The sequence below is a fragment of the Catharus ustulatus genome, chromosome 5, assembly GCF_009819885.2.
Source record: "Catharus ustulatus isolate bCatUst1 chromosome 5, bCatUst1.pri.v2, whole genome shotgun sequence".
In the NCBI taxonomy this organism is placed as follows: domain Eukaryota; kingdom Metazoa; phylum Chordata; class Aves; order Passeriformes; family Turdidae; genus Catharus; species Catharus ustulatus.
The window spans coordinates 31032209-31176387 of NC_046225.1; the positions used below are offsets into that span (position 1 = coordinate 31032209).

The 144179-nt window shown below is 41.6% G+C and overlaps 3 protein-coding genes across 4 annotated transcripts; 1 reads left to right on the forward strand and 2 right to left on the reverse strand.

The window, feature by feature from the left end:
- Positions 1 to 1986: 1986 nt before the first annotated feature.
- Positions 1987 to 22889, reverse strand: ASIC5 (acid sensing ion channel subunit family member 5). Its single transcript, XM_033059362.1, has 10 exons — positions 22765 to 22889; positions 19495 to 19801; positions 17644 to 17875; positions 16387 to 16506; positions 15310 to 15459; positions 14620 to 14767; positions 13058 to 13114; positions 8749 to 8917; positions 5021 to 5112; positions 1987 to 4386 (listed from the first exon to the last, which is right to left on the reverse strand). Exons 1-10 carry the CDS (start codon positions 22802 to 22804, stop codon positions 4187 to 4189), a joined length of 1515 nt encoding a protein of 504 aa, XP_032915253.1. The 5' UTR covers positions 22805 to 22889; the 3' UTR covers positions 1987 to 4186.
- A 6436-nt stretch (positions 22890 to 29325) lies between these two features.
- TDO2 (tryptophan 2,3-dioxygenase) lies at positions 29326 to 43755 on the forward strand. The gene is made up of 13 exons (XM_033060852.1): positions 29326 to 29344; positions 31823 to 31889; positions 32270 to 32375; positions 33493 to 33583; positions 34353 to 34423; positions 36131 to 36258; positions 37963 to 38149; positions 38814 to 38921; positions 40781 to 40892; positions 41012 to 41069; positions 41581 to 41660; positions 42222 to 42312; positions 43184 to 43755. Exons 1-13 carry the CDS (start codon positions 29326 to 29328, stop codon positions 43335 to 43337), a joined length of 1272 nt encoding a protein of 423 aa, XP_032916743.1. The 3' UTR covers positions 43338 to 43755.
- A 274-nt stretch (positions 43756 to 44029) lies between these two features.
- CTSO (cathepsin O) lies at positions 44030 to 62627 on the reverse strand. Of its 2 annotated transcripts, none has more exons than XM_033059627.1 (8): positions 62540 to 62627; positions 61387 to 61492; positions 59022 to 59155; positions 57790 to 57957; positions 56284 to 56405; positions 47224 to 47387; positions 46676 to 46768; positions 44030 to 45325 (listed from the first exon to the last, which is right to left on the reverse strand). In XM_033059627.1, the coding sequence occupies exons 1-8, from the start codon at positions 62579 to 62581 to the stop codon at positions 45291 to 45293; spliced, it is 864 nt and encodes a 287-aa protein (XP_032915518.1). In that variant the 5' UTR covers positions 62582 to 62627; the 3' UTR covers positions 44030 to 45290. The 2 variants fall into 2 exon arrangements, with proteins under 2 accessions (XP_032915518.1, XP_032915517.1); XM_033059626.2 differs by lacking the exon at positions 62540 to 62627 and adding an exon at positions 62110 to 62253.
- Positions 62628 to 144179: the final 81552 nt, after the last annotated feature.

The window sequence follows — 144179 nt, forward strand, 5'->3', positions numbered from 1 at the left end:
AATTACATACTCCTCTGGAGATAAAAGTGTTTTGGTATTTCACTCGGGAAAGAATAGCTACATGAGTGAACTTCTGTTTCCTGGTTTTGTGGAAGTAACCCTGATCCCAAAAGACACTAAAAAATAACCAAACCAAAAACCACAAAAACCCTACCACCTTCGGCAGATCTGTCCTGGGACAAGAGATAGGTGGGGATTTCCTGTTTAAACATCAATTGTGTAGTGGGGAAAGCTATTTGGAAGTTTTTGTGTTCTAAAGAAGCTTTCCTTCTTGTGGTGGCTGCTTTTAGTGAGGAGTCAGCAGAGGTGAGCGTCTCCTGGTGGATAAAGGGGCAAAGTGCAAGAGGGTTAGCAGTGCAGGATGGCCATGAGCAACATGAAGGAGATGTGGTGCTAGCCCTGGATCTGCAGCAGTATCCTCACCATACAGAACTTATAATTTATAACCCTGTCATGTTTCAACGTTGCACTAAGTAATTAATTTGGTATGAACTTAGAGATATTTCCTGTATCCTGAGTTTATTAAGCACACCATCTGGCAACATAAAAATGTGTTTAACTCTGGATATAGTCTGGAAACACTTCATACTTCTAGACACAGTGTGAGTGAAACACTATGGTTTATGTTGGTCTGGGAGTTTTTAGAATTGCATGATTGGATTAATGTTTGGATTTCCAAAATACTGAGCAACTGTGAGGCAGTGTTTATTTATAAGAAACTTGGCTGCTTCATGCTACCATAAGGTACTGCTCAGGTGAGGTAGAGTTCTTTTCTGAAGTTTTCCCAGCACCAGATTCACACACAGTGCAAACACTTGTATTTGGGCTAGGGTGTAGGCACAGCTAACTAACTTCAAACTTGAGTGATTATAGAGGGAAATACTTCCCCTCCCCTCCACCCCAGGTAGTTTCAGCTTAAAAAACTGGTGAGGACAATTGTTTTACCTTAACCAACACTTTCTTAAGCAATGTTAGATCAACTGGCTTGAATAAGCTCCTTTAGAAATGCTTTGATCATCTGATTTTGATGCAGAGTGGGGATGGCTGTATACTTTCGTTTGTTGGTTTTCCTCAGAAATCAATCTAAACATAGTGCTGCAAAGATAATGTCTCTTAGTTCAGTCTAAATAATGGCAGGTTTGTGAGCAGCTCCTTTGAAATATTTACCCAGCTGATACATCATTAACCAGAGGGAAACAATCTGATTTCAGTTACACTGAGAAATTCTATAATAGGTGCTGAGAAATCAGCTGTGTGAGAAAAGCCTTGTGAATAGCAGTCTAAGGTAAGTGGGGCATCTACTGGTGAAACATTGCAGTGAATTCATCTACTCCATTAAAGTCTGCTCCAAATCCTTCTGTACAGGCCATTCTGTACATTCTACATTTTGCTTTGCCAAACAAGCAAGTGCCAAACCGGTTTCCTAAACTCTTTGGAAAAAAAATGCAGTTTCTTCTTGAATAATTCCTTATTTTCTGGTGCTCCTTTAGACATGTCTAGTCTTGTGAGACAGAAGAAGGGAAATAAACTGAAGGAACTTGTCAAAAGGTGTGATTCATGTCTTTAGCTATCTCCAATATTCCCCCAGTCTCTCATGGCAAGTTCTTTAATAGTTTATTATAAAGTCTATCTTCCTTGTGCCAGGAGCTCTGACACACTGACCAGCTCCCCAGAGGTTGAAAATGAATACTTTGTATAAGGCAATGAAACAATACTCTATGAGAAATACTTATAAAATTCATAAGGGAATGCAACAATACTCTATAAAATCCAGCGCTCCCAAACACAGGTCATCATCCACATAAATAAATTGCTTCCCTCTGTCCTTCAGAAAATGTATTGAACAGTGTGAGATTCTCTACAGCATTAAATAAAGTTTAATGACCTGCACAATGCATTTAAAAATGTATTTTAATATTTTTTTACAAAATTCTATGTTGCATCTCTTTTTGCACATTAGACAAGGACTTGGGAGGAGCCCAAGGGGGCTTTCCTAGTCATGTAAACTAATTTCATTGTTAGGACTACCATTTTAGAATCAATTGCTATAGGAAAAGCTTCCCAGTATATTTACTTGGAGCATGGATGCACACTTGTGGAAAGGAGAACAGAATAACTAAGTGGCAAAGTAATGCTAAACTAGGAGGGGATCTGTTCAACCTGTTAAATACCTTGCTTCTGCTGTCCTTATAGATATGACATTGACACCCATCCAGTAAAGCCAGACATTTCCTTAACAGTTTTTAAAATTCTATTGCCATAATAGAGGAGGAGTCATCAAAATACAAAAGCACCCTTACTTCTGCTCTCCTGCACAGCACATTTGCTAAATTTAGCTGTGCTGTGAAATCAATTGCTTTATATAATCTTATCCCAAACAATTGCTGAAAAAAACCCATCCAGGTCTGTCACTTGACCTTGGGCAAAACACGTCTTTGTGCTTTCTTCAGAGCTCCTTCTGCCATGTATGTTTAAAGAATCTATAACCAAGCTGTGATTTCAGCTGTCCTTGTCCAAAGTCATTGTAGTAAGCAAAAGTTATTTTAGTCTTGTTAAAAAAGCAGAGATTCCAGTATCTTTCCTTTCTGGGGACTGGTGCTTTTTTTTTGCTGATTTTTTAGCATGTTCTGTCCTTCATTTCACTAGAAACTTTGGACAAAAACAACAACTTTTGTTTTGTTTTGTTTTGTCCTTTCAGTACTAGTGTCCTTTTATTTAATAGAAGCAAACAAAACAAATCATGGTGATTGATAGCTAACAAACAGTTTGATCTCTGAAATACAGGGTGTACTAGATTTCTATGTTTAAACTTTGCCCTGCTTTTCTTTTATCCAGAGCTCAGATAATACATTGTTCCTACCTCTAAACCTATAATTTCTTTTGGTTTAAGAATTCCACAGTTAGAAACTGTTTGAGGCTGGGAGAAGTCTTTGGAGAAATATTGCAGTATGTTTACTCTGTTCTTTCCATTCTTCCTCTGTTGGCTAATGCACACCTTGGAACGTAGTGGGGTTAGAACGACCTATTTGTAGGCCTCTGAGCCAAATGTGCTTGGTAATAGTGAGGGGGAAAAATCCCAGCAGAAGTGGAGTGACCAATGAAAAAGAATTGAGAAAGAAAATACTTTGATTTATGCTTAAGGTTAGAGGACAAAATTAAGGCATCTCTGTCTAGGAAACAAAACCGTTTCCTGTAGTTCCTGGATTGGATATCCTAGGGCTTACGTGGAAGGAAACCTGTTGCCAATTATGGCAAAATGATAGCCTTTTCATTACTTTATGTCTGACCTTAAGGACTTGGCTCTCTAGTAAATACACTTATTACTTTGTTTCATCATTGCAGTCTTCTTAAAAAAAACATAAGACTAAACCACTACTGCTCCGTAGGCCCAAACAGATGCAGGAAATCACAGAAGCTTTTCTGAACACTTTTAAAGAAACAAATGTTCAGGAAGCCTGAATCAGCACCAAAACCACAAAATTCTTACACCAATTTGTATTTAATAAGACTTAGATGAAGCCTTTAGCCTTTATTGTCATCTTTCACGACATTAAACACTGAACTTGACCCATGTTTGCCCACTTGTCATTCCACTTGGATGTCCTGAGGTTCTCTATAGTAGCTGGCAGACTGATGAGATTTTTTTTTTAATGTGTTTCAGACAGATAGTACTGTAAATTTTATTGCTATTAAGCACATTCCTAATTGTTCTAGTGTAAGGTACTATATTCTTCACTGGAATGTGTTACAATGATACCTACTAGAAGAGTTGCTAATAAGGAACCTGCATTTTAAGAATAGCAATGCTACATAGTTTTGGTAGTCAAGAAATTTCTGTGAGATAATTTGGCATGTGTATTACTTCTCATCACTCAAAACCCAGAAGATAAATACTGGGTCATGAATACTAAATTGTATCATGTGTCAGCAGCATTTGCTATGCTATTAAAAAAAAAAATTAATAAAAGAGAAGTTAAAGATTGCATTTTTCTTTATCTGAGAAGTAAAGCAAGACTTTGTGAAATACACTCTTTAAAGTTATTTAGCACAGTTAGATAGTTTTAGGGAATAAAAGGGAGAAGAAGGAGAGAAGAGAAGGGAGCAATGTAAAATTTTACTATCTCCTTTGTATCTTAAAAAGAAAGGGAATTTGCAAAACCAATCAGTTCTGGACTTCTACAAACCACTAACATTCTTGTATTCCCCTCTTTTTTTCCTTATGTGTTGGTTGGTTCTGGGATGGATTGTTCCATTGAGGCATATCAGGAGCTTTCAAAAGGAGAAAGATGCACATCCAACAGAAGTTAGTAAAAATATACTCTAGCAGTTCTATGATTGTTATCATACTGGCACCACAAAACAATCCAAGCTGGCCACCTACATCAGCTACAATAGAAGGAAATAAACATATGTCATCCAAAGCATCTGGTTTAGTCTAGCAAGCAAACAAAACCCTGCCAGGCTCAACTGTTAAATAAATTCAATATGCATAATTCATCACTTTAAGAAAACAGAATTAATATTCTTAAGAAAGTTTACTGAAGAAGACTAATGTGTTTTTGAAAATTCTAAATAAAGCAAGTACGACACAAGACATCTTACTCTGAAACAGATACTTAAAATATTTACTACTTCTATGCCTTTTTAGCTGTTCCCTTGCTTCTCATCCCCATGTTTTCTCTCTCCTCTCCAAACCCGCAAAACATCACTGTTCTTACAGTCTTGTGTGTGATACAGTAATAAACTAGTGCCAGACTTGATTCTTACTCTCAGCTGCTGACCATACAACAGCTTCTTTAATGGAATGAGAACAGACAGTATCAAAAATGACCACAAGACAGACATGATTATTACAATTATAATATAAAAATTATGGCTTCTTGTTCAGAAGGCCTCATAGTTTTTGATTTGGGAGGAGAGAAAATTAAAGAAACAGGGTGGGTTTCTTTTGTCTGGTGTTTTTAAAATTATTTTTAGATAATTATTAATAAAAATAAATAAGTATTAAACAGTCACTTACCAAGTAACTCTGAAATAGACAAGGCCTTCTGCTGCTGTGTTATTTTGTAGCTCAGATCATGATATTTAATCTCAATACGCACAAGGTTTTGCCTAATGACAAATACACAGAATTTACTTGAGCAGGAGTGCCGTTCATTTTTACCAACATCTATCAGCATGGTCTGAGTTCAGGGAGAGGGATAGTGTCCTTTAATAAAATATTAGATGAGTGTTATCAAAATCAGTTACATGAGAGAAGGATGAAACCCAAAGTCCTAATAACAACAGCAGTTTAGCAAGAGTAGATCTTCATTCTGTGTTGAAAAGGTAGCTCTAGATGTGTACTGTGGGACAGACTCAAACTTTTTAAGGGTCACTGAGAGAAACTTGAGTGGAAATGTCAAGCACAGTGTAACCTAACACTCTTGATTATGTGCAACTGCATATTTAATTGCACCTATTTCAATTGGCACATTTGTGCAGAGCACTGCTTGTCCTAAACTTGGATGTTCAGTTCTGCCCTCTGCTAGTAGCCTCACTTACCTAATTATATTCTTGCCTTCTGCAAATTTGGAGGAGTAGGTAAATCTCAGTTGGAACAAGACCTGTGTAATGATTGAGTAAAAACCTCCTCTTTATGATATCTTGTCTATAGGAAGGCTCTGCCTATATCCTAAATTGAATTTTAAAAAATGGGTTTGGAAGAAAACAGACACAAAAACTGATTGCACACATAATGTCAGTGGCTCAATGTCCAAGTAGAGTATTTGGACCAGCACTGTTTGACATCTTTTTAGTGACATGGACAGTGGCACTGAGGGCTCCTTCAGCAGATTTGTCGATGATACCAAGCTGTGTGGTATGACTGACATACTGGAGGGAAGGGATGCCATCCAGAGGCACTTGGACAGGCTTGAGAGGTGAGCCTGTGCAAACCTCACATAGTTCAATGAAGCCAGGTGCTAAGTACTGAACCTGGGTCAGAGGAAGTACAAGTATAGGTTGAACAGAGAATAGAATGAGAGGAGCCCTAAGTGGAGGGATGTTCACTGAGAAGAAGCTCAACACATACCAGCACGTGCACTTGCAGCCCACAAAGTCAGCCTAGAAAAAACTGAAGGAAGAGTGGCCAGAAGGTCGAGGGAAGGTCCACGAGAGTGGAGTGTTTTGTCCAGCTCTGGGGCTCCCATGACAATAAGGACGTAGATAGAGTCCAGAGGAGGCCATGAAGATGACCAGAGGGCTGGAGTACCCCACCTATTAGGACAGGCTGAGAGACTTGTGGCTGTTCAACCTGGAGAAGATAAGCCTCTGGAGAGAAATTAGCCTTCCAGTACCTAAAGGGGGCTTACAAAAAACACAAAAAGGGACTTTTTACAAGAATGTGGGGATCGCACAAGGGGGAATGGCTTTAAACTGAAACAGGGTAGGTTTAAATTAGATATTGGGAAGGATGTCTTTACTGTGAGGGTGGTAAGCCACTGGAACAGGTTGCCCAGAGAAATTGTGGATGTGCCATCCCTGGCAGTGTTCAACGCCAGGTTGGATGGGGCTTTGAGCACCCTGATGCAGAGAGTGGTATCCCTGTCCACAGGGGCTGGAACCTGATGTTCATTAAGGTCCCTTCCAACCCAAACCCTTCTGTAATTCTTCAGAAGTGTTGACAGCTACAGGTTTTTGGTTTGACAGTGGCAATGAGGTAGTTTTCAATATTAATGAAAATAAATTATTTTCTATACAGAATCATCACTTCAGTCTCTTCAGGTGATAATTCTAAAACTCAGGTAGCACTAGTGTATAAAAAAAATCTTATTCTCCTAGATTCGGTTAGTAAGGCTCCTGCCCTTGTAATGGATTTGCTAGCAGAACTATCCAATAAATATTTAACTTTTTTGTCTTTACATCTTCAGAAATAATTACATCTCTATGTTTTATAGTTTGAAATGTGTACTCATTAATGTGTTGGCAGGATTCCTATTGGTTAAGGCCTGGTAACAGGGGAATTTCCTGTATGTTCCCTTGCTTAATTGAATAATTACAGAGTTGCACATGATGTTTACAGACAATAAAATAATCAACAAAGATAAAATGTTTTCAAGGGATTAATATCATTTGCATATAACTAGAGGTTGAGTTTTCATAATGCTCATTGGCAACAGACTTTTTAATAGGGCATGTAGATATAGAACAAGAGGTAATGGTTGTAAACTAAGAGAGGGTAGATTCAGACTAGGTATAAGGAAGGCATTTTTTTACAAGGGTGGTGAAACACAGGAATGGGTTGCCCCGACAGGTGGTGAATGACCCATACCTAGAAACATTCAAGGTCAGGTTGGACTGGGCTCTGAGCAACCTGATGTAGAAGATGTCCCTGCTTATTGCAGAGGAGTTAGACTAGTTGATCATTAAAGGTCTCACACAAACCAACCATTTTATGATTTGTATAGTTCCTGCACATGTATGCAAGCATTTGCAGACTGATGGCTTCAAAAGTGAGAAACTGAAAATCACTGAGACAGTGAAACTCATAGATACTCAATGAATCAAATTTTCTCCAGTTGTTTATAAACATACTTCGATGTTGTATATACTACGAGTTCATGTAGCACTTGCTTTAATACTTATTTGTACTGCTGACATCTCTGGCTATGAGGAAGAGGCAATTCAGTGTATGGAGCTGTATTAAATTTTCTCTGAGAACTAGATCATATCTTTCTAGAAAAAAATCAGGAAATTATTTTTTTATATACATAACGCTTGTGTTTGCAAGGAAGTCTAGCACCAATTGTTTATATCATAACAGTAAGGCACATATGGTCTATTAAAGCATAAGGACACATGGCATCTCTGAATTTAAAAGTATGCAGATTAGGTCAGCGCAGTCTGCGTACTGAGCAACACAACTCTATGCATAAGTCCTATCACCTTTTCATGCATAAAAGATATAGTCAGTAGTGTTCAGATGTTTTCACACTTGAACGTTGTGTTTGTTAACTTCTGTGTGTGTTATCTTCTGCTGGGTGGAGAACTACCTCCTTTTTCTATGCAGTGTTTTCAATCACACACAACCATCCTGTTTCCCTCTTCTGCTATCTCATAAGAATTAATGTGGTACCAAAGATTTTCTAAATAATTTTTATAATATAAATGATATTAGGGAATTCTACTATCAATAGAAAATACTTTTAACTGTGTGGCTTTGCTACTACAACAAAACCCAGGTCTTCAAGACTTACAAAGCTTCCTTTGGGAATAGGCTGAAAGTAGAAAACCTTTATACAGCATCTATTTGTGTTTTTTCATTGCCTTAATTTGTGGAAGTGTGAAGATTTGTCTTCTCTACTGAATCAATTGTGTATAGGTTTCATAGGGGTTTTTTTCCCCCCTTACTGAAACAGTGATCAAAACCTTTGTTATAAGAGATTAGAGACAGAGAAGGCAATTGAGAATATTATGTTGCAATTGCATTATCTATTCTTTGTTATCCTGTCTTAGATGTATCTATATTATATATACATATATATATGTATGTATCTATGTGTATAATACATAAATACATTAATATAGATATGAGTTTGTATAAATCTTAACTAGTGTTGTCCAAGAGATTATGTTATCTCACAGACAATGGTAATAATACCACACATAAAATATCTTGGTAAGGTCATATTTTCATCATATACTCTGCTAGCATGGTTAAAAGGAATTGATAATTTCTTTGTTAGACAAGGTTTTAAGAAAGATTACCTGATATATTCTGGGCTTTTCTTCAGTTTTGTAGAAAAATATTTTATGGCATTTTCTCCTCCAAAGTTTGAATAGGTGACAGTGGTAGGATAATCTGTTTCTTCACATGGGGCAGGGCAAGTGGAATTGTGTGTTCCTACTGTACATAATCCTTTTATCTCTATATCATCTGGAAAATTCAGAAGAAATAATTAATATAATATTTCTAAAAAAACACACTGTTTAAAAACTTCTTAAAATACTTACTAAATTACTACTAATTGTCTTTGATAAATGTGCAGATTAATTATCCCAAGAAAAGTGGATACTTACCAGTTTTGAAGGATCAAATAAGTACTTGCAACTGTTGTTTGGGAAGCTGATGCATCAAACAAGGGTTGAAATATTTTTCTCACTTTTTCCAAAGAAATACATCACCTCTAAGTGTTTCTGCCTTCGTTGATGCTTTATGTTCTTATTATTTCTAACTCACAGTTAAACAGAAAAGACAATGAAAGACTTCCCATGTTTTTGGCTGGCTTTCTAATTACAGTAATTTCACAATTATAAGCAGCACCTGATTATAAGCCACACGTCCGGGTGTCGGCAACGTTTAGGTCTTCGTCCATATAGAAGCCGCACCTGATTGTAAGCCGCACTTTCATTCGCAGCGAGGATGCTTGCACAACTTTCACAAAGTTGCCAATTAGTAACTGAATCACGGGATCGTGGAGTTTACTGGCTCAACTTGGGGCTGTGCAGGCTCAGATTGGCCCCGCTTTTCCCCTGCCGGGGCTGTGCGGGCTTGGATCGGCCCAGCTTTTCTGCTGCCGGGGCCGTGCGGGCTCAGATCGGCCCCGCCCCCCTCTCCGCTGGGGCCGTGAGGGCTTGGATGGGCCCCGCTTTTCCCCTGACAGGGCCAGGTGAGCTTGGATTGGCCCTGCTTTTCCCCTGCTGGATCGGTCCCGCCACCTCCCCACCGGGCTGTGCCAGCTCTGATTGGCCCCGCCGCTCCCCCGCCAGGGCCGTGTGGGCTCGGATCGGCTCAGGACCGTGTGGGCTTGAACTTCCAGGCTGGAAAATTTCTGAACCTCATCAATATATTGGCCGCACCTGATTGTAAGCCGCACTTCCAGGTTCAGACCAAAATTTTAGTCAAAATGGTGCAGCTTATAATCACGAAATTACTGTAAATACTTAGGTATATATCCTTGCTCTTGATGCCTTAGTGCCTGCCCTGTTCATTGCAGTGCACAGAAACAGCTTCCAGAGCAATTCCAGTTGTAATTTGCTGCCATCTGATAACTCTAAAAATCTTGGTAAGCTAAGTTCACTTTACCTCAACCCCTGCCTGCCATTTGATAATTGGGCTCAAGACAGTTAAGAAGGCTTAGGAAATGCTTTGTCTCTTCAAATACTGAAGAGATGTCATAAAATTCTGCAGGTCTGGCTGCTCATGAAAGTGGGGAGCCATTAATCTAACAAGGAATTACCAAAAGAATTACAGAAAATAATCATTAGAGAAATCTGGGAAAGCTAGAGAAACAATGTGGATGAAAAATTGTAAGGCATAATGTTTCCTAAATCATAAGCCATCACTGTGAGATGAGTACTGTAATCTCCTACTTGTGATGCTCTGTTTGTCCTATTTATGGGGTGGTAGAGGTTGTGTCTGTTCCTCTGCTTGTGGGCTTCTCACTTTTGCAAAGCACAGAGGAGAAGATATCTCAGCCTGTTAGCTGGTGATTTGAAATACTCTGTAGGGATACTGGGGTTGTGGATTTTATTCTGGAGAGGCAACCTTTAGAGTTCCTAAAATAATGCTCTTAGAAGGTCCTGGAGATACTGGATAAGTGTGCTGTTACAGTAATTTCACTATTATAAGCCACACCATTTCGACTAAAATTTTGCTCCCAACCCGGAAATGTGGCTTACACTCAGGAGCGGCTAATATATGAAAAAAAGTCCTGAAATTTCTAAACCCAGAAGTCCCAGCCAGGGTGCTGAGCCAAGCACCTGCCGGTAGAACCCGGGATTGCATGATTGTTACAAATTGGTTACTCTGTTGCGCGGCGGGTGGAGGTGGGCTCCGTTCCGGCAGCACGACGGGGGAAGGCATGGGGCTCCTTCCTGCCGGCCCCGCGGCGAGGGGTGGAGGCAGGGGGCTCTGTGCCTCCCTCCCCCTCCCGCTGTGGGTGCAAGCGGGCTGCGTGCCTCCCTCCCCCTCCCACCATGGGTGCGAGTGGGCTCTGTGCCTCCCTCCCACTGATGCCGTGGGTGAAGGCGGGCTCCGTGCCTCCCTCCCACCAGCACCATAGGGCAGCGCCGGGCCAGGGCGAGCAATCCTGCAATTCCATTACTAATTTGTTACTTTGTTGCACGTGGGTCCTCCCTGCGAACAAAAATGCAGCTTATATTCTGGTGCCACTTATACATGGACAAAGACCTAAACATTGCCGACACCCGGACACGTAGCTTATAATCAGGTGCGGCTTGTAATAGTGAAATTACTGTACTTGAGATTTAGTTACCAGATGTATTACCTCTCCTCTCAAAGGAGAGTCAGCCGCTAAAATGAGATGCTGGGAACCATATATCTACAAACTTTCTGGGATCCTTCTCTGAATCCTGTTCATCCTTCAGGGAAATTTGGGGTCATTTTTGCTTATTGCTGTGTGGTTTCTTTGAAATTCAGTCACTGAAAAACTATTAAGTAAAATAATATACATCTTCCCTGATGACAGACTTTTAAAGATCATGGTTATATAAGAATGTGAACTTAGTGGAATACATTTCAAAATAGCTATAGGAAAAAAAAGTGCAAATTTCACGATTATAAGCCGCACCATTTTGACTAAAATTTTGCTCCCACCCCGGAAATGTGGCTTACACTCAGGAACGGCTAATATGTGAAAAATTTTCTGAAATTTCCAACCCCGGAAGTGCAGCCGAGGTGCCGAGCCGAGCACCTACCAGTAAAACCTGAGATTGCACGATTGTTACAAATTGGTTGCTCTGTTGTACGGCGGGTGGAGGCGGGCTCCGTGCCAGCAGTGCAGCGGGAGGGAGGTGGTGGGCTACGTGCTGCCATCCCCACAGCTCAAGGGGGAGGCTGGGGGCTCCGTGCTGCCATCCCCATGGCTCGCGGGGGAGGCAGAGGCTCCCTCCTGCCAGCCCCATGGTCCAGGGGTGAGGCCAGGGGCTCCCACCCCTGCCTGCCGCCGCGGGAGCAGGGGGGCTCCTTCCCCTCCTGCCGCCATGGTGGTGGGTGCTGGCAGGCACCATCCCCGCCTGCCACCACCACCGCGGATGCCGGTGGGCTCCATCCCCACCTGCCACTGCGAGGAAGCGCCGAGCTGGGCCACCTGGCCCCGTCGGTAGCCCCGAGCAGGCTGAGCCCGCACGACCCGAACCAAGCCAGTAAACCTCGCAATCCCACGATTCTGTTACTATTTGGCAACTTTGTTGCACGCAGGTCCTCGCTGCGAACAACAGAGCGACTTATAATCAGGGGCGGCTTGTGTATGGACAAAGAACGAAATGTTCCGACACATGGAGATGCGGCTTACAGTCAGTGTGGCTTGTAATCGTGAAATTACTGTAATTGTTCACAGAAGTAGATCTGGCCTTAATGTTGCACACACCTTATCAAAACAGTTTCTCCACCAACTTCTGAGTCTATTAATCACTCAGAGAGAGTCACACAATAGAAACCAAAGCAATTAAAAAAGAAAACTTTCTAAAGTACAAGAAAAGTTACTTCTCAGATTACCATTGTAAGTATTTTCCAGTCTGTTATAGTGACTTACAAATTTCATACCCACTGTGTGCAGATTATTTGTTTATGGAAAAGAATTTATGCATTTTGAGTGCTTTCTAAATTTATAATTTACTTTAGAAAAGATAAAACCTTAAAGTCCAGTGATTTATGTTTTTACCAGTTAACAAACATGTTATCTAGAAAGAACCATGAAGATGTGAAAATGCTAGCCAAAGGCTAGGCAATTGAAAACACATTAGTTGGATGTTCTCCCATTTTAAACCATTTCTAGTTGCTAAAATGAATTCTTCTATTAGTTTATATATATGTATGTATATATATATGTGTGTGTATATATATATACACACATACATATGTATATATATGTGTGTATATATATACATACATATGTATTATGTACAGCATGCTCTGTCTGGTCTGTTTTCAGAATATTAAATGAACTGGGATGTACTCCATTTCAGATTACTTTCAGTATTTTGATTTAATTGATAGATGTTGTCTACTATTTGGAATTGGCTTAGAAAATATGAATATGAAGTTATTACTTACAGACTGCTGGATAAACACATTTGTAAAACTTCAGCAAGTCACATTCTGTTCCATTTCCTAAAAATAAATAAAAATATTTAGGAGCTTCAATTAACCATCTAACCCATAGCTCTATTTGTGCTGTACTAAAATGTAATGTCATCAAAGCCTGCTCACCACTTCATGTTAATGATTACACAACTGAGAAATCAATTCAGTTGGGCACAGTGCAGTTGCCAATACCAGGAGATGTACTGAGTGAAGAGACACAACAGACCAAACTGCTGTTGGAGCAAACACATTCATTATGTGAACTAACCTGAACTGCCTTTAAGCTTGTGATTCACTCTTTGTCTGAGCTTGCTAAAGACAGGAATTTCTGCTTTTCCTAGTGGGAATGAAAAAACAAAAAACAAAAAACAAAGCAAGGTAGATTTGATATGTGATTGCATCCCATGTGTTTCTGCAGAAAATTTGAGCTGCATGCTGGAGTTTTATTGAGACCCAGGGGGTAAGATAATATGCTGGGCTAGAACAAAATTTTCAGATGGCCTCAGTTTCACCCCATTTTTAGGGTTTTTTTTGTTCACATGGAGATGTTGTGTAGCAGTGTAGCACACAGTTCCAGAAGGCATTGGTCTCCTTTATCTAACTGTCCTTGTATAAAGCTGTATAAAGCTATCACCCCAGGCATGGGAGATCCAGACTTAATTTCCTTGGAAACCCCCATTCCATGACAGTTTGCAGAAGACTACCAACCTCCTTTTCCTGTTTCTCAAACAGGCTAGAGATTACACATTAATGCATCTACTTTAACAAGAACCTTCTGCCTTGCTTGAACATACTTTAAAAACATGAGTCAGACAGTGCAGGCTTTCTTGCTGCTTTTCTTGTGACCTAGTGGCTTTCTTGCCTACCAGTTGTGAAAAAAGAGGTGCAACAGCAGAGGTTTGGGTTTCAGCTCTTGCTTTAGGTGACAGTTTTGTCCTTACATTTAATGCTGGAAAGGTGTGAGAGCTCAGTGTTACTGCTTTTCTAGAGTAAAGAAGAAGCCTGGATACTTTAGGGGAGTATTACAGCATGCACCCAATGCTCCACATTTGAGGCTGGTTAGAAGGCTCCACACAGGTTTTTGGCTTTTGTAGAGCCTTTGCTGCTGCCAGGCTCTTTCCGTGGCTCATGTAGGTGTCCTCAGATTCTGTCTTCAAGCAAGCTCTTCTGTTGTGGTTGCTGAATGCCTGCCTGCGAAGTAAATTGCCTGGATTATGTATGTAAATATACGCCTTTTTATGGATTTAGTTCCAGCTCCCTAGGAAGTCAGATTGAAGACTACCGACCTGTCTCACAACCCTGAGGCATAATTGTTTCTTTCTATTTTTTGGACTGTATCCTAAGAATAGACAATGACCCAGAGGCTAGGTCTAGGCTTGACCAAATATCTTGCTTCTTTCCTTGGAATTTTAATTAATCTCAGCTGGAGATTTCCCTCAAATATGTGCTGTATCTCCTTGGCTATTCAATAATATGTGAGGTCTTCCAGGAAGATGATCAGTGTGTGGTATGAAAATAATTGTGAGAAATACCTGGAAGAATGAATGGTAAGCAGCCGCACCAATCTTGTATGTACCGGGCTTTGCATTCCAGCAAACATCCATTAGTACTATAAATCTTGTGGTACTGAAGTTTTATATCAGGCTTGCACTCCCCCCATGGGTATTCTTGGATAATTGACTGCAGGGTAATAATAACAAAAGATATAATTGGTTTTGGTCTGTTTTAAACATAGGTATTGCTTACTTACACCTTAAAGTGCTGCAGGAAGCCTGTTGAAGACATAAAATGTAACAATGTCATTTAATTAGAGGCAATTACAGTTCATGCTCTTGGGATTAAAAATTCATCTCTCCCTCTCACAGCAAAAGTAGGCCCTGATCAGACAGTTTAGTGCAAAAAGGTGCTCTATGCAACTTGGATTCTGCTAGGAATGTGCGACCCCCCCATTAATGGTAGCAGAATGTGTTGATAGGGAAATACTGTGGTCTTTTATCATTATCTGTCAAGGAGGCTGTAAAGTTACAGGAAAGAAAGGCTGACTTTGATAGAGACAAATTAGGAAAACCAGTGATATCCTCCCCGCAAATAGCAGTAATTTCATTTGTGTCTGAAGGAAATGTTATTTTGCATTCCAAAATGTCTGATTCATTGTCAATGCTTCAGAATAGAATTAGAGACAGTAAAAAAAACCTACTTCCAGCTCATGGTAAAGTCCTTACCTTCAGCTGGCGGATTGCAACCTGCGCATGCATCCCCACTGGTGTCAGTAAACCTAAACCATCAAAACGTGGAAGCTCTTGGGGTGAATGGATAACAAAAGTTATTCCAGCATCAGTATAACCAAGAGTAGGTTCATCAGTGAATTTGTCCTGATACAAAAAAGAATTGTTTAAAGTTGTTTTGGGTTTGCTTACCATCTGAACCTTTAGCTATATTTATTGTTGTACTATGCTATTTGGTAACGTTTTTGGCAATTTACAGGAAAGTATAGAAGCAAACTGACTTGAATTTCCTTTGTTCATTACCTCTGAGAGTTTCCTTCCAATTGTTGTAAACTTATATTATTTTTATTCTTTTCGGCATTGCCCAGTTTTAAATACAAGAAGTCATAGATGGGCATTTACTCATAACTTGGAGATTTGTTCCTTTTACTTGCAACTACCCCTCACATTCCAGCAAACCTTCTCTTCAGAACCTTTCACTCCTGACTCGTAATTCCCAGAGAACAAAAGCCAATGTCTAAGTCGCTTAGTTTTCTTCTAAGTCTGTTAGTTTTCTTCCCTGTTCTCACAAGGTGATATTCCCTGTTTTCTGCTTTTTGTTGGTCAAAGACAATTTGATGTCACAAATAACTTGAAGTGCAAAGGCCAGGTGTTGGCTGGCATTGAGCTGCTGCAGCTGCTGTAACTAAAATTTGGTGCTACTTAGAAACTGGTACCAGGTGACCATCCCTACTGGGAAATAAATGAATAGCTTGTATAAAATTAAATTGCTCTTCTGATAACATCTTTCAGTCATGGGTGAACAGTGCATGTATATGCTCACTCACAACCTTCTCCCCCTTAGTTGGGGACAGAGTCAATAAGAATTCTGTCTTTTTAAATCTCTGTTTGGATCTTTCCTTTAAAATACCCTTTTATTTGGAAATAATCTTGATTTTGAAGTCTGTGCATGAGATTCTGGAGGTCTCTGTAAACCAAATCAAACAAAAATCCCAAACCAAACAAAAAACACCCCTCCACTAATTTATAAGTTAGCATATGATTCATTGCTTATAATCCTTAGGATAGCTGTACCTGCTGGACATCAAAAAGCAAATGTAAGCCTCTTCCAGATAAACTCACTCTTCTTGCTGAAAGATCATTGTGATTAAAAGTAAAGCAGTTTCCATATTCAGTGAAAACCTGTTCAAAATCCTTCAATAAAGGAAAATAGGGAATAGTGAAATGAAAGAAAAAACACTCGTAGTTTCCTTAGTTAGATATAATGCAAGAGAGGGACTACTGGGGTTGTTGGGTTATTTTGTTTAATTTTTTTCCTCCAAAGTGCTCAATATTCCAATTAGAAAAGTGGTATTGATGAAATATTAAAATATTTAACCCTTTCTATAGAAAATGAAGTTTAAAGGAGAAATTTCACATTGTTTATTAACACTTATGAACTGCTCAGAATAATTTAATGAGGTCCTGTGTTATTTCTATACCTGCAACATAATACGGAAATTATATATTCAAAAATATCTTTTTTTATTTTTTCAATTTGCTGCTAAGTGAAGACTTAGTTTCAAAACTAAATGTCGTGTTACATATGAAAGTACAATATTTGCATTTTTTCCTGAAACCACCTTGTAATTTAATATGACTACATCTCATTGCTTCAGTTTTAGTTCTTAGTACTAGTGCCTTCCAGTTAAGAGAAGACTCTAGTGACTAATTTTAGAAACTACAGCATATCTAAAGGTTAGATAAAACTGAAAGGATGTAGACCTGACTTCTTTGTTCACATTTTCTGTTTGCGTTAGGAATTCCTTTACAGAAGAATTGTCATAAAAATGGGATGATCATATTTTTGGCTGTTGTCCCAAATCCATAAAGATGGTCTATTTTAATTGCAATATTAAAAAATTCATGTGCACTCTGCATATAGTTACCCTGGCTGTCTATATCCTTGACCTCAAGAACAAAAATACAAAATCACATCATGCAAAAAACTTCAGTCAAACTGTCCTTCATTATAGGCCACTGGTGGAAAGGTTGTTAGATACAGCCTGGAGGTATGACAACTTTCAAAAGCTGCTATCTATGTAGAAGTGGCATTAGGCAGAGAGCAATTTAAACTGAAATTCCATCTTACAGCTCAGAGTCCAGCAGGCTGCCACTGTAGTCAGTGGGAGAATTGAGACCCTCAGGGTAATTTTGGGCAGGACTTTTTGTTCTCCGTTGTCTGGCTATAAAGGAACACAGGGGAGCAGCTGGCAAAGCCAGATATCTTGAGTATAAGAACAGGTCCCCTTCCTCTCCATGCTACTGTTTTAATAAAATTAACATATTTACCTGTGGATAACATGGCTTTCCAAAAAAATCACATTCTAGTAATGTGCTGCTGTTCAGATAAAACCCATTTTTCCTTGTAAAGTCTTTGATACTGAAGTTCTGGTTCCCAAGAAGGAAATCATTCAACTCCTGGGAATATTTATTTTCCGTAGCAAATTTTTGGATAATTGCAGATACAATGTTCCAAATTAAAAAAATTACTTTCAAGTTGCTCACTGCATGAGCTTGAAACCTGTCAATGAGAAGGAGAAATAATTGCTTGGTATTCTATATAGGACTGATCTCAAGGCTGCTCTTGACAAAACTGTGAAACAATTTGCTTTCTGCTCACAAACTGTAAGTGATTCTTGACCATCAGGTTGCAGTTTGATCTCTACAACATGAATAAATGATATAGACTCTTAGGAATGTATCTTCCATATCTCCATAGACTCCTTCCCATGGCTGTTCTGGTCAGTCATATAGGAAACATTTCTATTGTGGGTGGTTGTTTATTAAACATTAAAAACCAAATCCCCTGAGCAGATTAACCACATAAGCAAACAACCAGATTTGTAGAACCAATGACAAGCTGAACAATTGCATTTACATGTGGGAAACTAGCTGAGAAGTGCTGAAGTATATTAAGGATTTACAGAAGTTAGAAGTTTGAGGACAGAATAAGCACAAATGAAACTATAATGCCATGTTATTTAGAATTGACATTTTATCTTATTTTAAAAATTTTATTAATGCAACATATTTGTGTAATAGATCTTAATGCCCCAGTTAAGGAAGAGTAGTAGGAACAGTTCTTCACAACTGAATTTGAATCAAAAGATTAAAGAAAAAGGGAGTGCTGTGTTTCTTTGTCCTGCTAATGAAAAAAACCCAGTTAATAAAGATGGGAGGGTAGGAAAAGCACAGCATGACTGGCAGATGGATATGACAGCAAACTGTTATTGAGAAGGAAAAATGCCATGCACAGTAGCTGACTCCTTTCAGTGTGCTGCTGTTGTAGTTACAAGAAGCTGTTTATAACAGCCAGCCCACCGCAACTTCTGTCTGCAGTGCACGTTTTGTGGTATAACCCAGGGTAGCTTTATGCAGGTAATGGGAAGGTGGCATAGGAAGGCAGAACAACTTTGAGACTTGGATTTCTGTCTGATTCTGCCAGCAAAAGGTAGAAAATTTGCAAACTTACTATTTTTTGAGGGAAAAAATATGGATAAACTGTGTTTCTAAAACTTTCCCTAAATTGTGTATTTGCTCTAAAAATCAGGCCACGATTTTATTAAATTATTTTTGATGTGGCTGCACTGAATGTTGGCCACTATCTTCAAATGTTGGAATCTCTAGTGAAGTTCATGATTTCCAAACGACCCAAATGCTTTCCTCCTGCAAAAACCTCAAACATCAGCTGGAGTTCTAAAGGCTGAACACCTCTGACAAAAGAGTATCTGTTTTGCCTAAGATTTTTACCTTTCCATTTTAAGTTTCTACTTAAAATCATTTGCTAGTCTTGTCATTTATTTTTAACTTGAATGTGGCTGATGGCTGTCCCATAGTTACACTGAATAGCAACACTCATACATGGAACACTACCACCAGAGGAGTTTTTTTATTCCAACTTCTTGCGAAAGTTAAAAATCATGTCATCTGAAGGAAGGGGAAGATTATAAAAGCAACCTCCTTTTCTTAATTCTCCTGTTTTAATTTTCATTGAAGTACCATGTGGTGGTGTGGAATACATGCCCCTAATAGCCATATTTTCCTTGGTTTATGTGATTTGTCGAACAAGTTGTGGAACCTGACTGCTTTCAGATAAAGATGTTTTGTGTCTCAAGAGCAAACAACAAACTTATTTTTTACCTGTTCAAGTTGCAGAAGGTCACAGCGGGGAATTCGACGTTTTCCACATACTGAACCACCAATGTAGTTGTGGTTGGCCAGCTGAAGTAGTAGATGAAGCGACTGCAGATCTGCCAAATAACAATGGTAATGCAGCCTGTGACTATCAGCAGCCACAGCGCTCTGCGAGCCTTGCTCTGTGTGTGGAAAATGTTATGCACACCATGAAATGAAGAGGATGAGACAAACTCCTCATGATACTTCCTTCTGTCTTCCAAATCTGGCAGCAGTTTCTTTATTAAACACAATCGTATCTTTTCCAGTATTCCTGAATGGAACAACGTTAAATTTTTTTAAAAATTAGTGTTTAACCATCACTTAAAAAAAGTATCCACATAATTCTGATCATGAAAAGTAGACGCAAATTTTCCCTTAAATTGTAAATTATCTCTTTAAATAATAAACTTGCTTGTGAGGATGGTTGTGTGCTAAGAGATGAGCTCAGTGCTGTCCTGAGTACAAAGTATATCTTGCAGTATTTCAAGCCCACAAATGTTTAAGCACTTTAATTTAAAAGAGTACAGTAATTTCACGACTATAAGGCACACCCTTTTGACTAAAATTTTCCCCTGACACCTGAAGTGCACCTTATAGTCCGGTGTGCCTTATCTGTTGGACAAAGTGGCAAAATTTGCCAACCCGGAAGTGTGAGCCACGAGGGGGAGCGGCCCTGCAGCAGGGCTGGGCTGTGAGGGGAGAGGTGTCCTGCGGGGCTGTGCCTGGCTGTGAGGGGGAGTGCCCCCGTGGGGCTGTGCCAGGCTGTGAGGAGGGAGTGGCCCTGTGGGGCTGTGCCTGGCTGTGAGTGGGGAGTGGCCCCGCAGCAGCGTCAGGATGTGAGGGGAGAGGGGCTCCATGGGGGGGAAGCCGGCTGGCATCAGGGCGGCCGCCGCGTGGGGTGGGAAAGCCACTGGAATCAGGGCAGTGGCGGTGCGGGGCGAGCCCGCCGGCATCGGGGCACCCGGAGCCCCAGGGAACTCCCGGAGCAGCGGGGCCCCGGGGACGCCGCACAGAGCGGCAGCGGGCGTTCCCTGGCCCCGGGGATGCTGCACGGAGTGGTGGTGGGCATTTTCCGGCCCCGGGGACACTGCACGGAGCCGCGGATACAGGCAGGTCCAGGGGCCCATGGCTGCTGGGTTGGGGCGGGGCCTCGGCCAGCAACCGCGTGGGGGGAGCTGGGAGTGGAGCCTCGCTGCAAAAAAAAAAAACAAAAGTGCGCCTTATAGTCCGGTGCACCTTATCTGATCTGCAAAGTTGCAAAATTTACCGACTCCAGGGGGGTGCGCCTTATAGTCCGGTGCGCCTTATGGTCATGAAATTACTGTAGTTCCACATCTGGGGAAAAGGTTGGATATTGACGTACCTCCCGGGTCTAAAACCATAGTTTGCTGTGAGCTTACGTGAAAACTTAGACATTTTATTTTTAGAGTGACAACCCAAAATAGGAGTGGTCTTTCACATGTGCTCTGACAAATAAGGTTTATAATGAATGATATTAAATGGAATTTCATTCTTTCAGTATTAAAATTTTTAGGATAAGAGTTGGAAGGTTGCAGCTTCAAAAGAATATCTGACCTCATTTTCTTAGGTTCATACTTGTCTGATTCCATAACTTTGAAATGGGATGGGTTTAGTTTTCATTTTCACCATGTTTTCTATAAACTGATATTAAAATAAACCAAACTAAACAACTTTTGACTCTAAGTTTAAAGGCTGTAACAATAATGAGTGTAATCAATACCTGGAACTGTAGGAACTTTCTTATGCTTAATGCTGAATAATCTTTTGGACGTGGATTTAAACATAATTTTCTCTACCAAAATATCCAAATGAGGGAAACTTCATGAGACCTTTTTGGTGCCTTGTCATAATTGGATCACTCTTTTTGCAAAGTGCTTCTTTTATGGATTGCTGTCCACTACTTTATTTTGGCGTTAAATAAGTTTAGAAGAATAGTAAATCAAAGAAAGCTGTGAGACAGTTATTAATGTCTGAAAATGTATTATTTAGATCAGTGTTTAACAGCAATTAAAGGCTTCCCTTCTGTTTTTAACCAAAAACTAGGCTTAATAGTTTGCATGTGTGGTAGGAAAAGAATATAGCCTATTTAAGACTGACTTACTCAAGGCTATTACATTTGGGCAAAGGAACAAAGGGATGTAAGACTCATCTGCCAGAGCCACATCAACCACATCGTGACCACATCAGTACTCTGGGGCGTTTCTTTGGTCCATATTCTCTGGACTGTGATAATGAAATCCCAGCTGTGCTGGATTTCAAAATATTTGTGAAGGGAAAGAATTTACTTTATATTGTTCTTTTAAGGTCTGTGTAAGAACTTTGATCAATATTACATAATTTACCATGACCTCATTTTATCATCAGACAGTTTTCCACTACTAAACTGTTCAAAAGTTTTTCTCTCCTAGCTCTAGTGTCTATTGGAGCCCACTGCAAATCTGTTCAGATGTGTGTGGTTTTGTACATCGTGCTGGAATGGAGAAGATTTCTGGTTTTGTTGTAGTCTTCTCTCTCACTAGCACATGGCCAGTGGGATGAGTTCTTTGCATGTTCCCCAAAAAAGAGCAGAGGGACATGTCTGCACCTGCTGCCTGTAGGCTGCAACAAGAAATCACAGGCAAGTCAGATCCTTTTCTCCAAGGATAGTGCAGTGTTTATTTCTTCCATATGCACTGTGCAAGGTACAAGAATGATAGCATGTCCCTACATTAAAGTCCAGTGCCATCAAAAACACTAGTTACCCTAATCAGCAGAAGTGTAACTTTGAATCTAAGCAAACATGAACGTGAGCTATATTTCTGCTCTTGTGCATAGCTAGTACAGTAAATAGTAGTAACTAGAAATGATGTTTCACCTGAGAAAAACATTGAAAGTTTTGCTTTTAATGTGTAGGATTATCTCATAATAGCATGCTGCTGCTTTCATTAGCAGTACTTTATGATTATCTTAAAGAATCCTTAAGCTACTTCCAGATTTCTTTCAAAAATGCTATTTAGCAATTGCCCAGTTAAAACTATTAGCTTTATTCTAAGTACACAGAGGACCAATAGCTAAAGACTAACTTCTAAAGTAAACATATAAATTTTTTCTACAATCTTTTTTGAAGTCTACCTTCTTTGTTGTATCTTGAAAAGGTACATTATTGTTATTTTTGGACAAGACAACAAACAACAAAGCTTTTGGTAAAGTACTCTGGTATACTTAGTCACATACCTTTGGCATCCAATTCAATGAATCTCCTGAGCTGGTCCATGAGCCTGCGCTTATTTCAGTAAGGAAGGGATGGATAACAAGCTGCCTTGCCACTGTGATCGTTACTAGGTAATGGCTTTTATAGAAAACTAAATGGGCGGTGATTCTCGATGACGCATTGGACAGGGTAATTTACCTGCCAGGGTTGCTACGTTTTGCCTTTTATTAACACAGTCTACAATGTGAAGGAGAAGATAATTTTGATTACACGATCAAATGTACATATTTATATACACTTCAATTACTCATTATGCTAATAGCAGTACAAGTGCACTTGTGTATTGCATCACCTTACAAATGGCTTTCATATATTTTCCTTTTGTTTTAGAAAGACCAATTATCTTTGCTAAAATACTGTGTTGCTCAGAACTGAATAGCTTCTCTTGAAGTAAAAAAGGAGCCTCTTCCTGGTCTGGAGGGCAATGTCTCTCACTAGGTTCCCACCAGGAACAGGATGCGGTTTATCCACACTTTGACTATCTGTCTCTATAATCAGCTCCAGATTTCATGTTCTTGTGGACATTTCAGCAAAAATGAGCTGTTACTCCTAAGAACTAACGCTGTAGGCAAGGATGAATATACATGTAGGGTCAATCATTCTAGCAAGGCCTTACGCAAAAGTACAGAGATCACTTTTTTGCAAATGTGCAAAATTATCTTGTTTGAAATTTATTTCAAGAGAAGAACATAACATCTAATAAAAGTGAATAAAAATAATGGAAGAGTCAAACCTGGGATGTACTTGATTAATGCTTTAGGAAAAAATAAGAGAAAAACCCCTTCACATTCTCTTTCTGATCTCTTTATTTCTTTCCCTCTGTTAGTAATGTCTTGTTGGTCACCTACAGAGTTCTGGGTTACCAAGTGTATCAGCTTGGCTCCTTGGTGCCTCACTGCCTGGTTGTTTGCTATCTTCTGGCTATGTGGTTAATGATACAAGCAGCAAGGTAAAGCACTGAACTCGAATGAATTATTCTTGGCTGACAGGAATCTGTACTCTGTCTCTTGCTCCATTTGTTACTGTTGCCTTACTGGTGGGACTCTGCCAGGACAAACTTTGCACAGCACTTGTGTCAACTCAAGCAGTTTTTAAGATCAAGTTTGTAACTTGAGTGCAACTGATGCTCTGCCAAGAAGTTTCCGAGTGCTGCAGATCCATTGACTCCTATTAATCACTGTAATTCACAGAGCTCAGACAACACCTCTTGCCCAAGTTGCTTGTGTTCATAAAACAAATTATGTCAATCTTTTATACTGTTATGTACGCAGAATTAAGAAGTATAAACTGTAAGTTACTTGGCTCTCTATACAGCAAATGATTCAGCTTACTTTTTTTTTTTTTAAATTGTGTTGCTGCCTTACAAAGCACTGTTATGTTTATGCAATGCTTTAGATGAACAAGGCTTATGTTATCCCCTTGTGTTTTACAGAAGATACTGATTTGGAAAAATTTATTTATTTTATGGTTGTGTTATATTAATTCTTACGCAAACACCAAGGGATGAAGACCAACCATCTTATGTTTGTTCATCCTTCCCAAATGGCTTGGACAAACAGGTCCCAGGTTGCCACAGGCAGCTTGCTCTGTCCACTCACTCCTAGCATATGTATCTAGTTATTTAAACCACACGTTCCCTAATACTTAATGCAGTAAAGATTATAAACCAGCTATCGACAGAGGTGGTCACCATTTTTTGCATTCACACATAATGCAAATTTTGTACTTAAATTAATATTTGAAGTCAGTCTTAAGTGCTGTTCAGTTCTTATGTTATGGTGCTAAATTAAAAAATACACTGCAGCCAGTGTAACTACATAGCTATTTCCTGAGACAAATAGATAGCATATTTCTGATAAAGTTATTTTTTTATAGCCTAGTTGCAGCAAAATGTCTTCTGAGAATTCTTATGGGTTGCTGAGATAAAATACATGCATAGACAAGTGTGTGTTTGGTGTATATTTAGCTTTCATTGGACAATATTTTATTTTTTAGAATATGGTAGTGATTCTTTCCAATGCATGTTACATTGCATGACCCTCTCTAAGTGCTATCTTGACATTAATGCTTCTGATTTTTTGCTTACCTCTCTCTTTTAATAGAAGCATCTCAAATACTACCTACTTTTAGACAGAAGTAATGCGTTTGCTAATATGGCAAACTACCAATACTTTTACTCAATATATACAAAAATGTTATATAAAAAAGGCAAAACAGAGGAAAAACAATGGAGTGATCACCACCTGGACTGTTACAATGTATTGTCATTGCCATTTCATGGAATGCCCGTAACTGATTGTATATGCAAACATCTGTCTTGCTCCTTCCTTTGAACATGTACTGAAAATGGATTCAGCAAAGGGAGGCAGAAGGGGCTGCAGCAGGAGGTGCTCAAGGAGAGTTTGAGGACTCATTGAGTCTCTCTCTACATTGACCAGGAATCAGCTATGACTGAAGAAATTATGAGCTCTCATCACTGTTTTTTAATGCTTAAAGATCATAGAATTTCCTTATATTTTGTTTTCATATGTCTGTGTTATCCTGCCATAATTTAAAATGGCTACTCCTTTTCCCATCCTGTGGTGTATTGGAAGTTGCTTATTGCCCTTCCTTTTGAAAGGGAGGTATTTCTCACTTTTCCAGCCACAATCTTCTCTTAGTTATACAAGTCAATTCTTTCCATCTTTCTTAAGGGTCTATATTTTCTACATCAAACTCCATTGTTCTTGCCATCCTCTTCTCTACTCTTTCCACATTGTCTTCATCTGTCTTGGAGAGTGGTGCCCAGGATGTAATAGACAAAGTTTTTCTGCTGCTGGATGGAAATGAGGGATTCAATGCCATGTAGAAAGTCGCTATTAAAAAATTTGAGTATAAGATTTGCTCGAAAGAATTTCTTATTTGTAAGTTTGGTCACCAAAACTGAAATTCAAAAGTTCTGCTGTTTGCGTCACAGAAACTCCACATGATTAATTTTAGTGCATTAAGGTAATTTTGAATTCTGGCTCCTATCTGCCAGCATGCGATTAGTCTTTCCAGGTTCTCATTTCTCAGTTTAAGACGTGCACAACCTATTCCATCACCCCAACCATTAATGATAATGCTGAATAGGATGAGATGAGCAAATTTGTATCAATGTTTGTCCTAAACCAGCCCTTTGCACTTTCCAGACAGCTGTACAGTGGAGTAAACAGCAGCACGAACCGAGCCACGTGGAGGCATGGGAGTAGCTTATGGTTACAGGTTTGCGTTTCACTGGACTTGGCAGGTAACCAGGATTGGGGTGTTCAGGAAGGGAAAAACAGCTTTTACTAAAGAATTGCACTCTGCAATGTGTGTCTGCAAGACATTAATAGAGAATAGGTTTGCCGTGGGACAACATTGTGGAATGTGTTCAAGATATGTTGTTTCTCCTAAGTTTACAGCTCTGGCTGGCATTGATCAATCTGCATTGATGAAAGCAGAGTGTTTGAGAAATAGAAGTGAAAGAACATTTTCTCCATACTTGGGAATAATTATCAGTCAAAAATGATAAGCATGTGAAGGAAATACTGTTGCATTCTACTGAGCCACAAATCAGAGACAGTGGGGGAAAGGTTGTGCTGGGATGTGTGAAAAATAAACGCAAGTTAAAAGTACGGTGGGAAGTGATGACACAGTTCTTTGTGTTTAAGAATCTGAACAAATGCGGTATTTAAAAAGAAAAAAATAATCTTTCCAGCACTATCTCATCTCTTTGTTTGCAGTTTGCAAGACCTTGAACTCTGTTCCTCCCCCAGATACAAATGTCTGATTGGATTATTAATATTGCATCAACTTTAAGCTTGTTTGTTTTAGACTGGAGTCACCAAATTTTAGTTTTCTTAAAACCAAATGTTAATTTCAAGTGCTAGTTAGACAGCAAGTTCAGTTCAGAAAATCACAGAACACACACTTCAGCAGAGGACAAATTTTGGTTCCAAGTTTACTTCTGCTCTTCACCTTCCTTTTATGTGTCTTTATTCACTTATCTCTTGTTATGTTATTAAATTGGGTGAGGAAGAGATTTTTGTTCAATGCTGGCAGAGTAGCCAGCACAGTGAGGTTCTGGTTTAGGGCACTGGGGGCTTCACCTCTACAATGTGAGTTGCACTTTGTTAACCAAAACTGTAGCTGCTGTACTGCATTTCACTGTTATACCTGTGAGTTTATCGAAATTATTTCATACTATAATTTTATGAGATTAACAATACAACATCTTTATATAGAAAAGATACAGTAATTTCACGAATACAAGCCGCAGCAATTTGACAAGAATTTTGGTGGAAACCTGGAAGTGCGGCTAATACTCGGGGACGGCTAATATGTGAATAATTTTCTGACATTTACAACCCCAGACGTGCCAGCCAGGGCGCCGAGCCAAGCACCTGCCAGTAAAAGCCAGCATTTCACGATTGTTACAAAGTGTTACTCTGTTGCCCTGGCTCCCTACAGGCAGTACGGGGGGCGGGGAGAGAGGCGGGAGAGCTCTCGTCTTCCCTCCTCTGCCACAGCCCGGGGGAGAGACGGGAGGGCCCCGCGCTGCCATTGCCGCGGTTCGGGGAGGGGGGAGCTCTGCCCCCGCCCTCCGCCGCCGTGGCGGGAGCAGGGGGTGCTCCGTGCCTGGCCGGCGCCACGGCATGAGTGGGGCGTGCTCTCCATGCCCGGCCGGCGCCGCGGCGGGAGCGGGGCCGGGGCAAGCGAACCCAGAGGCGGCGGCCAGCCCCGAGCGGCACCACCGAACTGGGCCACCTAGCCCCGTCAGCAGCCCCTAGCGGGCTGAGCCTGCACAGCCTTAGTTGAACCAGTAAACCCCCCTCCATGAAGCGGTTCTGTTAGTATTTGGCAACTTTGTTGCACGCGGGTCCTCGCTGCAAACGACAGAGTGACTTATATTCAGGTGCGGCTTATTATTGGACAAAGAACGAAATATTTGCCAACACCCAGAGATGCGGCTTATACTCAGTGTGGCTCGTATTCGTAAATGTACTATACTTTCCTTTTGAGTACTTTGTCTCACAAAGGTCACAGCAGAATCTGCACAAATGCAGAACAGGATGACTGGGACTACAGAGGCATAGTGCACCTATTTCTCATTAGCCATGAATTAGTACCAAACAAAAATGAAAATTACTTGATTATTTGGCAGGAAGTTTGAAATTTGCACAGGGAAATGCTCCTTCACATGATATGTACTTCAGTTCTTCCATACTTCATTGCTGCGGGCTGGGATTCACAGAATCTACAAAAAGATTATTAAATGCAAGGACAAAGATATCTTAGGAAGTCCTGGGCTATAAAAATTGGAAAGTTGCATTAATATTCTGGGTAAATTATTGCACTGTAAACTTGCTTGTAAGCTTAGATTTTAGTTTGTTGGGGGAGGTGGGTTTTTTCAGGGGCAAGGGGTTTGCTGATGATGTTTTGTTTTGTTTGTTAATGTTTGTTTCTTTTGTTCTAATAGCTCTTCCCAAGAAGTCTTTTACTTTCTCTTTGAAACTTTTCAGCATGGCATGACCTGCTTGGATCTTTGACTCATTATAGGCATTCTTACATAGGTAGAAGCCATGTGTGCTAGGCGACTCCTAGTCTGCAATTGTTGGACAAGTGTTGGGAAGCTTCAAGTGTCATTTATTTGCAGTCAGAAGTTCACTGAGGTCTTTCTTCAAGTTAGGAAACACAAGACAAACAAATTGATTTGTGATGATTTTGTAATCAGAATGAGAGCCTGAGCAGTAGAACGGGTGACACTGTCCAAACCACTTGTGTGTGTACTTTTTCTTTTTCATAAATGATTTCATGCAGGAAAACTTGAAATTTGACTTGGGTGAACAGGTCACTTCCAATTCAAACTTTTTTTGGATTCATGCCAGAAGGTCAGTCTTACTTACCTGTCCTCATCAGACCATAACGTTTCAGAGAGCCCTATAGTGAAAACATGCAAATTCTTGGCTCTGACTGTATCCATAAATCATGTTGCAGGCCACCTCTGCCTTACATTGATTTTTTTTGCCCATGTGAATCACTTAATCTCAGTCCAAGTAAATTCAGTTTGTCTCTGCTCTGCAACCTTATTGCAGCCAGTCCAGTCACCCCACATCCACCTGGGGAAAGGGAGGTAAATGAAAAGGGGGTAAGAGTGAATTAAGAAGGATGATTAGCAATTCCCGTGCTTGGTCATGAAGGCCATGACAGTTCATTTGAATGCCACAAATATCAGTTCCAGGAAGGTGGGGTTTTTTTATTGGTTTGGTTTTTTGTTTGTTTTTTCCTTCCTGCTGTATGTAACTGTTTGTCTTGTATTCAGCCCAGTCACAGAACATTCTCACTGTCTACTGAAGGTTAGAATCCTGACTTTCATGCATAAAAAGTATTAAAAAAATAACTAAATAAAAGCTCAAGGGCACACACACTTGGTTTTCATAGCCTTGCTCAGTTATCTGCAGCATGACCAGCGAGTTATGTGTATGGTTAGATCTGCTTCTTTGTGGTTCTGAGTGTTCAACATGAAAATGGGAAATGAAGGTAATTTTGAGAACAAAGCAATACCAGAATTTAAAATTAAAGTTATGTTCTACTTTCAGATACATTCACATTGAAGACCTTTTTTCATCAAGACTTTTTTATGATTATGCTAGTAGGGAGAGATGACAAAATGGCTATAAATCTCTGTCAGGGTATAAAGGACATCCAAATAAAAATCAAGTCCCTACAGTGAGCCCCAAATTCGAACAGCATGGCAAAAGCACATTTATTTCTAAGGGTGTCTGCAGCCATGCCAGAGTTCAAGACTCTGAACTGATCAAAACCTGAGGGCTCTTGTAAGCTGCACTATCATCTACACTGCCAACAATTTCATAATCAAATCATACAAACCAATTTAATTATTTTACTACCAAGGTCATTATACACTTTGAAACTTTACTTAGATACGATGAAGGCAACCAGAAAGAGGAATGAATGATCTGTATTGTCATTGGTTTTATTTCAGGGGTTTTCAAGTCCTCATCGAGATATTTTTACCACTGATTTTGGAGAGTTTGAGATCTATTGTAGTTGCAATGGTTAGAGTGCTGAATTCAGCTTGTGTGACTTAAATGAATGGATGAAAGTATTATCCATAATACTACCCACTTTTCGGGAATTGGTCAGTTTACAGCTTTGGGACTGATCAGCTAAGAGGTCCTTAAACAGGAGTTTGAAATGTTGGAAACACTGAAAAGAACTTTCTAAATTGGTCTTGTCTGGCTGATTTATTTGAGTGACTGAAGCCTGTCTGTTGCTGAATCGAAAGGGGAGTTTGTATAGTTGTTGGTTAGACAGTACTCCCAGCTAGATTTCAAGTGAGTTTGCTAACCCTGGGAGAATAAATGGTACTATTACTTCCCAAATAGAGAGTTAATGTTTTGTTAAGTACAGAGTGTAAAAGGGCTCTGGTACTTCAAAGTCCTTTGCCTACTGGGTAGGCAATGTAAAGGCTGCCAGTTAGACACCATTGCATTGGAAGTTTATTCTCTGTATTCCACAGAAGAAAATAAAACTGCACAAGGAAACACATACTAATGTATTTTGTGAGCTTAAACGTTCCATATTTTCCAACTGTCCTTATTTTTACTAACTTCACATTCTTTCTTTGTGCCATGAGAAAAGATAACAGTTTGATTTCATTATGCAGGCTCAGTCTGGATGTTTCAGATGAAGATATACATGAATGACAAGATAAACCTTTTTCTTTTGATATATATGGGTGTGCAAGATTTCTACATTTGTAAATCAAGCTGTTTGAGTGCAAATATGTGAAAAGTGGCTTTCAACATTTATTTTCAGAAGTCTTCACTTTCATCTCTCATTGTCTGCATTGCTGAGCACGTGTAGGTGTGTGCAAGAAGAGGATTATTTTCTTCTGTCAGGTTTTACATCATGAAGAACTCCTTGACCTTGGTTGGTGGGTTGCTTCAGTGAAGTCCTACATTTCTTGAGTCTCAACTGAATTTCAAGGTGATTTGTGTAAAGCCTGACAAATGACATCTGGCTGAAGAAGGTATCCATTCCATCACACATATCCTACATCTGCATTTTTTACGAGCAAACTACTTTCAAGTGACTGGGACAGCTGAAAACACCACACAGACACCACTTAGCAAAATAAGTCTTGCAGAGAGCAAATGATCAGGGTCACAGAGGTCCTGAAGTTTTGTTTGCAGTGAAACTGAGCATTAACTTTTTTTCAGAAAGGGTTGGCAGGCAGGAAAAAAGTGTGTACTAGTTACATGTTACTTCATTGTGTATTAAGCTGATGACCAGATAGAATTGAGTAACTTTTGTCAATAAATGAGAGAGAAACTTTTGGGCAAGGAGAGAAAATTAAGAAATTATTCGGAAATAAATACTCAGAAAACCAGCATGAGAGGTTCATAATGCTTTTAGTTCTTTACTTAATTTGTGTACATTTTTTTAAATGATATATACTACTTGAAATCTCTTTGAATAACCACTATTTAGTCTACCACAGTAACATGTTTTTCCACTCCCCCCTGCACCCCTTTTCTCCTCCCATGTGTCTGATTTTTCAAACTTAATAGTGTTCTGATGCCAAAGGTTGGAGGTTAAAAAGCTACTTTAACAATTCCTGCATTTATTAAACATTGCCCTTTTATCACACACAGACCTCTTATTGACTTACACCTTGCATACTACACCTTACACCTGCATCCAAAGAAGCAACTGGTGGAAACCTTGCAGTAGAAAGCACAAAAATCTTGTGCCATAGGACAAAAACAAGAATGCCATCCATTCATTTTTTAACTGGCAGAGAAAACCACAATCCTGGAGAGCCAACAACATGAACTTCCTGACCTTTGTACTGTGATAGTTTCTGTAATTATTGAATAGTGGGGATGGGCTGAGGGCTAAGGAGGAGAATTTGGGGGTTGACCTCGGCAGTGAGAGAAGGCTACATATAAGGGAGCTGCAGCAGGAAATACTACAGGGTACTTCCCCCAGTGTGCAGCTCAGCGAATTTGGATCCTGAAATCATGAGCCGCTGCCCCTTTGCGGGAAAGAATTACCTGTGAGTCCTTCCTCTCTGTTTTGCTTTATAAATTCAATTCAAATTATAAAGTGTTAGTGCAAAATATGTAATCTCAGAGAGGAATTACTATTATTATCAACAAATAACTGTAGCTGTAGCTATCATCTAGCTATTGCTAAATGAGTAGAGATCATACAAGGACTTGTCTGAGCACTTGTTATTGGATGAACTAAATGGGATTTTACCAGCTGTTACTGTGACAAGAGGAATTTCAGTTTTTATCAAAAGTCTCCTTTACTGGTTCTGTTCATCAAAATAAAGTGCTGTTTGAATTGTAGATGCATCTGTTAGTAAAAAGGCAGGTATATTCATAATTCTTTAATTAAATAGTTTACATATTTATTTCATTTTCTTCTTAGATTTAATTTTAACAAGCTATCTTTGGAAGATGAAAATGATGACAAATCTCAAGAAGGAATAAATAAAGCCAGCAAAGGTGGGCTTATCTATGGAGAATACCTACAAGTAAGTTTAAGGACTTCATGCTTGCTATTCTGGTTGCTCTTATGACTTGAGGAAGGACCTGTGATTGACACTTCCCCCAGAAATCAGCTAGTAACTAAGAGAGGTGTCCAGGTTTAACAGGCACAGGTGCTTGTTTCTATTGGGACTTCAGGGTGCACTGTGGAAAGACTTCACAAACTGCAAGGAAGATGGATATTTTGGGGGATTTGGTAGGGAATTAATCCACATTGGTAAGCCTAAACTGTAAAGTGGTACACCACTAAAAGCTTTCTTTGGTCTGACAATAATCACATGGCAATTTCTGCACACCAGCAGGCTCTGTGCAACTTCCTTGAAAGTCTGAAATACTTGGATGGAAAAATCTATTTCAGGAATCTGGGGAGTAGGATGATGACTAGGGGGGAACATTAAAAAAACAAAAACTGCAAAAACTAAAAGTAATTAAGAAATAAACAAAAATAAAATACCATAGGTAATAAAAGAATCCAGAAGTTATTTTGTTGTTTGCTTTTTTTTTTCCAGACAGCATGACCTGAAGTGAGAGGAAATAACTGTGCTTTTGAACTGATTTGTTACCATACTCTTTAGAATCTTGCAAAGTTTATTTGAAAACAACTATGATTAGATTGTAAATTTGACTAAGAAAAAATATTTAGTAATGTCAGAACTGAAATTATTATTACTGCCTCAAATCACAGACGAGCAACAACATCTTATGCTAATGTTGTTGTATGATTACTTAGAATTTTACTATGGGAACTCTGTTTTCATGGGACATGGCAGTATAGATCTAAAATTTGGAAAACACGATGGATATTTTATTTTCTCTATTTTTAAATAAATAAATAAATATTTTAAAACACCCTTAAAATTATTTTCAAAACTTAATTATTTGAGGTACCTAAATGTTTCATTTCAGGAAAGATTTTTTTCTAATTAAGAAGTAAAAGTCATACCTGAGACAATTGAGCCAAACTTCTCACATAACCTACTGTGAGGTCTGTATGTGTATTTTTAAAAAATATTATTTTTAAAAATTAGCTGTAGGCAGTAAGACTGCCATTACTAACAGTAGAATTGAGAGCTTTACAGAACAGTTCTTACCTTTATTTTAAAGCTGAACAAAATATTGAATGCTCAAGAACTTGAGAGTGAGAAGAAAGGGAAAAAAATCCATGATGAGCATCTTTTTATTGTGACACATCAAGGTAAGTGGAGGAGTGCAGTGATGGTTGACCAACACTTTTGCCATAAGGAGTTATTTGATGTTGACACTTGCAGTACACTATTTGTTTTCATTTTTGGACACTTACATAAATTGTAAGGCAGTAATCAGCTCTATACTTGTGAAGCCATAAGTATAACCTTTGGATTTGGTAAACCAAGATATGCATGGTTCTATTCTTAGAGAAATTAAGGTAGTGAAAATCTTGATGTCATCCAAGCAACAGGCTGCCTTGCTGGTTATTGTAGGCAAATTTTGTGTGTTGCTTTGTGTCTTCTCTGAAACTTCGGTTTTAACCTTCTAGAATCTGTCTAGAAATCAGCACACCAGTTAGGCACTCCCAAATGCCCCTATCTGCCTGTTTTTCAGACCCTGGCCTGATGTTATTTTCTGTTATTGACAGAAAACACACCTGTAAGCAGGTGTGGAGTTAGATTTTACTGAAGTATCAGATCTGGATTTTCCCCTTCCTCCTTTTGCAATGAACAATCTGTAGATCAAATAACTGATGTGTACAACATATTTTTAAAAATTCTGTCAGTATTCTCAACTCTAGATTATTTTGTCTAATACTGTAGGTAAAGGACAGAACACTGTAATAGGTAATAAGTGTATGTGTCAGCATCTTATGCACTGGCAGTGTCCATGTAGGCTATTCATTTCAAATCAACATGTAAGAATTTTTCTTTCTTGGTGATAAGAAGAACAAAGTAACCTTGAAGTTGATTCTAAGAGTGTCTTTCTTCTTGTAGCATATGAACTTTGGTTTAAGCAGATTTTGTGGGAAATGGACTCTGTGCGAGTGATCTTTCAAAATGGTCATGTAAGTTAAAAACAAATATTATTTTTTGGGAAAATTCAGCCCTGATTTTCTCTTTCTTCCTGCCTCTCAGGGTATAGTTGGGTTTACTAAAGGAACATGTGCTACTTTTAGAAACAGCATTAAAAGACCAAATAAAACTTGGCCGAGTGGGTCTTATATCCTGATAGTACAGATTTTTGATCAGCAAAATCTTATTTCCTCCTGAAGTATGCCTTTTGTGTAGGCAATCTTCTAAGGACAATTTCATTCACTGCAATGTTCTCATACTCTCCTGCTAGTGCTGGGTAAGTGCAGAAACTTAAGTTGGAAATGTTCTACCACAGAAAAAACAGGTTCAGAGACAAAACTGAAAAGCAGAACGCTTACATGTATTTTTATGCTGAAAAGTAATTTCTGCCTTTTTTCAGTTTCTGAAGTCTACATACTATTTCCTTCCATCTAATATCTGCTGTGAGGAGAATTCATTTTTGTGATTGTGTAACAGTAAATCCAACACAGAAGCAAGAATCCAAGGCAGTGCAACACTGTGGGAGAATTTCTGAAAATTACAAATATAAGCAACTCTTCCCATTTGTCCAAAGCTAAACACACATTATAAAAATAGGCAAGAATGGAAAACTTTCAATTGATTCTACATCCACAGAAAAATCTGACTGCATGCAGTTCGAGAAATACCTTGAGTACATCATTAGCATGTGTCTAAGAAAATTTGAAACTAGACCAGACTGAAAGAAGAAACCTTCTTTTCATAAGGTCCAATGAAAATGTTTCTGTTGTCCACTATTTTCCTAATTTAATTGGCTTTTTAGCTTAATATTTTATCAAATTATAACTGACCATAATCAGTTCTTAAGAATTTTTTTTTTTACTTCTTTTTCTTTGTGAAAAATGAAGTCTTGCAATCAGAATTTAAAATGTCAATGTTAAGGTTAAGTACACAGCCAAGCAATTAGGGAAATTATTGTCATCTGCTATTTTTGGTGGTTTGATATTTCCTGGTTGCATGTCCAGATTTTAGAGAGAAGTTTAATCCCATTGAAACTGAAAGGAATTTTAGCAGACAACTCTGCAGGCAAAGTGTTTCACTTAGTGAAAAAAAAGGAACTTCTGTGTTTTCCATTTAATATTTTCTATTTCCCATCAGTTGTAGTCTTTTCTTCTCTGCTTGCTAACACACCTTTCTGATAAACATGTTTTAGATGTGCTCTCCTGATGCAGTTGTCAGATTATTTTGCTTCTCAACTTTTAAGTAATTTCCATACCTGCCTTATGGCTTATAGAACAGAACAAGAATAGAAATTTTTCTAGAATAAATTAAAATAGAAAGCATATAATTTTCATATTATATAGTATTAAGTTACAATAATATTTTAATTATTAAAAATGATAAATTATTTTACTTTAGAATTTAATTTCTTTGACTGCTATTTTAGTAAAAAAATATAGAAAATAAAAAGATCCTGTATGACATGCCTACCTGTACCGTAACATCAGTCAGAAAAAAATGGATTTCAATCTTTGGAAGTTAGAGTTTCAGTTTTAAGTTAAAACCAGAGTGCTCTATTCCATATGAGATTCTGACACTATGGATTTCACATGGGAAGGTCTTGGGAACTATAATGATGTACAACAGTGAAAAGATGTGAAATAACTAGGTAGAATCTAGAGAAAACACCATTCTGGTTATGCTCTATATTTTTTCTACAGGTAAGAGATGAGAGGAACATGCTGAAGGTTATTACTCGAATGAACAGAATTTCACTGATTCTGAAATTACTTGTGGAACAGTTCTCAGTTTTGGAAACTATGACTGCATTGGACTTCTTTGATTTCAGGTAAAGACTTATTATTCCTCCACAGCAATCCACAAGCTGGTAGTTCCCATCCTTAGAACTGATTGTGAATTTTGCATGTGTGATGGTGTCTGTCAGTTCACTTTGGAGAGGCAAACATTAAAGTGCAAGGGTCAAATTATGAAATTCACTTTTACTTTGAGTCCAGCATGTTCTGCAAAGAAGTACAAGTGAATTGTTGATGCTTTTGTGTAGGGTGCTGCTGTTTCAGGGTCAAAAGTTAAAACACTAGAAACAACAGAAATAGCTCATGGTTCTGCTAGCAATTTAGTTGGAACTTGGTACTGCAGATTGAAGCCTTGTTCTATAGCAGATCATAAAAGTGCTTGGGGGAGAAATACGCGCTCTCTCTAGATTATCAAACAGGTATTTCAGCTACCTTGTTTTGCATGGTTTTGCCTTGGATCTGCAGTGCTGAAGGCTTCAAGTGGCTGAAGGAAACATTGCTGTCCCTTGTCCTTTCTCCCCAGTAACGTCTGCTATTCAGCAGCAGCTCAATGTATTTCTGGGCTGTATGGTGGGTACCTCTTCTCTCTTCTGCTCAGGCTTTCTCTGGGATCCTTTGGCTTGTCTCACCTCTCCCATGGCATATTTTCTCTTCCCTCACTACATCTAGGTCCTTTCACCACACTACCATGTGTATCCACTGTGTAACCATGTTTCATCCACAGTCTTCCTTCCCTGTTTTTCTCCTGCTTGTGTCACTTGTACATATATCTGTTAGCCTTGTGACCTCAGTGCCATCCAGCACTTCTGCACATCCCATCCAATTCTGCATTTTGGTACCCTTTCCCTTCTATCTTTTAATGTACCCTATTAAAAAGAGCAGGAAACTAGGATTTTTCTTCATTTGTTTGAATCTAGCATTACACTACAGCAGGGGAAATCCATGGGCTAATCATCTGTTTTGATCCATACTTGCTTCAGCTTTTCAAACACAGACTGTCATTTGATAAGTAAACATAACATTAAATCAATGATTTATCTCTGTCAAATCTTGTACTCTAAATTCAAAATGCATTACAATTATCTAGCAATGTGGGATTTCAGGTTACTTTCATTAGTAATTGTTTGTCAGCATGGTCATACAATTCAACTCTTAAGATTCCCATTAATGAATCCCTCAAAAACAAAACCCACTGGAAGTTTTTTCTGAGCATTATTATACTCTATAGAACAAGGCAATATACAATATTGCACATATATATATCTTACATGTATAGACTATTATATTTAATAATATATATGAATTATACCGTATATCAAGACTATTTAAAATGCATTAATTGGCACGTTATTGCTGTGAAAATTTTTCGTAACAGCTTTTTGGGATGCAGCTGCTTAGTCTATTTGGAAAAGAAATTATATTCACTAACATTGCCTCCTGTACATCACATGCAAAAAAGCTGCTGGTTTAAAGCAGAAATTCACACACTTCGGTTTGCACTGTGTATGCACAAACAATACAGAACTAGAAAATGAAATTATGTTGTATGTACACTGTAGTTACATCAAAATTGCTTGGTTTTTTTCTTTTTCCTAAATGCAGTCATATTAAAAAAAGTCCTCAGCTAGCTATATATTCTCCAGATGTGAAATATTGGGGTTTTTTTGAGAAGAAGAGAAACCCATCATTGTGAAGTAACATCCTATATTTTTGTATCTTCTTTTCTTCTGTTCCCAAAGATACCACCTAAGTCCAGCCTCAGGTTTTCAGAGCCTGCAGTTTCGCTTGCTAGAGAACAAGATTGGTGTTCCCCAAAGTCTGAGAGTCCCTTATAACAGAAGGCATTACCGTGATAACTTCAAGGGACAGGATCATGAACTACTGCTTCAATCAGAGCAAGAACCAACACTACTACAACTTGTGGAGGTAACAATGTCTGTTGGACCTTGCTTTGTTTTCCCTTATCTCCCAAGAATGTCCTTCATTAGTGTCAGCAACAAATTCTCCTACCTTAAGAGAAACAAGTACATTGGCAAATTCTCTGTTAATTGTGTTTTGGATTCTTGACAAATCGGCATGAAGTCGTTAGTAAACCAACTGATTTTTCTCAGCATTTCCCTTTCGTCTGAAAATTCTGGCTGTTTAACTGGTAAATTGCATTGTGGAAGTGTGAACTAAGAATGTAAATACACTGTTTCATTTGCATTGTTTTTCATGACTATAAGCCCTTTTGGGAGGAAAATTTAAAAAATAGTCCTGTTAGGGATGACTATTAGAGAGGTTAAAAAACTATAGATGGCTCTATGTCTTCTGAGATTTATCATTACTATAGTCTTATATATATGTGGAATAAAATTTGTTTTTCTGTAGTTTGTTTTTAAGATATCCTTAGAACAAGCCAGCTTTTGTCTTCCAACATTGGCCATGCAATTTGGAACCTAAGGGGGTTGGTATGGCACCATTATGCAGGTGTAAATCATCCACATGGACATGCTGAATTTAGCAATAAGCACTTCCACTACTACTACTACTACTATTATTATTATTATTATTATTATTATTATTATTATTATTATTATTATTATTAAAGGCATGGCTGGAAAGAACTCCAGGACTTGATGCAGAAGAATTTGATTTCTGGGGACAATTTGAAGAGAATGTTTTAAAAGGCCTAGAAGAGGAATTTGCCTTGATACAGGTATAGAGTGTACTCTTGAACTACCTATAAGCAAAGACATCTGGCAAAATGATATTCTGACATAAATTTAACTTCTAGCTTACTCAAAGTTTCTCACTCCACTTAATCTTCATAGTCATTGTCTGCAAGAAGCAGAAAAAAATGCAAATGCTTCAGGAAATAGGAATATTTTAAAAATTTGACATCTAAGACAATTTAAAGCATGAGATACATGCATGATTTGGATTGCAAAAGGGATGGATTACTATCAATGGAAGGGCTGAAGTTGATTTTACTGAAACTACAACTTCACCTCTGGTTAGTACTTGCATCTACAATCTAGAATAAATAGAAAGTTTGGACCCCTGAGCTGTGGATATGGAATGTCACTATTAACAGCTAGTTTCTGTTTAACAGTATATGGCAATTTGCTGCTGTGTAATCATTGAAGTGCACTGGCAAACAAGCACCAGAAAATCCCTGACTATTTAAGACCTGCAGCTTTAAATAACATTTTTTAACTTTTCCTTTTTAATGAAAAAATAAGAATTTATCAACTTCCTGAGAATATCTGTTTATGACTTTCTAACTTTTCTAAACTTTTTAATTTACATATTTCTTGCCCACAACTCTGCAAGGCTGTTAATTTTTTGCCTTGAAAACAAATAAAGCAGAATTCAAACAAATTATGATTGAATTTTTTAAGGTCTCTAGACCAAAAAATGCGAAAAAATTGCCAGTTTGTTTGAATATTCATTTATCAGAGTTGTGTTGGAATCTATTTAATTGTACATTTCTTGGTAATTGTATTTTTCAAAGGACAGTGACTCATGTATCTTATTTGAAAATATACAGTAATTTCACGAATACAAGCCGCAGTAATTTGACAAAAATTTTGGTGGAAACCTGGAAGCGTGGCTAATACTCGGGGGTGGCTAATATGTGAATAATTTTCTGACATTTACAACCCCAGACGTGCCAGCCAGGGCGCCGAGCCGAGAACCTGCCAGTAAAAGCCGGCATTTCGCGATTGTTACAAAGTGTTACTCTGTTGCCCTGGCTCCCTGCAGGCAGCACGGAGAGACGGGGGGGCCCCACACCGCCATTGCCGCGGCTCGGGGAGCTGACGGGGCCCCCAGCGCCACCATTGCCACGGCTTGGGGAGGAGGGAGGGAGCCCGTGCCGCCATTGCCGCGGCTCGGGGAGGAGGGGGGGAGCCCACGCTGCCATTGCCGTGGCTTGGGGGGGGGGGGGCTCTGCTCCCGCCCTCCGCTGCCGTGGCGGGAGCAGGGGGTGCTCTGTGCCCGGTTGGCGCCGCGGCATGAGTGGGGCGCACTCTCCGTGCCCGGTCAGCACCGCGGTGTGAGCGGGGTGCGCTCTCCGTGCCCAGCCGGCGCTGCGGCGTGAGTGGGGCGCGCTCTCCGTGCCCGGCCAGCGCTGCGGCGGGAGCGGGGCCGGGGTGAGCGAACCCAGAGGCGGCGGCCAACCCTGAGTGGCACCACCGAGCTGGGCCACCTGGCCCCGTCAGCAGCCCCTAGCAGGCTGAGCCTGCACAGCCTTAGTTCAACCAGTAAACCCCCCGCCATGCTGCGGTTCTGTTAGTATTTGGCAACTTTGTTGCATGCGGGTCCTCGCTGTGAATGACAGAGCGGTTTATATTCAGGTGCGGCTTATTTATGGACAAAGAACGAAATATTTGCCAACACCCAGAGATGCGGCTTATACTCAGTGCGGCTTGTATTCGTGAATTTACTGTAATTCTTACATCTAAGATGCAAACTTCAGAGTATTTATTTAAATAAAAGTTGCATAATGAGTCATTCAAATGCTTAATTTTCCCTGTTGAATTCTAAAACTTTTCTTTGTTTTAAATACCAAAGGCAAAAGCAGAATCAGAAGAAAAAGATGACTTATTGTCTGAATTCCAAAAACAGAGAGACGTATTACTTTCATTATTTGATGAAAAACGCCATGAACATCTGCTCAGTAAAGGTAGATTGCCATGTGTTAATATGCCCTTTGTATGTTTTACATGTTACTTAAAAATGTTTGTTACAGCATTAAAGTCGCAGGAGGATGAGCAACAAACTAGGGACACTTGTATTTTGCAGGAGAGAGACGACTGTCCTACAAAGCACTGAAGGGGGCCTTGATGATCTACTTCTACAGGTAATGTAAAATGTGTCTTTGATGGTGACTGGCAGGAGGAGAGGTGAAGGTTAAGAACAGTAGCACAGGTTCGGTTAGGCTGGAATGGACTGTGGGGAGCAATCTATTTCAGCCCTCCACAGGAACCCTGATCAGTTAGATATAGCTCAAAGGTCAAACAAGGCTGATCAGCGCTATGTCCAACTGAATTCCGAAAATCTTCAAGGTTGGAGATCGCACATTCCCTCTGGGCAGCTGTTCCTTGCTTGACCAGATGCTGCTTCTCAGACTGTAACTAGTAAATGCCCTGTTCTACCTGTCCTAGAAAGATCTGCAGTCCTTTTCCAAGTTCAAAAATAAAGGGGCAGATCAAGACTTACACAGTAGAAGCATTTGTTAAAATATCTACTGATATTTCAGTACCAATTTAGGAAAAGTATACTTTAAGTCACTAAGCAGTGGTGAAATTCAACTTTGAAAAATACAGCTTATGCTGGGAGGTCTCACTGTCTCTTCTCTTTCATTTTCCAAGGGAGGAGCCTCGTTTCCAGGTTCCCTTTCAGCTTCTTACCTCTCTTATGGATCTTGATGTGCTCATGACTAAATGGAGATGTGAGTTTGACTTTTTTGACTGTGACGCTCCCTCTTCTAGATGCAAATAAATTGTTCTCTGAGTTACACCCAGTCTTAGAATTGAGCTTTAGAGTTCATGCTTTAGGAATGACTCTTTTTGTTTGTACTTTAGCCATGAGGAAAGAGAAAGAGCTGCTTCTATTATCATTAGATAGGTATAGCTACCACTACTATGACCTGTTTTAAGTGTATTGTCTTCTTTAAGGGACAGGTATCTATTTTTCAATGTATCCCAATAAGTCATGACTTGTCTTTATATGCAAACATTCCTTCTGCCTCCTTCCCTATCTAGACATACATAAGTGAATGTATAATTCTGTGTTAACAGAGCATAGTAATGTGTAATAATTAGTGTGCTTATTCTGAATGAACAATAATTTTATATTAATTGACTGAAGAATGACAGAATTAACTCCTGCATTGCTAAAGACCTAATAGTTCTGTATCCCTGTAAAGATCTCTGAATGACCTTTAATAAGTGTGACACTAGTTATATCTAAACACTGAACATCTGCCATGTTCTCCTCTTGTATCATTTAGATAACCATGTCTGTTTGGTGCACAGAATGATTGGCAGCAAGGCTGGCACTGGAGGCTCATCAGGTTACCACTACTTGCGCTCAACAGTGAGGTAGAAATAACCTGTTTCCCGTGTTACCTGCAATAATGTAGTTCATAAATATTCTAATGCTGGGAAACATATTTCAGATGGCTCACTGGAGGCCAAAGGGCTGCTGATGCTCTTCTGGGACTCTAGCATCTCCTCCTGGTTGTCATACATTTATTTATCAGTACCATATAAATTCCGAGCCTTCTAGGGCAAAAATAACTCCTTTTGCTCACTCATGCAGTGGCATTTATAATTCTCAGTCGAGGTGTACAGGCATTACAGTGATAACAACAGTATTAACCCTGCATTGTTCAGTTTGTGTGCCAGCTAGCCCAAGCTAATGAGATGACACAGGCCGCAAGTGAGCCCCAGCAACTGTGTAACTGAGTTTCTTTAGTCCCTAGCATGACCTCTAATTGCACAACCTCCTTAAAAGAGGATCTTTGAGTTTAGTCTCAAAGAATTCTGAACCACCATGTAGTGCTGTGAGCAGCTACTATCACAACCAATGGAACAGAGGGTAGAGTAGAAAGCAGATGGTTAGACTGATGTTGAGGATTGAATGTACACTGTCGTTTTTAGAAAGCTCTCTCACTCCTCCTTAATGTCAGGTTAACATTATTGTTCCTAGATAAATTCTGCTAGAGATCAAATTCTGCTAGAGATCACACCATATGGACTCAGCATTTTCAGAAGAAAGATGTTACTATAGATCCCTATTGAGCCTAATCTGCTATGCCCCAGTAAGTTAGGACTGGATTCTTGCTCTGCAATATTCAGGAGGGTTAGTGCAAGGAATCTTCTTATTTGCATGAAAATGAATGATTACTGAGGATTTATAAATTACAGTCTTCTATGCTGATAAAATTATTGTTCCTATTGTCTTTTTCAGTGACAGATACAAGGTGTTTGTGGATTTGTTCAATCTTTCAACATTTCTAGTGCCAAGACACTGGATACCAAAGATGAACCCAAGCATTCATAAATTCCTCTACACAGCAGAATACTGTGACAGCTCCTACTTCAGCAGTGATGACTCTGACTAGCCTGCCTTTCTAGGCTGGAACCTTCTGACTTTCACCTTGAGTGGTACCCCTTAGCCATTCCCACAAAGTATGTGGATGTGTAAATATGTATTTATGTATGACAGCTTTGTGAATAGTACAATTGGCTTGTGAAAGAAATTAATTGCTTGTAGAAAAAATAAATCTGTATTGAGTTAGCCTATGTTAAGAGTAAAATTATACACCAATTCAACCCAGTGACCAATTTAACTCTTAGCTGGCTTCTTAAAGCCTACACCTAGAGAAAGGGAGAAAATTACATGCAGTTGTTATGACCATGACTTATTTGTACATATTTTTGTATTTGCTGGTTTGCCTAATGGCTGTTACTAATTTATGTCTAGTTGAGGACATAATCAGTTTCATCACCTTCAGAAGAGTATTCATTTCTGAGCTCTAGTGCAATTTAAAAAGGAATTTTGGGTTAAAGGTTTCAAAACCTAGATTCAAAAAAGTAAGTCTTGAATCTATAGAAATCAAATCATCTTGAACTTATAATACATCAAGAACCATGTTGCTATCTCTTTACATGTAAATGTAAATCCCTTACATAGAAATACTGTTAAAAATAGCGAATAGAAGTATTTTGCATGTCAAATAAAGCAGTATTAAAGCTCATCTTTTGTTACGTCTTCTTCTAAAGCAAACTATAAAATCCAAACAAGAGTATGACAGGCATTTAAAGTGATTTTTATTCAAATTGGTATACAATAAAAAGGCAACTTTGGCTATAGAATATTGATAAAGTAGTGTCATCTTCTCATTAAATGGACTTCAGTCTTTTTAAGTGCTTCTTTTGGAAAGACACAAACACTGTAGGCTGGAGTTTCTGGTATGTTCTCTCTACCACAGCACTTCAGGTACTTACACCTGGCCGTAGCACCTCAAAACCACTGGAGGGACATCTCTGTTTCATATTGCTATGACTACATCACTCTTATTTGTGGCCATCAGGGACTTTGTTTTCCAGTTATGGAAGTGTGTTATCTGCTGTTTGTAAGCCACTCAGAGAAGGCCAGACTACACAACACTCAGAATACAGACTTCACATTTTTTAAAACTGAAGTCTTCAACCAAGTAAATTTGGTAAGCAGCAAAACCTGAAGTAGAGAAACATCACACTTGCTCTTCCTTTCATTTAACATATTAACAATTAGAAGGACTAAAACAGCAACACTTAACAACAGACAATTATAAATACTCATTACACTTGTCATAAAAAGGTTATAAAAAACTAATCCAAAAACATGGTACAGTAATTGAGGGCAAAAATTACAGAACTGCTTCAATACTTTTCATAGCAGGCCTTCTTAAAAGATATAGGTAAAGCATTCCAGGGTGAAAAATTCAGAGCATTTTAGAATTACATGTTTCATTGTGAGTTCTAGTTACATTTGCCCACAGATACAGTTTCACAGCACAGCAAATCTAGAACACCTTTTTCTTACCAGCAAGTCCCACCTCTGAATTCAATTAATGAGGTAAATTTCACTCTACTGGATATATTCTGCGGTTGCTGACTTTCTAGACTGTTACTCATGATTCTTCTCATATTGAAATTATTTCAAATATACTCTTATACTATTGATTTTTTAATCCAAATTCCTTCTTATTTATCATCATTTCTTTCCTTTTAAAATTTTTCTATGGAGTAGTATTCAACACCTGGATAAAACTTACATTTGAGACTTCAGTCCATCTTTGTAACTACTATTCGAACACTCTGCAGTTGAGTCTTCTTACTCCATGAGAAATTTGGCATTCAGCAGAAATTCCAAATAAAAACATTTTTTAAAACTTCAGCTACCAGTTGCAGGAAATGCTTACAGCCATTTCTCATATTTGAAAACTATGTTTTGGATTACATCTTCATATACAGTGTCTGTCCTCATGATACTTGTGGTCTTTGACCAGTTGTAGAAGCCCAGAGAAATGTCAAACAAATACTGCTGAAACTGTTTCTGCTATACCTAGAAAGGATGTAAAATTTGGTTTTAATAATACTGAAGTGGAGGCTTCCCAGAATTCATATTAATATAATGCCCTCTCCCCTCCACACCATGACAGTAGAAATCCAGGGATCATCTGCAACTTTTTTATTTCTTCCTTGCCTGGCACTGTGTACATTTGAAACCTAATCTCCTCCCTCCTCTGCTTTTATGTTCAAAATTTTATATCCTGGTCTCAGAGAACCTCTAAATCAAAAGAAAACAGCTCTGTGGGAAAATGAGCAACTACTGTCCTTTGTTGGATTGTTCTTGTGTGGTACATCACAGAAAATGCAAAAGATCCTGCTTTTTGAAAGAACAGGCTTTGAATATAACACATCTGTTCTCCCTGCCATCTAATAATTTACTCACTCTATCACTACTTCTAAATTTCTCTTTACAAACTGTTTATACAATGACAGTAAAAACAAAGATTCAGTAACGTGAGAAAGCTCTGATTGGATATATGGCTCTGATCTTTACTAAATGCAGGCAAACGGAATATTGTCTATTCTTTATGTAGAAAAGACTTTAGTAATCTAACACCTCTTGCAATGACTGAGAGCTACTGTGAAACACACATGGAATGGAAAGCCAATGGGTTACTCTAACACATGAAATTACAACAGATACACAACACTTCCAATCTAGGGGAAATAACCCACCAATTTATCTCAGAAATTTGATGATAAATCAGAGCTTGACTTTCCTTATCTCCAAATCTAGCAGAAACTGGGTATTTAAAGCTACAGAAATCCCTCAAACACAGAGAAAAAAAATGACGCAAACAACAGGGCAGGAGATCATACTACCACTAAAAAGATGTATTTCTGTCCTTCAAGAAAAGTCATGAGCAGGGTACACAATTCCCAGGTAGATACGCTTTTCATATTTGTTTGCTAAACTGAGCCCAGAAATAATGGCACCCACCAGACAAGGACAGCAGCTGTTTTACCTACAGGGAGAACAGTGATGGCACCCACCTAGAACCATCACACATGACTGAATATTTAACAATGCCAGTACCTCTGCATGGTAAGGGACAACAGTACTCTGATTATTTATTTTGTCCTATACAGCTTTACCTTTACATGGTGCTTTTCAATCATTCAACTACATGGCTTGGTTGAACTAGCAATCACTTTATTTATTTTTTGTCTGGACTCGTTTAACCTCTTTTAAAGCATACCAGTGATTTCTACTGCCTCTCTGAGGATCCCATTATACCTTTATTATACTATTACATAGTATTATTATCATATTAATTTGTATAGCCATTGAGAAACATATCCCAGTCCATGGCCTTTACCACTTACTTTTTGTCAGACTTACCACAGACATTACTGCCTATCTTAACACGAACGTAGCCATCTATTCCCCATGTTGGCCCCCAAGAGTTCTGTACAATCCAGTAAGGGATGCTACCTGGAAGACACATTTCATGAGTAAGAGGCAACATGAGACTTGAGAAGCTTTAGCCTCCTAACACTCCATAGAGTTAATTAGCATTTTAGTATCTCATAGTTTCAGATGGATTGACAATATAGGCCAGTGAAACCAGCTGTTGTTCAAATAGATAACACAGCTTATATTCTGGCGGAAGACTGGATATGGGCTCTTCTAGCATAGACACACAAAGCCATGGTCTTGACTTTACAGGGATGAAGTCCCACAGAACTGAAGAAGCAATGACAAAAAGAGTTTCTTCCGGCTGATGTGAAGATGATGTGATCTTCACAGACTTCCAGAACTGATGCAACATCAAGCCCAACAGCTTCCAACAGAAAACCAAGTTTTGAATTTTAATCGCTTGTCCCACAAAAGGTAAGTTGCAAGTAAAAGAAACCTACTGTACTGAAGCTCAGCTGGTGAAAACGCACCTGTTCTGTCAAAACCAGTGATAAGAACAGCATGGTTTGCTCTTCCACTGGAGCAGTGATATTGTATGATTCCACCGAGATAATCCTGCCAGCTAACAGCATCAACTGTCACTGCCAAAGGGCCCCAGCTGACAAGCATCCTCATCATTTCCTCTTCTTGACCACTGCAAAAGAAGCGAGTAAAAATACCAAGTTACTTAAATCAGCCACTAAAGTGATTAGAGTGATTGTAATTTACTTGTTAAGAACAATTTAAAAATCAAATAATTAAAATCTTTCCTCCAAGTTCTACGTTCTAAGTATCACATAACACACATCAGTAATATGTATTTCATATACTACAACACAGTAATACTAGCACAGGATACACAAACTATGGAACAGGTGTACATCCAAACAGATAATACTGCTAAAAAGCAGCAGGTTTCTTGGTCAAGCCAGTGTGTTGTAACCCAATACCCTACTGTTTTAAGAATGGTACATCCCTTTAACCCTATAACCCCTGCAAGACCAATGGACTGACCCCTGCGATGGGATTGGCCTGAAGCCAAGGCTGACCCCTCCCCTTTCCTGACCCTTAAAAACCTGTGCCCGGGTTTGAAACTTCCTCTTTATCCTGCTCTCCTGCTCAGACCACATGGAAGCCTAAGAATAAAACAGGATACCAACCCTGGGATAAAGAGCCTCTAATATCTTTCTGTTCTACATGAAACAGCATTCCAGGCCAGCTCTGCAAGGTAATTGGGGAGCAGGTGAGGCACAGGGTGCTGTTTCAGTTGGCGCCCAACGTGGGGCTTTTAAAATTAAAACCCACGTGAGAGGCTGTGACCCTTGAAGGGTTAGGAAGCCGACGGGAAGTCAACTGCCCTGTGGGCGAAACTTGCTTTCTAGCAGGTCTAGCTTACAGGGGGGGAATCTACAACTCATCCAGCCCAAGGGTGAGTAGATTTCGGAACAGATTACAAAGTACAGTTTTTCAGCTCCTTGGTACTTCGCAGAGATTGGTAAGTATAAATTTTCCTCCGTGGGGAGGGGGATTTTGAGGTGCTTTCTCTGTAGCATCGAGGTGCTGGGAGCTGAGCTGCACAGCATCTGCCCTGGGGGTTTTGGAGCTGTATGCAGCCGGAGACGCTGGTGGGGGTAGCAAGGCCGCCTTGAAACAGTCTCTGCCGTGTGTACAGTATCACGCCAGAAAGCTGATTTCAAAGAGAGGCGCCGTTTTTGCTGCAGCCAGACAGTCTCTGTGGGGGAGGTGCCAGTTTTGCCGGCAGCTAGCAGCCTTCTCTTACTGTGTTTTAACTGTGCATTGTAGTGAGATATTAGAGTAACTTGCTGTGGAAATATGGGCTCCCAGCATTCTAATTTGAAAAAGAGCGTGGCTTCACAAATTAGGGAACTTTTAAAGATTGCAAATGTGAATATTACTAATAGAAAACTAGAATGCTTTGCTAAGTGGCTGTCTATAGAAAGATCTGATCTTAATTTGGAAGATATGAATTCGGTTTTATTTTGGAATGAAACTGGAGATTTATTAACTTTAAAAGTCGAAAATGGAGATAAAAAAGCCTTAATGTTCATCCCAATATTTTTGCAAATTAGAAAACTGTTACTTCAAACAGAAAATAACAGCCAGCCACAGCAAACTGCTTCAGAGTCAACCAGTTCTTGTATCTGTCCCTCTGCATGTAATATTCCCTCTTCACTTAAGAAATCTGACTCCTCTGTCTCTCCAACTCAGGCTATCAGCCACGGGTCTCCTGCTGAAAGCAGACCCCAAAATGGCTCCAGCCACATGGCTCTCAACTATTCTTCTTCCCATAATACTCCTTCTCCCCTACTAACACCCTCAAACCCCTGCCCAAACCCATCCTGGCCCCTGGGTTTTCAGGGCAATTCTCACTCTATTCAGGTTTCGCAATTCCTTCCCCCAAGCTATCAGGTTAGCACAGATGGGGGTGGGGGTGGGTGTGGGAGAACTAGTTCCACAGGTTCTACACAACCTCCCTCTGAGATAAGGGCCTCGGCTCCGCCCATCGCTCAGGACACTGTCTCTGTGGAGGCACATAAGCAACAGATAACACAGCCCAGAGCAGAGGGAGGAATAGTGCCTATCCCTAAAACCCTAGATCTGGAAACCCAGATGCCATCTGTGGCTCCTGTCATTTATATGGGTAGGAGAAATGGCAGGAGAACATATCAGCCACTGACATACCAAGATAAAAATGAAATTTGTAAGGTTCAAAGAGAATTTGGTAGACACAGTGAAATGTTTAAAGGATTTTTAAGAGCAACATTTAGTTCTAATGAGATGGTACCCAATGATATTAAGGATTTATTCAGATGTTTGTTATCCCCTTCTGAATTTGATTTATGGGAAAGTATTTGGAAAAGATCTTTAAGAGTACTTTTGCAGGAACTACAACAAAGCCCAGAAAGTGCAAAAGATGAGGATAATAATGATATTACACAGGAACACCTAACAGGAGAGGGACAATTTGAAAACCCTGATAAACAGGCACGTTTATGAACTAAATTTGTTTTGGATAAGATCTCTCTAGCAGTAGAAAAAGCTTTCAATCAATTACCTACTGCTGAAGTTACAGGTAGTTATGTTAATATTAAACAGTTTCCTTCAGAAATTTTCTTGCAGTTTCTGGAGCGCCTCCGTGCACAAGTCTCGGACCCAAAGGTGCAGGCAGAGCTATTAAAGGAGATGGCTCAGAAAAACGCTAATGAATCATGTCGCAGGGTCATACTTAGTCTTCCCCTCGACCCACCACCTAGCTTAGCACAGATGATAGAAGCCTGCACCAGAAAAGCAGAACTGTTCAGTGCACCAGAGAGAAATCCAGGACCAGCACAATCAAGATCTGCAGCAGCTATGACACCAGGACCAAGGAAGCAACCGGTACCACCACAGCAGCTGCAGCACATCACCTGCTTCCAGTGCAAGAAAACAGGACACTATGCAAGGGACTGCCCACACAACCAGAAACAGAAGAAGACCAACAAACAAAAAAACTAGATGTACAGCGCGTACCCGCCATAAATACCATAACGCGCAAAGATATAAATACTGCGGGTTCCACACGGGAAAAAACCTCTCTCTTTAAAACTAAGGGGGAGGACGGGACAAATGGTGTGGGGATTAATGATAGCATTAATGTTAAATATTCAATTAGCAAGGGTTGGACACCTTTTGGTCGTCTCAATCTTAAGACCACTAAAGGTGTTTGTTTTATGTCAACAGAGTGGACAGCAATTACAGTGGACCTGTCTAGCACTTCACTGGACCTGACGTTGCATTTGGAACTGCGCTGTGAGTATTTAGTTATGGGGGACACAGCACACAATCCCTTGGAGATGGAATTACTTCCATTATCCAAGAAGGAAAATGTCTCAGGTTTCGTTCTCTTAGCACGCTGCTCACAACCACCTTATTACCTGAACGAGGGGCAAATCCTCGCCCAGGCCATTCCTGTTCCAAAGGAAATCACAGCAGAAGGAAAATCACCTGAAGTCTGTTGGGCAGAGGTGGTGGGTGAGGAAAAACCCTCTCTGGCATGCAATCTGACCCATGGTTCAGACCATCTCCATGTGGAGGGGGTGCTGGGCACAGGGGCAGATGTGACGATCATACCCGAAAGGATGTGGCCGTCACAATGGGAATTACAACCCGTGGCAGGCAAAATCCAAGGTATAGGAGGAATCAAATTGGCTAAAATATCAAAAAGCATCGTGCAAATTGAGGGGCCGGATAGAAAAATAGCTAGTGTCCGTCCGTTTGTTACAGACTATAAGTGCCCCCTGTGGGGAAGAGATACCATGTCCCAGTGGGGAATGAAAATGGTAATCCTCAAAAGTCCTCAGGATTTTTAAAGGCGGCCACTGAGGAGCGCCCTGCCCACAAATTGACATGGTTAGATGATTCTCCAATCTGGACAGCTCAGTGGTTGATGAGTAAAGAAAAACTCAAGGCGCTGGAGGAGCTTGTAGCAGAACAATTGGCAAAAGGACACATAGAAGAAACTACAAGTCCTTGGAATTCCCCGGTATTTGTAATTAAGAAACCAGGGAAGGACAAATGGAGATTGTTACATGATCTCCGGGAAATAAACAAAATTATAGCAGACATGGGATCACTTCAACCAGGGATGCCCTCTCCAATGATGCTCCCTCAAAATTGGAAATTGGCAGTTTTAGATATTAAGGACTGTTTCTTTCAAATCCCTTTACACCCAGCAGATGCTCCATGGTTTGCCTTCTCTGTTCCCACTATCAACAGAGAAGCCCCAATGAAGCGCTACCACTGGAAAGTGCTCCCTCAAGGGATGAAGTGCAGTCCTTTCATATGCCAGTGGTATGTGGCCTCATTGCTGTCTCCAGTGCGTGCTCAGAGAAAGGAAGCTATCATCCTACATTATGTAGATGACTTGCTTGTGTGTGCCCCCGATGACTCTATACTCCAACACACGCTTGACCTAGTGGTTAAGGTTTTAACCTCTGCTGGATTTCAATTGCAGGAGGATAAAGTCCAAAGGATGCCACCTTGGAAGTACCTGGGCCTGGAAATCACTGCAAGGACCATTGTTCCTCAGAAATTGGACATTAATTGTAACCCAAAGACCTTAGCAGATCTCCATTCCTTGTGTGGGTCTTTGAATTGGGTTAGGTCCTGGCTAGGCCTCACTAATGAGGACCTAGAGCCCCTTTTCAATTTATTGAAGGGAGAGAGAGAGCTGATTTCTCCCAGGGAACTGACCCCAGAGACAAAAGCTGCAATCGAAAAGGTACAGAAAGCTCTAGCAGAGAGGCAGGCTCATCGCTACAACCCTGAACTGCCTTTCAAATTCATAGTTCTGGGAAAACTACCACACTTACACGGTTTGATATTCCAGTGGATCAAGGGGCAGAGAGATTCGCTCTTAATCATAGAGTGGGTCTTCCTCTCCCACCAAAGATCCAAAACCATCACAAAGCCACAAGAACTCATAGCTCAGCTGATTCGTAAGGCAAGGATGAGACTGTATGAGCTGGCAGGTTGTGACTTTACATGTATTCACCTTCCAGTCAAACTCTCTGAGGAGGGAAAGAACTCTCCTGAGAGGCTGACAAAGGAGATGTTCGAGCACTTGCTCCAGAGCAATGCCAGTCTCCAGTTGTCTCTGGACAGCTACAGTGGACAAATATCAGTCCATGCCCCGTCTCACAAGCTGTTCAATGAGGAATTCCACCTCATTCCTCGTGAGAAGAGGAGTCGGAGACCACTCAAAGCTCTCACAGTGTTCACAGACGCTTCTGGGGCTTCCCACGTCGGTGATGACTTGGAGAAATCCTCAGACTCAGCATTGGGAAGCTGATGTTGAGTTTGTGGAGGGTTCGCCTCAGGTAGCTGAACTGGCTGCAGTGGTAAGAGCTTTTGAGAAGTTCTCAGAGCCAATCAACTTGGTAACAGACTCAGCTTATGTAGCGGGGGTAGTGTCCAGGGCGGAGCAGGCAGTGCTCAAAGAGGTTGACAATGAGCAGCTTTTCAGGTTGCTGTCAAAACTAATCTATCTGATTTCTCATAGAGAACATCCGTTCTATGTGATGCATGTGAGGTCACACACCGATTTGCCAGGTGAGATCGCAGAAGGGAATCGTCAGGCCCTTGCCACCCCAGCAGAACAAGCACGCCTCCCAGACATCTTCCAACAGGCAAAGCTGAGCCACCAGCAATACCATCAGAATGTGCCAGGTCTGATCCGTCAGTTCAAGCTAACACGGAGTCAGGCTCGAGCCATTGTGGCCACATGTCCCAGCTGCCAGCTCCAGGCCATGCCATCGCTAGGTGCAGGGGTTAACCCCCGAGGCCTTGGCAGCTGTGAGGTGTGGCAGACAGACATCACACACATTCCCAGTTTTGGTCGCCTCAAATATGTTCATGTAAGCATTGACACATATTCAGGTGCGGTTTATGCCTCTGCCCATGCAAGAGAAAAAGCTGTGCATGCCAAATAACATCCACTGCAAGCTTTTTTAGTATTGGGGATCCCTAAGGAAATCAAAACATATAATGGCCCAGCGTATGTGTCCAGGGAGTTCCTGGAATTTGTCCAGCAGTGGGGAGTGGAACATAAGACCGGCATCCCCCACTCCCCCACAGGCCAAGCTGTGATTGAGCGTGCACACCAGACGCTCAAGCATGTTCTGGCTAGACAGAGCAATTCAACTGTGTGGATGTCTCCACAGCAGAAGCTGTGTAAAGCCCTGTTCACTATCAATTTCTTGAACTGTTCATTTGAAAACATGAATCCTCCTGTGGTTCGTCATTTTAACAGTGGCAAACAGTTCAAGCTGTCTGAGCATCCACCAGTTTTGATTAGGGATCCAGAAACCTGGGAAACCAAAGGTCCCTATGAGCTTGTTACCTGGGGACGTGGTTATGCGTGCGTATCCACTCCCTCAGGCCCTCGGTAGATTCCCCAGAAATGGGTGAAGCCTTTTGTCCCCAAACAGCCAGCTCCAGCTGAAGAGGAAGAGAAGCAAGTCGCAGTTGCTTCGAAAAGAAGACACCGCCGGAGAGGAGAGAGAACTGACATAGAAGACAACCTTCCGGCAGACTCAGAGACTTTTAACATGTTTTAAAATGTTTGTTTTCCTTTTAACAACCTAATACACTTCTCTCTTCTTTTAAACAAAAAAAGGGTGAGATGTTGTAACCCAATACCCTACTGTTTTAAGAATGGTACATCCCTTTAATCCTATAACCCCTGCAAGACCAATGGACTGACCCCTGCGATGGGATTGGCCTGAAGCCAAGGCTGACCCCTCCCTTTTCCTGACCCTTAAAAACCTGTGCCCGGGTTTGAAACTTCCTCTTTATCCTGCTCTCCCGCTCGGACCACATGGAAGCCTAAGAATAAAACAGGATACCAACCCTGGGATAAAGAGCCTCTAATATCTTTCTGTTCTACATGAAACAGCATCCCAGGCCAGCTCTGCAAGGTAATTGGGGAGCAGGCGAGGCACAGGGTGCTGTTTCACCAGTGGGCAATGGATAGTACTATATACTTTTTGTACATCACTCTTCAATTACAACCAGCTTTGAACAAACCATTAGTCTATATTAGAATTTCCCACTGTTTTTTAAACCTACAGAAGTATCTCTTAACATAATAATACACTGAAGTATGTGTCTCAAACGTATCCAAACGCAGAACATTTACACTATCAGGCATTTATCATTAGCACCCTCAGTTTTATTTATCTAATATACCGGAACAGGAAATTTTCACTACTGCATGACACATTCATTAACTAAATTTGGCAAATACAGACTAACAAAGAGAGGACTGATTTTAGTTACAGTAATTTCACAAGTATAAGGCGCACCGGAGTATAAAGTGCACTTCTGGGTGTCGGCAAATTTCCAAACTTTGTCCATATGTAAGGCGCACTGGACTATAGAGTGCACCTTTTTTTTTGCAGCGAGGATCCATGTGCAACAAAGTAACGAATTAGTAATGGAATCGCAGGATCGTGGAGTTCACTGGCAGGTACTCAATTTGCAAACATTTTTCAGAGATTGGCATAGTCTTTAAACGCAGCCCCGGGTGCCCTCCATGTGCCACGGGCCCCAGCACTCCCGCCCGTCCCCAGCGCCAGCTGGTGCAGCTCAGCTCGCGGCTCAGCTCGTGGCTCGGCCCCCCTGCCATGCAGCTTGGCTCACGGCTCACACTTCCAGGTTGACAAATTTCCAAACTTTGTCCATATATAAGGCGCTCTGGGGTACAAGGTGCACTTCCGGGTTCAGACCAAAATTTTAGTCAAAAGAGTGCACCTTATATGCATGAAATCACGGTACTTACATCTAGAAGTAACAGTAATTCGTAGTTTCAGAATAATACTTCTTGTCTTTATTCAGTAGTTGTACTGTACCGATAAAAATTAGAAATGAAGTTTCTTCACACAGAAACCTAAAATGCTGAAGTTTTTACAAAGATCAGTTGACAACACTTTCTAAAGTCATGGCCTGGAGAGGACACGGGTAGGTATGTAAATGCATGAATACTGAAGTAATTTAATGCTTCCTAACTTTTCAGTAAATTCCAGTTACAGTAATTTCATTACTATAAGGTGCATGGGATTATAAGGCGCACTTCCGGGTGCCGGAAAAAGTTCCAAACTTTTTCAATATATAAGGCGCACCGGATTATAAGGTGCACCTTTTTTTTTGCAGCGAGCGTCCGTGCACAACAAAGTAACCAATAAGAAACGGAATCGTGTGAGCTTCGCCGAGCCACACGGCCCCGGCCTGGCAAAGTCACGCAGTCCACCCCAGCCCCTCTGAGCCACACGGCCCCGGCCCGGCCAAGCCACACAGCAGCCCCCCGGCCTTGCCAAGCCGTGCTGCCGCCCACCCCGGCCCCGGCGAGCCACGAGGCCCCAGCCCCGCCGAGCAGTGCAGCCCCCCCAGCCCTGCTGAGCTGTGTGGCCCTTCCCCGGCTGAGCCACGTGGCCCTGGCCCTGCCCCGCCCCCGCTGAGCTGCGCGGCCCCACCCTGGCTGAGCCACATGGCCCCGTGTGGCTCGGCTCACTGCTCGCACTTCCGGGTTGGCAAATTTCTGAACATTGTCCATATATAAGGCACACTGAATTATAAGGTGCAGTTCCGGGTTTGGACCAAAATTTTAGGCTTTAAGCTGCGCCTTATAGTTGTGAAATTACTGTACTATTGGTAGGACTTACTGTTTCTGACAAAAGCAATGTAATGTTCATATATTAAAAACTGTAATTGACACTAAGTTACAGTTTCTAGACAATTTAAAAAACCTAATTTCAAGACACAAGCTTTCTCATTTGAATAGGCTTAGTGATGGCAGTGTTGAGTGGATTAATTGTGGCAGGCCCTAACTCTCAAAGATGTTATACATTAATCCTTCTCCAGCACATAGCTACAGAACTGATGCAATCAACCTCACAATTGCCTGGTCAATGCACTGCTCACTCCACCTTACTCCATGAATGCTGAACACAGAAGGAAAACTACAGCAAAATAAAAATATGAATAATAGCTACCTGAAGTCATATGCAGCAAATCCTGTTATTGAAACTCCAAAATATGAGCGCTCAAAATAATGGCACAGTCCTGTCTGAGCTTTAAAAGTGTATTCTGAATCTCTCACGAGTTTTACTTTTGTCTGCAAGAAGGTAATTGAATAAGAATTAAATGCATTTAACTTTACTACAATGCAGCTCAAAATGTATAATGACCATAGAACCCACTCAAAATTCAGTGTGCACTGGGCAAGATTAGAAGTAAGAATGTCACATTGTGAAATAAATATCTACTATCTCTAGTTTCCTTGTTCACTGAGCTTCGGAAGGGATTCAGAAAGCTTTAAAAAAGCAACTAAATTTAAAAGACATCTCTGGTTTAAACTATGCTCATAAGCAATCCTGCCAATTTCAAGACACAGATATTAATTTACTTCATTCATGAACTATTCATTCTCTTCAAATGACTTCCACACACAAAATTATAGTTAACTTGGGACAGTTCAAGAATCACAAGGAGCCCAAAAAGTTACATAAAATACTGTAAAGTCCAATTCTGTTCTTAGCACGTAATTCTCATGTTAGTACATGATGTATGCATCAGCCTTTCATATTTCTCATGTATTCTGCAGCACAGTATGTGTATGGCAGCGACTTCATTTGCAGTTCCTCTGCTGCCAAATAAGAGGGAATTTTGCTTCAGAGGAATAAAGGTAAGTATCCTCTGTTGTTCTTGATATTCAAACGTAAGTTACCTAGACTGTTATTACCTTGGGTATATTACTCTTCAGGGGTAGAATTACACTTTCTTAAATTCTGGTTTATTTTTATTTAATTTAAAAAACTACACAATTCTTCTTATATTTTTGTAATTCAATCTGAGAGAGTACTTTTTATTTCAAAGATAATAAAATATTTTTGTTTACCTATGTTATTAACACACATTTTGAATTTTTAACGAAATGAAATGTGTTAGCAACAACTGAAGTAGAAACTTTGAATGCATTTTCAATGTTTTGGGCTGCAAAAATAAGCACAGTTCATTTTATTCTGAGGTTTCCCACACACACTTGTACATAATTTTACAGTGTATGCAACAGAAACTACTGAAATTTGAGAAGAGAATATGTCAAGATCCTGCCTTTTCCCCAGATTCTAGTACTTTAAATCCACAAAACGCCATATGCATAGGTGGCTCTGCCTACACTAGTACTGTATGATCTGCAAATGAATTCAGGAACATCATTTTCAGCCCCTGTGGACTGTTAAGTTCACAAGAGCATGTATGGACCATAAAGTTCCAATCAAATTTCAATCCTGCTTGAACTAATTCTCTCTTGTATCCAAACTAAATAAATAAGCATACATACACATACACTAACACATATGTGTATGCATATGTGCACACACACACGTTTAAAAATAACACCCTATACATTTCACCTTCCCCATCAGTTTTTTCCAATAAATAAGAATGCTAATAGAGAAGATGATGAAGTCTTTTGGGATTTTTATAGTGTTTCAAACCTGGTTCAGCCAGCTCAAAGCGCTAACAGTGGATCCCCCGCTGCAGCCATAGTTATTGTATGAGCAGTCAAGAACTTGCTGCACACTGAGCTCTTCCAGGGTGTTTCTTTTAATTGCATAGGCAGACTCTATGCCACCTACAACGCTGAAAGCCCAGCAGCCTCCACACTGATAGAGAGAAAAGGAAAATGGCAAAGAAAGCAAAAGTCAGCTTTGTTTTTGAAGCCTGATATGAAAAAAGAGGCAAAAAAGTCTTCCAGTGCTTTTCATTTAATACATCATCCTTGAACTCTGTTTTTAATGCAATAATAAAGAAATGTAATCATCCTTTTACAATGCTGAACTGTTTTACTCCTCTATATTGCTCTCTGAATGCTAGAAATGCATTTTGGGTGTCTTATTTTAAGGACTCCTTCCTGATGAATTTTTGTTCTTGTTCTTCTTGGTTGAAGATGCTTTTTTTAACGATGTATCTATTTTCCAAAACAGAAAATGCAGCTTCAGGATGAAATTAGTTTTTAACCACATTAGAAAGTTTTTCTAGAATTCTGTAGAAATAGATGACAGTTTAAGAAATAGTAAAGTGAAATTAAACACAATAGAAAAAGTCTTAGACAACAACAATCTACACTGCAATTCTAGGCTCCTTAAACTGTGATATTTAAAATAAGCAGCAGAATTTATTCCTCACAAGTTCCTATGTGAAGCACGGAAAGGAGACACTGGGAATGAACAGCTTGTTTCTTATGAGTGACCACAACCACTTTGGGATAAACTGTAATTGTGTGGGGTCAGGTTGCTTTCCTATCATGAATGCATCCCCTGAGTAATTCACTGGTAAAGATGTGGGTGTTGACCAGCCAAGGGGATTCAGTCATGGGAGAAAAACAACAGGAAAGAATCTACACTTCTCCAGATGGGATGAGATCAAGTACTGAACTTACCTTAGGTCCTTCAGAAAATTACAAAATGCACATGGTGCAAAATACTTGGAGATTCAGTTAACTAGATCAAAAAATGTATTACAGTTTCCAAATGCACAGTTACACCTCATTCTTTTAAGTATAATACAGTTTTGCATAAAATGCTACATGACTTTGTGTATGTTCAACTGGCAACCCTTGTGCCAGTGTCCCAAAGGAGCCTTCAGGCAGAGCTGGTCCCTGCAAAATCTTCCCTGTGCTCTGCAGCCAAACTCCTGGGAACCAGGAGTGGAAAACACCAGGACTTACTGTCTGCTGATTTCTCACGTCTGCAATGACTTCCTTGTCCCTCCAGTCAAACTTCTTTGGCAGAGGCTTCTCCTTCCCCTTTGGCACTTTTACGTATCTGGGAAGTTTGTGAGGTATGCTTCTCAAGTAAATAGCTAAACAGAGAACACAAAATATCTGTAACTCTAGGAACAAAAACCAATCCCACTAAAAACTACTATACTAGAACTCAGAGGTAACTTCGATCTACAGTTACAACCATGAGATTGTATCTCATTCTAAAATCCATAGAAAATTAATGTATTTTAAACTACAGTAATTTCACGACTATAAGGCGCACCCTTTTGACTAAAGTTTTGGCTTGAACCTGGTGCACCTTATAGTCTGGTGCGCCTTATATAATGTACAAAGTTGCAAAATTTGCCAACCAGAAGTGTGAGCCGCAATGGGGGGGCGGTGCCACGGGAGCGCCGACTCACGAGGTGGGGCAGGAGAGAGCGGCCACAGCTGGCAGGAGCTGCGTGGGGAGGGAGGGAGCTGCCGCTGGCCCCAGCCCCAGCAGCCGTGCAGGGAGGGAGGGAGCCGGCCCTGGCCCTGGCCTCTGCCGCTGTGCGGGGAGGGAGGGAGCTGCCGCCGGCTCCAGCCCGGGGGGAACAAGAAGCCAGGTGGCACCGGCCAGCACCGGGTGGGAGTGCCTGAGCCTGCGGCAGCAGCGGCCGCCGGGCAGGAGAAGCCGGGACCTACGGCCGCGCGGTGGTAGCCAGCAGCTGTGAGCCGCACCAGCTGGCGCCGGGGGTGGGCTGGAGTGCCAAGGCTCACGGCACAGGGAGGGCACCTGGGGCTGCATTTAAAGGCTATGCCAATCTGTGAAAAATGTTTGCAAACTGAGCACCTGCCAGTAATTCGTTACTTTGTTGCATGTGGCGCAGCTCCTCGCTGCAAAAAAAAGTGTGAGCCGTGAGCCGAGCCATGAGGGGGGGCAGCGCTACGGGAGTGCTGAGCTGCGAGGTGGAGCGGGAGTGGGCAGCCCCTGGCCAGCAGCAGCCTCACAGGGAGAGAGGGAGCGGGCAGCCCCTGGCCAGTAGCAGCTGCACAGGGAGAGAGGGAGCGGGCAGCCCCGGGCCAGCAGCAGCTGCACAGGGAGAGAGGGAGCAGGCAGCGCTGCGCCGCTCTGAGCTGCGGACGGTCCTGAGCCACGGATGGCCCCGAGCCACCCTGAACCGCAGCAACCCCGAGGTGTGAGCCGTGGCCACCCCGAACGGCGGCAGTCGCGAGCCACAGCCGCCCCGAGCCCCGCCTCGCCAGCCGCGGGTGGGCTGGAGTGCCGGGACCCGTGCACGGGGATGGTGCTTGGGGCTGTGTTTAAAGGCTACACCAATCTGTGAAAAATGTTTGCAAATTGAGCACCTGCCAGTAAACTCCACGATTGTGAGAGTCCGTTACTAATTAGTTATTTTGTTGCACATGGCACGGATCTTCGCAGCAAAAAAAAAAGTGTGCCTTATAGTCCGGTGCACCTTATAGTCGTGAAATTATTGTACTCATTATGCTCCAGAATGAAGGTAAGTATTTCTACAGTTTCAAAAATAACAGAAATACTCTATGTAGGGCATGTGGTTAGGAAGTGTGAAGATTTTCTGAAGCTGAACAAGAAACATAAATACTCCATAAAACAAATTTTACTTAAAATTTCCAAAACATTTTTACTTATAAAATAGTTTGTTGCAGCCATGTGCAAGGGGAAAATAAGAGGAGAATAAAGATTCTGACACATCTGCAAGTTGCTGGGTTTTCACTAAGATATGTTGTTTAATTATTTAAAATTAAAACAAGATGTTAAATCCTCTGATGAATAGAATATGTAACAACAGACATGAACAGCAAGAAGGCAAGGTATCAGAAAAATTTTCTAGGAAGAAACAATTAAACATGTCATTGCTTGAGAAAGCTCCAGCTGTCATTACGCAGCCATGGACCTCCAAGCATTGTTTGGACTGTAGTCAATTTTGTGCTGCAGTAGGGAATATGAAGATATATACTAGAGAACCTTGTGTATCTTCCTTTTTCAAAAAGGAAGAACCTTGTGTACCTTCCTTTCTTCTGTTGCAAATGAAGAAAGCTTTAAAGGGCAGTGAGAAGAAAGAAGGAAATCCAGAACTGCCTGAATACTAAAACATATTCCAGCTGTGGGCAATTCAATCTCTCAAGACTATAGAACATGAAGAGGATTGTTGTATCCTCCAGAAGTACTTAGAGTTACCAGCCACTGTAAATTAGCTGACTAACCAGCACGGGAAGAATCTGTAAATGTGAAAGACACAAGGTTCTGGGAAAGAATAAAAAAACCAAAAAACAGCAAAGACATTAGAAAAACCAGAAAATGTACCTTTGAACTCTTCAGGAAATAGGTGAGAAAACTGATTTATTCCATAGACAGCAGTCGTATTATCTTTTGATAATGAATTCAATAATCTAATTCTTTTAGCACTTTCCTGAAGGAATAAAAAAATAATTGTGGACATTATTAAGTTAGCAGCAGGGACAAAACCACAGGAGCAGAAAAAGATATGGTTAGCAACAGTAAACATGAAATTAGGTAACAAGAGTTGTTCATCTCAAATTTGTCCTGCATCCCTAACAACAGGAAAGCCATTACACTAATTTCAACTCCAACAGATACCAACAAAAGCATTTGTTAAATGCAAAAAATTTACTTGAAACAGACAAAACAGGCACGCTGAGAACAAGTTGTGTCAAACTCATCTGATTCTCTTCTTTGACAGTACAACAAAACTTGTGTTTGAGAGATAGGCGAAAACGTCTTCAGATAGGAGTTAACCCCATCACTTCATGTCTTTATGAAGCGAAAGAACAGTATAATGACCTAGAGGCCTCCCCGCCTCCTCCCGGCTGCCCGATGTGGCTGTGACCCGCGGGTCTGCCCCGCGCCGGGCCCAGAGGAGCGGCACCGGAGAGCGGCACCGGGTGGGCCCGGCGGGAGGAGCGCTCCTGCCCGCGCCTCCCGGCCTCCATCACCCAGAGCCCGCACCAGCCTTGGTGCGCAGCGCGGATGGCGAAGGCTGGGCCACTCACCCGCTGGGCCACCTACCAGCAGAGCTGCTGCTTCCTCTTGCTCCTGGCCGCCGCCGCCCTCCTCCTGCAGCCGGGTGTCTGCAGGCGCCGGGAGGGCGGCACTGCCCAGCCACAGCAGGCAGAGGAGCAGCGCCAGCTCCGCCATCGGCCACCGTGTCATGGCGGAGTGGGCCCTGGCAGGCACCCCCACCCGCGGGGCTGAGGTCCGTCGGGCTCTGAGCGGGTAAGGGGCTGAACCCTCCTTCCTTCCCCGCCCGTGGCCGGAGGCTGCGCTCACTGCCGCTTCCCGCGGGGCCGGCGCGCGGTGGGGCGGGGCATCAAGGAGTGGCCGTCCGGCGCTGCTGCTCCCGCTCCACCGCGCGGGGCTGGGAGAGCTTCTGCCGCTCCTTCTCCTGGGGGCTGTATGGTGATGTCACTGAGTCCGAGCTGTGTTTGAGAGTGCTCACCGGTGCATGGACAAAGCCGTGTTTCCAGGGGTGTTTTTCCATATGGAAAAACAGGCACGCAGGGCTGCAGAGGAGGGACGAAGGGGTGCTGAGCGTTCAGGCATCTGCCAGGTTATAAATTCGTGCAAGCCCTTCTCCGAGAGGATGTTAGTTGGTACCTATAAGCTGGGCTGCCAGTAGGAGAGGGAGGCAGCAGGAATGCAGGTTACAAGCTTTAGCAAGGGAAGGCACGGGTGGGGAGAGCAGAGCTGCCCGGTGCTGCACAGACGGTGTCCCTCAGCCTATGCATCCCAGTGAGAGTGTGTGCTGAAATAACGCACGGAGAGAAACCTGACTATCCTCAGAAACTGGTCATGCTGCTACTTTGGTGAGCAGCTTAGTGTTCAGTGCTTAAAAGGTCCACTAGGCCGCTACGAGTTAACAGAACCCTCTTAGTTAATTTCTATCACCAGGCATTTTTAGGCAGTGCCTGTAAATAGGATATTTGTATGTTTTAAACCTGCTGTCTCTCTGCTGCTTTCCCCCCACGCATCTTCTTATTAATACAGGTAAAGACACAGGTGGTCTGTGCTGTGGTGCTGGTAGCACTGTGCTTGGGGAACAAACCTGGCGGGATCATGATCTAGTTTTGCCTCTGCCCTCCTCCGTTGGAATGGCTGTTGGGAAAATGGCTGAACTGCCACCGGTTTTGTTGTAGGGGAGGCTATTTATGGCTTATAGCTAGTGTGTGGAAGTGCTTGTTAGCAGGGTGGATTTTATTGGTTATTCTGATATGGTTTATCACTGTAAACTAATGATTGACGCTGGAGATGTTATTACAATTTATTACAAACGCGTATTGACAGATTGAGGTCTGGGATCAGCATAGGGACTGAATAGGATGACATAAGAATTGAATGCTGAAACCTTTTTAAGGATGGTTTGAACCTCAGCAACCAAACTCTGAGGCAAATTCAATCAAATTGTGACTGAGCACTGAGGCCCTCATGAGAAGTGCAGGGTGCAGTGCCTGGTAGGAGTGTCAAGGGAGCAGTCCTGACCCCCCACTGCCGCCAGGGAGTGGCCCGGGCCCGGCTTCCCCGCTGGCGGCAGCCCTGGCCTCGTTTTGTTTTGTACATAGACTTTACGGTTACTTTTCCCGTGAAACACATGAGGGCAGCAAAGGACTTCTGAAATGTAGTTGCAAACCATGCAGCTTTCATTTTTATTTTAATTAAATAACCATGAAACACACAAGCAAAAAAATCCCTTCCTATTTTGGGGAAATAGATGTATTTCAGATTGATTTGCATTAAAAATTCTGCATAGTATAGGAAGAGGAAAAGGTTTGTTTCCCCTGGATTTACCCTCTGTGTACTACATAGATGTTTCAATTTATCTTGTTCAGGAGGAAAGATTGTAAGAGAAGCGAGTGTCTCCTCTGGTGACTGGCTCAGGGGGAAGAAAGTGTAAAAAACAGCCAAAGGTAGGCAACTGACAGCCAAAGTGTTTCAGAAGGCTTTATTTTTCCACTGAACTACCTACCATACCATAAAGACACTTTTGTTCCTGTGCTCAGATGAACAAAATCCCTCAAAGTACACAGAGAGCTCAGTCTACAGGCATGCAGTCCCTGCTCTGCTTTGAATTACAGTAATTTCACGATTATAAGGCGCACCATTTTGACTAAAATTTTAGTCCGAACCCGAAGTGTGGCTTATAATCAGGTGCGGCTTATATATGGACAAAGAACAAGAAGTTGCTGTTTTAGTTTGGAGGACAGGTGTCTGCTAAGAAAGGCAGGAACTGCTCTTTGAAATGGAGAATGTAAACCCCCTCCCTCCAAATTATTGTAATTTTGAAATCAAGGGTCTTTCAGGCAAAAATATGGGAATTAGGAATAGCAGTTATTTTCTAGGGAAATTGCAATAGAAATACAGTACTACAAAGAAACAAACTTCAAACCCTGACAAAGTCAGAGTGCAACCTGACACCCTGTCAGGCAGGGTGTTGGTAGCAATCCCATTAAATGATGGTTGCAGTCCTCTTGCAGTGACAGATGTGATTCAGTTGAAGCAGTGCTCCTGTAGAAGGTGCAGTTTCTCTCCAGAGGTCCAGTGGTGATGTGGAGAAATCTGGTTTTCCTCTGGAGTCCAGTGGAGAAAGGGGCTACCTTAGTGTCCCAAAACCTCTGTTTTTGTCTTGGTAAGAAATATTGGGCTATTTCCCCTGGCTGGAGCAACTTCCAATGGGATGAAGTAATTTTATCAGTCACATGGTGGGACTCAATGGGCCATTAGCAGAAAATGACTCATGGAGGAAGGATGGGTTGTGAAAAGATAAAGAACAATGCCCCTCCTGGTTTCAATGCATGGCCCATTAGCAGATAATATCTCCCATGGAGATAAGGATCACTGCCCCCACCCTCAACAGATGGTGATAGAATAGATACCTTTTATCACACTCTGTATTGTAATGTGCAGTTTACACATGGGGGCACTTGGATTTGCAGGAATAACCAAACTATGCCAGGGGCTATCTTATGTAGATTGTGACAAACATCTGTATAGACCATGAAGTCTCTCCTGGTAGAATGATCTTCCTTTGCAAATAATGAAATAACTGTAGGATCTGCTTCTCAAACCTGACTTGTCTACCTCATCTGAATATCCTAAACACCAGTAAGTCTCTAGGTCCTTTAAAAAGCTTTTTCTTCAATCTTGTCAGTAAGGGATGAATTATGAATGACAAAGGCTGGCAGTGAAGCTAATAACTCAAAATCAAACAATGAATCAAAAAATAAAAATGCAGAAAGGAGCAACACCTCTTCTAAGTGAGAATGAAGTAAGAAGTCTTGTTCAGTTTTAGGGATCTGAGAATTGGCTTTTCTCTGGGAAATCTGATTTGCTGATACTCCGATTTTCTGTCTTCATCGCCAGTCCCACTTGCCAGCGTCTACAAATTCACATTAAATATTCTCAGCTGAGAAGATTTCTCATATCCAGGTCATTCAAGTCTTATTTTCTTGTTGGCTTTTAGCTTGTTTGTTTTAGTCTTTTTAATATTTCATTATCTCCAGAAAGTGGGTTAAGTAGTCAGCTTTTCAGGAAGAATTTCAGGCAATATTTGGTGTAGCTTGGCTTAAGGGCACAAGTATTGATAAACATTTTTTCACTCTAATTGTTCTGATCTCTTCCGTCAAACTGTTTGACCATGGAATGCGAACAAAGGGCTTACAGTAATTTCACGAATACAAGCCGCACCATTTTGACTAAGATTTTGCTCTCAAACCGGAAATGCGGCTAATACTCAGAAGCGGCTAATATGTGAATAATTTTCTGACATTTACAACCTCAGAAGTGCCAGCCAGAGTGCCAAGCTGAGCAGCTGCAAAGCCAGCATTTCGTGATTGTTACAAATTGTTACTCTGTTGCGCCGCGGGTGGAGCCTGGCTCCCTGCAGGCAGCACGGGGGACGGGGAGAGAGAAGGGAGAGCTCTTTCCTTCCCTCTTCTGCCACAGCCTGGGGGAGAGACGGGGGCGTGCCGTACCGCCATTGCCGCGGCCTGGGGAGGTGGCGGGGTGCTCCGCCCCTGCCCGCCGCTGTGGGAGCGGGGGGGTGAGCTCCATCCCTTCCTGCCACCACGGGGCAGCGCCAGACCGTGGTGACCGAGCCCAGTGGCAGCGGCGGCTGGCCCCCAGCGGCCCCGCCAAGCAGCAGCACCGGGCTGGGCCACCTGGCCCCGTCAGCAGACCCGAGCGGGCCGAGCCTGCACAGCCCGAACCGAGCCAGTAAACCCCGCCCTGCCATGGTTCTGTTACTATTTGGCAACTTTGTTGCACGCAGGTCCTCGCTGCGAACGACAGAGCGGCTTATGCTCAGGTGCGACTTATTTATGGACAAAGAACGAAATATTTGCCAACACTCAGAGATGCGGCTTATACTCAGTGCGGCTTATATTCGTGAAATTACTGCATATGTAGAAGTAATGCTGTTTTACAGAGTCTTCTTTGCAGATTTTGTAAATGCTTAATTTGTTTGTATATCCTTCATTAATTCATCATTCATACTTTCTTGGTAGAGGAATCCAGCAAGAGATTAAGAGGGCCTTCAAAAATCACCTGAAAGGAGAAAGAAAATTAAAGAAAAAAGCACCATTTAGGAATAAAGGTATTTCTATCCTACATAGATTTTTGTGCCCTTTTTTTGGAGGATCTGCTTGCTGACTTTCTCCATGGGTGATTATAATTCAAAACTGCTGTTGATTCATCCCAAGCTTATATTCTTTCTGTTTCATTATTCTTTCTATTTCATATGCAATGCCTTCATCTTTTGTTTTACTGTGGAACTTAAAAGAATGGATTTTACAGTCACATTTATGTGAATTAGTTGTGACTTACTGCTATGATTATAATACTATTGAAATTATACTTTGTCCCTGTAGTGCTTTTTATCCCTAGAACACCAGTGCCCTTTGTGGGAAGGTCAACAATGTAAAACCAATGTCAAATTTGTGCGTCAGGCATGAGGTCTGTGTCCATGACTAACCTGTGCACAGAAATATAGGGTCTGTTTTACATCAGTGGTTGAGTTTTTATTGTGTAAAGTTTTGCTGGAAGGTTAACTTGTTTTGTTTTGACTTTCATGCAAGAGGAGTGACAGTCCTATCTTCCCTGCTGCTGCTTGTGTGAAATGCATCTCACAATTGCCACTGTTTCCATACATGCTGCTAAAGAGGATAAATTTTTCTGAAGTCTTGCAGCTCTGACACGCTAGGAGAGTATTAAGCCCCAGCTGCCTGTTGAAAATGGGAAGATTAGTATGCAGGAAAATAGGTTTAGAGAAAGAGGTATAGGACTATGCCCTTGTTTACCTCCTTGTTGCCATAGGAAGCACAAAACCTGCCATGGCTGTCGTCTTCAGTCTGCATCTATGGCCAGTATAAGAGTGTCATGTCATTATCCTGGTATTTTAATCACAGAATGGATCAGATTGGAAAGAGCCACTGGCAGTCATCTAGTCCAACCTCACTGCTCAAGCAGAGTCCCCTAGACCACGTTTACTGAAGATTGTGTCCAGGTGACTTTGAATATCTCCATGGAAGGAGACTCCATGACCTCTCCAGGCAATCCCTGCCAGTGCCTAGTCACCTGCACAGTAAAGTTTTTACTCATGTTCAAGTGGGGCTTCCTGTGCATCAGTTTCTGCCCACTGCCTTTTGTCCTATTGCTTGGCACCCCTGAGACGAGCCTGCCTCTGTTCTTCTGTCACCCTCCCTTCAGATACTGACGGACATTGAGGAGGCCCTTGCCAGTTGTTTCTTGTCAAGGCTGAACAGGCCCAGCTCCCTCAGCCTTTTCTCATAAGAGGGGTGATCCAGACCCCTCGCCATTTTCATAGCCCTCCACTGAACCAGCTCCAGGTGCTCTATGTCTCTCTTGTCCTGAGGAGCCCAGAACTGGACACAACACTCCAGATGTGGCCTCACCAGGGCTGAGCAGAGGAGCAGGATCAGCTCCCTTATCCTAATGGAATGCTCTTCCTAATGCACCATCAACCTTTTTGGCCACAAGGACCCTACTGGCTCATGGGCAGCTTGTTATCTACCAGGACCCCCAGGTCCTTCTCTGCTGAGTTGAGTTCCAGCAGGCTCAGCCTGTCCAAGAGTGTGGGGTTATTCCACCCCAAATGCAGGACCCTACATTTACCTTTGTTAAATTTTGGACAGTTTGTCTTGTTCAGTTGCAAAAACTGATTCTTCTTTGTAGAAAGAATAAAAGTGCAGTAGGAGTATGTCATATATACAGTAATTTCACGATTACAAGCCGCACCGATTATAAGCCGCACTTCTGGGGTGTTGGCAACATTTTGTTTTTCCTCCATATACAAGCCACACTGGATTGTAAGCCGCACTTTCGTTCGCAGCAAGGATCCGTGTGCAACTTTCACAAAGTTGCCAATTACTAAGAGAATCACGGGAACGTGGGGTTTACTGGCTCGGGGCCGTGCAGGTTTGGCCTGACCCCACTGCTGGTGCCGTGGAGCTGACCCGGCTCGGCACGGCCCCCTCTCTGCCGCCGCGGAGCTGACCCAGCCCGATATGGCCCCCCCGCCACCTCCACAGAGCTGCCCCGGCTTGGCTCGGCTGCTGCCTCCCCTGCCGTGGAGCTGCCCTGGCCCAGCTCGGCTCCCCACTCCTCTGCCGTGGAGCTGCCCCAGCCCGGCTTGGCTCCTACCTCCCCTACTGCGGAGCTGCCCCGGCCCAACTCGGCTCCCCCTCCCCCGCCGAGGAACGGCCCCGGCTCGGCTCCCCCCTCCCCCACTGCAGAGCTGCCCCAACCCGGCTTGGCCCTGCCACCACGGAGCTACCCTGGCCCGGCACAGCTCCCCCCTCCCCCACCGGCCCCGGCCCCGGTCCCCCGCGGTGGCCAGGGGTGGCCCTGGCCCTACTGGGGGCCGTGCAGGCTCAGCTCAGCTCGGGACTGCTGCGTGCTTGCATTTCCGGTAGGCAAATTTCTGAACTTTTTTTCATATATTAGCCACTCCGGAATACAAGCCGCACTTCCGGGTCTGGAGCAAAACTTTAGTCGAAATGGTGCAGCTTATAATTGTGAAATTACTGTACTTACACTAATAAAAGTTTGAAGACAAAGAAAAGGTAAAAAATGCTTTTCTTATGTAGAAAGGAAGAATGCTTCAGGATTCATAAAGGTGTCCTTTCACTTGACTTAATGTCATCTTATAAATTGGAACTTGAACGTATTTTGAAGTTAGGGGAGCATAGGATAATTTATTATGCATATATAAAGCAACAGTCAAGAAAATTTTGGGCTTGTAGTTGTTTATACTTCATGTGAATTTTGGACTTAAATTGTTATTTTGACATGATTTCAAATAAGTGTCAACTATTCACTTGTGCTGATGCTTTTTTATGACTGTAAACAAAAGTTTAGTTTCATTATTCTGTGGTCCTAGTGGTAGTTTTAGATGGTGTAAACCAGAAGGAGCTTTCTCTGTGTGTAATTATAATGATATGAAATTAATGTTACAGTGGGCACAACTGAGCCTTGTATATTTATTTTAGTTACAGACTTTGAATTTGTGTCTGCAGCTTTTCAGGGGAAAGGGAGAAATCCTTTTGCAGCTTCTAAGTTTTCTTCTTACAAACAACTACATTTGGCCTCCTGTGTAAGAACATACATGGCAGTGCACTTACAGTTTCCCAGATGATTAAATTACATTGTTTTGAAAAGATTAGATGATGTCAGGAACTGTTGAATAAAAAAAAAAAAAGTTTCATTAATTGCTCAAATTTTTATTCTATTTGGGTTGATTTAAACATAATGACAGCATACTTCACTCTTGTTCAAAACTACAATGTAATATTGGCTTTTGCATTTATGTATTAGCTTTTGCATGCTAGTATTGACCATAAATATTTGGATATAGTACAATGTATAGTTCTATTTAGCTGTCCATTAGTATAACATAATCCATTATTTTATGTACCATATAGTTTATAGAAGTAGTGGTGTGATGAATGTATTATATCATAGACCTTAGCAAAAGCACGAAATGTTTAAAATGCTTCTATGTGACTGAAAGAATGGTAAGAAACAATTATATTGATTCCCACATCTGCTGACTGACCTCTCCAAGAGATAACAGTGACAAAAGCAGAGCACCTAAGAAGAATCGTAGAATAATTTGTTAACCTCTTATTGGAGAATGTGGAACAACAGGATGGAGACACAAAAAGAAATAAAACATGTCTCACAAGATGTTGTGCAGAAAAGTTTGAGTGTAAAGAAAACAAACCGAACAGTTCCTGAAACATCAAAAACTCACAAGACTGTCTGAATAATGTACGAAGCACATGAACATGTATATACCTCAATAATGTAACAGTATGAAGATCACACTGTCTGACTTTACCTGCATGCTTTTTTGGCCAACAGCCAAGGGCACCCCAACAATGGTTAATTTTTTTTACATCCCTTAAGAAACTTAACAAAAAAAAAAAATCCAAATTGTGAATCTCATTTTTCACACTCTGTTAGCAAAAGTTAATTATGGTTTTAAAAGGCTAGTTCCAGGCTTTGTGTCTTAAGGTCTGTCTTGTTTTGCTTCATGAGGATACTGAGCTGTTCTTCTAATTTTCCCAGGAAATAGAAATTTTATATGTCATGTAAGGCAGATTTTTAATGATGAGGTTAGTTCCGTATCCCACAGCTTCTCGTGTATCTGAGCACAAAAAATAACTGGAGAACCAGTTTCTTTTGAAAATCCTGATCATGACACGTGTTACATGTTACCTTGTAAAAATAAAAACTCTCTTGTATCTCAGCTATTCCTTGAAATATTGAGAGCTCATTCAAGTTGAAGCCCTTCATACCAGAGATCATTCGAAAAGTTCTTTCACAAGGACACAAGAAATATATTTCTGCTTTTACAAAAGCCCTTGACATTAGCATTTTTCTCATAGATTTTTTTAGATGTGTTTTATTAACCAGGCTAGCCATGTACAGAGCATCCACAGTGTGTTTGTTGTGATAAATCACTATTCAAAGCTATGGATACATAACATGGTAAAATTTGAGGGAAAGTAATACATATCTAATATTACATGAAAAGGATTTAATATCTAATTTAACACCTACATTTAAGTTTCACTTAAAATTAACAATATTGCAGTTATATTTTTGAACAACGGTCTTCAAATAGATTGAGGTAATTGTTGAGGGAACGTTTTAGCTGAAGAATTAAATGTGTGCATAGATGTTCATGCTAAAACTGTATGAAAGCTTTTTAGACTTTGAGCCTGTTAACCCCACTGACATGTCTGTGTTGAGTTACCAGCAGCATGTCACCGGATTTTAATACTGATGGTGAAACATTGTGCCGAACTATGGATTTTTTGGTCTTTGTGTAATCATTTCTGGGGAATGTAGACATAATATTCATGGCCAGATGTGGATGTGTGGCTGAGATTGGTACATGCTCTGGCTTCTCTAAGAAAAGCAATTATCTCTGCTGGTTGTTCAGAGTGTGTTGCCACTTGCTCTGAGTAGACCACTGCTCTTTACTGACAGTTTACCATGTATATTTCTATGCAGACAACTTTTTTTTTTCTTTTTTTTTCTTTTTTTTTTTTTTTTGGTGAGACTGAGATTGTTATCCTTCTTTTGAAATACACATAATTTCTCTTTGGGATGGTTAAAGAAGTTGTAGTAATCTCTGCCAGGCTACCTAGGGTCGCCAGAGATGTTGCTTCTTTTGGTTGACCATGAATATACAATAAGGTTAATATTTTCTGTGCTCAAAATGTTTTTATCTCATTAAGTTAGTCATGCTTAAGTATTTTGAAATGACTGAGAACTTAGTGAAATTAAATAATGTATAATTTGAGCTGAGAAGAACTGCAGATGTTTGGACTATGTTTTTAACCCAATGTACTTCATTTCAAGGTTAAGAAGGATATTTTTAGTTAACACCACCACTCATTTCCAGCCAAAATGAACGCAAAGAGAGTATGAAGACCTACAAAATTAGATTTCACGTTTGTAGACTGCAGGAGGAAATGAGCACTAATGAATGATTAGGAGATTTTTATTATATACCTTTGTGGTGCAGTTTTGGGAAGAATATGCATTACCTGAGACATCATCTATTTAAAGGACAGGCTAGCTGGCCCTGACAGTTAAATAACTGAGATGTTATTTGCTTTAACAATTTATTGTAATTCAGAGCCAAGGAAATGTATGCAATTAAAATTACAGTAATTTCACGAATACAAGCCGCAGCAATTTGACAAAAATTTTGGTGGAAACCCGGAAGTGCGGCTAATAGTCGGGTGCGGCTAATATGTTAATAATTTTCTGACATTTACAACCCCAGACGTGCCAGCCAGAGTGCCGAGCCAAGCACCGGCCAGTAAAAGCTGGCATTTCGCAATTGTTACAGTGTTACCGTGTTGCCCTGGCTCCCTGCAGGCAGCACGGGGGGCGGGGAGAGAGGCGGGAGAGCTCTCTTCTTCCCTCCTCTGCCGCAGCCCAGGGGAGGAGGGGGGGGGGTGCCGCCATTGCCGCTGTTCGGGGAGGACGGGGGCGGGGGGGATGGGGGGCGCCGTCATTGCCGCGGCCCGGGGAGGACGGTGGGGGGGGGAAAACCGCCATTGCCGCGTCTCGGGGAGCCGACGGGAGCCCCGCGCAGCCATTGCTGTGGCCCAGGGAGGGGGGGGGAAGTGCGCGCCGCCATTGCCGCGGCCCGGGGTGGAGGCGGGGTGCTTTGTCCGCGCCCGCCGCCAGCGCCACGGGCGCGGGAAAGCTCCGTCCCCGCCCGCTGCCGCTGCCGTAGGAGCGGGGGAAGCTCCGTCCCTGCCTGCCACCGCGGGGCAGCGCCGACCCGGGGTGACCGAGCCCAGTGGCAGCGGCGGCCGGCCCCGAGCGGCAGCACCGGGCTGGGCCACCTGGCCCCGTCAGCGGCCCCTAGCGGGACGAGCTTGCACAGCCTTAGCTCAGCCAGTAAACCCCGCCCTCCCGCGGTTCTGTTACTAATTGCACGCGGGTCCTCGCTGCGAACGACAGAGCGGCTTATATTCGGGTGCGGCTTATCTATGGACAAAAACCGAAATATTTGCCAACACCCAGAGATGCGGCTTATACTCAGTGCGGCTTGTATTCGTGAATTTACTGTAACACTAAATGCTATGGTAAGAGGTGCTTACATAAGCCCAGTTTCCAGAGGTTTCAAGAACTCATTTTCCCCAGCAGGCCTGCCATATTACAGTCTGTCCTTGCTAATTACACAGGCAGGCTGCCGTAAACAGTGCTGAGTTTGAATTGCCACAGGACTTTTTCTTTATAAAGGGTGTATTTGTTTGGAGCCTGCAACCACCCTGCACTTGCTGCACCCTGTGAACTCATCTTTGCCATGCAGTAGGCAGCCTATGAGGCAGAGATAATGCACTTACCAGGGAAGCAAGTGCTGGGAGTGCACTTTTCCTTAAGATTGGTCCTACAACTGTGGGAAATCCTTTGTTTTTAATATGAATAGACTTCGGTTAATTTTACTCCTTTGTTGGAACTTTATTAAAGGTAATTTAATATTTCTCATTCTTCTATTTTGTTGAGTGTGATCTGCACAGTCGAACGTATCATCTGGGTCATGAAGGAGATGGGGAGCAGCACAGGTGGCCAGCTGGGCAGGGAGCCAGTATAGGAAAGCACCATCAGGCAAATGGCCAGAGAGTCATGATTTCCAGGTAGGCCTGAACTGGATGTATTTTCAGTGCATTTCAGGAAAGGAAGTAAGCCCACTAGTGTGGGGTGACTTTACCCTTTTATAGCACTAAAAAAATACATTATTGTTGGAGTCAAATATATTGGAGAGAAAGCAACTTCTGCCTTCACAGCGAGCATATGTCCCCTTCAAGATTCCCAGTTATATCCTGCAGTAGCCAGGGCTGGCTGCAAGCTTGGCAGCCACCCATGTCCCTGGTGAGCAGCTAATGCAACCATCCCATGCTCAAGAGATATCAGGTGACATGCAGACAAAATGGAGATATTTGTTGTTTTGTTTGGATGTTGGGACAAATGTCTGGTACTTTCTCATTTTCCTTTTGATAAGGACCACAATGTTAAGGCTTGAAAAAATGACATCCCATTTGAAAGCTGAGTATGCCATGCACTGTCTTTTCCTTGTTGATTAGAAGAATATCCCATCAGACTTTATTGTTTTGATCACCCCTTTATTCTAATCCTCTTGGAGAGTGAAGATTGTTTTCCAATCTCTTGTGAATCAAAATAAGAAAGAAGACAAAGACCAGCAGCTGCTCTGTCTGTTATAAATCCAAGCTTAGTTCTCTCCTAAAGTGTAGATATAATGCCTAACTAGAATTGCAAGAGGTGCTGCACCATGAAAACTTGACAGGTCATTGGTAAGTTGCACACCCCTTTGGCATGCCTGGTTAACCTTCCTTATATTCATTGAAAAGCTCTCAAGTGGATTTTAGTTTCTGACTGCTGTTTTTCTGAACTTATCTGGCAGTTATTGAGTTACCACCTCTAGGGACTAGGAACAGAGTGTTATAACACGATAAAAATTGAAATAATTTTCTCCACGGCTTGCCAAGTGAAATATCCCTACAAATGCACTTGGTTCATGAAAATATCAAACTCCAGATTGTTGAAGTAGTGTTTTCAATAATTGTAAAGAAGATAAACTGGTTTGAATACAAGTTTAGCTCTTATATACTGATTAGTCATCAGCGATTATAAGGGTTTCTCTCTCTTTTTCAGTCCCTGGTGGGTTTCAACGGGACCGGAGAGTGCTAACATGTAGCTATCTCTCAGAAACCCATATATTTCATCAGCTGAGAAAGACCGGAGGCCACGCTTGACAATTTCCACACGAGTTTATTTCATGCGAAAGGGGGTCAGGCAGGATTCTCTCAGAACAAAGGGCAGACACCTATATTTATAGGTTCAAGAAGGATCCAACTACAACCAACAGAAGTTTATACAAAGAACAGAAACTGACCAATTGAACATCCTAATTTCTAACCAATTATCTTCCAAAGTGTTAGGAGAGTGACCAAATTCCTAAGGCATCTGGCTCAGCCTTGGTATCTAGGATATCTTATCTATTACAGCAAATTCCAAGGGCCAGAGGAAGATGGCTTTGGAGAAATTGTATCTTCCACAAGCGATGACTCCAATTTTGACTTCACAACTTAGTCCTTGCCCACTTCCCTTTGATTTTTGTAACTCTGAAGAATGAAAATATCAGGGTAGCAGCTGTGTCACTAACCAAAATGCAGCACTAAATTGGGCACTGAGTGAGTTTTACTGAGCAGTCTTATGTTCTGTGAGGAGGAAAAAAAATCTTGAAAATAAGTGGTCCCACTGCTTTGGGAAAGAATAATTGAAAAGGATGATTAATTTATGAATTCTTTTCACTTTCATTTAAAATAAATTACTGTGGAGGTAAGTAAGAATTTCTTCACATGTAATAGGTTAAATTGATGAATTGAGATGGTCTAGAAATGGTTTAGATTTATTTTGGGCAAGTACAGTCTATCAAATTAAAAATTATTAATACATTTTGTTACAGTCTTTCAATAAACAAAGACGTCTCACTGGTACTGGTAATACAAATGATCTATCTTCACCTCAGTCTTTGAGGTCTTCATCCAAGATTTAAGTTCAACTTTTACCTGATATTATTTCAGGAAGACAATCAATTAATGTATGTGAGTGAATGACTTATGGACAAAAGACATTCATTTGTGGAATAGTTTTAACCTGAATAAAAGATATTTAAAGAACTATATATAGTATTTCAGTTACCACTTTTGAAAATGCTGTAAGTGCTTTTCTGCATTGCAGGTACAGTAATTTCTTGACTATAAGGCGCACCGGATTATAAGGCGCACTCTTTTTTTGCATCAAGGATCCGCGCCATGCACAACAAAGTAACGAATTAGTAACGGAATCACGTGATTGCAGGATTTACTGGCTCAGCTCAGGGCTGGGCAGGCTCGGCCCCGCTTGGGGCTGCCGCTGGTGCTGGGCGTCTCTGCCACGCCAGTGCCATCCCACAGTGCCAGGAGCCCGTGCCGCCCTGCAGTGCTGGGAGCCCATGCCGCTTGGCGGTGCAGTAAGCCCAAGCTGCGCTGCGATGCCATAAGCCTGAGCCGCACTGTGATGCTGGCAGCCCGAGCCATGCTGCGATGCCGTAAGCCCAAGCTGTGCTGTGATGCCAACAGCCCTTGCCTCCCCAGCGCTCCGGCAGCCCCGTGCCGTGGCACCCCTGGCGCTGCAGGAGCCCTGTGCCGCAGGAGCCGCAGCTACCTCGAGCCAACTTGGAAGTGAGAGGCATGGCCGCCCCGATCCGCGGCAGCCCTGGCACCGTGGGAGCCCCATGCCCGGGGTTCCCGCTGTGCTGGGGCTGCCATGGCACAGGGCTCCCGCAGCGCTGGGGCTGCCACGGCTCGGGGCGGCTGTGGCTCCCACTTCTGGGTTGGCAAATTTCTGAATTTTGTCCATATATAAGGCGCACCAGATTATAAGGCGCACTTCCAGGTTCGGGCCAAAATTTTAGTCAAGAGGATGCGCCTTATAGTTGTGAAATTACTGTACTTAGCAATAGTCATTAGTTTAAAGCACAAGTTTCCTTGTGTTAAAGAGCTGTTTTTTGGTTTTATTTTTTCAATTTGTCCTTTAGTGATGTAAAGCCTGTGGAAAACCTCTTATCACCAGTTTTAGTCCTAAGGCCTCTTGCATCTTTTCTAAACACAAAATCCAACTAGTGGTTTACTGGAGTTAGTTTACTATAATTAACTATAAACCCAGAAGGATCAAAAGCAGAATTCTACAAAAAGACTTGAACAGTATATTTCATCAACTCTCAGCTAATTCTCGTTAACCTGTAGCTAAAGAAAAACTGAGGTGCCCCAGCTAATAGCACAGTATTTGGGGTGTTATGCAGACATTCAGGTGTATCCCTGTTGTGAGCAAGGAGAGGAGTCCTCCAGGAAAGCCAGAGACAGAGGAGAGGGCATGGTGGAGATGCTGCCATTCCTCCTTCAGCCTGATCCATGCCAACTTATACTGGCTTCATGGTAGTCCATTCCCAATCTAAAATGTAAACTACAGTAATGTCATGATTATAAGCCATACCATTTTGACTAAAGTTTTGGTCCGAACCCAGAGTACGGCTTGTAATCCGGAGTGGCTAATATGTGATAAAATATTCTGAAATTTGCCAACCGAAAATGCGAGCCAGCAGCAGTCCCGAGCCAAGCCCACCCGACCCTGGTGAGGCAGCACCGGGCCGCGCAGAGCGAACGCGGCGGTGGCGGGACTGGCAGTGCTGGGCCAGGGTCAGCCTACCCAGTGGGGGCGGGGCCAGCAGCGCTGGGCCCCGGGTCAGGGGGAGCAAACCCAGAGCAGCAGTGGGACCGACAGCGCTGGGCCAGGACCGGCCCAGGGCCAGCCCACCCGATGCTGGCAATGCAGGCGGGGGCAAGAGAGCCTGACAGCAGTGGCCGGCCCTGAGCGGCAGCTCTGAGCTGGCTCACTCAGCCCCGTTGGCAGCCACAAGCGGGCTGAGCTCGCATGGCCCCAAGCTGAGCCGGTAAACCCCGTGATCCCGCGATTCTTCTACTAATTGGCAGCTTTGTGAAAGTTGCACATGGATCCTCGCTGCGAATGAAAGTACAGCTAATAATCCAGTGCGACTTATTTATGGACAAAAATCAAAATGTTTCCGACACCCGGTCATGTGGCTTATAATCAGTGTGGTTTGTGATTGTGAAATTACTGTAATTACTGTAATTACGGTGCGCCTTATCTGACGTAGAAAGTTTGGAAATTTGCAAACCCGGAAGTGCGATCTGCGAGCTGAGCTGGGACCCACGGGAGCTGCGGCCATGCGGGGGAAGTCGGGAACCGCGGCTACTGGGCAGGGGAAACCGGGAACTGGCGCTGCCGCCGGCCGGGGAGAAGTGGGGGGAAGCGCCGTGGCTGCGGGGAAGCGCCAAGAAGCGCTGCAGAAAAGCGGCGAAAAAGCGCCCCGGGAAAGCAGTGAAAAAGCGCCGCAGGAAAGCGGCAAAAAAGCGCCGCGGGAAAGCGCTGAGAAGCAGTGTCGCCGCCAGCCGCGGGGAAGCCAGGATGCAGCGCGGTTGTGTGGTGGGTGCCGGGAGCCATGAGCCGTGCCAGCCGGCACCGGGGGCGAGCGGGAGTGCCGGGGCCCGCTGCACGGGGAGGGCGCCTAGGGGTGCATTTAAAGGCTACACCGATCTTTGAAAAATGTTTGCAAATTGAGCACCTGCCAATAATTCATTACTTTGTTGCGTGCCGCGCGGCTCCTCGCTGCAAAAAAATAGTATGCCTTATAGTCCAGTGTGCCTTATATGGTCAACAAAGTTGCGAAAGTTGCCGACTCCTGGGGGGTGCACCTTATAGCCCGGTGTGCCTTATGGTCGTGAAATTACTGCACTTGATGTAAAAGTATTTACAAGAGTGCATGGCTTTTTGTTGCATCATATTTTTATCTGTCAAACCCTGTCAGTGTGTGGGAAAAAGAATGAATGCTTAAAAGTATCTCAGTGCAGCTTAGGTGACCAATATACTAAATGTGAGCATGTTTTTAAAAAATCTGTAGCTGGAATATAGAATTACAATAAAGTTCACCAAAATTAATGGGCACGGAGGTGATCAGAACTTCTAAGATCTGGTTGTCTGGAAAGTATCTTTAACTGTATTTCACAATAAGAGTGCTTGTTCAAGGGGGCTTTTTTGTACAGAAGACAAAGTCAGACACAAAATGCATCATTAAAAGATATTGAATAAACTGTACCACAGTGACATGTATCTGCTCTTAGAGTTTCAGGGGTTAATTTAAACCTCAATCTTGTACCATATTACCATTTTAAACTTTTTCTGGTCTGATATATGCCCTACTCAGGCAGTTGCAGGTATGAAAATGGTGTTCTGATGTTCTACTGTATATAGGATAAAGGTGATGGTTGAAATAGATCCCTGTGCAACTGCTGTGACAGAGAATCAATTGCACTCAAATATAACATGGTATCAGGGAATAGTGATATTATATATAGTATCTAAATCTTATTTTCCACTACTTTTTCTTCAATCATGATCTGCTGCACCGAATGCAGCCATTTAAAGGAAAATGTAGCCATTCCACAGTGTAGCTGTGAAAACCTCAACAAAAAGGTTTTGTCATTCTTGTGCTGTTACATGCTAGCTTTCCTGAAAACACAGCTGCCTAACTAGAAAGTCAAAGCAATCAGGGCTTCTGTGTCTTATTTTTAGTCTAAACCAACCCTCTTTCAGTTTATAGCCATTCTTCCTTGTCCTGCTATCCCCATATATCCTTGTAAAAAGTCTCTCTCCAGGTTTCTTGTAGGGTCCTTTTACATACTGGAAATGTCTTTGTTTTAAAAGCTTTGTTTGGTCAATCAGAAAAAACAAAAAAACAACAAAAATTCCTGAAACACACTAAATCCCCCAAGTTTTGTTTTTTATTTTATTCTGATCCTGTGCAGTTGTCTTTTCTCCCCTCAATATTTCAAAAGTTCACTTTATCCAGTTTCTATGATCAGCAAGTGAGCTTTGTGATAGTTTCTTCTATTGCATCATGCTTCATATCTCAACCTCAGATTTTACTAAAATTGACTTGTTCTTTTCAATCCTATTATACCTATTTCTAGGTATATATTCTATTTCTATACCTATTTCAATATATATCATATTATATCAAGAAGAAAAATCTTGAGAGTGGTAACTCAGATTTTCATCTACTGTTTCCTCTCTGTGAAATAGGTTTAGATTTCAAAGAGAGTGCTGCACCTACAAAGATGTACAGACTAAGAATGTCCAGAAGGTACCATTTCCAGTTGCTCTTCCTTGCGCAGGTAAGCACAAAGATTCATCCAGCTTTGTGGCTTCTTAATATGCCCTGTCCCAAGAACTATCAGCTGTGGCTTCTGCTTTTTATTCCTTGTGTTCCCTGATGATGAACAGAATTCTGTGTAGGTTAGGTCTCCTGGCTCCACAGGCTGTAGTATTACATTTCACATGCTGCTCTGTTATCCCTTTCTGTATTCCTCTGTTTCACTCAGTCTTGTTCTAATGAGGCTGTGAATAGGGTTTCTGAGTCTATACCTGCCTCCATAAGGGCAAAAATCTCAGGCTGGCAGTACTGCAGTGTCTGAAAAAAAATTAAAAAAAAATAATAAAAAAAAAAGTTTTACATTATCTTTACAGTGCTGCTGTTCTTAAAATGGATTCCTTTTATTAAATCAACATCATAATGATGAGTGCCTTAACCAGTGCCATAACCTCATTAACTTTTCTTGCTGTTGGTATAGAAATATATATTTACATTGTTCTGAAAGAGATAAACAAGTTAGAAAAAGGTGATAGTAACAAGAAAACCATGGATGTTATTAGCATTTTACTTCTTTGAAATCTGTAGAATCCTGTTAGCTCAAGCAGATATTGAAATAAGAACAGTTGACATGAGGTAGGTGTTACATAGTTTATAAAATAGTGTGTCTGATGATGGAAGTTATAGGTGAGGAAATGACTTGAAGCTGTGAAAGGGTAAGTTTAGATTGGCTATTAGGAAAAAGTTCTTCACTGAGAGAGTGGTTGAAACTGCACCCTATGGGCCTGCCTGCTTCCCAAATACCCTGCAGAGCTGGCCTGGGATGCTGTTTCATGTAGAACAGAAAGATATTAGAGGCTCTTTATCCCAGGGTTGGTATCCTGTTTTATTCTTAGGCTTCCATGTGGTCAGAGCAGGAGAGCAGGATAAAAAGAGGAAGTTCCAAACCGGGGCACAGGTTTTTAAGGGTCAGGAAAGGGGAGGGGTCAGCCCCAGCCTCAGGCCAATCCCACCGCAGGGGCCAGTCCACTAGTCCTGCAGGGGTCACAGGGCTAAAGGGACATACCATTCCCAAAACAGTAAGGTATTGGGTTACAACATCTCACCCTTTTTTTGTTTAAAAGAAGAGAGAAAGGTATTAGGTTGTTAAAAGGAAAACAAACATTTTAAAACGTGTTAAAAGTCTCTGAGTCTGCCGGAAGGTCGTCTTCTGTGTCAGTTCTCTCTCCTCTCCGGCGGCGTCTTCTTTTCGAAGCAACTGCGACTTGCTTCTCTTCCTCCTCAGCTGGAGCTGGCTGTTTAGGGACATAAGGCTTCACCCATTTCTGGGGAATCCACCGAGGGCCTGAGGGAGTGGATACGCACGCATAACCACGTCCCCAGGTAACAAGCTCATAGGGACCTTTGGTTTCCCAGGTTTCTGGATCCCTAATCAAAACTGGTGGATGCTGAGACAGCTTGAACTGTTTGCCACTGTTAAAATGATGAACCACAGGAGGATTCATGTTTTCAAATGAACAGTTCAAGAAATTGATAGTGAACAGGGCTTTACACAGCTTCTGCTGTGGAGACATCCACACAGTTGAACTGCTCTGTCTAGCCAGAACATGCTTGAGCGTCTGATGTGCATGCTCAATCACAGCTTGGCCTGTGGGGGAGTGGGGGATGCCGGTCTTATGTTCCACTCCCCACTGCTGGACAAATTCCAGGAACTCCCTGGACACATACGCTGGGCCATTATCTGTTTTGATTTCCTTAGGGATCCCCAATACTGAAAAAACTTGCACTAGGTGTTGTTTGGCATACACAGCTCTTTCTCCTGCGTGGGCAGAGGCATAAACCGCACCTGAATATGTGTCAATGCTTACATGAACATATTTGAGGCGACCAAAACTGGGAATGTGTGTGATGTCTGTCTGCCACACCTCACAGCTGCCAAGGCCTCGGGGGTTAACCCCTGCACCTAGCAATGGCATGGCCTGGAGCTGGCAGCTGGGACAGGTGGCCACAATGGCTCGAGCCTGACTTCATGTTAGCTTGAACTGACGGATCAGACCTGGCACATTCTGATGGTATTGCTGGTGGCTCAGCTTTGCCTGTTGGAAGATGTCTGGGAGGCGTGCTTGTTCTGCTGGGGTGGCAAGGGAGTCTGCCTGACGATTCCCTTCTGCGATCTCACCTGGCAAATCGGTGTGTGACCTCACATGCATCACATAGAATGGATGTTCTCTATGAGAAATCAGATAGATTAGTTTTGACAGCAACCTAAAAAGCTGCTCATTGTCAACCTCTTTGAGCACTGCCTGCTCCGCCCTGGACACTACTCCCGCTACGTAAGCTGAGTCTGTTACCAAGTTGATTGGCTCTGAGAACTTCTCAAAAGCTCTTACCACTGCAGCCAGTTCAGCTACCTGAGGCGAACCCTCCACAAACTCAACATCAGCTTCCCAATGCTGAGTCTGAGGATTTCTCCAAGTCATCACCGACTTGTGGGAAGCCCCAGAAGCGTCTGTGAACACTGTGAGAGCTTTGAGTGGTCTCCGACTCCTCTTCTCACGAGGAATGAGGTGGAATTCCTCATTGAACAGCTTGTGAGACGGGGCATGGACTGATATTTGTCCACTGTAGCTGTCCAGAGACAACTGGAGACTGGCATTGCTCTGGAGCAAGTGCTCGAACATCTCCGTTGTCAGCCTCTCAGGAGAGTTCTTTCCCTCCTCAGAGAGTTTGACTGGAAGGTGAATACATGTAAAGTCACAACCTGCCAGCTCATACAGTCTCATCCTTGCCTTACGAATCAGCTGAGCTATGAGTTCTTGTGGCTTAGTGATGGTTTTGGATCTTTGGTGGGAGAGGAAGACCCACTCTATGATTAAGAGCGAATCTCTCTGCCCCTCGATCCACTGGAATATCAAACTGTGTAAGTATGGTAGTTTTCCCAGAATTATGAATTTGAAAGGCAGTTCAGGCTTGTAGCGATGAGCCTGCCTCTCTGCTAGAGCTTTCTGTACCTTTTCGATTGCAATTTTTGCCTCTGGGGTCAGTTCCCTGGGAGAAATCAGCTCTCTCTCCCCCTTCAATAAATTGAAAAGGGGCTCTAGGTCCTCATTTGTGAGGCCTAGCCAGGACCTAACCCAATTCAAAGACCCACACAAGGAATGGAGATCTGCTAAGGTTTTTGGGTTACAATTAATGTCCAATTTCTGAGGAACAATGGTCCTTGCAGTGATTTCCAGGCCCAGGTACTTCCAAGGTGGCATCCTTTGGACTTTATCCTCCTGCAATTGAAATCCAGCAGAGGTTAAAACCTTAACCACTAGGTCAAACGTGTGTTGGAGTATAGAGTCATCGGGGGCACACACAAGCAAGTCATCTACATAATGTAGGATGATAGCTTCCTTTCTCTGAGCACGCACTGGAGACAGCAATGAGGCCACATACCACTGGCATATGAAAGGACTACACTTCATCCCTTGAGGGAGCACTTTCCAGTGGTAGCGCTTCATTGGGGCTTCTCTGTTGATGGTAGGAACAGAGAAGGCAAACCGTGGAGCATCTGCTGGGTGTAAAGGGATTTGAAAGAAACAGTCCTTAATATCTAAAACTGCCAATTTCCAATTTTGAGGGAGCATCGTTGGAGAGGGCATCCCTGGTTGAAGTGATCCCATGTCTGCTATAATTTTGTTTATTTCCCGGAGATCATGTAACAATCTCCATTTGTCCTTCCCTGGTTTCTTAATTACAAATACCGGGGAATTCCAAGGACTTGTAGTTTCTTCTATGTGTCCTTTTGCCAATTGTTCTGCTACAAGCTCCTCCAGCGCCTTGAGTTTTTCTTTACTCATCGACCACTGAGCTGTCCAGATTGGAGAACCATCTAACCATGTCAATTTGTGGGCAGGGCGCTCCTCAGTGGCCGCCTTTAAAAAATCCTGAGGACTTTTGGGGATTACCATTTTCATTCCCCACTGGGACATGGTATCTCTTCCCCACAGGGGGCACTTATAGTCTGTAACAAACGGACGGACACTAGCTATTTTTCTATCCGGCCCCTCAATTTGCATGATGCTTTTTGATATTTTAGCCAATTTGATTCCTCCTATACCTTGGATTTTGCCTGCCACGGGTTGCAATTCCCATTGTGACGGCCACATCCTTTCGGGTATGATCGTCACATCTGCCCCTGTGTCCAGCACCCCCTCCACATGGAGATGGTATGAACCATGGGTCAGATTGCATGCCAGAGAGGGTTTTTCCTCACCCACCACCTCTGCCCAACAGACTTCAGGTGATTTTCCTTCTGCTGTGATTTCCTTTGGAACAGGAATGGCCTGGGCGAGGATTTGCCCCTCGTTCAGGTAATAAGGTGGTTGTGAGCAGCGTGCTAAGAGAACGAAACCTGAGACATTTTCCTTCTTGGATAATGGAAGTAATTCCATCTCCAAGGGTGTGTGTGCTGTGTCCCCCATAACTAAATACTCACAGCACAGTTCCAAATGCAACGTCAGGTCCAGTGAAGTGCTAGACAGATCCACTGTAATTGCTGTCCACTCTGTTGACATAAAACAAACACCTTTAGTGGTCTTAAGATTGAGACGACCAAAAGGCGTCCAACCCTTGCTAATTGAATATTTAACATTAATGCTATCATTAATCCCCACACCATTTGTCCCGTCCTCCCCCTTAGTTTTAAAGAGAGAGGTTTTTCCCGTGTGGAACCTGCAGTATTTATATCTTTGCGCGTTATGGTATTTATGGCAGGCACGCGCTGTACATCTAGTTTTTTTGTTTGTTGGTCTTCTTCTGTTTCTGGCTGTGTGGGCAGTCCCTTGCATAGTGTCCAGTTTTCTTGCACTGGAAGCAGGTGATGTGCTGCAGCTGCTGTGGTGGTACCGGTTGCTTCCTTGGTCCTGGTGTCATAGCTGCTGCAGATCGTGAGTGTGCTGGTCCTGGATTTCTCTCTGGTGCACTGAACAGTTCTGCTTTTGTGGTGCAGGCTTCTATCATCTGTGCTAAGCTAGGTGGTGGGTCGAGGGGAAGACTAAGTATGACCCTGCGACATGATTCATTAGCGTTTTTCTGAGCCATCTCCTTTAGTAGCTCTGCCTGCACCTTTGGGTCCGAGACTTGTCTCTCCACCTGTGCACGGAGGCGATCCAGAAACTGCAAGAAAATTTCTGAAGGAAACTGTTTAATATTAACATAACTACCTGTAACATCAACAGTAGGTAATTGATGGAAAGCTTTTTCTGCTGCTAGAGAGATCTTATCCAAAACAAATTTAGTTAATAAGTGTGCCTGTTTATCAGGGTTTTCAAATTGTCCCTCTCCTGTTAGGTGTTCCTGTGTAATATCATTATTATCCTCATCTTTTGCACTTTCTGGGCTTTGTTGTAGTTCCTGCAAAAGTACAGTAATTTCACGAATACAAGCCGCACCAATTTGACCAAAAGTTTGGTGGAAACCCGGAAGTGCGGCCAATATTCCGGGGCGGCTAATACATTAAGAAAATTCTAAAAGCTGCCAACACGGAAGTGAGAGCCCGCGGCAGCCCCAAGCCAAGCTGGAGCCCGGCCGGCCCCGGCTGAGGTGGGAAAGCCTGGCAGAGGCGGGGCCAGCAGTGCGGGGGGCGGGCGGCAGAGCCTGAGCCAGCAGGGCGGGGCAGGGGGGCGGCAGAGCCCGGGCCAGCAGGGCGGGGGAGCCTGGGAGAGCTGGGGCTAGCAGTGCAGGGGAGCATGGCAGAAGCAGGGAGGCCGACAGGTGGGGCTGCCTGGCAGCGGGGGAAGCCCAGCAGAATCGGGGCCAGCAGCGTGGGGGAGCCCGGCGGTGCGGGGGCCTGCAGTGCCGGCCAGGGCGAGGAAACGCGGCGGCGGTGCAGACGGGAGGGGGCGGCCGGCGAGCCTGGCGGCGGCAGCCCGCCGGCCGGGCGAGCGAACGCGGCGCGGGGCGGTGCTGACAGGAGAGGGGGGCCAGCGAGCCTGGCGGCGGCGGCAGCCCTGCCGGCAGGGCGAGCGAACGCGGCGCGGGGTGACCGACGAGTCGGGCGGCAGCGGCAGCACCACCCGGCCAGCCCCGCCGAGCCGTGGCGCTGAGCTGGGCCACCCGGCCCCGTCGGCAACCATGAGCGGGCCGAGCCTGCCTGGCCCCGCCCCGAGCCAGTAAAGCCCGCTATGCCGCGATCCTGTTACTAATTGGCCAATTTGTGAAAGCTGCGCACGGATTCTCGCGACGAACGAAAGTGCGGCTAATATTCGGGGTGCGGCTTATCTATTGACAAAGACAGCAACATTGTCGAGGCACCGGAAGTGCAGCTTATAATCCGTGCGGCTTGTATTCGTGAAACTACTGTACTCTTAAAGATCTTTTCCAAATACTTTCCCATAAATCAAATTCCGAAGCTGAAAGTAAACATCTGAATAAATCCTTAATATCATTAGGTACCATCTCATGAGAACTAAATGTTGCTCTTAAAAATCCTTTAAACATTTCACTGTGTCTGCCAAATTATCTTTGAACCTTACAAATTTCCTTTTTATCTTGGTATGTCAGTGGCTGATATGTTCTCCTGCCATTTCTCCTACCCATATAAATGACAGGAGCCACAGATGGAATCTGAGTTTCCAGATCTAGGGTTTTAGGGATAGGCACTACCCCTCCCCCTGCTCTGGGCTGTGTTATCTGTCTATTCTGTCCCTTTGCAGAGACAGCGTCCTGAGGAATGGGCGGAGCCGAGGCCGCCGAGGCCCTTATCTCAGAGGGAGGTTGTGTAGAACTTGTAAAACCAGTTCTTCCACACCCACCCCCACCCCCCTCTGTGCTAGCTTGATAGCTTGGGGGAAGGGATTGCAAAACCTGAATAGAGTGAGAATTGCCCTGAAAACCCAGGGGCCAGGATGGGTTTGGGGAGGGGTTTGAGGGTGTTAGCAGGGGAGAAGGAGTATTATGGGAAGAAGAAGAGTTTAGTGCCATGTGGCTGGAGCCATGTTGGGGTCTGCTTTCAGCAGGAGACACGTGGCTGACAGCCTGAGTTAGAGAGACAGAGGAGTCAGATTTCTTAAGTGAAGAGGGAATATTACATGCAGAGGGACAGATACAAGAACTGGTTGACTCTGAAGCAGTTTGCTGTGGCTGGCTGTTATTTTCTGTTTGAAGTAACAGTTTTCTAATTTGCAAAAATATTGGGATGAACATTAAGGCTTTTTTATCTCCATTTTCGACTTTTAAAGTTAATAAATCTCCAATTTCATTCCAAAAGAAAACCGAATTCATATCTGCCAAATTAAGATCAGATCTTTCTACAGACAGCCACTTAGCAAAGCGTTCTAGTTTTCTGTTAGTAATATTCACATTTGCAATCTTTAAAAGTTCTGTAATTTGTGAAGCCACGCTCTTTTTCAAATTAGAATGCTGGGAGCCCATATTTCCACAGCAAGTTACTCTAATATCTCACTACAAAGCACAGTTAAAACACAGTAAGGGAAGGCTGCTAGCTGCCGGCTAAACTGGCACCTCCCCCCACAGAGAATCACAGGCTGCAGCAAAAACGGCGCCTCTCTTTGAAATCAGCTGCCTGGCGTGATACTGTACACATGGCAGAAACTGTTTCAAGGCGGCCTTGCTACCCCCACCAGCGTCTCCGGCTGCATACAGCTCCAAAACCCCCAGGGCAGATGCTGTGCAGCCCAGCTCCCGGCACCTTGATGCTACAGAGAAAGCACCTCAAAATCCCCCTCCCCACGGAGGAAAATTTATACTTACCACTCTCTGCGAAGTACCGAGGAGCTGAAAAACTGTACTTTGTAATCTGTTCCGAAATCTGCTCACCCTTGGCCTGGATGAGTTGTAGATTCCCCCCCTGTAAGCTAGACCTGCTAGAAAGCAAGTTTCGCCCACAGGGCAGTTGACTTCCCGTCGGTTTCCTAACCCTTCAAGGGTCACAGCCTCTCACGTGGGTTTTAATTTTAAAAGCCCCACGTTGGGCGCCAACTGAAACTGCACCCTATGGGCCTGCCTGCTTCCCAAATACCCTGCAGAGCTGGCCTGGGATGCTGTTTCATGTAGAACAGAAAGATATTAGAGGCTCTTTATCCCAGGGTTGGTATCCTGTTTTATTCTTAGGCTTCCATGTGGTCAGAGCAGGAGAGCAGGATAAAAAGAGGAAGTTCCAAACCGGGGCACAGGTTTTTAAGGGTCAGGAAAGGGGAGGGGTCAGCCCCGGCCTCAGGCCAATCCCACCGCAGGGGCCAGTCCACTAGTCCTGCAGGGGTCACAGGGCTAAAGGGACATACCATTCCCAAAACAGTAAGGTATTGGGTTACAACAAGTGGTCATACACTAGAACAAGATCTTCCAGGTAGTGATCATGGCCCCAAGTCTGTTTGTGTTAAAGAAGTGTTGTGTTTAGATATAAGGTTTAACTTCTAGGATATCCTTTGTAGATTCAGAAGTTAGACTTGACAATCCTTGTGGGTCCCATCCAACTCAGGACATTCTATAATTCTACTTGTGTGCACTGTTGAATTTCCTTCTGGATCTCTAGTCTTCTCAAATCCTTTTATATTATCACCAGTCTGTAATACATTTTAATGTAATGCAATTCAGGGGTTTTCTGCCATCCTATTTGTGACTCTGTGACATAGTTAATGCACAACTTTTATTAACTCACACACTTGTATATAAGATGGTAAAAAAGTGAGTCATATTTTTTTTCCTTTTTAAATGCATTAGTAGAAGAGAAGGTAAGAAGTAGGAGTTAGCACCATGTGACCATTCTGCTATATTTTGATAGCTGATGTGTCCATACTTAATTGTCACAATTATTCCTCAGTACTGCCTTAGGATTTTATTAAGTCTTAATGGAAGCTCAACTGTGCTCTCAAAAAGTTGTGTTTTAGCAATAAAAATCAGTTTCAGGTGTAATGGCTGCAATGAATAGCAATCAAGATCTTGGCAATATCTCCGTGGGATGTTTGACAGGTTTCACTATTTGCTAAAAATGGGAAACATATCTTGCTAAAATGGTAGCGTTTTTACTCCCATTGTTTTACTGATGTATAGGAACACAGGCTATAAAGGAGAAAAGAATTAGGCATTCAGTTTTGATACTGGGCTGGTAAGATAATTCTGCTCCTGGTAAGCTACACCAGAAAATTACAATACCAAATGCTTTGCAGCTTAGATTTATTTTTCCAAAGCAAAATTTTCAGTTTATGATGTTATATGTCATTCTAACTTACACATACATTTATCTTTATATTGTGGTAAAGAGTGGGAAGAAGAGACTGAGATTTGGTGTCTGCTCGTAATGAAGTAGTACTTCCAACCCTCTCCTCCACAGGATTAATTACATAATTTAGTGGTCAGATACCCAATGGTATGGCAGAGGCTGTTTTTCTGGGCCAAATTAAAACTAAGAAATACTAATTTCTATATATCACATGTCAAAGGACCAAGACAATGAAGAGGAAGTAAATGATATATGTTCACAAACAAGAGTCCCAAATGTTTATTTTGTGGCTGTAAAGTGATGTTATGAAGACACTCAGATTGGTGTAACCTTACAGCATTTGAGAGATGACTCACAGAAGCCTTTTCCTAGTTCCATATCAATGTGAACAGAGTCCAGGAATTATGAGGTGATGCACAGGTAACTTTGCTTGCTGCCAGCACTGTCTTGGCCTTGGTTGAAAATTCAAAATTCTTTCTTGGCTAATGACAAGGTTTGGTTTGCCTTTTGTGCTTACATGCTATGTTAGAGTAGAGCAACAAACAGAGCTTGCCTGGTTTGCTGTGAAAAGTTATGATAGTGTGAAGTTCTCAAGTATGAGATACTGAAGCCCAGATGCTCTTAAAAACGTAAGCAATGAAGATGAGTTTACTATCTACAGGAATCAAGTTACAACAGACTAGTCTGGAGACTTGGAACTGCAGAAAATAAGTTAGGTGTCCCTGTAGACAAGCTGAACATGTGAAAGTGATGTATCCTCTCAATAAAGAAGGCCAACTAGACTAAAAGGAAGGGCGTGGAGAGCAGGTGGAGGGAAGTGATTATTTCCCTCTGGTGCTTGTGAGACTACTCTGAAATACTGTGTTCAGCTCTGGGCTCCCCAGTACAAAAAATACATAGAAATACTGGAGCGAGTCCAGAGAAAGGCCACTGGGATGCTAGAACAAATTATATTCAAGGAGAGGCTGAGAGAGCTGGGTTTGTTTAACCTGAAGAAGGAAAGATGCTGTTGCTGTCCTAAAGTTCTGGTGGGTAGCTAGAGGGAAGATGAAGTCAAACTCTTCTGGTAGGTGCACAATGACAGGAAACATCAGAGAGACGTTGCAATGAGGTAAATCCAATTAAATAGAAGGGAAACTGTTTTACATTGAGGATGGTCAGATGTTAAATCTGAGAGTGATTGTGTAATCTCCACCTTCAAAGATATTCAGAACTCGTGCAGAGAAGCTGAGCTTGGCAAATTTGATCTCAGGAGAGTTTTTCAATCTGTATTATTCTGATTCTTATTTTGTAGTCTGACAGAAATGGTGCACTTGAAAAAATTGTAGAGTTATTTAACCCTTTTTTCATTACGTGGACTAAAATACGGGGTTTGAATTGGAATATGTGGGTTATTTGTCCTTTTCAGACTGGCAAGGACAGAAGAAAATTAGACACCAAGAGGTGCATAATACACATAGGCTGATAGGGAAAACTGTCACATAATTTGACACTGTGCTTGAGCCCATCTGAAGCTTCTCCTCCTCATTGCTGTTGCTTCTCAAAGGAAAGGAAAGCTTTTGTGCTGGTGCCACTTTTGGTGAAGAACCCAGTCTCACTGAGAAATACCCAGTTCCTGTCTTAAAGTAATGAATTTCTTGCATACAAAGTCAGTGTGATGCTTTTAATGCTCATCTGAATAATAACCCCGGTAATTTTAACAATAACAGGATTATTTAAATTGTTATTTAAAGCTATAGACAAAAATCATCTGAATTTTTTTTTTTTATATACCAGTAAAAATCAGGGCATGGATTTTTTTACCTAGTTATTTGCTTACATAATTTTCTGAGGAGAGTCAAAGGTAGTGGTATTTATGATGGAGATGAGAGTCATGTCCACATCATTTGTACATGGGACATCCAATAAAGATGAGGAAAACGACATGTGAAAAGGGGCAAAATTAATTAACTTACCTTAGCAAAATAATTAAACCTGTGTTAGTGAAGAGGTTATCACTGTATGATCTGATATAATGAACAATTTGTCTTGTAATCAAGATTGTACTTTATTCTGTTTGCCCTTGTTTGTTTGACAGAAAAAAAAGAAGGTAATTTTGATTAAAGGGGAACTTTTCAATTTGAGTTCTTTGGAGAGCTTTAGAGCTGTTATATATGAAGGGTGTGTTGTTCTAGTGGCTCCACCCTCCTGTTCTATTTGTTTGTTTCCTTGCATGGTTTCACTAAGAGCCTGTTTTTTACTTGGGTGCTGCCTCTGTGCCAAATCATGTGTCTGTGTAGCTAAGAGATAACCCATGCTTTAACAAGGCATGGCAAAATAATTGTTTATAAACCTTACCTTTATTTTAATATTTTCTACAATATTTGTCAAACACATGTAGGAAGCTTTAGATCACAGCTTCACATTCTTAGGCTGAGTTTTGTAGCTCTTCATTTATCTCCATTAATTTTTTTCTCAGTTGTTTGTTAATAATTCAGTTAAATTCTAAAAGTTTCATAATGGGTAAAGGACTAAACACCTCAGAGGTATCCATACTATCTTTACTAGATAATTTTCATCAGCTATCTTAATCAGTTACTGGGCATGATGACTTCACAGTGTTGTCTTTAAGCAGCTGAGAGTAGGCGTTATTAATGTTTCATGGTTTTTAGAGATATTTATCTGGTTTTTGCAGGTTCTAAATTGTATCTTCATCCATGCCCTTTAAACTGAAATGAGTATGTTAGGTTAAAAGAAAATGTCACAATCTGTCTTTTTTATTCCAAATTCCCAAATGTGAGAAGAAACACAGGGAATGTAATAGTTTTAGGAAAACATTTATTAATCAATTGTTTCTTGTTTTTCTTTTTAACCTCCATCTGTTATTTTGAGAAATTCTGTAAAAATCAATGTAATATTAGATACAATCATAAATTAAATTACCTGAAAGCAATTCAGAATGTGAAATGTAAGTTTATGAAATACACTAATTAAACATTGATAACTAATATTGATTTTGATGTAAAAAGTGAAAAACAGCCAGGCTTAAAGTGGTCTAAGTTCCTTAATGGTGGCACAGTCTCAGAGCTCTTTGAGTGTGCCCAGGAATAATGGATTGACTAGCCAGCAGCTAAGCACCCAACCAGCAGCTCACCCCACAGTGGGACAGGGGGGAGAATGAGAAGAGCAAAGGCTATCAGCCCCTGGGCTGAGAAGATGCCGCAATGATGCTGCCTGTGCAAGCAGAAGAGTAAATCAGAAATATATCCGCTATTTGTTGCTGGCAGGCCAATGTCCATCCAATTCCTGAAAAGCAAGGCCTCAGCATGTATAATGGTTGGTTGGGAAAACGAAAACCGTAAGTCCAATATATACCGTGATGTGGGCAATTCCAGCCACACCCAGTACACCAGGGAAGGCAGCATTTATTCAGAGGAATAGTTTGCTTTCTCTCTCCCTGCAATAAAGTTATTATTAAGAAAAAATAGCAAGGTATATAGCTTGTAAATATTATCTGCCTAAAACTGCTTCTTTTTTGCTCAAGATATGTTAGACTAAAAGAAGGGAACTGTGCAAACTTATATGTACTTATTAAAAAATAATAAATTGATGGATTGTTTTGAGCTCTGAGACTGTGCCACCATTAAGGAACTTAGACCATTTTAAGCCTTGGTGTTTTTCACTTTTTAATCAAATTTTAATCAAAATCAATATTAGTTGTCAATGTTTAATTAGTGTATTTTATCAACATACATGTCACATTCTGAATTGCCTTCAGATAATTTCATTAGTGATTATATCTAATATTACATTGATTTGTACAAAATTTCTCAACATAACAGATGGAGTTTAAAAAGAAAAAAAGAAAAAATTAATTAATAAATGTTTTCCTAGAACTAACCCACTGAGGCATTTCTGGCTTTCTGTTACCACTAGCAGCAAAGGAGGTGAAAGGAGAAAATAATAGATCAAATGCTGTGCTTCTTTGCATAAAGTTTTGTTTTTATTTGAACATACACTTTATAGTAAAATGAATTTATCTTGGTTTGTAGGAGCAGGAAAGTTCAAGGATGTATATAGCTATGACTTGGATCGCTTTCTGAGCTAACTGCACTTAAGTTCTGGCAGGAGGTTGTCATACATGACTTTTGTTGATGCGCAGTCACTTGCTTGTGGATGTTTCATGCTCTCAGAAATGAGGCTAAGTCAGATGTTTTTAGAAAGACCTGTGAAAAAAGCTGTCACCTTGCTGATGTAAAGGCCATAATGCTGAGAATAGACTCTTAGACTGTTCTTAGTCCCTCTCAGTTCCCACGGACACGTTTTCCCATATCACTAAACTATTGTGTGGTTTCAACAGTGAGTTTTGTCTGATTTTGTAGAATCAGGTATAGAAATCAAGTAGAGGCTACATCTGGTGCAGTATTGTTGACTTCAGTATTCATTTCTCTCCTGGTTTCTCTTATTTGCTGAATTTATCTCTGCTGAAGTTTTCTGTCTCTGTGAAAAGGATGTAATTTAAGACAATCCTGCCTCTATCCAGAGTGTTTCATACAAACCAACTTAAAAGAAACCGAAAACACCTAAAATGTCTTATTGTGCTAGTAACAGTCTTATTGGGTTCCAACAAAATTAGTGCAGTGTTTGTCCAAAATCAATGTGCTAACTTTGTAATAGTAGCACAATTAATTCCCTGAGATGATGAGGAAAATTAATACTAAAGCTATGCAAATTGTGGAACATAAAGGACACATTTCAGGTGACCATGCATAACTGAGCCTTTGTTATTTGGGCAAGGAGTTGATTTACATACATACTTGAATATATTTTGCACCTTTTTTGATCGCTAACTAATCAGTGCATACAGATGGCATTGAGATTTCTGATCTGAATACACAAATAGTGCCTTGTGAATTCAATCAAGGACTGTGAAACTGCAGCTGGGGAACTCTACTCAGTTGGAGTGAAAAGTTATTAATATATCTCCTATGTTTATGAAAGGGGAGGAAACGGGATTTTTTCATTAGCACTTTGAAAGGACTTGCTGATTTATTCATATATGGAAGATAGTTGAGAAACTAAAAATCAACTGTGGACTGACTCCAACTCTGATTCCCAATTTTTCTTTTTAAACTTTACCTTCAAGAGTGCTATAAGTCTTATCACTTACTGAGAAGCAAGTGAATGGAATGAGGACTTTCAGTACTTTCAGAGTACTTTCAAAGATTTCCCATTTCTGTCTTTCACCTTCCTTGGGGAAAGGAAGAATTCTGTGGATGCTATGTGAAGGTGCCCACATGGGCTTACATATTCCAGACAAGATCACTGATATTATAACACTGTAATTAATTCTTGCATCTGAATTGCTGTAAGTTTTGTTAGCAGTTAGAGAGTTTGTATGGATGAAGATCTGAAGATTCTACTTGCTGATTTCCTGTCTTTCTCCTGATTTTTAATTGTGTTAATAGTTGCACTGGTAAATTGCAACTCCAAGATGTTCCTACCCACAGCAAAGGAGCTGGTATTAGATGGTCTTTAAAGTCCTTCCAACTTAAGATATTTTGTGATCTATTAGAATATCAAGCAACCTTTACATGATTGGAAAATGTTTATATATTCTCTTGTAAAACATTTTATTTTTGTTTTGTATTTCAACAACTTTTGAGAGATATATTACCCTGCTTTACCTATCAGTTATGCAAGTAGCATTTTTTTTTTAAAGTTGGTAAATGGTGAGCTTAAATACACTGTGACTTATAGAGCTATTTTTTTTTCCAATCTTCTTGTTCAGTGGTCCATTTCAGCCTTGGAAGTTATTTTTGTCCGTGAATGTTTTCAGCTATAAAACTCAAGCTATTGACCTATCAGCAGACTTTTCCCTGAAAACAATTAAACTTCAGAACCCTGTTCTTTTAAGGGACTTGACTTCTAACTGGCTTGACATTCGATTGACTCCCCAGCCTGCTTTGGACTGAACTGAAATTTCTGTGATGGTAACATCATTAAGAATGCAATTTCCTTTCCATCTGAAATATTAGCTACCTTGGCAAAAAACCTTTGTACAAGCATTTTCATATGTGCAAAAAGCTGCTATTCGAGGGACAACTCTGGTGTTGCTTCTTGCAATAGGGTGTTCATTAGATATGATGCTGTGAAAAAATAACATGGTCTCTGCATTAAGTGAATCTACTGGTCTTTTATGACTAGAAAGATTTTTATCCAGCGTTGTAATCCTGGCCAGCATTTTAATACTTGTGTATTTTACTGAAAGATGCAATTGATATACAAGCTGTATTTTTGTTATCTTTTATGTTGCAAACCAAGCTGTTGCTGATTTTTAACTGGAACTGTTGTGTAGCTGTTTCATTACTAGTTTACTCAGCAGCAGCTTACAAGATTATTTTTATTGTAAAAATTATAAGATAAATGGGTTTTATGTTTTGTTATTTAATTTATGTTCTTATTAAATGGAGTAATCAAGTAGACTAAGGCAGCTTCTTAAAATAATGAGATTTTCTTTTATCAGAGTAGACATTTGTTTTAAATGAATCATTATTCTTGTAGTTAAAGCACTGATTAAAAATGTTCTCTGATTTGCATTCTTTTGTCTAAATTTGATTTAGGACAGAGGTTATTATAAAAGAGGATGATAAACCTATTTATTATAAAAATAATATCTCTGGTATCTTGTATATCCTTTGCTATACGTTGTCTGTGCTCTGTTTAACTTATTGGACCTAACCTTTCAAGCACTGAGTTAAACTGATTTAATATTTTCCTTTTCAATAACTCAAGAACTATGGGACTAGTCAAATTACAGTAATTTCACGAATACAAGCCGCAGCAATTTGACAAAAATTTTGGTGGAAACCCGGAAGTGCGGCTAATAGTCGGGTGCGGCTAATATATTAATAATTTTCTGACATTTACAACCCCAGACGTGCCAGCCAGAGTGCCGAGCCAAGCACCGGCCAGTAAAAGCCGGCATTTTGCAATTGTTACAGTGTTACCGTGTTGCCCTGGCTCCCTGCAGGCAGCACGGGGGGCGAGGAGAGAGGTGGGAGAGCTCTCTTTCCTCCTCTGCTGCAGCCCAGGGGAGGAGGGGGGGGTGCGCCGCCATTGCCGCGGCCCGGGGAGGAAAGGTGGAGGGGGGGGGGGGGGCGGGGGGCGCCGCCATTGCCGCAGCCCCGGGAGCCGACGGGGGGGGCGCCGCCATTGCCGCGGCCCCGGGAGCCGACGGGGGGGAAGCACCGCCATTGCCGCGGCCCGGGGAGCCGACGGGGGGGGGCGCCACCATTGCCGCAGCTCGGGGGGGCCGCGCCGCCATTGCCGCGGCCCGGGGAGCCGACGGGGGAAGGGCGCCACCATTGCCGCGGCTCCGGGAGCCGACGGGAGCCCTGCGCAGCCATTGCCGCGGCCCGGGGAGGCGGGGGGAAGTACGCGCCGCCATTGCCGCGTCTCGGGGAGCCGGCGGGAGCCCCGCGCCGCCATTGCCGCGGCCCGGGGGGGGGGCGGGAAGTGCGCGCCGCCATTGCCGCGGCTCGGGGAGGAGGCGGGGTACTTTGTCCGCGCCCGCCGCCGGCGCCACGGGCGCGGGAAAGCTCCGTCCCCGCCCGCCGCCGCTGCCGTAGGAGCGGGGGAAGCTCCGTCCCTGCCTGCCACCGCGGGGCAGCGCCGACCCGGGGTGACCGAGCCCAGGGGCAGCGGCGGCCGGCCCCGAGCGGCAGCACCGGGCTGGGCCACCTGGCCCCGTCAGCGGCCCCTAGCGGGCCGAGCCTGCACAGCCTTAGCTCAGCCAGTAAACCCCCCGCCATGCTGCGGTTCTGTTACTAATTGCACGCGGGTCCTCGCTGCGAACGACAGATCGGCTTATATTCGTGTGCGGCTTATCTATGGACAAAAACCGAAATATTTGCCAACACCCAGAGATGCGGCTTATACTCAGTGCGGCTTGTATTCGTGAATTTACTGTAATTTGAAATACTCACTCTGCATCTTCAGAGGTGTCTCTGAGTGCTCAGACCTCTGACTTCTGGGGCTCTACACAGCCTAGGGAAGGGCAGACACAATGCCTGGGTAAGGCATTGAGTGTGCTCACAGCTGTGCCCTTTGGGCTGGGTTTTGGGTGGGAGGAGGCAGCTGCTGCACGTGAACTTGCTGCTGCCTGACAGCACAGCCCAGCAGTGCAAGGACCTCCTTTTCCACAGCTGAGGAGCAGAAGGCTTGACGTTCAGAGGTGTGAAACTTAAAAGCTGTGGAATCACTGTAAAAAATGAAATCTAGAAATAGAAATAGTTACAGAAAATTGTTAGATTCTATTTTTAAAAAGACTCAACACAAATTTTTATGCTTTGCTGTTTGAAATCCTTTTTGTCATTCAAATTTAAGCATGTAGGGAGTTATTAAAGAAGTGCAGCAAAACAAGCATGATGTGAGTGTCCTGTAATGGGCTGTGAGTGGTCACTGTTTCTACTCTGTCCACCTCTCATCTTTCTTTAATTGTGGGTAGAGTACTGTCTACATTTCAGGATCAAGGCTTCTGTTTCTATGCAAAAGTGTATGACTTTCCATGTTTGTCCTTTTTATTTCTCACTTTTTTGCTTACATTGTATTTTGCTCTTTGCTTGAAGAAAATACAAAGTGTATTAATACTCAATTCTCTTAATTCACAGGACAGGAACCTACCAGAAGTTTGCAATTTATCTCCCTTCCCCTTTCTCCACTTGCACAGATACATTTCAGAACAGAAGCTTCTGCTTTCTTAAGTTTTAGAAAAAATTGGCTTCTCCTACCCAAATTTAAAGACGCTAAATAGAAAAAATTATTCCTTTATGAAATCTCACAAAGATGCTGCAGGGAAAGTAAGAAGATTTTCATGTGACTGTAAACATAACTAATTTCTCCATTGCTGACTAGCCCACAAGTAAGACATGTTTATTTTATCTCTCAAGCTGTTATCAGCTAAAAAGGAAAAAAAAATCTTTGTGATAGTATTTCAGATGCTAATTGTATTTCGGGAGCACATCTCTTAAACAGAATTCTTGGTAAGCGTCCTAAGAGCAACATTTTGATTTAAACATTTAAATGTAAACTAGTAGTTCATACATGTAAATTATGAAGTTTTTTTGTTATTACTCTCTTCCTTCTGTGACTTTTTGAAACTTTGCATTAAGGTCAGGTTACAAAAGGGCTGTACATAGCCAGTCATAGGCTCCTGGAATTCAGTGTTTCACTTTGTGAAAGATTCTGACAAAAAGAATGTACCAGTCTAATGCTCCAGACCAAAGGAGGACATAGAAGTGATGTTTATTTGAAAGATGGAACATGTCCTTTGTGCAAAGCTGTGAACAGCAGTGCGTTATAAATCAAGAACTTGCAGGTGGTGGTGCTCCACCTTCTCTCCTTCATAAACACAGAGACCACTTAACAATGAATGTAGATATTCCATGCAGGGTTTAGAGCTGTAGGTTGGGTTTTCTTTCTTTGGGTATGCCTGGCCCAGGTCTCAATTGTCTCTTTTGTTTAGTTGCATTGATCTTTCACAGACACAAGCTCCACAGGTCTGTTTTAATTCTGCAGGTATGTGCTAGTGTCTGGGTTTAAAAGACAGGTGTCTGATAAGGAAGGCAGGACCCTCTCTTGAAATGGAAAACGTAAACCCCCTCCCTCCATATTATCAAAATTTTTAAATTAAGGGGCTCTCAAGCAAAAATATGGCAATAGGAATAACAGTTCTTTACTAGGAAAATTAAGATAAAAATGCGGTAATACTAAAAAAACCAAAACACTGAGAGAGTCAGAATGCAACCTGACACCCCCTTCAGTCGGTGTTGGCAGCAGTCTGATTCAATAGTGGCTGCAATCCTCATGGAGTGACAAATGTGGTTCTGTTGCAGCAATGATCCTGGAGAAGGATGAAGTTTTCCTCTGAAGGTCCAGTGGTGGTGTACATGGGCCGGGTCTTCCTCTGGGACTCCAGTGGAAAAAGGCTGCTCTCATGTTCCAAATATCAGATTTTTATCTAGGTAGGAAAGGCTTGGCTTCTCCCCCTGGGTGGAGTCTCACAATGGGATGATGTAATTTAATCAGTTATGCAGTGGGACTCAATGGCACATTAACAGAAGATACCTGAGGAAGGATGGGTTGTGGAAAAGATAAAGATCACTGCCCCATCTGGTTTTAACAGATGGTGATAGTATACATACTTCTGGTTGCATCCTGCATTGCAACCCAGGACAGCTCAGCTGGGCTGTGCTTTGTTATGCACCCAAGTAATGAGATCCAAAAAGCAGAAGAAATATGTTTTCAAGTCAAGTAGTCAATGTGTATTTCTAAGCTAATTTAATACTTTTTTAAGACTAGGCTATTTTGTGTTAAAGGTAATACTATTGAAATTGGATGAGAATTTTTATTTAATTAACTTTCAGAGCTATAGGAAACCTGTAGGAGAACTAGGGCTCACCTTCCTTAGGGATGCTTTTCCTAAGGATTCTTCCCTCATAGTAGCTGTGTCTGGGCTCCTTGTTTGAAACCATACACTGAACTAGGACATTTGTGTACCTTGGCTGTAATTGAGGTTTTGACTTGTGTACAGACTGCTGTTTATGATTTGACTTGGTTGTTAAGTAATGTTTTTGCTAATTGTTGTGTTATCCTGCTTTTGCTGGCTCTCCCAGGGTAACAGGCAAAGCTTAGAATTGAATACCTTTTGTTTGGTCAGTGAGATTTTTTTTTTAACTCTACACTCTTAGTTTCATGTCAGGTAATGATCGTTCTTGGTGCTTGAGTATCTTGTGTGGAAAGGCTTGATCTGGCATCATTAATTGGAGATAGAAGCTGTGTGATTTATCTGTGAATCTAAGAACACCCTGGGAAATGCAAATGTGAAAAGGAATAGGTTGGTCATTCTCTGCATCCGATTGCAGAGGGCTGCCGTAGGATATGGGATGATTAGCTATGTCAAGGCACACAGTGAGAATTCCTCAGAATTCATACTTGTGGCAATGTGCTGTTTATCCACTGCTTATGTGACAGCTCCTGCCCTCGTGGCACAGTGTTTGCTCTCCAGCCAGAAACTTGTCCTATTAACTTAGATTGCAGTTTTCAGCCTGCTCATCTTCAAAGATGGCAATAAATTCTCATGATGGAGTGCGGAGATTGTGTTCCGGAGGCCCAACTTCCACCTAATCTCTTCCTAGCCTTAAGCCACTTAAACTTGTCTTACTCTGGCTCAGAGCTTCATGTCAATGCAACATGCAATCTTGAGAAATGATTGGTTGGTTTTTGGTGTGCTGAAACAATTTATCTGCTTTAAAAGGAAAAAAGTAAAAGAAAATAAAAAGAAAAAAAACCACAAATGGTATGCACCATTTTTAAATTGCAGGAAAAATGGTTTAAAAATATGAGGATTTGTACTTTTTAATACGTACTACTTTTCTGTGGTCTTTTCTATACACTCACTGGGAATTATTTCTGCCTACAGCTGTTTTGTAATACAGAGATAAATCTTTCTGTAACAGTATCATTCGTTATACTTTCCTGTAAAATAGTTATGAGCAGTATTTTTATATTTGCCTACCTAAGCTAGATGTGATTATGATGCATTGTGGATTTCTTCTAAAGAGTGAGCTTTAGCAAAATATAGTCATGTTTCAGATTTCAGGCAAAATAAAGTTGGAAGCAGTAGTGGAATCTTTTAAATTGGGCATCTCAGATCTGGAAATTTGTTTGAAGGAAAAGGGAATAAAATCAGGAAAAAAGCAGGCAACTGATACTGGTAGGTGTAAATCTTCATTGAGAAGGGAGAAAAGAAACCTGGGGCAGCACAGGTGGAGACAAGTTGAGATCTGAGGCTTCAGCACATTTGGTGCCACTAAGCATGACTGTCCTGTCTCAGCAGCTGTGAATAACATTCTGCTTATGGGAGGTAGGGGTGGGGAATTGTTGGTTTAGAACTAAATTCTGGAACAGTTCTCTGCAGAATAATACGTAAGGAAGGGATCAGTAGTGGGATGAAAGACTAGCCAGCTGGATCATTGGTTTTTGATCCATAAAGAGAAGTTCCTAGGCCAAACATGAAGAATGTAGGGTGACAAATGCCTTCCTGAGGATATAAGAAACAAGAAATGCCTGTAAAGCTTCTAATGTCTAGATTTTAACTGTATGGGGAAGAGAAGGTCTCCTGCAGGATCTGTGGAGATAGCATTATTCTGATGAATGAACACTGCCATGGTGGTCTCAATTGGAGTCTCAGATGCTTCTACAGTGCTATAAAAATATATTTTCTGATTGCCTGACTTATTTTTATCTAAGTAAATGCAAAAAATCTCCTTTAACTGAAAAAACCTCAGAAATTTATTCTAAAATGTGGGAGATATTCCCATTTCTTGGGAGGTAAGATTAAAGAGAAAAAAAGATTTAGCTTATGATGTCATTTTGTACCTTACTAAATTGCTTCCAATCTGTATGCTCTCCTTCTTACAATAAATTTAAGAGAACAGAAATGGTTCATTATTATGCTGGGCCTTACACAGACTAATGTGACCATACGGATTATTCTAAAAATCATCCACACGTCCTGATTTCAATTAGTATACTTGCTGGTAAATGTGATTGCAGGGAACATTTGCATTTGTTTTGAGTTTTGGAGTTCAAACATCCTAACTGCAATCTGCAAATTGGAAAAGTTTAACATATTACTTAAATGTCATGTCTGTTTTAATTACAGAGTCTCCGCAATTTACTCTGAAGTTGTGAGATTATGGGACTACAGTAAATTCACAAATACAAGCCGCACCGAGTATAAGCCGCATCTCTGGGTGTTGGCAAATATTTCGTTTTTTGTCCATAAATAAACCACACCTGAATATAAGCCGCTCTGTCGTTCGCAGCGAGGACCCGCGTGCAACAAAGTTGCCAAATAGTAACGGAACGGCGGCAGGGCAGGATTTACTGGCTCAGCTAAAGCTGTGCAGGCTCGGCCCGCTAGGGGCTGCTGACGGGGCCAGGTGGCCCAGCCCGGCGCTGCCGCTCGGCGGGGCCACTGGGGGCCAGCCGCCGCTGCCACTGGGCTCGGTCACCATGGCCTGGCGCTGCCCTGTGGTGGCAGGCAGGGACGGAGCCCCCCCTGCTCCCATGGCAGGCGGGGACGGAGCCCCCCGCCGCCTCCCCGAGCCGCGGCAGGGGCGGCCCGGGTCCCCCGCCGCCTCCCTGAGCCACGGCAGTGGCGGCCTGGGTCCCCCCCCTCCTCCCAGAGCTGCGGCAATGGCGGCCTGGGTCCCCCGCCGCCTCCCCGAGCCGCAGCAATGGCGGCGCGGGGCCCCCCCCCGTCTCTCCCCCGGGCTGTGGTAGAGGAGGGAAGGAGGGAGCTCTCCCGCCTCTCTCCCCGCCCCCCGTGCTGCCTGCAGGCAGCCAGACTCCACCCGCGGTGCAAGAGAGTAGCAATTTGTAACAATCGCAAAATGCCGACTTTGCAGCAGCTCTGCTCGGCACTCTGGCTGGCACTTCTGAGGTTGTAAATGTCAGAAGATTATTCACATATTAGCCGCTCCTGACTATTGGCCGCATTTCTGGTTTAGGAGCAAAATCTTAGTCAAATTGGTGCGGCTTGTATTCGTGAAATTACTGTATTTAATATCTCTGTGTTATCTCTGTTCCTTTAAACTCTCTTACTCAGCTGTTCATGCAGAAATGCTTGTGCCTTTCAGGGTGATTTTCTTTTCTTTTGCTTAGTTTTGTTTTGTGGAACCCAGCTTCTGGGATTTTTGGATAGTTGTAAAAAGCATCTTTGTTTCAATGGTAAATTGTTGTTTTATTCTGACCTGTCTAAGGATTAGTATATTTTCATTCTTCTCCTGGTGTGCTGAGAAGAAAAAAATAGTTTTTATAGCAAAACATGCAATTAAGAGGTAAGAAATTAATTTTAAATATTTATTCCTTCATTGAAAAATGTTCTCAAGATATTTTGTCATTAGGATCTTTGCATAGATCAGGACAACACAGACACCCATGAATAATACTTGATCTAATTGTGCATTTATTCATCATGTGAACCACACAAGGCCTGCCTTTTGTTCCTGGGAAATGAGGGTTTTTTCCTTAGCTCACTGTTTTCTCATTTTTAATGGTCATGTAATATTCTAGTATTTAAGTAATTTATTCATCATAATTCTTTACCCTTTAGGAAAATATTCTGTGTGTGCAGTGGGCACAAAATTCCTCAGTAAATGAATTAGATGTGCTATTGGTATTTTCTCCCATAAATCCAGATCTACTGATATTTTATCTGCTGGAACAAACATCAAATGAAATTTCTGTTATCAAATCTGCACATAAAAAGCCCCAACATTTGTCTGCCAATTGCTATTATAAACAGGCATGCTAAAAAGCCAGAAGGCTACAGTAGAAAAGTGCTGCTTTTCTATTCAGTGGCTGGTCTTCTGTGGTGGGAGTCCTGGATTACCATTCTAGTATATAATTTTCTCTTTTTGATGGAAGTTCACAATTCTGCTTTATTATCCAGTACAGTATATTAAGTGTAAAATAATTCTGTATTGAAATAGAACAGGTCAAAGGTATTTGATAGGGCAGCCACAGCAGTGTAACTAAGAAATAAAATGAAATAGAATTGAAAGGGGAGGAATTGCATCCTTTCACTCATATTATAGCATGACAAGTGTCAGGCCTCTAATGCATCAATCTCCTTGTTTTCACAGTTTACAGTTTACAGTGTCTCAAGAACATTGGTTAGCCCTTGTCCCTTATTTGAACATGATGAGTTTCATTGTCGTGAATACTGACATGTTGTTTTCTGTTGACCCTAGGACAAGCTGGAGCATATGACTCTGGTTGAGTCTGTGCGTCAATGCTGGTTTATGGAACTGATGTGTAAGTCAGTGGAGGTTTGAAAATTGGAAGGTGGTGGGGATTTTGTTGTTGTCTTGGTTTTTTATCTCACTGCAGAGAAGCCTGTTTGACTTCTGAAACAGGTGAAATAAACATTCAGGAAACACTAGTAATTTTATTATTCTTAGTAAATACATTAATGCATCATAAATATGCCAAGTTATATTCTTTTTATTTAAGCAGCCATAGGAAACTTAAGATATTATCTTAAGGGTGAAAATTAAAGGTGGTGCAACGATTCAGTTCATAGTATGAGTGGTTCAGATTTGCAGAGCAGTTCTATTCTTCATCTGCTAGGAACAGGTTCACTGGCTTTATGAACATAAGTATTTGATTTCTCAGGCAGTCTCTTGGGATATTAGACTTGGCCACAGCAGTAGCCTCAGAAAGTTTTCTAGATCTCCTTGCATCTGGTAAGTGTTAATATGGATGAAAATAAAGACTTGTTTAGATAGTACGTGTGTATTTGTATCTTACCTTAAAAATGAAAGCAGAGGTTACAGTAGCCCAACTATCCCCAGATTTTTCAAGCATATGCTAGTCTGATGTCTGTAATGCATTTTCTTTACTCATTCATCCTTTTTGCCTGTCAGGGAAATCTAGGGGAGATGGTTGTACCCATTTCAAGAGTAAAAATCATATAAAGTGTCAGCACAAAGCTTAGAACAAGTTTATAAAACCATTGCAAAATATCACCTTTACATTTTAAAATTATAAGTATGTAACTTATAAGTCTTCTGACATATCTTTCAAGTCTTTTATTGGTGATATGTTGTCTTCTTTGCAGCATGTCTGTACACAGGCATGTCTCCCATGTTCACCTTACCTGCCACTCCAGTCAGTCCTAGAAGTACTTTTATGCTGTCAGTACTCAGTGATTTCTCAGTGCTCTGAATCCTCTGACAAAGGCCACATCAAATGGTGACCTCTGCACGTGACCTGTGTCTGTATCTCTTTTAATAGTATGGCTATATAGATTGAATGAATCTCCCTCGTGAGACCCCACCTGCATTATTGTGTCCAGTTCTGGGGTCTTCAACACAACACGTGCGTGCACCTGTTAGAGAGTGTCCAGAGGAGGGCCGAGGAGATGGTCAGAGTATGGAGTACCTCTCCTTGAAGACAGAATGAGAGACCTGGGGTTGTTCAGCTGCAAGAAGAATTAGCTTTGGGGACACCTTCCAGTAGTGTTGCAGTGCTTCAAGGCTTATGAAAAAGAGAGAGAGAGGTCCTTTGTATGCGGTCTTTGTATGCGGACAAGGGGCAGCGGTTTTAAACTGAAAGGGGGCAGTTTTAGTAGGATGTTAGGAAGAAATTTTTTACCATGAGGGTGGTAAGATATTGTAACAGATTGCCCAGAGAAGTTAGAGGTGCCCCATCCCTGGAAATGTTCAAGGCCCTGAATAATCTGGTTTAGAGAGTTGCATCCCTGCCCACAACAGGGGTTTGGAACTAGATGATCATTAAGGTCTCTTTCAACCTAAACCTGTGGGATTCTAATCTATATTGATTATTTGGGACTGTAATGCCAATTATTTGGGAAAAGGTTCAGTGCCATTTCAGCATACAAGACATACTATCTTGTTTGCAGTTCAAATTCAAGTTCAGACAGTTAAGCATATTTCAGTATTTTATTTGTGTCACAAGCTCTGTACAGTAATTTGAGATTATTCATATGTAGAAAATTAATCTCTGTAACTGTGTGGTAGGGGAAGGGTTAGAGACAGACACAACACGCTCTCCAGCTTCTTCAAGGACAATAGCAGCATTTATTCATGGAGGTGCCCTTTTATAGGGGGTTCAAAAATCCCTGCTGGAACGCTTGATTAGTTGAGGTCTTGCACTGCCCAGCCCCCTTGACTAATGATATATCTATAGTCCAAGTGAAATCTGATTAGGTGAAATCTCTGTTTGGGTTTGAATATCCACCCAAGGGTTGGCCCACAGAACCAGGCCAGGACTCCAAAGAAATTGCTCAGTACAAACCAGCTTGCACTGCGACAAATCTCAACACTTTCAATTACAGTAATTTCACGATTATAAGCCGCACTGAGTATAAGCCGCACTTCTGGTTGCCAGCAACTTTTCATTCTTTGTCCATATATAAGCCGCACCTGATTATAAGCCGCACTTTACAATACAGAGTGTGATAAAATCTATCTATTCTATCACCATCTGTTGAGGGTGGGGGCAGTGATCCTTATCTCAACGGCAGATATTCTGCAAATGGACCATCCATTGAAACCAGATGGGGCATTGTTCTTTATCTTTTCACACCCCATCCTTCCTCCAGGGAGTCATTTTCTGCTAATGGCCATTGAGTCCCACTGTGGGACTGATAAAATTACTTCATCCCATTGGAAGTTGCTCCAGCCAGGGGAAAGAGCCCAACATTTCTTACCAAGACAAAAACAGAGGTTTTGGGACACTAAGGTAGCCCCTTTCTCCACTGGACTCCAGAGGAAAACCGGATTTCTCCAAATCACCACTGGATCTCCAGGGGAAAACTGCACCTTCTACAGGAGCACTGCTTCAACTGAATCACATCTGTCACTGCAGGAGGATGCAACCACCATTTAATGGGACTGCTACCAACACCCTGCCTGACGGGGTGTCAGGTTGTACTCTGACTTTGTCAGGGTTTGGAGTTTGTTCCTTTGTAGTACTGTATTTCTATTTTAATTTTCCTAGAAAAGAACTGTTATTCCTAAATCCCGTATCTTTGCCTGAAAACCCCTTGATTTCAAAATTATAATAATTTGGAGGGAGGGGGTTTACATTCTCTATTTCAAAGAGGAGTTCCTGCCTTTCTCAGCAGACACCTGTCCTCCAAACTAAAACAGCAACTTTTTGTTCTTTGTCCGTATATAAGCCGCACCTGATTATAAACCGCACTTCGGGTTCGGACCAAAATTTTAGTCAAAATGGTGCGCCTTATAATCGTGAAATTACTGTAGACTTTAGCCATGTAGTAAAAGTAACTGCCTCAATCAATGGGTTGAGCGTCATATAATCTTTCTAGCATTCAATGATAAATCTGTCAGAAGACAATGTACAGTAATTTCACAACTATAAGGCACACCCTTTTGACTAAAATTTTAATCAAAACCCAGAAGTGCGCCTTATAATCTGGTGTGCCTTATATATGGACAAAGTTTGGAAATTTGCCAATCTGGAAGTGCAAGCCACGAGCCAAGCCACGAGCCAAGCTGTGAGAGCTGCGCACCGAGCCGCAAGCTGCGAGAGTTGTGCGCCATGAGAGCCATGCACTGAGCTGCAAGCCGAGCCGTGCCAGCCGGCGCCGGGGGCAGGTGGGAGTGCTGGGGACTGTGGCATGGGGAGGGTGCCTGGGGCTACGTTTAAAGACTACGTCAATCCGTGAAAAATGTTTGCAAATTGAGCACCTGCCAGTAAACTCCGCGATCGCGCAATTCCATTACTAATTAGTTACTTTGTTGCGTGTGAATCCTTGCTGCAAAAAAAAAGTGTGCCTTATATCCCGGTGCACCTTATATATGGACAAAGTTCAGAAATTTGCCAACACCCAGACGTGCGCCTTATAATCCGGTGTGCCTTATAGTTGTGAAATTACTGTATTTTCCTTAAGCAGTGCAATTAAGTGTTACACTTTTGTTCTAGTGTTTAAACATTGGCAGACTTCAAGAGATATGTTTTTAAGGTGTGTTTTCTGACCTATTCACCTTACCCTTAATATGAAGTCATTTGTATACATAAGGATTGAAAATCGTGTGATTTGTTGTAAATAAGCAGCAAACATTATTGTTGTCCAGAGTACCATGGAGAAGAAACTCTTGGATGTTTAACTCCCCACACCACCTCCTACTCCTTCACTGGATTGCTGAACTATTATTTACTGTAGCCAGTAATAACAAGAATTGATATCTGTAAGGCATTATTCCAAGTGTCTCATAGTTCATATTCACAGTCCTTGCTACAATTACAGATTAAAGGCAAGTTCCCTCTCTCCTGTCAAAGATCTCCAGAATCTCTAGAATGCCTTATATTACTTGTAATTTTGAATGGTAATAAGTCTGATAGGTTTCATACCTAAAATAATGATTTAAGGGAAGTAGTGAATGGTAATGAGCTGATAGCTCCACAGAAAAAGTGAAAGCATATACATCTAGTTCCAGGCACACACGCTTTTATGAAATAAAATTGTTGCAGGGATAATACAATGAGCAACATGCATGGAGGTGATGTTAACTATTTAAGATACATCCCTTGAATATCCACTGAAATAATTTAGTGACAAAGGATACATCAATTTTTGTTGGTTTGGTTTTTTTGAAAAATGATATTGTATAAGAAAAAGTCATAAAAATGTTGTTTGAATGAACAAGAATTACAGCTTTGCTGAGGAAGTATGGTAATTCAATGTGTGTTTCTTTAAAGGTTTCTGTAATAATTTTTTATTTTTGAAACTTTCTAAATTATTACTCAATTAGATCACTTTGAATGGCGGTATTTAAATTTTGAAGCATTTATTGCCTTCATTTAGGATGTCATTCTGAAAGTATGCCACTCCCAGTTTTCAGGTAGTGAATTTTGCTTCATTTCAACAACTTTTAATTGTGATGTGGCATCAAATATAAAACCCTGCTTTGGTTTTCTTTCTACTTTTCTTTTTTTAAATTGCCTTTACTAAATATAGATTTCTTTGCATGCCATTGTTCACTAGGAGAAAATGGTGTCAGTATTTACACATTCTTCCTTTTTTAAAATAAATATTCTGTACAAGGTGTATATGTATTATCCTGATATTTTTAGACAAATATCTGCATAAAAGAATAAATATATTCTCCTAGGGAGAACCACAGTTGTATAGTTTTTACGGCAAGGAGGGAGAATAAAAAACTTCCTTGGCCATAGGGATTTCCACATTTGTTGAAATTGCAATGCATTGCATATTTAATAAGGTTTAGGAATATTTATTACTTTATTGCAGTGAATATGTGCCAGACTTAATACTTGAATGTATTTTACCATAAATAATTATTTTTCTTCCCATTTTTCAAATTATTACTTGCATAACTCGTACAACAATACAGCTTTCTGATGGTTTATTACAGTAATTTCACGACTATAAGACGCACCCTTTTGACTAAAATTTTCCCCCGAACCTGGAAGTGCGCCTTATAGTCCGGTGCGCCTTATATAATGTACAAAGTTGTGAAATTTTCCAACATGGAAGTGCAAGCCCGCAACAGTCCCGAGCTGAGCAGAGCCTGCCCGGTGGCGGCATTGGGGCAGCGCTGGGCCAGGGTGAGCCTGGTGGCATTGGGGGGGCACCGGTGAGGGGGGAAAGCTGGCAGCAGCGGAGCAACCCGGATGTGGGGGGGAAAGCCCGGTGGCACAGCCCGGGCAGGGGGGGAAAGCCAGCGGCATCGGGCCAGCGGCGACGCAGGGCGGGGCAGTGACGGCGTGAGGTGAGCCTGCCAGCATCGGGGCACCCGGAGCGCAGGGGCAGCGCAGGGCTCCTGGAGCGCTAGGCGGGCGCAGGGTTGCCAGAGCACCAAGGGGGGCGTGGGGAGAGAAGGAGCGGGCTACCACAGAAGCCGCGAGCCGCGGCCCTGAAAGCGCCACAACCACACCCCCGAAAGGACTATTAGGTGCGCCCCCCGGGAGTCGGCAACTTTCGCAACTTTATAGATCATATGAGGCGCACCAGACTATAAGGCGCAGTTGCTTTTTGCAGCGAGGAGCCTCGCGGCGCACAACAAAGTAATGAATTACTGGCAGGAGCTCAATTTGCAAACATTTTTCAAAGATCGGTCTAGCCTTTAAACGCAACCCCATGCGCCCTCCCCGTGCAGTGGGCCCCGGCACTCCCGCTCGCCCCTGGCGCTGGCTGGCGTGGCTCACGGCTCCTGGTTCCCACGGCGTGGCCGCGCTGCATCCCCACTTCCCTTCAGCCAGCAGCAGCACTGCTTCTCAGCGCTTTCCCGCGTGCGCTTTTTCACTGCTTTTCCGCAGCCCTTTTTCACCGCTTTTCATCGCTTTCCCACGGTGCTTTTTCACCGCTTTTCGGTGCTTTCCCGGGGTGCTTTTTTGCCGCTTTTCGGCGCTTTCCTGTGGCACTTCTTGGCGCTTCCCCATGGCCGCACCTCTTCCCCCTGCTTCTCCCTGGCCAGCAGCCGTGCCACTTCCCGGTTTCCCCCGCCGCGCGGCCACGGCTCCTGTGGTTCCCGATTCCCCCCGCACGGCTGCAGCTCCCACAGTTCCCAGCTCAGCTCACAACTCGCACTTCCGAGTTCACAAATTTCTGAACTTTGTACATCAGATAAGGTGCACTGGACTATAAGGCGCCCTTCCGGGTTCGGGGGAAAATTTTAGTCAAAAGGGTGCACCTTATAGTCGTGAAATTACTGTATATTCTGTTCAACTCAGAGTCTGCATATGAACCACAAAGCAAATTCCTTATGGTTGTCCAGGTCATATGAATTTTGCTCTCTCAAATGTTGTTCAATATTTTTCTCAAATACTTAATTGGAAGGAATTTTTTACATTATTTTCTTTATGTGATAGAATAATATTTTGACTCAAAATGTACTTATTTTTGGACTCTTCTGTTCTAAAATTTTAAAAATAGCTGAGGAATAGGCAAAGCTTAAAACTAATACTAGTTACATAACGAGTTGTTATGATTTTTATGGCAGTGTACATTGTACACAGGTAGTGGCACATAACAAATAATGTATAAATATGTCTTGGGTTGCAATGCAGGATGTAACCAGAAGTATGTATTCTCTCACCATCTGTTGAAACCAGGTGGGGCAGTGATCTTTATCTCTGCCACAACCCATCTTTCCTCCAGGGAGGTTATTTTCTGTTAATGCGCCATTGAGCCATTGAGTCCCACTGCATAACTGATTAAGTTACATCATCCCATTGTGAGATGCTCCACCCAGGGGGAGGAGTCAAGCCTTTCCTACCTAGATAAAAATATGATATTTGGAATGTGAGAGCAGCCTTTTCCCACTGGATACCAGAGGAAAACGAGACCTTTCCACATCATCACTGGACCTTCAGATGAAAACTTCACCCTTCTCCAGATCATTGCTTCAACAGAACCACATTTGTCACTCCAGGAAGACCGCAGCCACCATTGAATCAGACTGCTGCCAACACTCTGACTGAAGGGGTCAGGTTGTATTCTGATTCTGTCAGTGTTTTGGGTTTTTTGTATTACCGTATTTTTGTTTTAATTTTCCTAGTAAGGAACTGTTATTCCTATTCCCGTATTTTGCTTGAGAGCCCCTTTATTTAAAAATCATAATAATTTGCAGGGAGGGGGCTTACATTTTCCATTTCAAGAGAGGCTTCTGCCTTCCTTAGTGGACACCTGTCTTTCAAACCAAGACAAAAGTATTTTCAAAGTTTCACGTAAGAACTTTGTACTAAAGGTAAAATAGTTTTCCAAGTTAGTAGTTGATCATCTGTAGTCTCCGATCCTTTCTAGCCCAGCTATTAGGGCCAGAAGCTTCACTTAACCTGGCGATTTTATGAAGAAATAAAATCTGACTTGATCGTTCGGGAACTAAAAAACTTTAATATTCGAAAATAACAAACAGTAAGTCGACCAGTTTGTACAGAATGAACTGGGAAAGATGTTACAGGGAGGCTTGTTCCATGCACGAGGACAAATGGACAAAAACAGGTGTTAGGGCATGGCAGGGGTATTTATAAACTTGGAGAAGGGGCAGAATTAGGGCAGAGTTTAGGGAGGAGGTCCAACAGGGAAGGGTGATTAGGAATATTAAAATTATTTCAGCAAAAAGGAACCAATGATAACAAGGGAAGCAGAGAACTTTCTGGCAATGATCAACATACTAGAGGTGGAGGATTCTGGGGGTGGTTTTTTACTCACCACTATTACAAGGGTTTTCCCACAACCTTAAGCCGTGGTCATCTGCACTTTTATTGGAGCTAACCCCAACAGTCATCCTTTACGTTTTCTTTTATGTTTCCACAGAATGTAGTCCATTGTATTCTCAGTCCTTGCAGAAAATGAAGTAGGGGTCTTAGATTATTTTTTATTATATATTCCTATTTCATTCTTTAAGTTCCATTTACCCTTACTGTGCATCAGAGTGGGGTTTTTTGTGATAATAAATTATTTGAACTGCTAAAGATGTGGTTTTGAATTATTATTTTTTTTTAACTGGAAAATGCACAGAACTTGGGTGGAAATAGAGAAGTCTGTAAAAATTTTTCTGAAACGCTATTCCAACTCAGGAATAATGTGTTGACCTATTTAAGGTTAATTTCTCACATAAATGACCTGTAAGAAGTATCTGAAAGTCAATATAATGTAGCCTGTCTAGGTGTTGTTTTGATTTGTGAATTTGAGATTTCCTGGCCAATGCACCAATTTATCTTGTGAATTTAGTGCTGGCTAAATTGCCAGTGCACCCACTAGAAATGTTTACTTATTTCCTGCTGTGAAATAGGATTAGGAGCGAGGGAAAGCTTTGAAGTAAAAGAGAAACTTTATTACTAGAAACTATAAGAAAAAAAAAAAAGAATCAGAATAAAATTTTCAGAACACTTCTCCTCCCCTCACAACTTCTTTTCTTTCAGACTGACAACATACAGAAACTAATCAGTCAGTTTACCATCTCTAAAAATAGTCTTTCACCAATATATTTAGGGAGAGGAGTCCCTCTCGTCAGTTTATGGACACTTCTCTGTGATAAAACACTTCTCTCCTGGCTTCAATTTTACAGTGATCAACCTGGGAGAATGGAAATCTGATCACTGTGTAAAAGTTCCTTCCCCAACTGACAGTTTTCCCCACAACTGTTTTTGAGGACCATGTCAACTTATGGGGTTTATTTTTAAGGATTTGAGCAGTTCAGAAAGCAAAGGTTTTCTTCATCTAACTCTGAGATCATCTCTGGGAACAGAGATCTTCTTCTTCCCTGGGGGCAAAGGGTCTTCTTCACTCTTCTCTCTCTCTGTTTAAACTTGTCGTGGCATCACAGCTACCTCAACATCTGCTTATTTCAGCTTCGGTGCTTCTGCTCATGACTGAGGTTAGAACGCTTCATCCGCACAAAATGCATTCCACAAGTTACAAGGAAAAAAAGAGTCTGATATATCAATCATATCTTCTCCATAGCCTTACAAGAGGGTTTCGGCCCAAGAGTGAGGCATCTCCATCAATCTGTTCCATCTGGAACCTGATTTCTCCTTCACTGACCTTGGTGTCTTCATGTTGTTTCTCTGCTGTCTATCACTGTCGTTTTCTTTCACTCAGAAGAGAGAACAAAGTGTTTGCCAGTCTTACCTGGGCAATGAAAGAGTTAATATCTTGCCTTGGCAGTGGTTGTGTTGGGGTTGGGCCAGGTGAGCAGGACCCAGTGAGAAACGGTGGTGGCTGCTCTGGCTACACATAGCTGTTTTCTGGTTTTTACTGTGTTAAATTCCAGCCATGAGCTGATGGTCTTCCCCTCCCCCTGCCCGGTCTCCACTGGTCTGCGTGAGCCACAGTGGAAGGGGCACTGCGGGGAGAGCAGCCAGGATCTCAGCGGCCACTTCAGCAGAATTTCAGCTGTGCTACTGGACTGCCTGGGTGTGCTGGGGGAGGAAACCTGACCCGGCCAGTGCTCCAGCAGAGACAGGGCCCAGGGCCTGGCTCAGCCCTGCTAAACCTGGCCCTGCCCTGCTAGGCCTGGCCCCGTTAGGCCTGGGAGACTAGGACTAGTTACCTTCTGAAAGGCCAGAAATGAAAGAAAGATTCCCCAAGTTTATTAGTTTTTGTGATATATGTTGTTATAATTCGTGTTTATATGATATAAGAAGGTTGTATAAAATAAAGAAATAAAAATAAGGAAACTTTTTAGCCACTGCCAGGAAAAGGTTGTTTCATCAGACTCCAGAACCCGGAACCATGGACAAAAGCCTTAATTTACATATTAACAGACCTAGCTCAGCAATCCTGAAACCACACAACAACCGAACAGGAAAAGATCAACGATAAAAAACATGTCAAGTATCACCCATCAGGACAGCCGGAAGCCCCTGGGAGCCACCACATATCAATGCCGGTTCCTGTAAATCCAGTCATCTCCCCCGGTAAAAAGTACATCCCCAAACCTCGGTTTCCATAAGCAAAAATCAACCCTCCCGAAGAAAATTACACCTCAATATGGAGCAGACACAACCCTCATCAGGATTCACTGACACACAGGAAGAACCTTTGTCCAGGGCAGCACCAAGAAAAGGATTTATCTGAATATGAGAATCCGCAGCAGAAACAAAGGGGACTCTCGCCTCAGGCCAGAAAAACTGTATAAACACGGACTCCCCAGGATGACATTTGTGAACACAGGGGGAACTGGTGTGATAGAGGCCAGATCATTGTGGTGTGTTCACCCAACTCCGATCCCAGGCTCGGTGTCCTTTTCATTTGTGGTTTACCAGGACCGTATTTTCGGTTGCAAAAATAAAAATTGTTGCTTTATTATTTTAATTCAACTTAATTCGTTTATTATCTATAACAGTTTTAAAATGTGAATTTCACAGAGGTGTGTCCATCTCTTTCGGTGATTTAACAGGTTGTCAGTTCTCAAAATCAATCACTGGTTCTTTTTTGTCAGACATAGAGGAAACTCTAGCTACTCCTCTCAGAAAAAAATCCGTGGGTTGTCTTTAGTACCAAACCAACCCACTAGGTAACTACAAGTGAGACTGAAATGGGCAGATAGACTGACAGGGAGTCGTTTCTGTCTGGCTGCTCTCTTTTTGTTTGCTGCATGAAAATCTCAAAATGTCTTATGTCCATTATGGAATGGTGTAGGAACAGCTTACAGTAGTTTCACGAATACAAGCCGCACGGATTATAAGCCGCACTTCCGGTGCCTCGACAATGTTGCTGTCTTTGTCAATAGATAAGCCGCACCCCGAATATTAGCCGCACTTTCGTTCGTCGCGAGAATCCGTGCGCAGCTTTCACAAATTGGCCAATTAGTAACAGGATCGCGGCATAGAGAGGTTTACTGGCTCGGGGCGGGGCCAGGCAGGCTCGGCCCGCTCATGGTTGCCGACGGGGCCGGGTGGCCCAGCTCAGCGCCACGGCTCGGCGGGGCTGGCCGGGTGGTGCTGCCGCCGCCGCCGGGCTCGCTGGCCCCCCTCTCCCATCAGCACCGCCTCGCTACCGCGTTCGCTCGCCCGACCGGCGGGCTGCCGCCGCCGGGCTCGCCGGCCGCCCCGCGCCGCGTTTGCTAGCCCTGCCGGCCGGGCTGCCGCCGCCGCCGCCAGGCTTGCCGGCCGCCCCTCGCCGCGTTTGCTAGCCCTGCCGGCCGGGCTGCCGCCGCCGCCGGGCTTGCCGGCCGCCCCGCGCCGCGTTCGCTCTCCCAGCCGGCGGGCTGCCGCCGCCGCCGCCAGGCTTGCCGGCCGCCCCTCGCCGCGTTTGCTAGCCCTGCCGGCCGGGCTGCCGCCGCCGCCGGGCTCGCCGGCCCCCCTCTCCCGTCAGCACCGCCCCGCTGCCGCGTTCGCTCGCCTGGCCGGCAGGGCTGGCGCCACCGCCAGGCTCGCCGGCCGCCCCCTCCCGTCTGCACCGCCGCCGCGTTTCCTCGCCCTGGCCGGCACTGCAGGCCCCCGCACCGCCGGGTCCCCCACGCTGCTGGCCCCGATTCTGCTGGGCTTTCCCCGCTGCCAGGCAGCCCCACCCGTCGGCCTTCCTGCTTCTGCCATGCTCCCCTGCACTGCTAGCCCCAGTTCTCCCGGGCTCCCCCACCCTGCTGGCCCGGGCTCTGCCGCCCCCCCTGCCCTGCCCTGCTGGCTCAGGCTCTGCCGCCCGCCCCCCACACTGCTGACCCCGCCTCTGCCAGGCTTTCCCACCTCTGCCGGGACCGGCCGGGCTCCAGCTTGGCTTGGGGCTGCCGCGGGCTCTCACTTCCATGTTGGCAGCTTTTAGAATTTTGTTAATGTATTAGCCGCCCCGGAATATTAGCCGCACTTCCGAGTTTCCACCAAAATTTTGGTCAAATTGGTGCGGCTTGTATTCGTGAAATTACTGTACATTTCAAAAAGGCATGATGGGTCATGAAAGACAGTTCTCTTCAACTGTCAACAGTTCTCTCTGTGAAGTGTAAATACCTTTCAGGTGTTATAAATATGATTTGTGCTAATTAAATTGTAACTATATTGGTAATATTATTGCTTTATATCAACGAAAAAATTGTTCTCAATTGTTACAAAGCAAAAAGGAAAAAAAAAGGGACAAAGCAAGTCCTCCAGATGTTCAACAGGTATAGGGATAGTAAGAATGTAGGTCTAATAACAGCAACTGGAAATAAAACTTTCAACCTTCAATTGCTCCAAATTGGGATGATTCCAGGCCTTGGACACTGGAATAAGACCTGATGTGGGAACATAAACTTAATAATATAACCTAAACTTGGTGCACTTATGCTACCTGCAAGGTTACACAGTGGACACTGAGGAAGAGCCAGAGCCTTCATAGGAAATAAGACTCCTGAAAGGATGAGAGACCCCTAACTACTGGTGGAGCATGTGCAACACAGCATAGTGACATAGATTTTAAGAAGGAGCTTTCCAGAAGATTCTGTATTAATATGTATTAGCAAACAATATATAAATGAAATTTTTAGCTTGATTAATTCAGTGCAGAGGGTCGGTGGGCCCTCGGTCGGTTTTGCTTATACTTTATTCAAACCAAACCTCAATTATACTAAATTACTCACTACCAAATTTTGTATATACTCACATATATGTATCTGATATACTTTAATTGTATTCATTTTTATACAATTGCTGCTATTAAAATTAATGCTAAATTTAACATTGTTGCCAAATTTAATTTTGTTTAATTAATTAGACCAATCAACGAATCTATTACTATCAGAGGGGTTTTGTTTTGTTTGTTTGTTTGGTTTTTTGTGTTTACAGAACCTGGTTGACTTGTAACCAAGAGTGGGTAGCTGTTCTGTAAATGTTTGTGTCCTAGTTGTGTGATTTAGCAGAACAAGACCTGATCAGTATGAACCTGACTCCTTACTTTATCCACCTTCTACAGGGTGGATTCCACCTCTCTGTGGAGTCTGGAGCTTCTGTCAAGGTAAGAGCTTTAAAATGCAAACAGTCTATTTTAGTAACGTGCAAAGAAACAGCAGTTAATTTGGTTGAGGCTCTGTTTTTGTAATTATTAAGAAAGGTTTGCCTTAGTTGGGATATTGTTTTGGAGAATGCATGATTTTTTTGCAAAGCTGTCTTATGTTTATTGTTTTTTGGGTTAATTAATTTTTTTTTCTTTGTTATGGGATATGTTCCTTTAACATAATTCAAGTAAATGCCTTGTGTATGGTACATAAATACAAAACTATTAAAAGCTCTATAGGTTGCTACTGCTATTTTAATCAAACTAAAATTGATAAATAAAACAGTTGATACAGAAATGTCATACTGACAATGAAATCTGTAGGAGTTTTCTGAGTGTTTCTGTTGTGGGATACACTGGTTATGTTGTTATTTCAGAAAAAGTAATTTTCTCATCAAACAGCTTTGGGTTTATGGACTTTTCCTAAAGGAAGGCTGCTGTGGATATCCTGCATTCCCTATTTGAAGTATGACATTGAGCTACTATGTCAGGTATTTTGCAAAAATAGATCTTCCATACCACTAGGCTTTATTTAAGAAAAGAGTTTAACTAATCTCTTGGAGAATCCTCCTGTGCATAATGATTTGATAGGGAAGGAGTACAGGATGGAGGGCCAAATTGACTTGTGATTGTTTCAGTCTGCTGGAAAGTCTTGTACTTCTCATCAGGCATTTAGTGTATTATAGTGGTATATGGTTAGATGACAAAACTAAGTTTTTATAGTAGCTCTCAACCTTTATTTTCGAGTTAAAAAGGGGAGAATTCATTTCATTAAAGAGCAGAATGTTGAATGTGAAATATTAAATATAAGCAACTTTTAAAATTTTTCATAGTGACATTAAAAATGAATGGATATGGAAAGGCAGGAGTTCAAAAATTTCACCCTTTTGCAGGCAGTCTCTTATCTAGTTTTTCTTGTTTTTTGTAGTAGATTCTAAAAAACCATGAAATGTTCTGAGTTGTGCTTTGTATCCATTATTCCTTGTAGTATTGAAACCTGGTTTATATTTGTACAGATAATCTATTCATATTCACCTGCAGGTCATTTTGTATACTGTCACATGTAGTGGAAAATGCATACAAGTGATCCACTGAATATTGACTTAACAGGATTGTGGGGTACAGTAATTTCACGATTATAAGCCGCACTGAGTATAAGCCACACTTGTGGGTTTCAGCAACTTTTCATTCTTTGTCCATATATAAGCTGCACCTGATTATAAGCCGCACGTTACAATACAGAGTGTGATAAAATCTATCTATTCTATCACCATCTGTTGAGGGTGGGGGCAGTGATCCTTATCTCAACGGCAGATATTCTGCTAATGGGCCATCCATTGAAACCAGGCAGGGCATTGTTCTTTATCTTTTCACACCCCATCCTTCCTCCAGGGAGTCATTGTCTGCTAATGGCCCATTGAGTCCCACTGTGTGACTGATAAAATTACTGCATCCCATTGGAAGTTGCTCCAGCCAGGGGAAAGAGCCCAACATTTCTTACCAAGATAAAAACAGAGGCTTTGGGACACTAAGAGAGCCCCTTTCTCCACTGGACTCCAGAGGAAAACTGGATTTCTCCACATCACCACTGGACCTCTGGAGGAAAATTGCACCTTGTACAGGAGCACTGCTCCAACTGAATCACATCTGTCACTGCAGGAGGATGCAGCCACCATTTAATGGGACTGCTACCAACACCCTGCCTGACGGGGTGTCAGGTTGTACTCTGACTTTGTCAGGGTTTAGAGTTTGTTTCTTTGTAGTACTCTATTTCTATTTTGATTTCCCTAGAAAAGAACTGTTATTCCTAATTTCCATATTTTTGCCTGAAAGCCCCTTGATTTCCAAATTATAATAATTTGGAGAGAGGGGGTTTACATTCTCCATTTCAAAGAGAAGTTCTTGTCTTTCTCAGCAGACACCTGTCCTCCAAACTAAAACAGCAACTTTTTGTTCTTTGTCCATATATAAGCCACACCTGATTATAAGCTGCACTTTGGGTTTGGACCAAAATTTTAGTCAAAATGGTGCAGCTTATAATCGCGAAATTATTGTAATTCAGTTTGGAAGGGTTCTTAGGAGGTTTCTAGTCCAACCCACTGTTCAAAGCAGGGTCAGTCCTCAGGTCAGCCTGGGCTGCTCAGGGCTTGATCCGGCTGGATCCTGAAAACCTCCAAGTTCGGAAACTGCACGGCCTCTTTGGGCAGTCTACTACAGGGAAAAAAAACATCAGGCTGATCAGCCATGACTTACCCTTAGTAAATCCATGCTGGCTCTTCTCAGACACCAAGCCTGGCATGTACTAAGTAGTGTGAAGGCTAAATAACTTTTCAAGTGCATAAGATGTGACAGATTTGTTAAGACATTATGCTAGCGAGTAATTTCAGAGGAACCTTTGTGTACATTGGAAACAGAAATGGAAACATTTTGATGGTCTGGTGGGTACTATTGACCTTGTACCCTTTATCTCAGATTCATAGTTTCTCCAGTCTCTGCATTAATTTCTGTTTCTGCTGTATAAAGTCCTAGGCACAAGAAAAGTGGAAAAAAATTTATAGATTTTTTTTTAAAAACTGGAATGTGAATACTGATTTTTTTTTTTTTGGCAGTTAGTTCTAAAATTTTTGTCAGTCTCTTGTCATTGTGAAATGTCTCTGAGTCACTCAAGATATTTTAGTTGGTACTGCAGTAAAAATAATGGATATTTTAAGAAATTCATGGTTATGCAACTGATAAGCCTATCTAAAAGCATGAATGCTGTTAAGCAAGAAGCAGTTGACTCTAAATGTAGCAATACTTCAGTGAGTATCTCAGTTTAATCAACTTTCAGTAAGATTTTATGAGAGGAGATATTAGAGTTGCTTAACAGTACAAAACCTTCACTGTCCTATTTTTAATGTCTCATTCCTTCCTATACTATGACTAGACCCAAACTCCAATGGAATGACATACTCTGCTTTCTAGTCAGTTGTTAAGACCTCATGTCTCAGCTGGGACAGAAACTGCAAAGTTGAATATAGATGTAATTTACAGCCTGACTGTCAAAGATAGATGGCCCATAGGCAGACCCATTTTTTTAATATGTGTGAGAAAAGAATTAATGAAAGTACATTTAAAAACCGATTTGGCAATGGATTCTGTTAGCTACAGACAGAAATGAGAAAGAAGGTAAAGAAATAATCTGTAGTAAATGTAGCAAATGTTGAGGTAATCTCGAATAGAGAAATTATTAAGCACAAGGTCTTTAATCAGTGCATTTCTTTTCCACCTGATGTAAACATTCCATAAATATTAACTTAATCCAAATAAAATCTAAAAAAGTGGGGCATAGAAGGTTTAAATATAGTAGATCTATTGTAGCTACCAAATCAATTCTACATAAGCAGACTTTCCTTCAAGTGTTTCTTTTTCAGTCTAGCTGAAAATTGTATTTGTTGGATGCATTAAAGAACAGCTAACAAAAAATATGAATATTTCTAATCTAGTGTAGTACAGTAGTACCTATGATAAAAAAGTGACTCCTGGAGTCAACCTTCATTCATTAACATAGAGTTAATGAGCTAAGTTTTATTACATCAATAAAAATGCTTTCAGTTTAAGAAAGAATTTCTATTTCCTAGAAAACAGAGTATATAAACCATATGTTGTAAATGCTTAATGTGAAGTGTTTATGTCTTGATTTTATATTTTTATTGAGAATGATTTCTCCCATCCCATTTGGATAGAGTAGTTTGCTCATTGTGCAGTTAAATGAAATAACTGAAGAACACAGGAGTTACAGGCTGGTGGCAGTACTATTACTGTGCCTAATATATCTTACAAGACACTGAAATGCTGCCTGTGGGGGATATGTCTAAGAACACATTTTCACAACTGTAACTCCACTTTTCTATGTGTCTTGCCAATTTTAACTTTAACATATTTAGTAGGTATTTAATTTCACTTGTTCATTTCAAAAGTACAATGAGTTGATAGCTAATACAGAAAAAAACCCCAAAATTTGCTTGTGAAACTGAATACATTACAAAGGCAACAAGGTTTTCAACTATCAAACTCTTTGGGTATGTAGTCAGAAGTTGATCACTCAATCCTTATTTTTATTAATTGCTTTTATTTGGTTGTCTACTTAAGATTTGCAGAATGAAAACGAGTGACTTATATGATGCTTTAAATTACCTTTTTTAATATAAAAATAAATTGAGGTAGAAGATGAAAAATTGAGAGCCTCAATTTTTTTCAGTACAAGGAATGTACAGTAATTTCACGATTACAAGCCACACTGACTATAAGACACATCTCCAGGTGTCAGCAACATTTTGTTCTTTGTCCATACATAAGCTGCACCTGATTATAAGCTGCTCTGTTGTTCTCAGTGAGGACCCGCATGCAACAAAGTTGCCAAATAGTAACAGAATCGCGGGATGGCGGGGTTTATTGGCTCGGCTCGGGCCGTGTGGGCTTGGCCCGCTTGGGGCTGCTGATGGGGCCAGGTGGACCAGCTCAGCGCTGCTGCTCGGCGGGGCCACTCGGGGCCACCGCTGCTGCCGGCGGGCTTGCTTGCTCCGGCCCGGTGCTGCCCCATGGTGGCAGGCGGGGATGGAGCACCCCTGCTCCTGCGGTGGCAGCGGCAGGTGGAGATGGGGCCCCCCTGCTCCCACGGCATTGGCGGCAGGAGGGGAAGGAGCCACCCGCTCGCGCAGGGGCAGGCAGGGATGGAGTCTGCCTGCTCCTGCGGCAGCAGGCGGGGGTGGGAGCCCCCTGCCTCCCCCCGGGCCACGGGGATGGCAGCACAGAGCCCCCGCCTCTGCCCCGGGCTGTGGGGCCGGCTGGAGGGAGCCCCCACCTCCCCCTCGAGCTGCAGGGATGGCAGCACGGAGCCCCTGCCTCCCCCCTGAGCCGTGGGGATGGCAGCACGGAGCCCCCCACCTCTCATCCGGGCCGTGGGGATGGCAGCACAGAGCCCCCACCTTCCCCCACCCCCCGCGCTGCTGGCACGGAGCTCGCCTCCCCTCTCTGCGCAACAGAGTAACCAATTTGTAACAGTCGCACAATCCCGGGTTTTACTGGCAGGTGCTTGGCCCAACACCTCATCTGCACTTTCGGGGTTGGAAATTTCAGAAAATTTTTCACATATTAGCCGTTCCTGAGTGTAAGCCGCCTTTCCGGGGTGGGAGCAAAATTTTAGTCAAAATGGTGCGGCTTATAATCGTGAAATTTTCAAATACAAGGAAAAAGATGGTTATGGTTTGCATAATCTTCTGCCACATGGATGTTGCAATGCAGAATAGTGCTTGAAGTTCTTTAACTTCTTTAGGATTTTGGAGAATTATGTCTAATGATCCATCATTAATAACAAACATTTGAGCAGCCTTAAGGGTTTATTTGAACTCATGAAGAAAAAAGGCTGTTAAAAAATAAGCTGTAAAAAGGTAATTCAAGTCATATAAAATTGTTCTCAGATCCAGATAATTACTTTTTTCTGGTCTTTTTAATAACAGAGTTGTGTATTACATAACTCTTTCCATTTCAAAGGTTCCTGAAATGAACTAGAAAGAATAGTCCTAGCTGACTGTCATCTCAGTATCTATTTCCCCCCAGCACCATGCAGTTTCTTGCCAACTTGTGGCTCAGTTCCAAGGTTACAATTATATTGTTAGAGAAATAGAAGAAAGTGTCCTGTCAGTCAGCTATTAGCAAGAGATACCAGAAATCTTAAAAAGCATTGCATATTTGTACACTGGATTATGGAGCAGAAATAATCTATTTGATTGAAGACTATAAATGCATACACTGACTTTTATTTTTTCTCATGAAAGAAGCAGCTATGTTCTCTTAAAATAAAATAAAATCCTGCAAATGCTTAACTAATGTTACCACTGGAGCTTTTTTAGGTCTATTCCTTCTGCTATGTTGCCTCTGTCTTTTCTCAAGGTACTATTTTTCTCATTTTGAATCTTTTTTTCCAGGGAAACCAGGAGAAGGAAATTGGGAAAATAGCAATATTAGTCTCTGAATTGCAGTGGTATTGCCACTGCTCTTCAGAAGATTTGATGAGACGGACCCAGAGCACCTGCTACCTTGCCAACCATAAAATACGTGTATTCAAGTTCTCCATTTCAAAGAGAAGTTCCTGCCTTTCTCAGCAGACACTTGTCCTCCAAACTAAAACAGCAGCTTTTTATTCTTTGTCCATATATAAACCTCACTTCGGGTTTGGACCAAAATTTTAGTCAAAATGGTGTGGCTTATAATCGTGAAATTACTGTAACTTGGCAGCTTTAGGTTTTCTTTGTTTACAAACTTTAAGAAAAATTGCAGGTCTTAATGATAGTTTATAAAAGTATGTTTGGAAACTTTTATTCTTTTAGGGAAATGTATCAGTCCTTCATTGTTATGCTGAATGTACTGTAAATTCATATGCTGCATGCTGAATAGGCAGGCTCTTAGTGCTACTCTTCTCAAATACTTGTTCCTGCATAATTTATTTTGTACTAAAATTCATTCTGAGGGGAGATAGTTACTTTTATGGTATGGAATTAATGGAAAGATCTGTCTAAACTCCCTTTAGATGAACTTAGGTGGTATCTAAAAGTCTGCTTAAAGACTATGTAAGGAAAATTATCTTCTATCATCTAACTGCTATAGTCTCTCAATCCCCTGAAGTAGTTGAAATACCTAATTTTGTAGATGTTGCATTCATGATTCATACGGAACCAGAGTGCATAACAAGGATATAAGCACTTCTGTATTTTACTTTAAGGAAGAAGTGGTCTCTAGTGATTTGAGTGAATATCACTGTCACACTTAAGAGCAAGTCCAGCTACATTTTAAACTAGGAATTTAATAACAGATGATACCTTTTACTAGAGCACCTGTCAGAAAAAGATATATTTTCTTCTCTGTATGAGGGAAAAAATATCACCTTTACTCATTAGGCACATGCAGATTGTAATTTCATATGGTATGTCTGTTTTACTGGCAGATTTTGTAATGTGGCTGGAGTGATAAAACTCACAACATAATTAAAGTGGTAAAAATTTAACAATTTAAGCAGTTTTATTGCTTAAAACGCAACCTGAAGGTGTTTCAGAAATTCATTAGGTTTTCAAGTGCTGAGGTATGGTAAAGCTACTTCATCTTGAAATATTCAGGAGAGGTGGAATACTAACCCATATGAGGGTGACTTTATTTTGCTAGAAAACCTTTAAAACTATTTATGATCAAAGTCTAAATATTAATAAAAGTAATAGCTTAGGAGGAAAGTGTTGACAAGCAGAAATGTTACTCGCAAAATTCCACAGTTCTGGAATTAAGGGGCAGTCCCCGAAACCACTAGGAAGTCAGTATGAAGTAGGTACCTTTCAGAAATTCTGATGGTTTTTTTTTTTTTCTCACTCCAGGAAGTTATGGAGTGTCAGAGTTTGAGACAAATTTTAGCTGCATTCAACGTAGGATTTCACAATAGAATATTTTACGTTCTGAAATGTCAATCACTTTTACTTATGTTCTGGTTTGTTTGGTTTTTTCTTAATTAAAGCAACACCTTTTCTGATAACACGTATCAAAAATTTCATCAAAATAAAAATATATACTTCAAAAATAGGAATAATCTAATAAGATTTAAAATTTCTTTTATTTAGACTATTAAAATGAAATTCAATTTCTCATCTTTTCCTCAGTACATATTGAAAATCATCGTGTTTCATTCTCCTATTTTTACATACCAATGCCAGCAGTCAGATAATCTTGTTATTGTTCACCAGGGTCTTCCCTTGGGTCTCTTACACAGACTTCATTAAGGTATGTTTTAGTTGAGACATCTAAATATGAGGCACTCAGCTAGAGTTCTGCTGGAGGAATATGAACATCTTAAGTCTATTGGAAAGTATTTTTTATTTTTCAGTAAAACAAGTCAAATTTTTAAAGATAAGGAGATATTTATGTTCTAGACCCAAACAATTAACTCTACACAGAAAATTGCTGAGAAATCATTTGGCTAAATTCTCTCCATGCAGTTTGCAAAAGTTCATGATGGAGGCAAGTTAGAACATAGTAGGGAAAAGGGATGGCGGCTTTTCTCCCCAGAAAGGGATTGAGCTGCTCAGCAGAAGTTGCTCCAGAAAACTCACTAAACCTCCTCTACCATTAGGAAGGAGAAAATCAAGGATCCATCAACTTTTCTTCCATATTCTGAGCTTATGAAATAGCTCTTTTCCACCTTCATCCTATGCAGGACATCGTATGTGATCTGTTCATGAGGATTATATTGTGCAAAACCAGCACGCATACTCTTTTATGTCCACTTAAAATAGTATTGATTGTAGAATTTTTAAAGCAAAATATCAGAATAATTGCTGCTGTTGACAAGATTATCTCATTTCTCTTTGCAAAGAGAAGTTTACAAAAATTTGGCTTAGTAGAAAACAATACTTATTCTACTTCACTACACACTTAGAGAGGATTTTATTTCATTTTTCTTTTCCCAAAGTAAACATTTTCCTCAGAGTGGTGCAGTCCATTATGAAAACAGTACCAGAAATTGAGATAGTATTTACAGCAGAACCAATAAGGAGCTTGTCTGTACTTTTTTATCCAATCATGATTTTGGATTTTGGCTAGGAGAAAATAATTTTCAACTCAAATATATGTATAGTGCCTATGCAGAGAAAGCAGTAGGCTCCAATTATCTTCTTAAAGTTCCATTAAAACATAAAAACAAGGGTAAACAAAAATATTAGAAAGAAAGTATGCTTTGCAAGGGCACAGAACTTTATTCCTACCTGCAAGAAAGGCTTAAGGAATTGAAGGAATATTTTAACGGTAAGATTTTTGCAGTCACAAATGTGATCTCGGCTTGCCCCCAGTTCCCCATAATTTTTTTTTTTTCTTTATGTGCATTCTAATTCCGTGACACTGACCAGGTGAAGTGTTGCATGTTCTTGGGAGGAGTTTTACTTAAAGGTTTGAAAATATTTTGATTTGTTAGCTCCTTTTTTAATACCCCTCTTAAAAAAAAGTCATTAACAATAACCTTCTCTTGATAGGAATTCACTCATAGTCTCATTTTTTCGTGTCTGCTTCTCATTGTGTTGTTTACTGTTATGTTTCTGTTGTAGAAGCCTGTCATGTTCACTGTGAGTGACTATGATATAAATAAAGGAGAATGGTTTGGGTTTTTTTTTAGTCTCACTAACGTTTCCAGTAAATGAATGGACATTTATATGTTATATTAAAGTAAATTTCCAGCTATTTTGTTAAAATAGACCTCCTCATTCAAGATAAATCAAGGAAAATATTTAAGTATAAATTATGTTCTCTATGTATTTAATATAGAGGGAGATTTCCCTGTTTCATTTTTTGTGGCTCATTTCCTACCTTTTGATAGTATTATTTTCTTAGCTTGTACTTCAATGAAATCATAGGAAATAGCTGGTGTTTAGACTTGCAAGTGTATCTTCCCAGAAATCTGTTAATTGCTGAGTGATGACCCTATGTGGTGAAAGCATCTTGATTTTTCATATTTTAGCCATTTTAAATTAACTATTTGTTTCAGAAAAGGTCATACATGTAGCATAATTGTGAATTATTAGAAATAATTAAGAATTGATTTATGTACTGGTAAACAGGATATAAGGTAAATTTGTCTTCTCAAACTGTGGTACATTTTAAAGTTTCTTTTCATTGTTTATGTAGTAATTGATTTCATATTTTTTGTTCATTTTCTCCTAGGTTGTTCCTGATTATATAAGTTTCACGATCATTTTACACAGAATGTCCATCTTTGATGAAAACACATCATTTGCTTCTATTAAGGCTTATTTTTCTAGAAAATGTAAAAGATGGATTCATATACCTGACTGAGCCATAAAATAAGAATTTTAATATATAATTATTTGTGCTTTGGCTAGTTCTCTCTGAAATTTTAGGAACCAGAACTTAGTCCCAGGAGACATTTGTGTATTTGATCTCAAGTAATTTCAAAGCAACCTTTTCTTGTAGTAAAGTTAGAGCAGGTGATTTAATGTATTATTACTGCATGCCATGGAAAGTTTAATCTTTGTCAGTATACAGTGAAATAACATATTTTCTTAGATCCAGAGCCTCAAAAGCCCTTGGGTCTCAGTTGTGGAATGGAGTTCCCAAATGGAATTACTTCCTGACATGATCCTGCCTAACTTGCTTTCAATTAAAGTCTTCTGGGAATCTAGGCGTCTACAGAAAATTTGCCTCTGTTTTATTACAGTTAGATGACCTGGCACATGTTTTGTGCTCGAGTCTGGTCCAGATCCTCACAAAAGGATCCTTAAGAATTTACTGAGAGGGGCTACATTCAATAAGCCTCTTTGATACCCACAAGCACGTGCTTGAATTCCTTTAGCTCAGTATTGTTACTCCATTTTGCAAAGGTATGATAGTCTGAGATCTGCTGTCTTTCAGACTGTGAGGGATTTTGCCCTAGTTTTTCCATATAGGTGAATGTAGAGCTGGAGGCTTTTGCTGGTTTATTTGGAAGCATTTGCCATTTTTTAATTGAAATTGTTCCTTTATGCCATGAACAATCAAATTATTGTTGGAGCAGAAGAAAAGCAAGCAAAACTGTTGGAAGGGATTTGGAAATTCTGAAGAGGCCTGTTCTTCAACTCATACTTCAAGACAAAGTCAATTTAAAAGGGACAGATATTTTATTGAAAGCACAAATCCAATCTTCAGAATAGGTGTCCTTTCAATTATTTTTTTACCATCTTCCAGCATCTCTTCTCCTTCCCATATTCCATCTGCACAAGGTTGAGACATGCTGCACTAATGGTCTTCCTGCCTGCCAAAATCTCTTATGAAAATCCAATAAACAGTTGTTATTCTACATCAGTTATTTTCAACTTTTTCTTACTGTATGAAACTCTTTAGAAAATTCACATTAATAGTTGTATGCAGCATGAGAACTTGCTTTTCTTTATTGTACTATGGATTTTTTGAGAGACACTTGGGTCATACCTTGTATTACCTATAGAAAAGATGCAGTACTATCTGTAGAAATAAAGTTGTTGCATCTTCATGGTTCCCCTCTGAGAATACCAATTCCTTTTAAATAGAAAACTGAATTTAGTTATGCTTTCTACTTCACATGATCTGGATTTAGATTAATGATCTCTAAATAAGAAACTTCATTAATTACAAGTAATTTGGTTTAAATTCCACAGGTTTTTTTTTTAGCAGAGAATGTCCAGGGCTAATTATTACTTCAGAGTAAATTATTTACTGTGAGTGTGTAATGCATACGTTGTAATATATTTAGTTATTCAGTTACTCTGTCTGTTAGCCTGAGATACTGAATAAAAGCAGTAAGCCAATATTTAGAATAGCTTTAGTTCTTTTCATAAAGACAAGCCATCTGCAAAGTCTATATATATATGTACATTGTGGGAGTGGGGTGTTCAGAGATTATATCTCTAGCAGTCTGGTTCACTTAAAGTTAATTTATTTTCTTATGTAACTTGATTCTTTTTTCACAGAAGTTGAAAAAAATATTAATTTCTATGATACATCATCTCTTCAAAGTCATAACCTGTGCTGCTGATTCATTAAATGATTACCATGCCTTCAAAAGTTCAATTAGCTCAATCTGAAATAGAATTTCCAAAGGCAGTGTTGTCGTTTGAGGTAATATAAATGTCAGAAAAAATGTTCTAGTTGAATAAATAACATCCACTTACAGTTAAATATTAAGACTGCAGATGGATTATGGCACTTAAGCAAATAGAGCCATATTGCAGAAAAGGTTGCAAATATGTCTTTCAACCCTGTGAGTTCTATCCAAGAAGAATTCGTATTAACAAAAAGTAGACTTGCAGAGTTCTAAAGTGAGGTACTTCTCTACTTCTCTAAGTTATGTATTTTTGTGAAAATTTTTCTGCTTTGAAATAATTTCTGCACTTGAATTAATTTATTTGCTGTTGCTTTTTGTGTGCGTGTGTGTGTACTGCCAGTATTCTTCTTTCTTAAGTTTCACTAAATTTCAAATTGAAATTCATGTAAATTGGGAACACAGCATTATTTCCATTTTGAAAGAGTTTAGCTTTTTTGGTACACAGAAGCTGTGGCATCCAGTGCAACAACCATGGATGAGGGCTAGGTTCTTCAAATTTGCACATTGTGGATACTCCTCTGGTTTTTATTTGCAGAGGTTGCAATTGCATGCTTTGTACAGTCTTCCCTTCTGTTAATCTGGTAATAAAAAATGGATTTAGGATAAAAGTAGTCACTGGAAAGAGAAGTTCATAAAGTGGTTAAACCTAGCCCAAGATTACTGTGTGTTTTCTGTTAAGGGGCCAGAAGAATATCCCCCAAAAAATTATGAACTGTGATGACAACTGTGATGAATGAGGTGGGTATGCTTGACAGGTTTATATGAAAGGTTTGAATGGTCTTGCATTGTGCAGCATGCAATATGTAACAAAACTGGCTTTAATAGTTTGTCTACTGGGCCTCAAATACTTCCAGTAAGTTGTCACGGCAACAGTTTCTTTTCAGAATATTTGTTCTCTCCTCCTATTTGTGTTGTTCAGTAGCTAATGTGGTATGTAGGGTATACAGCTTACTGTAACAGATCCAAGGCTTAAAAATAGTAAATGTTAAGGCTTTCACAAAAGAATATGAACAGTGAAAAACAGGCAGTGGAAGTCTTAAGAAAAAAAATAAATTTAGAAGCAGTGTGGTTATCGGCACTGGGATTTTTTTTGGGATATGTGATTTGGTGACACTGGATTCTCTGAATTCAATGTACCTCATAGAATATCCTAAGAGCTTCCTAGGCACACAGTGATGTGCCCTGTCCAGATGTTGTCAACATCTTTGTGTTCTTTCTGCATCAGACCCTAACTTAAGACAATGTAAAAACATTTAAGGAGACAGTAAGTGGAGAAAAAGCAGTATGTTCTGTATTTTTGCAATCCCCTTGTTTCAGCCGTGTTCTGCAAACCCATGTATTGTAAAAAATATGCAGAAAATAACTAACATTGTATTTTGCTTCAGCCAAATTATGATATGAAGGAGCAGGTTAGGATTCCAACTGAAAGTTATGGCGCGAGGAGGATTAATTTAGTAGGGTTGCTCCTCTTTCTAGCATTAAATAAATCAAAACAATGGCTTGGGTTCAACATTCTCCTTGGCAAAAATTCCTCTGTGAGCCAAAATGGAGAACAGGACAAACTGTTCATTTTCAGTTCCTGGGCAATGGAAAAGGTGGTAGTATTATAAATCAGTTTCTGAAAGCTACTAGAACTATCGGGCATAATCCAAGCACTGCAATCTATTTTGAAACATCATTCTCTAAATGGCAGATTTAAATACTGTTCACTGTAATTTTTTCAATTTCTGGTTGGTGTATCTGAGATGCGGAACTGTGATAATGACCTTTATTACACAGAATCTGGTGTAACAGCTCAAGTATTTTTTCCAGGGCATAAGGGATGGATTGATACAAACAGCTTGCTTTTAGGTTTAGTGTTGGAAAAAAGTAATTACTACAAGGTAATTGCAATGCTGCTGGTTTTGTTTGCAACATAAGGTGACTATTCCAGCACGATTTAGGATGAAATCTGGTTAGATTTTTATAAAATCCCAAGTAAATATGCAACTGCAAGAATCATGCTATCTGATAAATGTCCTGTATCTATAAACAAAAGTTGTAATGGAAACCAAGCATAACTTCACGTTTCTTACATTGGTCAGATGACCCTGGTGCTGCACAATATGGGTGTTGAAGGGAAAAAGACCCTTGATGCTTGTTGAATGTCTTTTTGTGGTTTTTTGTTTGTTTTTTTTCCCCCCATGGCACATCAGCTTTTAATTTTGCATGGTATTTGCCATATTCTATATTTTACTTTTTCTTGCCTAAAAAGTAAAATATTAACTTGTGGTGGCTCAGGAATGATATCCTCCAATTTAACTGCCTTTTCAAAACCATACCACTGTTCACTTCTGCCCTCCCCCTCCAACTGGATGTCCAAAAGTCAAAGATCTTGGGTGGAACTGCCTTGTGACGTAGGAACTGGCTTTCTGACTATTTATTTTTGTAATTACCAGAAACATTAACATGAACATAGAACTAGAGGAGCTCAAATATTGTTCACTAAATGGTTACACCTTTGTGATGTCATAGCTGGCTATTGTAGAAAGGATTTCAGGGTACCAAAAATATTGTGACTTTTAAGTGTTGAGTAAGAGAAGAAACCAATTAACACTTGTAGGAAAATATTGTCATTTTTTGGACAATCTCAGTATGACAGACATAACTACCTTGATTTCTTCCTCAAGTAATATTCTCTAGGTTTTTGAAAACTGTCAGAGTAAGCACTTTGTTCTTGTTGAGAGATACCCTTGAGGTTTGTCATATGATGTTATGCAGAATATGTGGTGTAGGAGTACAGACGTTTGGAACAGCCTGTGGGACAGGTGAATGAAAAGTGTTTGTAAATCTCCTTTATCAAGCATTTAAAGTATTACCACAGAGAAGATAGTTCCCTGATGGTATAAAGCAATGAGAGGCAGATACTTTTAGTTCTTTCCAAATTTGCATCTTAACTTGCACAGTGTCCACTTCATGAAGTTCTTTTTTTGGTTTGGTTTTGTTTTGTTTTCAAAACCAAATGATATCAGTGAACAATTTTAAAGCAAATCTATTATACTCTTCTTGATGAGGAAAACAAGAATATGGCTTTACTGACAAGAAGTCCAACAGTACTGAAAGAGTAGTACCTTAATTACTTTATCTCTTCAGGACATAAATTAGATAAGCAGGGAATCTGTAAAATGGTAGTTTTGTAAAGCTCCAAATAGCTTGAAAATAATGAAATTAGTGTAATCCAATAAAAAATATTTCTAACTTTGCTTTACATTTAGAAGTATACTTTTCTTCAACTAAGAAGGGTCATTTTAATTGAAGTGTGAATGAGAGACTGGCCCCACAGTTATCTGTGTGAGAGCAAGGAAATTGGAGAAAGCTGTAAAACTGATTGAAGTTCAAAACTGTTCTTATGAATACTTTTCTCCAGAAACAACTATTTTATTTTATAAGAACTAAGAACTGCTTTTTTTTTTATGTTGACAAATTAGAAGCACTTCTACCCCTGAGACTGAGACACTTTCTTGATAGGTCAATGCTATTTAAAGATCACACAAAAAGCTATCAAAAGAAACACACGAAGAAAGGGTATACATTTGACTCTTTACTGGAAGTGACCAAAAACAAATATAGTTTATGTGGAATGTGATTGATTTAGGGCGTTGAGCATTGAAAGAAAAATAGGAACACCTGAATGTGATAACACTTTGTGTTTAATAAGCACTTTGTGTGTCACAAATGGCATTATTTGTAATTGTAAAAGTCATATTCTGAAGCCTTTAACATAAGGTATTTTGATGTGACTTTCAGAGAGTCAGAGCTAAAGGATATGGAAATGATAATGTACTTCACAGCAGAAGTTATTCCCAGGATTTTGGTTATGCAGGCATTTAAATGGAGTTTATCGGTATTATAAAATATACAGACTGTTAGTATTATTATTAATACTATTATTATTATTATTAAAAGTAATATTTTCCAAAATTAGTGGTTAGTAGATTTTTTTTAACTAAAACCAAACTATTAAGAATAAAATTTTATAATTTTCCAGTTGATCACAATTTACAAGACACAGGTACTAGATTTTTTTTGTTTACTAAAATTATTTTAAAACTTGTTGAAAATATTTGGGAACATGTAATTGCACAAGTAATATCATGGTGCCCTTGTCTTATGCTGTGGTAACAAAAACTTTAACTTTTCTTTTTAAAATGCTACTTATCATTTTATGTACTCTTAGTCATGTTCTTCCAGCTTTTAACACTTTCATTTTCATTAATTAATTTCATGAATCATTGCATATTTTTTAATTCTGCATTTTTGGATTTCAGTGTTCTTAGGTTGTGTCAGTACCAGAGACATCTGTATCCTTCATTGATTAAGTTAATGTAGCAGCAGACTTAAGGGTGGATTTCTGATTATTTAATGCATTTTCTGAGATTGAGACATGTCAGACTGGATAACTCCTATTGTCAGCTATTTTCCTACTCTCATCAGGTTAAAATTGAGGTTTTTTTGGTATCATTTGTATATAATGACTTTAGATTTGATTTTGAATTCTCTGGCATCAATGATTGTGTGAAACAGAGCACTGGATAATGCTACAATCCAATGAAGTCTGGATTAGTAAAGTATTGGACTGAAATACAGTGTGTGCAGGTTCTCTTTACTCTTAGCCCAGTGAAGCAGTGATGAGACAGGTGCTTCCTTGCTCTGCACTGGACTTAACCTGCCTGTAAAGTAGGCCTAACTATGCTAATGTAGCTAGTGTGTGTGCATTAGATGTTTAAACACTGTAGGAGAGAAGTTACTGTTAAAGGCACGATTCCTGTGTTATCTCTCTTCAGTCTAGTCTGGGAAATCCCAATCTAATTGCTGGAACAACTTCAGTCTTTTTAATAATCTAAACTTTTAACTTAGCATGTATGGGTTTTTTTGTTTGTTTACGTTTTTGTTTGTTTTGCCTTTTTTTTTGTTAATTTGTTCTGTTTTGGTGGTTTTTTATTTTTGGTTTTTTTCAGGGGGCGTTCAGGTGTTCTTTTTTTTTTGTCATGAGTGTCTTGTTTTATCTCAAAAGGAAGAAGTAGCTCTGTTCTTGCAAAGATGTACAGTAGTTTCACGAATACAAGCCGCACGGATTATAAGCCGCACCCCCGGTGCCTCGACAATGTTGCTGTCTTTGTCAATAGATAAGCCGCACCCCGAATATTAGCCGCACTTTCGTTCGTCGCGAGAATCCGTGCGCAGCTTTCACAAATTGGCCAATTAGTAACAGGATCGTGGCATAGCGGGCTTTACTGGCTCGGGGCGGGGCCAGGCAGGCTCGGCCCGCTCATGGTTGCCGACGGGGCCGGGTGGCCCAGTTCAGCAACACGGCTCGGTGGGGCTGGCCGGGTGGTGCTGCCGCCGCCGCCGGGCTCGCTGGCCCCCCTCTCCCGTCAGCACCGCCCCGCTGCCGCGTTCGCTCGCCCGGCTGGCAGGGCTGCCGCCGCCGGGCTCGCCGCCCGCCCCGCTGCCGCTTTCGCTCGCCCTGCGCCGCGCCTCGCGAGCGCCGCGCCCGCCCCGCGCCGCGCCCGCCCCGCCCCGCGCCGCTTTCGCGAGCGGCGCTTTCGCGGGCCGAGCGGCGCTTTCGCGGGCGGCGCTTTCGCGAGCCGAGCAGCGCTTTCGCGGGCGGTGCTTTCGCGACGAGCGACGGCGCTTTCGCGGCGAGCGGAGGCGCTTTCGCGGCGAGCGGCGGCGCTTTCGCTCGCCGAGCGGCGGCACTTTCGCTCGCGGCGGCGCTTTCGCAAGCGGCGGCGCTTTCGCTCGCCGAGCGGCGCTTTCGCTCGCGCCGCTTTCGCTCGCCCCGCTGGCAGGGCTGCCGCCGCCGCCGCCAGGCTCGCCGGCCGCCCCCTCCCGTCTGCACCGCCGCCGCGTTTCCTCGCCCTGGCCGGCACTGCAGGCCCCCGCACCGCCGGGCTCCCCCACGCTGCTGGCCCCGATTCTGCTGGGCTTCCCCCGCTGCCAGGCAGCCCCACCCGCCGGCCTTCCTGCTTCTGCCATGCTCCCCTGCACTGCTAGCCCCAGTTCTCCCGGGCTCCCCCGACATGCTGGCTCAGGCTCTGCCGCCCTCCCTGCCCCGCCCTGCTGGCTCAGGCTCTGCCGCCCGCCCCCACACTGCTGGCCCCGCCTCTGCCAGGCTTTCCCACCTCTGCCGGGGCCGGCCGGGCTCCAGCTTGGCTTGGGGCTGCCGCGGGCTCTCACTTCCGTGTTGGCAGTTTTTAGAATTTTGTTAATAGATTAGCCGCCCCGGAATATTAGCCGCACTTCCGGGTTTCCACCAAAATTTTGGTCAAATTGGTGCGGCTTGTATTCGTGAAATTACTGTATATGTATATATGTAGTATAAAGAAATATGGTGTACAGTAAATTCACGAATACAAGCTGCACTGAGTATAAGCCGCATCTCTGGGTGTTGGCAAATATTTTGTTTTTTGTCCATAAATAAGCCGCACCTGAATATAAGCCGCTCTGTCATTTGCAGCGAGGACCCGCGTGCAACAAAGTTGCCAAATAGTAACAGAACAGCGGCAGGGCGGGGTTTACTGGCTCAGCTAAGGCTGTGCAGGCTCGGCCTGCTAGGGGTTGCTGATGGGGCCAGGTAGCCCAGCCCGGCGCTGCTGCTCGGCGGGGCCACTGGGGACCAGCCGCCGCTGCCACTGGGCTCGGTCACCATGGCCCGGCGCTGCCCTGTGGTGGCAGGCAGGGACGGAGCCCCCCACCGCCTCCCAGAGCCATGGCAGTGGCAGCCCGTCTCTCCCCCGCCGCCTCCCCGAGCTGTGGCAGGGGTGACCCGGGTCCCCCGCCGCCTCCCAGAGCCGCGGCAGTGGCAGCTCGGGTCCCCCGCCGCCTCCCAGAGCCGCGGCAGTGGTAGCTTGGGTCCCCTGCCGCCTCCCCGAGCCACGACAGGGGCGGCCTGGGTCCCCACTCTCCTCCCCAAGCCGCGGCAATGGCAGCGCGATGCCCCCCTGTCTCTCCCCTGGGCTGTGGTAGGGAGCTCTCCTGCTTCTCTCCCTGCCCCCCGTGCTGCCTGCAGGCAACCAGGTTCCACCCGTGGTGCAATAGAATAGCAATTTGTAACAATCGCCAAATGCCGACTTTGCAGCAGCTCGGCTCGGCACTCTGGCTGGCACTTCTGAGGTTGTAAATGTCAGAAAATTATTCACATATTAGCCGCTCCTGACTATTGGTCGCATTTCCGGTTTAGGAGCAAAATCTTAGTCAAATTGGTGCGGCTTGTATTTGTGAAATTACTGTACTTGAAAAGCCTTATGAAACAAGTCAGATCAGTAATCTAAAAGTGGTGTGTAAATAAAAACTTATCTCTAATCTAAAAGTATAGCAAGATAAAATATACAGCTGTTAACTCACGTTTCTAATTTTTAATTAAATTTTAATTTAAGGTGATTCCCTTTTTCTGAAGTTCTGTCTGCACACTAGAAGTGGAGTTATGGAATTAGGAGGACTGGTCAACTAGAAATTAGTGAAAGACTGTTATCATCCAGTTTTCAGTGAAAGCATTAATAAAAACTTTAATATGCTCCTAGTAAGCAGGAATAGTAATATGAAATTAATTTCTTCTTAATACTCAAGTATTGCTCTTCTATTGCAAGCAATGCTAAGGTCCTCCTTCATCCTTCTAGTTTGTCATATTACTTCTGTCATATTACTGTCATATTACTGAGAATTACTGCTCAAAAAGGTGCTTTTGACCTTACCTTATGTTGGTGTAGTAGCTGCCAGCCTGCCAAGGTTGCCGCAAAGATTGACAGGGCAGTAAAAGAGAACTAAACTCTCTTACTACAGCAAAACACAAGACTGTAGGTTAGCAAATACCACTGTAAAGAGAAACTGAATGGAATTTCTGTTCACACATTATAGAATCTTGGATTCTATTTCAGGTCTTACCAGCTTGGGCAGAGAATGTACCCTTGTCTCCAGCCACATTACTGGGTAGCAGTACGGTGAAACAGAGTGGCTGCTGTTTTCAGGGACTTGTCTAGTATGAACAGGAGAATAAAGCCAGTGTAATAATAAGAACTAAAGTAGTATGTAATAACACTGTAAAATACCTCCCTATTCACTGAATTGTGTGAAACAAAATCTTCTTTGGTACCTTATCCATAGACTAAAAGCACACCAAAAAAGAAACACTAATAAACCATAGCAAACATAATAAAATAAGCCTTTTTTTTCTTCATGAAAGCATAATTTTTTGAATTATAGTATTTATATAATGGAATGAAGATAAATTTGCTTAGAAATATCCAAAAAGTAGGTCTGTAATCTGAGGTGTGTGAGAGCTACATCCCCGTTTCGAATCAGTAGGTATCAAAAATCCCCTGAATTTCTGACATCTAGAGAGAAATTGCTTTATAAAAATTCTGTCCATGTCTTGAATGGAAATTTTAATTAGGTCCTGGATGCCAGTCTTGTAATGTAAGATATAGTATCTACAGAAGCACAGAGGCTTCTCCTACCAAAACGTTAAATTGTTTTTTTCATAATAACTGTGACCTTTTCAAATATTTTAAAATGAACTTCTTGGTTTCTACATTTTATGTCATATATAAAATCTGTTGTTCTTCTTTGAAGGAAGTCATGCATAATTTAGTAACAAAACAAATACATTTTGTTATACTCTTTAAAATCTCAGCAGTTTTAGCTCTTATCTGATGTGCATGGGTACTGCAGTCACTAAGAGATGCCACAGTTAGTGTTCTATATTGCATTTCACATGAATCTGTACAATTCTAAGGGAACAGTAAAATACATGGTACATGCGTATATTATTTTCCATGAAATATGTGTGTTGTAACATAAATCTCCTGATGAATCTGGTGAACAGTTTCTCCCTTTGTAAATTAAAGGGAAACAAAATAAAATCCTCCCTACAACTTTTATGGTCCATATATTGACTAAGATGTAGACTACACCTAGTTGTCGTTGCATTTCATGTAATGAAAATGCATTTCTTTTCTATCTAATTGAGAATTGGGATAGCTTTATAAATCTATTTTGGTGTCCCTGAGGACATTGCCAATGAAAATGTAAAATCCACATGGTTTCCATAACTCTCTCCTAAGACCATGTTTTTGTCTTGGAAGTAGCACAGTGTAATATGAGATACAGCAGTTGCCAAGGTAACTGTTCTTTTCTCATTTGATAGCAGCAGGTGAATGGTTGCCTGGATATCCACAGTAATTTTATGGGACTCTAGTAATTCAAAAAGGATGTACACATTCTTTTCCTTGCTTTTTTCTCACAGAAGCTTTAATGAAAAACTCAAAGGTACATGATAAGCATGAAAATATTATTCAATATTATTAAACAATTATTCTTTCTTTAGTGGTGTATTTTTAATATTAATATTTTAATATTGTTTTAAATGCAGAATATTAGACCAAAATATTTTTATCCTATGATAGTTCTATTCAAAAGAACTTATTTTCTGATCCTTTTTTTAAGTCTTGGTTTGCTATTTCAAAACCCTTCAGAAATTTAACTACAGTAATTTCACGAATACAAGCCGCACCAATTTGACCAAAATTTTGGTGGAAACCCGGAAGTGCGGCCAATATTCCGGGGCGGCTAATCTATTAACAAAATTCTAAAAGCTGCCAACACGGAAGTGAGAGCCCGCGGCAGCCCCAAGCCAAGCTGGAGCCCGGTCGGCCCCGGCAGAGGTGGGAAAGCCTGGCAGAGGTGGGGCCAGCAGTGTGGGGGGCGGGCGGCTGAGCCTGAGCCAGCAGGGCGGGGCAGGGAGGGCGGCAGAGCCTGAGCCAGCAGGGCGGGGGAGCCTGGGAGAACTGGGGCTAGCAGTGCAGGGGAGCATGGCAGAAGCAGGAAGGCCGACGGGTGGGGCTGCCTGGCAGCGGGGGAAGCCCAGCAGAATCGGGGCCAGCAGCGTGGGGGAGCCCGGCGGTGCGTGGGCATGCAGTGCCGGCCAGGGCGAGGAAACGCGGCGGCGGTGCAGACGGGAGGGGGCGGCCGGCGAGCCTGGCAGCGGCGGCAGTGCCTGGCCCGCCGGCAGGGCGACTACGTAAACAACGCAGCGGCGACGCGGCCGGCATGCCTGCCAGCGGCAGCAGTGCCTGGCCCGCCGGCAGGGCGACTACGTAAACAACGCAGCGGCGACGCGGCAGGCATGCCTGCCAGCGGCGGAAGTGCCTGGCCCGCCGGCAGGGCGACTACGTAAACAATGCAGCGGCGACGCGGCCGGCATGCCTGCCAGCGGCGGCGGCGGCAGGCCGCCGGCAGGGCTAGGGAACGCGGCGCGGCCGGCGAGCCGGGCGGCGGCAGCACCACCCGGCCAGCCCCGCCGAGCCGTGGCGCTGAGCTGGGCTACCTGGCCCCGTCGGCAACCATGAGCGGGCCGAGCCTTCCTGGCCCCGCCCCGAGCCAGTAAAGCCCGCTATGCCGCGATCCTGTTACTAACTGGCCAATTTGTGAAAGCTGCGCACGGATTCTCACGACGAACGAAAGTGCGGCTAATATTCGGGGTGCGGCTTATCTATTGACAAAGACAGCAACATTGTCGAGGCACCTGAAGTGCGGCTTATAATCCGTGCGGCTTGTATTCGTGAAACTACTGTAATTAACACCATATTTAAGGATGGCACTAATGAAACAAATTGTCAACTGCCATTTCTGGGTTGTTTTTATTGTGCTTTCCTTCTGTGAAATTAGTAAGGTGTTTGAAAATAAGCGTGGTCTCTCATTCTAATTCTGCTGCAGCATTCTCCTGAATTTAAAAGGAACTACAAAGCAAAGATGTGTTTGGATTTTATGGACTTTGAGAATACATGGGAAAGTTCTCATGAAATGTGACATAATAATTATCTTCAGTGCTGAGAACATAAGTGTTCAGTGAGTCATAATTAAGTTTTAGATTTACTGTATAGGACTTAAGTTTTATTCAGACTATTGGCAGAATAAATCTGTTGAAATTGACAGAATTGTTGACTTGACAGAAAGAATCTGTTGCATTGTTTATAGCTCAGTTTATTAGCTTATTACATACATATAATTAGAATGGGAAAAAAATCTTAATTTTGGGGAAAACAGAATATGTTTTAGAGGTTTCACTTGTGCATAAAGTAGACCATCCAACCCTCTGAACATGTAATTTGTATGTGGTCTGAATTTCAGCTGGTAAATACCTCAGAACTGAGCAATCTCCTCACATAATCACTAAATTTAGCACTTTATGTGATAAAGAAAAATATATAGAAAAAAAATTATCTCTTCATAATTCTGTTGCTGTTATGAATACGATCAATGTCCCCAAATAATAACATTGCAAACAACCTGACAGTAGATAATTTATCAGCTAAATAAAGCCATCAACCATATTTATGAAGAGAAGGAAAAGACAGGGTCAAAGCTGTTCTACATTTAAGAATTAAATACATACTCTCAGCAGAACTATTCTGTATACTGGCAATCATGACATTCTGAGAGATTTGATGGAAATCTTGAGGGTTATAGGTTTTTTCTTTATGAGCACTTGCTGTCTGAAAAGCAGAATTAGTGCTGGGAATGATTCTTTTAAAGTGGACTGTGAAACTATTTTATATCAGAAGTTTAGTCTGCTTTCTTTCAGTTACTGAAATGAAATGGAAGGTTTGTCATTTTGTGGGATAGACAGTTCTTGGCTCAGAAGTAAATTATTTTACCTCCTTAAAAAGTGGTTGGAGAACAAGTACATTTGTCTTAGGCATCCATCTTAGCCAAGACTACCATCTGACAGGTAGACTCAACATCATGACACCACTGTAAACATTAATGTTTTGTTTTGATAGTCTTGTCAGACAATAGTACTTATTTAAGTAGATCAGACTCTTAGAATTAACAAAACTACTGTAATTCCCAATCTGAGGACACATTTTTACTGAGGCAAGTAACTTCAAACAGTTGTGATCATTTTTTCTTCTCCCTTCATGACTTGACACTAAATCCTGTACCTCAAGTGAATGATAGCAGTGACTGAAAGCACAGGTCTAAGATTCTGGATTGACTTGTAAATTACCTGAAGTGCAAGAGTTTGTAACAAATAAACCTCCGCAAGACTTCTGGAGAAACTTTCATTAAAATTATTTTTTAATGTATAATTATTGGAATAAATTTCTCTCTCTTCCTATAAAGATATCCAAATTCAAGTCTGCTATTAAACAAGGGTGAAATAAAAGAATGTTAATAGAGCTGCTAATAATTTCTGAATAATAGGAAGAAAATGCCTTATTGATACATATTTATTCCCTCTGGCTCTATGTAACATGTTTTTGATTTATAACGTCTTGCAACAGTGGTGGAACAGATTGGAAAATACTGTCCTTTTAAGTTGACAAACTAGTACTCCTGTTTATTTCAGTAGGGAAAAACTGACCTTCCTTCAACAATGTCCTTGAAGTTTGCAGCTTCAGTACAGTTAAATGTTAAAAACAAAACTAATCCAGCCATACATTAGAGAACTAACAAAAGTTGATGGTACTTAGATCCTCCTAAATTTGCTTTTCTCTGTGGTGGCTACCGTAATTTCAAAACTATAAGGCACACCTTTTCGACTAAAATTCTCCCCCGAACACCGAAGTGCACCTTATAGTCTGGTGCACATTGTATAATGTACACTGCACAGGGATGGCGCCTGGGGCTGCCTTTGAAAGCCTACGTCGATCTGTGAAAAATGTTTCCAAATTGTGCACCTGCCAGTAAACTCCATGATCACGGGATTCCATTACTAATTAGTTACTTTGTTGCGCGCGGCACGGATCTTCGCGGCAAAAAAAAAAGTGCGCCTTATAGTCCGGTGCACCTTATGGTCGTGAAATTACTGTATATTATTTTCTCCCAGCTTCTTCTAGAAGCTGTAAGTGCCACACATGTATTTTCTTCAAAGTTACTATTGTTGCAGACATGAATAACCAAATCATCCATGTGTTGTATTTTCAAAATTCTTCTTACTTTATAGAAGAAAAGGTTGGCACTTTCTGGAGTCTAGAAAATATATTTGAAAGGATTCAGTATGATAGAATGATAGAAACAGTGAATTTAATTTTTTCTTAATTATTATGCTAAAGGTTTGGTGCTTTCTGTGTATGCAGAAGCTGCAGAACAGATGTAATATTTACAAAAAGATTAGTAACATAGTAATGTTTGAAAACATGATTATATCATGTGACATGAGTGATCTCTACAAATTGTTAGAAAATCATGTGTTCTGCAGCAAACATCTCAGTATCTCACTTTATCTACTCTTCTTGTGGCTGATTTTTGATAACTACAAGGACAGGGTGGAGGTCACTAGAGAGCAACTGCTTGAACAACCTCTTTGCAGAAGAGTAAAATTATATATGTAAAGCTTTCTTAGGCAAGTTGTTTCTTCCTTAAAATGTGAGTGAAAAAGTTTTCAGGCTATGGATTGAACTTCTGTCTCTTGATCAATAGCAAATCAATACCACATCAATTAAAAATCTTTTGAACATCTTTTAAATTTTTTATAGTGTTTCTGTGCAACTGCTTATATATACACTTTTTTTTTTCCTTATTGAAATGATACAGAAGTAATTTTACTGGCTATAATTCTTCCAAGGTAAGTTAGTTTGAACTGGGGGAAAAAGCTGTGAGAAAACAAATACTTAGACTCATGCAGTAAAGGAGCAGAAATGTATCATTTGCTCTGATTTAGTTAGTTTGAACTGAAGTAGTTAACAGAAGTGAGTCCTGTGAGTGAAGAGGGAGGTTAAAATAGATTTTAGTTTGTTTTGGGTAATGAATGGCTATACTGAGGTACTGAATTGCATGTTTAATGATGGATTGAAGTGAACCCTGTGAAAATCAGCACTCCTAAAACCTATTTCTAGAAATAAGCTGTGTATGCTGTTTACCAGGCAGTGGGAGCCCAGTGTGTGTGTTTGGGCTTCACTGCACTGTGGCAGCAAATAATGTTATGGACTGTGAATGAATTACTGACTCCTATGATGGAATTTGACAATGTAACTGGTTTGGAAAATAATGGTTTTAAGGAATGTGTTTGAAATGAGTAAAGTTGTTCCTATTGCTTATGATGTACATTTAAAAACACTGATTGGGGGAAAAAAAGGGTTAAATCACAGTTTGCCCTTGTGTTGGTCCAAATGGCCATCACAAAACAAATGCTGGTAAAAATCCTACTTTGAGTTATTTTAACAACATAAACAGAATTTAGGGACTTAAAAACTGAATGTGTGCAAATGCTCCCCAGAATAATGTAAAACTTCATCTCCAGCTTTCAGTAGGCATTCTCAAGTTCTGTGTTGTGGCTAAGTACAATCCAGGCATTTATGAGTGCAGATGGTGTTTTTAACCAGCTGTAGCATTGTGATGTGAAAGGAATTCCTTGTAACATAGAAGGGCACCTCATCAGCTGAGGGGAATGCAAGGAGAAGTGATCTAAATGAGCCCACAGAGACATCTGTTACAGTCATAAATATACATGAGCCTGTTCAGCTGTATAGAATTAAAATTATGTTTCAATAACACTTATTTTAATAAGCCATAAAAGAGATTGCATTGCAAATTATAGATGCTGACTGAATTTTAAAGTCAAACTAATGCTTATATTTGTGCTGCATTTTCACTTCAAGATAACATTGTGTTTCCCTTTATTGCAGTTAGAAATACAGCAATTTGGCAAAGAAAGTAACAGGCTTGCCCTGTATTCTTTGTCAAAAGTCGGAGTTTGGGCTAGAAATGATTATAAATTTGAAATATATTTTGTATATTACTCTTCACTTAAAAAAAAAACCCCGACTATCTCCTCTTTATCCAAGTGTAAAGTCTCTTTAACATTCCTGTCATTTTGGAACTAACAAATATGGCTTTTTAAATGAAACTCATTGTCTTCAATGGTTAATGTATTTAATTAACTTATAGATTAGGTCAATTGTTTTGCTATACTTACAGACTTAGAGAGCTCTTGTCAATGCTGATAAGGTCACAATGAGTTTCTATGCACTTGACAGAAAAAAAGATAATTAGTCCCACCCATATCCAAAGGATGGGATTGTTTTCTTAAGTCTTAATGGCAGAATTCCCATTCACCTAAATAGGACAAAATTTCAGCCTCTTTTCATCTCTTATATCTTACCTGCAAAATAACTTTCTTAACATGCTTTCAAAACTGTGCTTCTGTCAATCCCCAGTAATTTTTCTTTCCGTTTTTTGTTTTCCAGAATGATCTTGTGGTTTAACCCTGGCCAGCAACTTTAACCACGCAGCCACTTCCACTTCTCCCCTCTCCCCACCACTGTCATGAGGGGAAGAGAATTGGAAGGCTAAAAGTAAGAAAACT

What these genes read in the sequence shown, in the direction of transcription:
- ASIC5 (XM_033059362.1), bottom strand. Translation starts at nt 22,804, where the DNA reads ATGGACCAGCTCAGGAGATTCATTGAATTGGATGCCAAAG. An exon ending in AAAAGCCCAGAATATATCAG is followed by an intron (nt 5,113 to 8,748) that starts GTAATCTTTCTT and finishes ATTTGTCATTAG; the next exon opens with GCAAAACCTTGTGCGTATTG. An exon ending in GTCTATTTCAGAGTTACTTG is followed by an intron (nt 4,387 to 5,020) that starts GTAAGTGACTGT and finishes CTTCTATTGTAG; the next exon opens with CTGATGTAGGTGGCCAGCTT.
- TDO2 (XM_033060852.1), top strand. An exon ending in TTGATGATCTACTTCTACAG is followed by an intron (nt 41,070 to 41,580) that starts GTAATGTAAAAT and finishes TCATTTTCCAAG; the next exon opens with GGAGGAGCCTCGTTTCCAGG. An exon ending in TACTTGCGCTCAACAGTGAG is followed by an intron (nt 42,313 to 43,183) that starts GTAGAAATAACC and finishes TGTCTTTTTCAG; the next exon opens with TGACAGATACAAGGTGTTTG.
- CTSO (XM_033059626.2), bottom strand. Translation starts at nt 62,253, where the DNA reads ATGACACGGTGGCCGATGGCGGAGCTGGCGCTGCTCCTCTGCCTGCTG. An exon ending in CACTGGTTTTGACAGAACAG is followed by an intron (nt 46,769 to 47,223) that starts GTGCGTTTTCAC and finishes TGTGTCTTCCAG; the next exon opens with GTAGCATCCCTTACTGGATT. An exon ending in GATAGGCAGTAATGTCTGTG is followed by an intron (nt 45,326 to 46,675) that starts GTAAGTCTGACA and finishes CATCCTTTCTAG; the next exon opens with GTATAGCAGAAACAGTTTCA.